Here is a 142,708-nt window from a genome sequence, read left to right as displayed (position 1 = left end):
AGGGACCCATTCTTGTTTTAAGTGATCACGAGCCATGGAATCCATAAAAGGGATGTATTGTTTGAGATTTTCGGGTTTTAGGATCTCAAGAAGGAATCCACGATTTGAAAGAGCGATTTTTTTGATAGAATTTTGAGATTGAGATTGAGTTGGACAGAGGAGTGGTTTGGTTAGAGACTGTGGCCACCATGTGGTAAGAAGTTTGTTTTCATTCGAAAACAAAAACTTGTTACCACTAGAGCCACAGAAAATCGCGATTTTTTCGCCGAAGAGGGAGGTTTTAAAGACTTGTGATGAGTGTTTTTCCATTCTTTCATGAATGAATTTCTCTGGGGATGATGAGTAAGCCATGTCAATGTTTTCTCCAAGAATTGGCCATCCATTTGAGCCTGGTGGAAGATTTGTGTGTTTGTTATTGGAGTAATTGCCTTTGAGAATGAAGAAAATGAGATAGAGAGAAATGTAAAGAAGTGTAAATGCTAGTGAATAAAGAATAAAGGGATCCATTTTTTGAGATAGTGTCTTTACACAAATTCATTTTAAAGGACTATGGGCGTGTACAAAATTGAACCGAAAATCGAATCAACCACAAATTGAGTCAAATCGAAAAAAAATCGACTAATGATTTGGTTTGACTTGGTTTGGTATTGGAAAAAAAAATTCGACTATACTTAGGTTGGTTTGGTTTTAACTAAAAAAAATCAACCCGAGACCAAATCAACCCGACATTATATATATAATTTTTAAAATTTATTTTATACATAAAAGTGTTTACTTTGATGTAATTTCTAAATATTACTTATACGTTTTCATAATTTTTATCTTTTAACATATTTTTTCAAGTTTTTTGAGACTTGACATTTTGAATGGTCCAATAAAGGTTATAGTCCATAGATATTAGTAACTCTAATAAAGTTCAATTCGAAATCAAATCAATACTAATACTAACAAAATAAATTAATTGAACACTAAGAATGACAATAATGTTTAATATTTGTTCTTTAGTTTTAAATTGGTTTAGACTTTTAAAATACAAAATCTAATTTTAATTTTTCTTTAATGTTTAATCATGTAATCAATACTTATTTTAGCATGATTTAGTACTTTTAAATTATGATCATTTTCATTATGATTTATCAATTTGCAATATTTATATTAGATGATTTCATTATTATTTTTTATTGAATATTTTAGTATCATCACTAATCTTATATTTTGTGTTATTTTATTTAGAAACACCTTAGATAGTTGTATTTTGGTGGGACTAAAGAAATATTTGGAGCACAAGTTAATTATATGTTTGTATGAATACTTTACCGGAAAAATCCAAAAACCTGATGAAAAAAAATCTGAGGTTTATTAGTTTGGTTTGATTAAAAAATTCAAAAATTTGACACAAATGGTTTGGTATATGAAAAACCCGAACCAACCCGAGGTTGAAAAACCCCAAAAAATCCAAATTTTATTAGTTTGGTTTGGTTTAAAAATTAAAATTTTTTATACAAATGGTTTGGTTTGATATTTGAAAAATCCAAACCAACCCGGTCATGTACACACCTTGACTGTTCAATATGAAAGAAAATATATTTTTTTCATCTTTAATCTTGTAGGTCCTATTTCCACCACCCCACCCTCCTTAGTCCTTACTTTCACTTCACTCTTAATCAATTTCGAGTTCGAGTTCTGAATATAATTTTTTTTTTAATAAGAAGCGTTTCTTCAAATTGACTCTATGCAGAATGAATTCAAAATAATCGATGAGAAAAAGAAATTAGGCTAACCCATCGGTGACCCCTTAAAGTTGGCACCAGGTTTCACTTAGACATCTTAATTGAGTTTTGTTCATTATAGACACCTTATGTAGGGTTCCGTTGTGTCATAACAGTTTTTTAACAATCATCCAAAAATACAAAGTGTGTGTAATACACTTGCCGATGATGTGTCAAAGTGATGAATTAAACAAAGACACATGTCATATATGTAAAAACAATTCTAAACTAATGACTTTTAAGTAAAAAGAAATTCATCACTTCTAATTTTCAAGAAATTCACCCTTGTCTTCTTCACCCAACCAACCCAGGCGTCTTCTCCACCCCACCCATCCCAACCCCAATCGCTCCTCTACCCCCACTAGATCGTCCATCCTCTTTACCCCCACCCACCCACCCCAACCTCAACCCCTTTTTCACTCTATCGTCTTTTCAAGAAACACTTTCAAAATAATTTAATTACATTGAAAAATTTAATTTATAAAAGCACAATTTTTTTCTCTTCTTTACATCTAAAAAAATCAGTTATAACTAACAATGGAAGACTTTTATTTTATTTTTGCATTTCTCATATGTGCATAGGATTCAACTATGTGAACAAGAAATAGAGTAATTATTTCATGGCGCTGAAATTTAATTGTTTGATCTAAAGAAACAGAATGAGAAGAAGATGATTGTGGTGGTGATTTTCAGATCTCAAAAATTAAAAATTACTTCAATTTTAATAAGATTAATGGCGATGATGCAGCGGCAGTGGGTTGATGGTGTGTGGTGGATGAGATAATCACAAAGAAAGAGGGAAGAAGATGAACAGTGTTTTAAAAATAATTTGTTGGCCTGAAAAAAGCTCTTCACGCACTGACTTTGAGTGTATTACACTCACCATGTCAAAATGACATAACGAGACCCTACATGAGGGGTTTAAAATGAACATCTCCCAGTTGAGGTGTCTATGTGAAACTTCATGCCAACTTTAGGAGGCCACCGATGAGTTAGGCAATGAAATTATGGTCTATCTATCTAGATAGAACTAGTCAAAATAGTCTGGCGTGGTACCCGCCTGCCTAATAACTGTTGGGTTATGAAGGTGATTAGGACGTCATGCGGAAGTTTATAATTTGCAAATCATATGGTTGATAAATCAGAAGACAAAAACTTATACTAAAATCAAAATATTATTATATGGAATTAGGCCAATTGGCCTACATATTAAAAACTAATAAAAAACATTAAAATTGTAGAGAGAAAATCTCTCCATAAACAAAAGTCTCTAAACGACTACATTGTGGATGTTCTTGTGTTATGCTAAGAGAATATGGATCTTCAATTTATAGATCTCCAAACTTTTTCTCTAAGGAAATAATAAACCAAATATGGAAGAAAATTATATTTTCCTTTCATGAAAAATAAAAAACATTTATGGTAATGTTTTATCTTTTCTTTTAGAAAAAAATAAACTTCAAATAAGGTAAGAAATGAGGACACTAACAATAACATCAATAAATGTCATTTGCACACAACTTTAGTCAAATATCACGCGCATGTTTAACGGAAAATAGGAGCGTAAAACTCATATATATTTGGTCAAGAAAGGGTTAAAATATCTTTAAATTAGGTGGAATTCAATTAAAAAAGGGAATTTTCGTATATTGCCATTCAAAATAATTTATTTAGACTTTATAGTTATAGTTTGCTAATTACGATTCGTAGCTACATGTTAGGGGAGGAGAGAGGAAAGCAAGAATGTGAGAGGGAGGAGAGAGGTGAGATAGATTGGGAGAGGCAGGAGAGAGGTGAGCGAGAGAGACAATAATTTGTATAATTGGCATCTCGTTTGTATAATTCACGGGTACGTTTGTATAATTCGCTTGTATTAGTATAATTGAGTAATACAAATTCCAAAATTATACAAATATGATAAAACTCAATATAACGAATTTATACAAACATAAACATCTGAACTTTAAACAATTATACAAATTATATTATACAAATTACATTATACATATTATATTATACAAAATTCAAAAACTACATGTTTTTACAAACTTTAAAAAGTTATACAAAAAAATTTGAATATATATGGTGATAAATTATTATTTTTTACCCCACTAGTACTCCACCACCTCCTCCAGGTAACCCTCCCCCCCGATCCTTTTATAAAATATTTTTAAAAAATTCATACTTCACCCTCTCCCCTCCCAAAAAAAAAAACCACCCACTCATCCCCACCCCCCCAAAAATAATTGATATTATTTTATTTTTAAAAAAATAAAAATTCTACTCCATCCTATTTAACCCTCCGCTCCTAATTTTTATTTTATTTTTATATTTTTCTCATTTTGTGTTAGATATGGACGTACATATATTTTTAGAAAAAAAATTCTACTAGTGTACGAATATAACATAAATAAATACCATCATGATGAGAGTGGTACAAAAGAGAGAGGTGTGTTTCTCAAACTGAAAAGTGATAGTTTAGGTATGAAACTCACACTCTCAACAGTTTAGGTATGAAACTAAAAAAAAAGATATAATTTAAGTGTGTTTTTGACACTTATCTCATTTTTTTATTTCTGATATTTATTTCAAATGTTATTTAATAGATATTGGCGTATCTCCACTTTTTTTATAGTGTCAAACGTTCCCTTAATCTGTCAAAATTTAACAAACTCATCCTCTGTCAAGCTAAGGTCAAAGGTGTGCCAAACAATAGCGAAGGTGTGCCGAACCCTAACACAACTCATTTATTATTGTACTAACACAAGTCATTTACCAATCTAAAAATATTGGGAATTTATTATGGAAAAATCAATTAAATGACAAATTAAAGATTTTTTATTACTAATACGGACAAGATTTTTTGGTTTTCTATATATAACATTAGATTTTTATCGATATTTAACAAATTAATAAGTAAATTTTAAAATAAAAATGAAAAACGTTTTTTTTAAATTCCTAAGTATTTCTCTTTAATTAACTAATATTCTTTCCATAAATATAATATTTTGTAACTGGCAGAATATATTGATTCCCTAATTTTCTCCATCTGTTAAAAATCTCCCCTTCCTAAAATATGTCTCTCCAATATTTTCTCAATCTAATCTTCTTCCATAATTCGAGAAAAATAATTGTTCCTAATCTTTTTCTTAAAAAATAAATCTATCTTCTTCCTAAAATATCTCCCTTTAATATTCTCACACAATTTTCTCCTTTTATATATTCATACAATTTTTTTTTCTTAGATTTTTCAAACACGATTTTTCCTTCCTCTTCCCTATTTGTCTTCTATACAATTTGTACGCTTTCATCCATGATTTTTTAATTTTTTTAAAATCTTAAAAAGTAACAAAAAAAAATTAGTATAAAAGATGCTAGTGTTCATTCAATCTATTCAATCTTGAGTCAATACGGAAATAGAAAACATAATTCAAACTGATATCATAGTGTATGAAATTAGTATACAAATTGTATCAATTAAATAAATATCACAATTCATAGATACCAATTTGTATACCCATTTCATACACTAAAACAGTTAATAAAATATAAAAATAGATGATCACCTATTTGCATACCAACTTTCACATACATTATACATATTCCATACATGAAATCACTTTATAAACCCGATTTCATTCATTATATAATCTAAAGTATATCTCCTAAATTGGATATCACAATCCATAAATATTAATTTGTACAATAATTAATAAAATATAAACTTTATTAAGCATAATTTTTTATAGTCATTATACGCATTGCATATAAAACATGTTTGTGTATAACTAATATAAAAAGATTAAGTGAACCAATTTGTATATTTATTTCATACCATATTATTTATCTATCCATTCTTTATACATATAGTTTCAGCTTATATATGTTTACGTTCAAAAAGTATTATGTATCTATTCCATATAGTGCATAATTAAAAAAATTCTTTGATACCCGTTTTAATACCAAATGAATATGCTAATAACTCAACATAAATATCAATTTGTGTATGTAATGGGTATGGAAATTCGAGTATTATTACTTTTGAAGCAAAATGTAATATTAAAATTCCTAAATTGTAGTTATATAATCACCTTGATAACTGTCATAAGAAATCATACCTTTTATTTTCTCTTTCTAATATTAAATATAAAAATAAAAAATAAATTAAATAAATTAATTTGAATCTGTAATAAAATTGTTGTATTAGTAATTCCTAATTAATCATCATCATCATCATATATATATATATATATATATATATATATATATATTATAAGTGGGAAGCTCTTAACCTCAAAGTTGGATTACCATTTTGCCCTTACCTTACCCCTAAAATAAATTATATATTAATATCTATTTATTTAATTAAATATTAAGTAATAGTTATATTTAAATTCATGCATCAACTAAGATCTTAATGCAATCATATATTCATGTACCTCGACTTAATACAATCATATATTCATGTACCTCGACTTAATGCAAGATCTTAAATGTGGTAATGAAGAGTCTAAAACCTTTAATTTTAATTGTAAGATAAGTGGGGGTAATGAAGAGTCTAGACACTCACACAATATTATTTATATTTCCTTCTTTCATCCAAATTTGTGCTTATCTTTCATTCTACATTAGGTTAGTCTACATCATTTGTAAAATTTTCATTACCAATTTGTAATTGTAAGAATTCTTACCGATTCATTTATTTGTATTCTTTAAAATTACATTCATATTCATCTTCTTTTTGTTGAGAAATATGTAAATTATCATAGTTACAATGTCACGCCCTGAGCCTACACACTGGACGTGGTTGGCATTCGAGAATCATTGCTGACCCTAAGCGAACCCTTGGTCTGGCTTACTTATTCAGCGGAAGACTTTACTCAAGATAAATACTTTTAAAACAAGTAAACTGAACTGCTCAAAATATAACTTAGAATGTATTATAAGTCAACATTCAACTTGGCCAAAATGGCAACTCAAGTCTCAACTTATCTGAAAAGGAAAAGTAAAGACTCATGAACTAACATCACTAACTCTGTCTATGAAGCCTCTAAACAACTGAGATGGACGTCGGGACAAGACCCACGACTTCCTAATTAACTAACATACTGAAAGCAATAAAAATGACCCTCTGGAAAGCTAGGAAGCTCACCAACTGATTCTGAGTGCTCAACTGGATCAACGAGGCACTGGATGCTGATCCTGATTACCTGCGTCTGCATCATAATAAGATGCAGGCCAACTGGCATCGGTACATTGAATGTACGAGTATGAGATTTGGAATGCTAAACATAACTTAAACTTGAAAAGAATCTGAAAGAAACACTTACCTTAGCTTTACTCAACTCCTGGATAACTGTCACGAGTCGAGAGCACCCCCTAGTTGTAACACGATGTACTTGACCCCGAATGGGTCTTATACAAGCCTCATAGCATTCATTCATCACATAGGTAATAGAAATAGTACGAAATTAAAACTTTTTATTCAAAAACCATACAATCTATTATTTCAAAAGCATCTAAAAGCAATCGGAAGCCTAACGTCTCACATGGCCATCTTAGACAACCTTATAACAAGATAGGGTCATGGCCCTTTACAATCAAAGACTACTAAATGTCTATTACATGAACAAAAGGAAATGTAAAGGTTCTTGTCCTCGACATATGAGGACATACCCAAAATGAGGTCTTGAGAGAACTCTAATCCTAAGCTTCACTAGAGAATGCTATCACTTGCCGGAACCTACACTTGTAGTAAAAATAAGAGAATATGGGTTAGCACACAAAAATGTACTAAGTATGAAGACCATGCAAAAACATGTTTAAAAAGGACAATTTTTTGGAGTCATGCTTGTATGCCATTTTAGTAAAACTTCATGTATATTGATACAAGAGGCATAATATAAGTCACAACCAATGTACAAGTCACATATTCACATATGAACACAATCACTTATAAACCTTTACCTTCATCTTGAGCCTCCACCTCAAGCAACACTCAAGCTACACCTTGTGCAATGTATGTATAACATCCCATACATACCACCACCCGCACTAAGGCACCACCTTAAGGTCACCAAAAGTGAACTTACCATTCATCCTTTCCACCTTTACACAATAAAGCATATAAGAGACATAAACACTACATAAGTCACATCATCACATTAAGACCAACATCCAAGACAACTCTAAGTCATACTTGTGCAATGTGCAAGTAACATCCCATACTACTACTCACACTAAGTATTCCTTTCAAGTCATCATAGACAAGGCACATTCATTTACAATAATCAAGACAAGAAAGTAACTCATAATACAATCCAAGTATAGCATGCATCATTTACATTAGAAATTTAAATCAACATTCTTCATTAGCTTCATTTAGAGAACCTTCACACAATAGTCATTAAGACTTAAAGAACTCACTATAGCCCTTTTGAAGCCTACTTTGCCATGTATGGATAACATCCCAAATTTTGGGCATGAGAATTACTCGTCTCAAAGATGAAAGGATGATTTATTTTTCCAGAAGAAGTACATTGAATGTGTACTAGTGCTTCAATATGAAGAATGCTAAGCCTGTTAGTACGCTTCTTGTTGGTCATATGAAGTTGAGCAAGAAGATGTGTCCTACAATTAAGAAGGAAAAAAAGAGCATGACCAAAGTTCCATGTTCCTTTGTCGTCGGAAGTCTAATGTATGCAATGGAATGCACTAGGCCTGATATTTCTCACGCAGTTGGTGTTGTCAGCAGATTTTTCGACAATCCGGGAATAGAGCATTGAGAAGCTGTGAAATGGATACTCAGGTATCTTAGAGGAAGCTTATATGAATGCTTGTATTTTGGAGCATTAGATCCAATCTTGAAGGGCTATACAAATGTTGATATGGCAGGTGACCTTGATAACAGAAAATCCACTACTGGATATTTATTTGCTTTTTCAAGGGAAGTTATATCATGGCAGTCGAAATTGCATAAGTGTGTTGCACTATCTATTACTAAAGCTGAGTATATTGCGGCTACTGAAGCCGGAAAGGAGATAATTTGGCTAAAGCGATTTCTTCAAGAGCTTGGTTTGCATCATATAAAGTATACTGTCTATTGTGACAGCCAAAGTGCAATAGACTTGAACAAGAACTCCACGTACCATGCAAGGACAAAACATATCGACGTCAGATATCATTGGATTCGTGAGCAAGTAGAGAGTTAATCACTTCACATTAAAAAGATTCACACAAGTGAAAATCCTGTGGATATGTTGACTAAGGTGATACCGAAAGACAAGTTCGAGTTATGCAAAGAACTTGTGGGTATGAGCTCTCTCTAAAGAAAATAGTGATACCTCCTTTTGGTAAATGGGACTGGAGGGGGAGATTTGTGGAGTCCATCCCATATTTTTTGGTCAATTTTTGCTACTCAATTGCTGCAAGCAATTGTTGAAAATGAATAGTGACAACAAATTGGTGAAAAAGAAATTGGTGCAAGAGTTGAAAATAAAAGATTTGGTGGTTGGCAAATTGGTAAGATTTGCAACCTTCTTTTGAAATTTGCTACATTTGTCTATGTCATTAATGACATAGGCATGATTTTCTCTTCCTATAAATAGAGCATTTGTGATCATTTGTAGAACACACCAAGATAGAGAGAAAAAATAATATTTGAGAGCAAAGTGAGATATTCCATAGACTATACAAGAAAAATAGTCTGTGAAGCAAAATAGAGTGTGAGCGATATTTTAGTAAGGTGGAAATCAAAAGAGTTTTATTTCTTTTGAGTGTGTTGTAGTCACTTTGATTATTATATTCGTGATTACACAGTGTAAAATTCCTTACTATAGTGATATCAGTTGCTCCTCTTGGCCCGTGATTTTTTCCTTATTTAAAAGGGTTTCCACGTAAAAATTTTGGTGTTATTATTTTCCCATTTTATTTTCATTATTTTGATCATATTTATTTTTGTGTTAATCCGCATTTTCCCAGCAAGAATAAAGGAAGAACACTTGCTGATAACTATAACAAAATCATATAAACCAAAAATTATTATCACTATTGAAATGGAGATAAAAAAGTTGACTACAATGCAATAATATATATGGTCTCAAACCGAGTTCCATAAGAGATATATGAGATGCAAGCCTTCAATATTCTTCATCAAATCTAGCAACGTTTCTTATTTTAATTTCTAGGATGTAAAACAGTAAAGAAATTAGTCAAAACAATCTTCTTAACCTACCCTCAATTTATTTAGAGAGTTAATGTTTTTCAAAAAAGGTAGAACCTCTTTAATGTGTAATTGATTTTGAAATTTTATAATTAACAAGGAAAAAATAGTAAACTCGCTCTGTCAATTATTATTTTCTCAATAAGTGTGTCATGTCAAAAATGGACAAATAAATAGGAATAGATGGAGCATGCATAAAACAAATACTTAAAAACTTCAATTTATATTTGGGGATGCCAAAATACTGGGGAAAAAGAGAGTCGTCAATGATGAAAATGCAATAACTACTGGTCTTTAGGCTTGTGGGGTTTGATTTGGCCAAGTTTGAAGGGCAACGGAGTAGGATGACTAATTTTCAGAAAATTAATGATAACACACATTGAAAACATTTAAAATCTTAAATTCCTATTTCATGACACTGAAATACTGGAGATAAAAAAGGTATTACATAAAATGCAACGAGTACAGGCCATCTCACATGTGAGACTTGGCCTGGCCTAGTTTGTGAGCTAACAGAGTCGATCGACTGATTATTGGAAAAAATCAATGAACTAAAACATAAGAAAAGATTTAAATTCTTGAATTTCTATTTTGTGGCATTGAAACTCTGCAAAAGAAAGATGCAACTAATGACTTTGCAATGAGTATTGATTGCCAGGCATGTGAGCCCTAGCTTCATCAAGTTTGGGGACCAACAGAGTCGGCCAACTAATTTTTGAAAAATTAATGCACTAACATACACCAAAAATCAGTGGATTAGTACACACGGAAAATGTTTAAAATCTTAAATTCTTATTTCGTGACACCAAAACACTGAAAAATAGATGTCATTAATGAAAATGCAATGACTATTATTTCCTATGTTTCTAATTACTTGTCCATTTTGACAAATTAAGAAATGACAAAATTTTTTTTACCTATTATACACTCAATTAATTATTTTGAAAAATGTAGTACTTCTTGAAAATCTTCAAGTTTTTAATTCATTCACTTCATAATTAATAGGGATAAAATGGTAAACTCACTATATCAATCATTGTTTTCTTAATAGGTGTGTCAATTCAAAAGTGGACAAGTAATTAGGGATAGAGGGAGTAGTAGCCAGACTTTTGAGGCTCGACCAGACCAAGTTTGGGGGACAAGCAGTCAGTCGATTAATTTCTGAAAAATCAGAGGACCAACACACATAAAAAGCAATTATAATCTTGAATTCATATTTTATGACACTGAAACATTTAAAAAGCTATGACATTTACGAAAATGCAATGAATATTGCTCATTAATCATGTGAGGTCCAACCTGACCAATTTTGGGGGCTAATGGAATCAGTAGACTAATTTTCGATAAAATAGTGGACTAAATCATATAAAAATGCATAAAATCTTGAATTCCTATTTCATAATGCCGAAAAGCTGAAAAAAGAGACGTCATTAATGAAAATCTAATGGATACGGCTCACTAGGCCGGACCTAACCAAATTTGTGGGCCAACAAAGTTGGCCGACTTACTTTTAAAAAAATCAGTGGATTAATACACAAAAAAATGCTTCAAATTTTGAATTCCTGTTTCGTGATACCGAAGTGATAAAGAAAGAGGAGCATTAATGAAGATGCAATGAGTACTACTCACCAAGATTGTGAGGACCGATCTGGACAAGTGTGGTGCTAGAAGTGTCGGCAGACTAATTTTCTAAAAATTTGTGGACTAAGCAAACGAAAAACTCTTAAAATCTTAAATTTCTATTTTGTGACACCTTAATGCTGAAAAAAGAAACATCATTGATGAAAAACCAATGAGTATCAATCAATTTTTCCGAAAATGAGTGGACTAATACACATTAAAAATGCTTAAAATCTTGAATTTCAATTTCGTGACACTGAAATGCTGAAAAATGAGACAACATTGATTAAAATGCAAGCAATATTCGTCATTAAAGCTCGGTCTGGCCAAGTTTGGGGGCCAAAGAAGTTGGTCGACTAATTATCATAAATAAGTGGAATAACACACACCAAAAACACTTAAATCTTGAATTCCAATCTCGTAACACGGAAATATTGAAAAAGGAGAAGTCATTAATCAAAACACAACGAGCATTGATCATTAGGTGTGTGGGGTCTGGCATGGTCAAGTTTGGGGCCAATGGAGTCAATCGACTAATTATCCATGAATCAGTGGACTAAGGCCTAACCCATCGGTGGCCCCTTGAAGTTGGCACGAAGTTTTAGTTAGACACCTCAACTGGACGATGTTTATTTTAGACACCTCATGTGCGGTACCGCTAAGGCTGGCAAGGGGACGGGGACTGGGGGACGGGACGAAGAGGGACGGGACGGGGGACGGGACGAAGAGGGACGGGACGGGACGAGACGGGGGACGGTTCTGGGGGGATTTGGCCGGGACCGGGATTGGGGGGACAAAAATAAGTCCCATCCCGTCCCACTATATATACGGGATGGGACGGGTTTTGGGGGGACGGGATGGGACGGGGGATTTTTTATTTTTTATATACTTATTTATTTGTATTGAAATTATATGTTATTGAATAACATTTTTAGTTTATTTGATTTTTTTTCAATAACATTTTTAGCTAATAAATAATGCTTAAGTTTTCAAATTTCAAAATTCAAATTTCAATTTCAAACTTCAAATTTCAAACTTCAAATTTCAAATTTCAAATTTCAAATTTCAAATTTCAAATTTCAAATTCAACTTTCAAATTTCAAATTTCAAATTCAACTTTCAAATTTCAAACTTCAATTTTCAATTTTCAATTTTGAAATTACAAATTTGAGAAGTTCAAATTTGTCTTTTAAATATTTTAAAGTAATTTAAACTTGAAATTTTGATTTTGAAGAAAAGGCCCCAAAAAAGGACGTTATGTGCAATACTTTGAATTTTCCTTTTTTTTTTTTTTTTTAATAATCTAGGTGTTAGTTGATGTATTAAAGTTCCATTTTTTAACATTTGTTCCTTATTATAAAATTTTGTAATAGCTAGTTCTCTTTTTATTATGTTCAACTATTTTCAAACAAATTAGTATATATGTAAATATGTATGAATATATTAAAATTAAAATGCAAGACAATAGTTATATAAAAAAGACTTAATAAAGCCTTCAAATTTATTCAATAAAATCTAATTGCAACTTAGAACTTAGAAGTTACAATTTACAAATATTAGTGGAGTAACTAATCTACGCAGCCACCTTCTAGGAAGGGTTCTGTTTCAATAAGTTCTCATATGTAAAACTAATATTTGTTACAAATATTAGATGAGTAACTAATTTACGCAGCCACCTTCTAGGAAGGGTTCTGTTTCAATTAGTTCTCTGATGTAATCTAATATTTGTATTTTCCTTTAAAATTCAATTCTAATTGTCGCATCATATCGACGGTAACATCCTCCGGTGTTGGCAAACTTGCTAGAAACTCTTGTGACTCTAATTCATCATCACTAGATCCAAGTACCGCATTAATCCAAGCTTCTTGTTTGGAACTTAACTTTGGCAAATTATCATTTCTCCTTTCGGCGTTGACCCAATCTCTAAATAAAACTGATATTTCCAAACTGTCTTCCGCCAATGAATGTCTATGATCGCCAAGTTGAAACCTTGCCGCACTAAAAGCAGCCTCTGATGCAACTGATGAAGCTTGAATAGCTAGAACATCACGAACCATTTTGCTTAAAATTGGAAATGCAACGCTCCGCCTCCTCCACCATGCTAATAAATCTTCATTGCCATCTTCGTCTTCCACTGTTTCTAAAGATTGATTAAGATATTCTTCAAAATCATCACGGTTAGTAGAATTAAGACCAAGAAAATCTCGCATATAACTTGAAATTCGAGCTTTACTCTGAGGATTAGAAGTTTGACCAACTTCTTGAGTATTTCCTGTAGTTCTATATTTTTCATACAAAATTTTTGCTTCTACTTTTATGCTACACTTACACAGTTGACTAGTTGGATTTATTTCCGGTGAAATTTCTAAGGTATCATAAAAAGTGTCAACAAGTCCCTGCACACCTTGTAATTTATAGTCAGGATGAAGTAAAGTAGCAGTTAAAAAAATTTGAGGAATAGGAAAAAAATATTTTTAAAATTTTTCAATCATACCTTCAATTGCAACTCTAAATTTTTCAATTTTTTTGTATTTAGAAAATTGAATTGAAATAGCACAAATATTTATTAATACTGATGAAATAGTAGGATAATAAATTCCAGAAAACATGGTTGTTGCATCATAAAAAAGTCTTAAAAATTCTAATAGTTCATTACTTTCTTCCCAATCTTCTTCACAAATTCTGTCTAATGGGTCAGCATTATGAGCATTAAACACCATTTGTATGGGTCCTCTATATTCGTAAGCAACTGAAAACATTTCGTAAAAAGAATTCCACCTTGTTTTAATATGTCTTGGAATTTTTCTTGGTGGCAAATCACATAGTACACAACGCTCATTAAATTCCCTAATTCTAGCAGCTCTATTAGCATAAAAAATCCAGGCAACAACATATTCAATTTTCATACAACCACATTCAAATAATGAAATACCATCTTGTACAACTAAATTTAATACATGTGTAACACATCTAACATGAAAAGAATTAACATCAATTGGACATAATCTAGTTTTTAACATACTAGCAGCGTTTACATTATTAGATGCATTATCTAATGCGACAGACATTACTTTATCTATAAGCATGTAATAATCTATAACACTCAAAATATTTGAAGCTAAATATGCACCAGTTTTTTTCTCTACACATTCTTTATAACTTAAGATTCTTTTTTGCAAATTCCAGTTATGATCAATACAATGTGCTGTAACAGTTAAATAATCACGTCCATTAACACTACGACCCATGTCCGAAGTTATAGACACTCTACAATCTAATATGCTAAACATACAACGAAGATATTGACAATGTTTACCTTGATATACAAAAACATCAGATTTAACAGTATTTCTTGAAAAACCTCTATAATTAGGATTATAAGTTTGTTGAATATATTCAATAAAACCGGGATGTGAAGGAAAACTATAAGGTAAACCACAAAAATAAATTATTTTAGCTAAATTTTCACGATATCTTTCCTTATTATATTTACGTTGTGTTAGTGGACCACTGGGGTTAGAAGGATCTTATGTTCGTTGAACCATGTTAGAAGCCCCTGCCGATTCATTAACATTAATATCAAAATCATTAATTGGAATTCCTTTTTTCTATTGGCTAATGATTTAGCTTCTTTATATTGAATCGGCACACAAGATAACAAATGTCTGTTTAAGCCCCTCGTCCCACCTTGACCTCCACCTTGTTTATGTTTAAAAGGTTGCTTACATTTATTACAAATAGCAATAGAATTTTCCTTATCTAAAGTCATAAATTGCCACACAACAGAAGTTTTAGGGCATTGATACTTTACCTTCTCCCTTGTAGGAGGTATAAGGGGTGGGGCGTCCAGAATTTTGCTCCATTGAATTTGTAGTTTCATTTGGAACATTTGTCACCGGACTAGTAGGTGTATCTTCTAATTCATCTTCTCCCGAACCAACTTCTACTTCTTCACCTGAATTTTCATCAAGATAAGGATTAATATCACCATAAATTTGTTGTAAAAGCTCACGATCGAGTTGAGCATTTGAATCAATATTATAAGAAGTATCATCAACCTAAGTAGAATCATTTGTATTAAATCTAACTCTAGAAGTACCACCACATTTACTCTTATTTTTTTCCGTACTACTTTTTTTATTAAAATTAAATAATCTACTAATGGCACTTGGTTCTTTCTCTTTTCCTTTACCGGTATCTTTTTTGTTAGAACTCATATTTAATTATATGTAAAGTATAATATAAAAAAAATAACAACACAAAAATTAATGACGACAAAAAATAAATAAATATTATGAAACGAATGTACCAAATGTCTGCGTTAATAGCAGACGTTATAACCGATTCTTGAAGCTTGTAGTTTGTTGTAACTTGTAATTTGGAACTCCAATATTTGATAGCAAATATGAAAATTATATATATTATCGTATATAATATGAAAACTTAGAATTGAAATATATGTATTATGATATAATATGAGACTTAAATGGAATAAAAGATTGAGACTTAAGATTGAGACTTGAGAGGATATAACAAACAGATGAGAGAATATATGATTTTGTAAGAAATAATAAGGGATAGAGGGGTATTTATAATATTAAAAGTGGGTTAAAGTGTATTTATCATAACTTGAGGGTTTAAAGTAAATTATTAAAAGTAGAGGTGGTAGAGGGTGTTGGGGAAGGGAAAAACAGTCAATAAATCCGTTGGGGGGGGGCCCCACTAGCCGTTGCCCAACGGATATAATTCAAAAAAAAAAAAAAAGTTAGGGGATCCCGCGAACCGGCTGGTTCATTCGGGCTGGGACCGGGCCGGGTCGACCGGGACCAACGGGTGAACCGGATCGGTACCGGTCCCCTAATCCCGAAGGCCCCCAACCCACGAGAATCTAACGGGACCGGGTTCGGCGAGCCGGTTCTCGGACCGGTCGCGGGTCGGCCGGTCCCCCTGCTAGTCCTAGGTACCGCTATATCATTTTGACACTCTTTTTCCAATCAACAAAAATATATGAAGTGTGTGTGTTACACTCGCGAATGACGTGTAAAGTGACAAATTAAACGATGACATTTGTCATTTGTGTCAAAAACAATTCTTAAACAAAGGAAAATGCATAAGTACCCCCCAGCCTATGCCCAAAATCCCTGAGACACACCTAACATTTACTAAAGTCCTATTATCCCCGAACTTATTTTTTAATTAATTTTCTACCCCTTTTCGGCCTACGTGGCACTATCGTTGAAAAAATTATCAACACGCGCTGGGCCCACAAGATAGTGTCATGTAGGCTGAAAATGGGTAGAAAATTATATATAAAATAAGTTCGGGGGTAATAAGACCTTAGTAAAGTTTATGTGTGTCTCATGGATTCTGGGCATAAGCTGGGGGTACTTATGCATTTTCCCCTTAAACAATAAATTTTGAGTAAAAATAAAAAGTAATCAATTAATCAATGACATATGGATTTTTGCCCAAATAATTTTTTTAAAAAAATTAGCCAATAAAATTCCCTCACCCACCCCCACAGTCTTCTTCTCCAAACACCCAGTCCATTTGCAGAAATACCACCCCCCCTCATTTTCTAGAAATATCTGCACACACCTCGTTCTCCCCTCCCCCCCCCCACCCCCACCCATTTTGCAGAAATATCTGCACACACCCCGTTCTTCCCACCCACCCACCCCTCCCCCAAGGCGATTTTCTTCTCCAAATACTTGCAATAACATATCAGAAACATGCCAACCTACACACTGCTCCTTTATTAGTGTTTTTTTTAAAATATCTTTTTGTTTCTTTTTTCCCCTAATTAGCAGATTCACAAAAATAAAAATAAAAATTACTTCTATGTAAATATTCAATCCTTTTGGGAAGGAATCTCATAAATTAATTTACTAAGTAAATCTTGAAATGGGTATATTTCTAAATTTCTAAAACAATTTCCATCATTTTTCAATTGTTTATGGTAACTATTTTGATTCACCATAGCTGGATGTTTAAGTTTCAGAAATGGTGGCTGAAAATGGGAAAGAAGAAGAGAAAAAATTTAAAAAGTCAACTAAAAAGGTTTTTCCCGCGCGGTCAATGAGTGTATTACACTCAATAAGTCATGTAAGCATAATGTGTTAAAATGACACAATGATACCCTACATGAGGTGTCTAATATGAATACTGCCCAATTAAGGTGTCTAAGTGAAATTTTGTGTCAAATTTAAGGGGCTACCGATGGGTTAGGCCGTGGACTAAACTAACATACATGAAAAATGCATAAAATCTTGTTTTGTGAAAGCGAGTCCAAAGTGATGTTCATCTCTATAATGTCCTTTTTTAATAAACTCATTTCCTGTTCTGCATCTAAAATCCAAAGAATACAGTAATTAGTAGAAGGAAGTTTATTGAATACAAATAAAGAAGCTAAGTCCATTAGGGATGCCACCATGAAAGCAGTTGTTCTCGAGATTGAGAACGCGGAGGAAGGAAAAATTGGCCAAAGACGGGGAAATTGGGCCTTTAAGTTGCAAATCAGGAAGAGCCAAGGCCACAACCCTTTGCCTTTTGGAACTGCAAGTAACACCAGACCAGCTAGCGCCTGTGAGAAAGTTGTGTGATATCACTAGTATCTCAAGCTTGGAAGCATTTGTTATGAACAATGGAATTTCCCCTTCCAGAGCAATTGGTACTTACTTGCCAAAGGTCTTCACCGCATTAACAACAACAACAACAACAACATCATCCAATGTAATGTAATAAGTGTGTGACATTTCTTAAATGATCTTGTAATGCTCCAGTATACAGAATAACAAAAAACATACATAGTTTGTCTTATGGACTATTTAATATATTTAGCATATTCAAACAACTGAGAATTACAAAGCAATCATCTCACTGATAGGCATAAAAAGTTTCAGATACTGAACCTAAACTTAAAATGAAAATGAGATTTAATTAAAATACTTGAAAATTATGGTGAAAGCAAGTCTATCTTGTGATATGCCCGATAAAAGAATCCAACTCTATTCGAGAAGAACCCCCTTTCTCTGTGGAACGCCTTACAGTTTCTCTCAATTCTTCTGCTCTTTTCCTAATTGAATCACCTTCTTCTGATGCCATCAACTTCCTCACGATATTCTCAATAGTGGATGCACTTACTAGCTCCCTGTGTTTGTCCCACTCCCTCACAATCATGCCTATTTGCAATATTTCCGTCACTAAGAAACCATTTCTTGGCTGATCACCGTGCATAGGCCAAGCAGCTATTGGTACCCCCATATAAATACTCTCTATGCAGGAATTCCAGCCACAATGACTCATGAACCCGCCTGTGGAAGAATGTGCCAGGATTTCGGGTTGTGGTGCCCATTCTCTCACCACTAACCCGACTCCTTTTACTCTTTCCTCAAATCCTTCTGGCAACTCGAGTTTTCTAGCTTCCCCGGTAAAGATATCTCCTCTATCAGCTTCTCTTAACACCCATATGAACTTCTGTTTGCTCTGTTCTAATCCCATCGCGAGCTCCATGATTTCTCTATCGGAAAATGTAGTTGTTGTTCCAAATGCTATATAAAGAACTGATCTCGGAGGTTGTTTGTTCAGCCACTCCAAACATACATTGCTGCTATTTGAGGTATGATGGAGTTTAGTAGGCAGAATTGGTCCAATTGCCCATTGTTGTTTACTTCCTACTTGTGCCAACAAATCAAGAAACTTTCCTTCAATTACTTTGCTTGTATTATGGATATCACCTGATTTAATATCCATAAATGGAACCTGAAGAGCTATAAAGTTTTTGAGTTCATCAGTCATCGTTCCTTCAAGGGACGGTAGCTTTTTAAGTAATTCTTCTCCAATATTGATAGGCATTCCACTAAATAAGCACATAAAACAGTACAAATTGAAAGCTGAAATGCAATTAAATATATACGATTCAGCATTGGGAAAGGAAGAAACATCCTGAACAGTAAATGACATAGAAGGATCATGAACAACAATGACTCGTCTCGATTTTGAGGAGATATTGCGTAAAAAGGAAGCAATGGGCTCGCGCATAAGCATAGATGCATCCCATAATGGAAGAAGATGTGATGGGGATCTGCTTGAGGCATTAAAGATAGGTGGAGGTGAGGCAAATTCAGGAGTTGGAATGTCATGGAAGTGGATTTTGGCTGTGTCTGAAGGATTTAAGGCGTTTGCTCGAATCCGAACTTGTTGGTTATGAGTGGATGAGCCAACATAATAGACTGGAAGATCATATGATGAGCAGATTAAACAGGCAAGTTGAAGAAGTTGATTGAGATGGCCTTGAGCTGGAAATGGAACCATAACTATAACTACTTCATGATCTCGTTTCAGGTTATCAAGTTCATGGTTTGGTAAATTCTCATAGCTACACATGGTTTGGCTACCAAATTCAAACCTTTAAAACTGTGAGCTTAATCACTAATAGTATTACTTATTTGAATTATAGAACCTTGCTTATCTACCTCCATCTTATCACAAGAAAAGTATGTGGTGCAGAAGTATTATGACCGTAGTATGTATTTNATAAAATAGGTAAATGACAAAAATGTCTCTTTCAACCCTTTTGTTATATCACTTTTTACATTAATGAAGGGCATTTTTGTAAACAAATAAATTGTTCTTAAAATTTATTATTTTGAATACAACAAACCAAACACTCAATAAAAAATAATCCCAACACAACTTATCCCATCATAACTAATCCCAACATAACTTATCCCAATATTACTTATCCCATCATAACTCATTTTCAAACCAAACGACCCCTAATAGTATTACTTATTTGAATTATAGAACCTTGCTTATCTACCTCATCTTATCACAAGAAAAGTATGTGGTGCAGAAGTATTATGACCGTAGTATGTATTTAAAGTTTACAACGTAACAGTTGGCTTCAACTATACCTATGCTTTTTCTAGAATGACAGTCCACATTATTTGCACGTGTGTTACTTTAGAACTTTCAGAATTTAGCTTTTTTTTTAAATGAAAAAGGTGTTTTTAGTTACTCCCTCCGCTTCAAAAAGACTGACTGTCTGTTTAAAAAAGAATGACCTCTTTTCTTCTTTGGTAACAATTTAATTTCAATTTTCCACGTGGCATGTTTAAAGCCACAAAATTTAGTACATTTGACATAACTTTAATTTAGGATCACAAGATTCAAAACTCTTCTTTATTTTCTAAAACTTCGTGTCAAGTCAAACCAGATCACTCTTTTTGAAACGGAGGGAGTAATAAAAATAAATTGAAGCGAATTAGGATTGACTGGGACCTTAGTGTTGAAATCTTGCAGTCAAACCAGTGAACCATCCAGCCATCTTGAGAACGGGTTCTACAAGTTTTAATTTAATATATTCTTTAATAATTATAGAAGAAATATATCGAGTTTAGTCGGATGACCATGGGTTCAGGTGATCCAATTTTAACACATAAATTAGCCCCTGCGTGTGTATCCTGGTAATATGAATTTTTATACCTCCAGTAGCGTGTATTTTGTTCGATTGAATGATACAATAATATATATTGAAAAACTTATTCAACAAATTCCAATCTAGTGTAAGTAGTAATAGAATTAATTCTAACACATATACTGCATCAACGGATGGGGCTGCTCCTCTCTTAAGTAGAGGTCTCGAGTTCGAACCCTAGGTATGGAAAAAATTATTCATAAGAGCACTTTCCCCAGAATGAAGCCATACGCGGCACAAATCAAAAGTAGTTGGGCCTGAATACTGGTACCAAACACGAAAATCAGAAAGAAAATTCTAACATTTACACAATTAAAAATTAAAATTAGTAGATTAAAAATATATATATTATGATCTCTTATGATTAAACTCATAACCTTCATATTGGAGTTCTACACTACATATTATTTCTAAATGAATTGTAGTTTACATACCTTGAAGTTCAAAGAGCTATTGAATGCAATTTTAGAAATGAGGAGAACAAACTTTGTTGCTGTCAATGTTACAGAATCTGTGTTCAAAACAGTACTATTGATTCCAACAAACTTAGGAGAAACACGAAGTTACAAAAGTTTAATGAACCAGTGAGGAACAGAAGAACATAAATTAATTCACAAAACTAAAATCTATAAAAACGTACCAGAATCTGGAAAAACAGAATGGAAAGAAGATCAAACCCACTAAATGCACAGTATCCCCTTAAGGAAATTATTCCCCTCTAGTATTCGATGTTTGATTTGGAATATGTCCTCCCAGGATAGAATGATCTCAATCACCAGTGTATTGATACCAAAACATTAATGTCAGCGAGCCACTCAACGACAGTAAAGTACACGAAGAAAATTTGTGCAGAAGAAGAAGAAGAAATCAAAAATTTTCGTAAGTAAAAAGTCTGAAGAATAACGGGTATTTATAGCCAAGAGGAACTGGTTCCGAAAGGTTGTAACCTTTCAAAATCCACAAGACCATTCATGAAAGTTTGCAACCTTTCAAACGGTCATGGTTGTTCCTGAAAGTTGCAACCTTTCAGAACAGTCATTTCCAACGGTGGGAAATTTAAAATAAAACGGGAAAGAATTTAAATAAAATGGGTCGCGTGGATCCGAATCGGGTCGGAACGTTTCGGTTAATTAACTAAATAATTAAAACGTTTTGGCCATTTAATTTAATTTAATTAATTAATTAATTACATAATTAACTAAATAATTAAAACAAAACTTTGTCCAAAAATAATCTCTCGATCGATTTCCAAAGCCGAAGCCGAAGCCGAGCCGAGTGAGCAACGACGACGACGACGCGAGGGGGGTCCCTCTTTCCAATCCTTTAACAACTAATAGAAGTGTTTCTCTATTTAAACACATCTATTTTTCTTTCCACCACCAATGAGAGAGAGATGCCTTTTCTTAAAGCATAAGAGAATCTTTTCCAATTTCTTTTTTCATCTTCCCTCCATTTACTATTAACTTTTGCTATACCCAACAATTGTTATACCCAACAATCCCCCACATTAATGGGGAATGATCATAACATAAAGGAATGCACAGACAAGTGTGTACTTAACAAGCAAGGATCAATTGCATCTGGATAAGTAGGTTTACCTTGGACTTTCCATAGTGAACATATGTCGGATATACTCGGTCAATCGATAGATGCGATATCTTTGAACCGTCAAGCTTTGGTGTATACCTAGACAACCATATGTCACACAATTAACCCTTTACCGTTTATGATTTTTACGGTTGTGTTCGTTTTAGCCATGAATACCTCTTGGTTTCATGAGTGTATAGAAAATAGGCTTTTGACATAAAATTCTCTTTGAAGCGGTTTACACTTCACACTCACTAGGTGATTTCTACCCGTGTCATCTCGTAGATACACTATTTAGTCAAATCTGCCAAAATTAGCAAATCATTAAAAACTTTAAGCTTTATTAATTTCATTAACTAGCCTTAATGTTTTAACCTTGTTCCTGAACATTGTATTCATCATGAGAATGGATTGAGTTGATTGACAATATCGAACCGTTAGTCACAACTTTGTTTTTCTCCTTGATTCTAGCTCTTGGGATCTCCAGTCTGCTAAATAGAGTTACCTACATGTTGACTTGTCCTAAGCCGTATACCCATTCCCTTAGATGATCTTTTAACTGCCTCTCTTACTAAGACTTTCGTTAGTGGATCTGACACATTATCACTCGACTTCACATAGTCAATTGTGATAATTCCACTAGAGAGCAGTTGTCCTACGGTGTTATGTATCCGTCGAATATGACGAGGTTTCCCATTGTACATGATGCTCCCTGCCCTACATATTGCTGCTTGACTATCACAATGTATGCAAATAGGTCCCACAGGTTTGGGCCAGAATGGAATGTCCTCTAAGAAATTCTGGAGTCATTCAACTTTTTCACTGCCTTATCTAAAGCAATAAATTTAGATTTTATTGTAGAGCGAGCGATATATGTCTGTTTGGACGATTTCCAAGAGACTGCTCCTCCACCAAGTGTAAACACATAACCACTTGTGGATTTTACTTCATTTGACCCAGTGATCCAATTTGCATCACTATATCCTTCAATCACGGCATAATATTTATTATAATGCAAAGCATAGTGTTGTGTATGTTTCAGATACCCCAACATACGTTTCATTGCCACCAATGAGTTTGATTAGGATTACTGGTGAACCGACTCAGTTTGCTAATAGCACATGCTATATCTGGTCGCGTACAATTCATAATATACATCAAACTTCCCAAAACTCTGGCATATTCCAATTGAGACTCACTTTCACGTTCATTCTTTTGAAATGTAAAGCTTAAATCAATTGGAGTTTTGATAACGTTGAAATTCAAGTACTTGAACTTATTATATTCTCTTTCAATATAATGAGATTGAGATAATGCTAGTCCCAGTAGAGTTTTGAGAATCCTGATCCCTAAGATCAAATCAACAGCTCATAAGTCCTTCATATCGAACTTACTGGACAGCATGCGCTTAGTAGTATTTATNCTATATCCTTCAATCACGGCATAATATTTATTATAATGCAAAGCATAGTGTTGTGTATGTTTCAGATACCCCAACATACGTTTCATTGCCACCAATGAGTTTGATTAGGATTACTGGTGAACCGACTCAGTTTGCTAATAGCACATGCTATATCTGGTCGCGTACAATTCATAATATACATCAAACTTCCCAAAACTCTGGCATATTCCAATTGAGACTCACTTTCACGTTCATTCTTTTGAAATGTAAAGCTTAAATCAATTGGAGTTTTGACAACGTTGAAATTCAAGTACTTGAACTTATTATATTCTCTTTCAATATAATGAGATTGAGATAATGCTAGTCCCTGTAGAGTTTTGAGAATCCTGATCCCTAAGATCAAATCAACAACTCATAAGTCCTTCATATCGAACTTACTGGACAGCATGCGCTTAGTAGTATTTATATCGTCAATATCTTTACTCATTATTAACATGTCATCAATATACAGACAAACAATGACTTCATGATTCAGAACATTTTTAATGTAAACACACTTATCACATTCGTTAATCTTGAATCCATTTGTCAACATTGTTTGGTCAAATTTAGCATGCCATTGTTTGGGTGCTTGCTTGAGTCCATAAACTTCATAAGCCTGCACACTTTCTCTTCTTTACCAGGAACTACAAACCCTTCAGGTTGTTCCATGTAAATTTTTTCCTCCAACTCTCCATTTAAGAAGGCTGTCTTTATATCCATTTGATGAATTTTAAGATCATGCACTGCCGCTAGTGCTATTAATATCCTAATTGATGTTATCCTTGTTACTGGAGAGCATGTATCAAAGTAGTCCAGACCTTCCTTTTATCTGTATCCTTTGACTACAAGTCTAGCCTTATACTTGTCAATAGTACCATCGACTTTCATTTTCCTTTTAAAGAGCCACTTTGATCCTAAAGTTTTATTTCCTGGAGGAAGATCAGCCAATTCCCAAGTATGGTTACGTAAAATTGATTCGATCTCACTATTGACTGCTTCTTTCCAATGAATTGACTCAGACAAAGACATAGTTGCTTTAATTGTTTGAGGCTCATTTTCAAGCAAGAATGCCACCAAATCTGGTCCAAAAGAACTGGATTTTCGTTGACGATTACTACGCCTAGGATCCTCATTAGGTAGTGTATTTTTTGTTGATTCTTCCCGTGATCGTTTAGGTCTTTCATTTGTCGACTCACATTCAATTTTATACAGATAAATGTGTTTAAAGAACTCAACGATATCTGACTCAATTACCGTATTCACATGAATTTTAGGATTATCAGATTTGTGAACCAAAAATCGACAGGGCTTACTGTTCATAACATATCCAATAAATACACAATCTACTGTTTTGGGTCTAATTTTTACCCTCTTGGGTAAAGGAACCTCTACCTTGGCTAGACATCCCCACACTTTGAAATATTTCAAGTTGGATTTCCTTCCTTTTCATAACTCATATGGAATCAATTACGTTTTGCTACGAGGTACCCTATTGAGTATCCTGTTAGCCGTAAGGATGGCTTCCCCACCATAGGTTTCGCGGTGAACCAGAACTAATTATCAAGGCATTCATCATTTCCTTTAATGTCCTGTTCTTCCGTTCAACCAAACCATTTGATTGTGGTCTATAGGGTGCAGTAGTTTGATGGATAATACCATTTTCCAAACATATCTCTGCAAAGAGAGATTCATATTCTCCACCATTATCACGCAAAATCATTTTTATCTTTAGATTCAATTGCTTTTACACTTCATTTTTGTATTGCTTAAATGTTTCAATTGCTTCATCCTTACTAGTAAGAAAATATACTTAACAGAATCGAGTGCAATCATCAATAAAAGTTATAAAATATTTTTTCCCACCACGAGATGGTATCGACTTCATATTGCATATATCTGTGTGAATTAAGTCTAAAGGTTTTGAATTCCTGTCAACAGACTTATAAGGATGTTTAACAAACTTACTTTCCACAGATATTTCACATTTCGATTTATCACATTTGAAATCAGACAATACTTCTAAAGTAATCAATTTTCGCAAGGCTTTGTAATTTACATGTCCCAAAAGAGCATGCCATACATCATTTAACTCCAATAAGTAAATAGAAGCAGAATTCTTATTAATACTGTCAATAACCATTACATTTAGTTTGAAAGGCCCTCAATGAGGTAGCCTGGCCTTTTCCTAAGAACATCTCATTCTTACATATTATAGCTTTGTCACTAACTAGGACACACTTAAACCCGTTCTTAACGAGTAGTGTAGCAGAAACTAAATTACTCCTAATAGTAGGAACGTGCAAAACGTTGTTCAAAGTCAACACCTTGCCAGATGTCATTTTCAACATTACTTTCCCAGTTCCTGCAATCCTTGATGTTGTTGTGTTCCCCATGAACAAATCTTCATCGAATTCAGCAAGAGTGTACGTTGCAAATGCTTCTTTCGCCGAGCAAATATGTCGAGTGGCACATAAGTCGAGATCATTGCACAGAGGTCATCTGCATCTTCCATCTCTTCCACGATGTTTGCTTGACTTTTGCCTTTGTCTTTATCTTTGTCCTTTCTTGGAGCACAACAGTCAGAAGACTTGTGACTAGTCTTATCACAGTTGTAACAGTTTCCCTTGAATTTCTTTTTGGCCTGTTCTGACTTCTGTCTGTTGGATTCTTTTCTCTTCTTGCCTTTGGTAGGAGCTTCTTCAACAATATTAACTCCAATTATTGTCGAACTCTTACGAGACTTCTTTTCGGCGGTCTTCTTATCTTCCTCAATCTTGAGCCGAATCACAAGATCTTCAAGCTTCATTTCCTTACGTTTGTTCTTTAGATAATTCTTGAAGTCGTTCCACGAAAGAGTAACCTCTCAATCATTGCAGCCACTTGAAATGCTTTATTAACTACCATGTCCTCAACAATCAGATTATGGAAAATAAGTTGAAGTTCCTGCACTTGTGATCCAACAGTTTTACTATTTGACAGTTTATAGTCTAAAAACTGTGACCACAAACTTTTTCGAGCATGCATCTTCTGTCTTATATTTCTTCTCAAGTGCATCCCACAATTCTTTCGAAGTTGTCATTGCACTATAGACATTATATAAGTCATCCTCTAAAGCACTCAGAATGTAGCCCTTACATAGGAAGTCTGCCTATTTACATGCTTCAATAATCATGAAGTTTTCTCTGTCCGGCATTTCAGCAACGGGCACCAGAGTTTCTTCACCGGTAAATTTTTGCAGACCAAGAGTGGTAAGCAGGAAAAATACCCGTTACTGCCATTCTTTGAAATTCACACTAGAAAATTTTGCCGATTTCTTTGTTGGTGGTACAACAGTTCGGGTTGGTGCATTAACAACCACCGTAACATTATCATTTGCCATTTCAGAACCAGAATCAATAATAAACAGAAATTGATACAAATGACTCAATAAACAATAACTTAAATTGCAAACTTAATAGGAGTATAAAATCACGAAGATTTTTGTCTCCATCAGAAACACAGATTAAAATAAAATAAATAATTTCCTTAAGATTGTTACAGAATCTGTGTTCAAAACAGTACTACTGATTCCAACAAACTTTGCAGAAACATGAAGTTACCAAAATTTAATGAACCAGTGAATAACAAAAGAACAAAAATTAATTCACAAAACTAAAATCTGTAAAAACTTACCAAAATCTGGAAAAACAGAATGGAAAGAAGATCAAGCCCACTGAATGCACAATGTTCCCTTAAGGAAATTATTTCCTTCTAGTATCTGAGGTTTGATTTGGAATATGTCCTCACAGGATAGAATGATCTCAATCACCAGTGTATTAATACCCAAAGCGCTGGTGTCAGCGAGCCACTCAACGACAATAAAGTACACGAAGAAAATTTGTGCAGAAGAAGAAGAAGAAATTAGAAATTTTTGTAAGTAAAAAGTCTAAAGAATTACGGGTATTTATAGCCAAGAGGAACTGGTTCCGAAAGGTTGCTACCTTTCAGAATCCATGCGACCATTCATGAAAGTTTGCAACCTTTCAAATGGTCATGGCTGTTCCTAAAAGTTGCAACCTTTCAGAACAGTCATTTCCATATGCGGGAAGTTTAAAATAAAACGGGAAATAATTTAAATAAAATGGGTTGTGCGAATCCCTGTCGAGTCGAAATGTTTTGGTTAATTAACTAAATAATTGAAATGTTTTGGTCATTTAATTTAATATAATTAATTAATTAATTAACTAAATAATTAAAACAAAACTTTGTCTGAAAATAATCTCTCGATCGAGCATTTTCCGAAGCTGAAGTCGAGCGAGCGAGCGATGACGACGGCGCGAGGGGGGTCCCTCTTTCCAACCCTTTTAACAACTAATAGAAGCGTTTCTCTATTTAAACACATCTATTTTTCTTTCCACCACGAATGAGGGAGAAATATTTTTTCTTAAAGCATAAGGGAATATTTTCCAATTCCTCTTTCCATCTTCCTCCATTTCCCATTAACTCTTGATATACCAACAATTGTTATACCCAACAATCAACATTTTACTTATGCATTTTTTTATAGTTTAAAATGACATTTTATATGATATTCCATTAAAAATAATAAGCAGTTTTATGTTCTTCCATGTTGCAAGTTGAATGAATGCTTACTCGCGTAATTTTATAATATTTTCAAAATTTAATTGAGTGTTTGATGAATTTTTTAACAAATGAAATTACTATGCATTAACATGATAAGTTCAGCGGCTATAATTCATTAACATGATCACTAATAGACAATTTTTTCCCATTATTATAATTTCTAATTTATCACACCTCGAAAGGTTACAATTTTGAATACTTCCTTCGTTTAAAAAAGAATGACCTAATTTGACTTGGAACGGAGTTTAAGAAAAGAAAGAAGACTTTTTAATCTTGTGGTTCTAAATTAAAGTTATGTCAAATGTACCAAAATGCCTTTTAATCTGGTGGACTTAAACATGGCACATGGAAAGTTGAAGTTGAAATGTTGCCAAAAAAAGAAAGAGATCATTCTTTTTTAAACAGACTAAAAAGGAACCTAGGTTATTCTTTTTTAAACAGAGGGGGAGAGAATACTCAAACTTAAACGTTTAATCCGCAAAGCAGTCCAAAGGATTTGATAACAATGGAGCATTTCAATGGGTCCAATTTCATGTTTTTTTTTAATTAAATAAATATTTTTAATATATGTTTTTTTAAGGATACAATGGTGAATCGACTTTTAATGATATTTTCATGAATTAACTTTCAATTATGAGATTTTCCATATTATTATTATTATTAAAAATAATAATAATAATATCATATTAATCTAATTGTGAGAGACTAATACATATTAAATATTGTAATTTTAAGTTACATAAAGAGTTGGTTATGTATACAAATATTTATTAGAGAAAAACTTATTGAGAATGTGAAGTACTTGTGATGGAAGATGCAATTGTGAGTGGAGTCTTTATGATGGGACAAATGGAACCATTATTATTTTATTTCGTAAATAGAGTAAATGAATATGAAAAAGTAAAAAATAACAAAAAAAATTATTATTATATATTTAATATTTTATTAATTAAATAGTTTATAACATTTTAGTTTATAGGAAAAAGTCAAGCATTCCTGGCATAAAACAGAATAAAATTCATTGAAACTCAAATAATTAACTCAGAATATCAATATAATATTCCACTAGCCAACAATAGGCAACTCAAGTATTTAAAACATTTAACAAAATAAATGAAATAGACTTCTCAAACTCTACTGTCTATCTATAGATGAAGCCTCTAAATGACAAAAATGGAAGTTGGGACAAGACCCACGACATCCTGACGAAACTAAAAAGTAAATTAAATCCTCCGAAAGCAAGGAGACTCACCATAGCTAATTCCAACGGCGTGAGGTATCAACGAAGCACCTGTTGATGAGCCTGAATACCTGTATTTGCATCATGAAATGATGCTAGCCAAATGGAGCCATACGCGGCACAAATCCAAAGTAGTTAGGCTTGAATATTGGTACCAAACACGAAAATCAGAAAGAAAATTCTAATATTTACACAACGAAAAATTAAATTAGTAGATTGAAAAATATATATATTATGATCTCTTAATATTAAACTCATAACCTTCATATTGTAGCTCTACACTACATATTATTTCTATATCAATTGTAGAACGTTTACAAACCCTGAAGTTCAACATTTTACTTCTGCATGTTTTTATAGTTTAAAATGACATTTTATATGATTTACCATTATAAATAATAAGCAGTTATATGTTCTTCCATGTTGCAAGTTGAATGAATGCTTACTCGCGTAATTTTTCAAAATTTAATCGAGTGTTTGATGATTTTTTTAACAAATCAAATTATTATTCATTAACATGATAAGTTCAGCTGCTATAATTCATTAACATGATCACTGATAGACAAAAATTATTTCCCATTATTATAATTGCTAATTTATTACACTTTGAAAGGTTACAATTTTGAATATAAAAGAACTAAATGCTCAAACTTAAACATTTCATCCGCAAAGCAGTCCAAAGGATTTGATAACAATGGAGCATTTCAATGGGTCCACTTTTATGTTTTTTTTTTTTTAAATTAAATATTTCTAATATATGTTTTTTAAGGATACAATAGTGAATCGACTTTTAATGATATTTTCATGAATTAACTTTCAATTATGAGATTTTCCACATTATTATTATTATTATTATATTTAATAACAATAATAATATAATAATAATATCATATTAATCTAATTGTGAGAGATTAATACATATTAAATATTGTAATTATAAGTTACATAAAGAGTTGGTTATGTATACAAATATTTATGGGAAAATGCATAAGTACCCCCAACCTATGTCCGAAATCTCAAAGACACACTTATACTATACTAAGGTCCCATTACCCGCCCTAACTTATTTTATAAATAATTTTCTACCCCTTTTCGGCCTACGTGGCACTATCAACCAGATAGTTTGAAAAAATTGTCAACGCGTACTGAGCCCAGAAGATAGTGCCACGTAGATCGAAAAGGGGTAGAAAATTATTTATAAATTAAGTTTGGGGGGATAATAGGACCTTAGTATATTATAAGTGTGTCTCTGAGATTTCGGGCATAGGTTGGGGGCTACTTATGCATTATCCCAATATTTATTAGAGAAAAACTTATTGAGAATGTGAAGTACTTGTGATGACAGATGCAATTGCAAGTGGAGTCTTTATGATGGGATAAATGGAACCATTATTATTTTATTTTGAAAATAGAGTAAATGAATAGGAAAAAATCAAAAATAACAAAAAAAATATTATATATTTAATATTTAATTAAATGTTGAATTAGATGAAGACCTCTCATTCCATGATCATTCAGCTACAAGACGCCCAAATAGGTCAAGTGTTGTCATGTCTCTACTCACAACATAAAAAGGGTTACCTAATGAGACTATGGCTAACCTCGAGAATGAGGTTTGAATGGTGACTTGCGTCGAGCCATGACGTTAACTAAGGCGCTGTTTGGGAGCCAACCCAAAACCTTTATTGCTTTATGTTTGTTTTAGAAATAATGGTGTGTTGATTTTGCAGGTTAAAGATTGGAGAGTGTTCGAAAATTGCAGGTTGGCGAGCTACAAGGTCCAGTCGGTGCATCGCCTAATAGGTCGGCGCACCCGATCTAAACCACCGTTTGACTCAATACATCTTCAAAATGGAATCTATAAAACTCGACGATCCCAGGTAATTATTGGCGCGTCGCCGACCTGGTCGGCAAACCCGACGTAGACCGCCATTTGGACTCCCACATTAACTGGTGGGCCTGTTCGGCGAGGTGAGTGAACACTCGGCATGTCAATGAGTGGGTCGGCGAGCGTGACTAACGTCGCCGAATGGACGAAGAACTGGACGGTTTATTAAAGGCTAATGGTTTCAAAGTTTCAAAATCTTTATTTTCCCTCGCTTTAAAACTTCCCAAACTCACACCTAGTTAGTATTTTCAATATTTTTGCATTCCATAAGTATTTTGGTTGTTGATTGGTGCTCAGACTTTGAATTACATTACCGCCTAGCATTTCAAAGTACTTTAACCAGCATAAAATGTTGGTTTTCCAAACCCCGAGTTTATTTTTATTAAATTTGTACTCATTTGCAATGATCTTATCGTAGTGATGTGTTCTGGACCTCTCTGATAGGATTAGAATGCTTGATTGCCGATTATAATTTGATAATCTTTCCCGTATTGTTTTGATCGTCGAATGCCCATAAATTTGTGCCTTAAAAATAAGTTAAATTTTGTGGGGTTGTACTTGTTTGTCGTTGATTTTAGTTGGGTGAAGTCTGACTAGCCCGTATTTGTGCCAAATGATATAGTTTGCCTAATGATAGAGTGGGTGACTCCATTCTTAAGGGCGAGGTTCGTTAATTGGCCGAATTTGGCAAAATCGAGTGAAGTCTGAGTATTCTGGGGTAATGGGTGTTATGGGTCTAGTTCTAATTTGAGCACTGCATTGTTTGATTAGGGTCTAAACGACGTAGTTTAGGGGTCCAACGCATAGGGAAAAGACCAAAATAACCCTGACTTAAAAGTTGTCGAGACCAACCGACGAACCGTGATCCACCCTATAGTCTGTCCTGGTCAGCTGTTGTTTGGCTTAGAGGATGGGTTTTGTGGACCACGTTTCACAGACCTAGTCCACAGACTGTGGTTCAACCTACGGTCCGTAGGTCCTGGCCGTGGGTCGAGTTTTTTTTTTCTGTGGACCACATTCTACGGACCTGGTTCATGTGTTGTGGTCCCACCTACAATCGCGGTTTTCTGGTGTTTTTTCTGTGAACCACGTTCCACGGACTGTGGTTCAACCTTGATCCGTAGGTAGCTTCCATATGTGGCACATGCATTTTTGGAAATCTGCATTCTGGTTTATCTAGGATGCATTCTGGTCTATCTAAGATATGGGGTGTTACATTATCTTCCCCTTGGGAACATTCGTCCTCGAATGAAGACTGAACTAGCTGGAATGGAGGGAAAGAGCTGCAAACCCTACCACTAAACACTGAAAACTGATTTCTGACTGAACTGACTTCCAAAACATGCAAATACGCTAAAAATGCAAGTACAAACTGAAGGAACATGCTACTAAGACTGAATCTAGAATGAATGACTGAAAAACTGAAGAGGAACTATTACCTCAAGTTGGAGTGGAATCGGAAGGAAAGAGGTGAGGGTACTTGGACTTCATGGCTGCTTTTGTTTCCCAAGTAGCTCCCTCTAAGGACGGACTCCTCCAGAAAACCTTGACTGAAGCGACTTCTTTGTTTCTCAACCTTCTAACCTGATGATCAAGGATTTCAACTGGTATATCCTCATAAGAAAGGCTATCTTTCATAGCTTCACTCTCTAATAGCACTACGGATGTTGGATCACCCACACACTTCTTCAATAGTGAGATGTAAAAGACTGGATGCACTGCTACTACTTTTGCTGGCAACTCTAACTCATAAGCCACTTTACCTATCCTGTTCAGAATCTTGTAAGGGCATACATATCTGGGATTGAGCTTCCCTTTCTTGCCAAATCTCATCACCCCCTTCATAGGTGACACTTTTAGGAAAACCCAATCATCAACTTGGAACTCTAGTTCCCTTCTCCTTACATCTACATAAGATTTATGGCGACTATGGGCTGTATTAAGTCTATCTCTAATGAGTTGCACTTTCTCCATAACATCATGAACTGAATCTGGCCCTATCAACGTTGCTTCATCTACTTTAAATCAACCAACTAGAGATCTACATCTACGCCCATATAATGCCCCATAAGGGGTCATCTGAATGTTGGAATGGTAGCTATTGTTGTAGGCGAACTCAATAAGAGGAATATGATCATCCCAACTACCCTTGAAGTCGATCACACAAGCTCTCAACATGTCCTCTAACGTCTGAATGGTACACTCTTCCTGACCATCCGTCTGGAAATGAAATGTTGTGCTAAGATTAACCTGAGTACCACCTTTCTGAAATGACTTCCAGAAATAAGAGGTAAACTGAGGACCTCTATCTGAGATAATAGACAAAGGAACCCCATGCAACATCATAATCTCATTAATATAAAGCTTGGCATTGTCCTCCACCGAATCTGTAGTCTTGACCGCCAAAATGCGAGAAGACTTAGTAACTCTATCAACGATCACCCAAATGGAGTCATGTTGTCTGCGAGTACGAGGTAAACCTGTGATGAAGTCCATGTTGATCACTTCCCACTTTCAAGTAGGAATGTCAATCTCTTGAGTCATACCTCCTGGTTTTTGATGTTCTACTTTGACTTGCTGGCAATTGGGGCACTTAGCCACAAAATCTGTTATATCTCTTTTCATACCATTCCACGAATAGACTTCTCGCAGATCGCGGTACATCTTAGTGGCACTTGGATGGATAGAATATCTTGAGTTATAGGCCTCTGTAAGAATATGTTGTCTCAACTCGCCCATATTAGGAACACATAATCGACCATGGTAGCAAAGCACACCATCTTCCCCTTGGGAGAAAACCTCAACTCTCTGTTGATGGAATGCACCCTTGAGTTCGAGAAATATCAGATCACTGTCTTGCTTTTCCTTAACTTCCATTACCAAAGAAGATTCTACCCCTTTCTGAACCGTTACACCACCATCTGATATGCTCAGAAGACGAACTCCTAGGAGAGAAAATCTGTGAACATCCTTTGCTAAATATTTTATTTTTTCCTTAACATATGCTACATTACCCATAGATAGTCTGCTAAGAGCATCTGCTACAACATTTGCCTTACCAGGATGGTAATGCACACTCATATCATAATCCTTGAGAAACTCAAGCCATCTTCTCTGGCAAAAATTCAACTTTTTCTGGGTGAACACCTACTGAAGGCTCTTATGGTCTGTGAACACATCTACATGAACACCATGCAGGTAGTGTCTCCAAATCTTAAGTGCAAACACCACAGCTGCAAGCTTGAGGTCATGAGTTGGATAATTCTTCTCATGCACCTTAAGTTGTATGGAAGCATAAGTTATAATATTACCTCAATATATCAACACAGAACCTAGGTCGACTCTAGATACATCACAATAAATCACATAACCGTCTGAACCCTCTAGTAGAGTCAAAATAAGAGATGTAGTCAACCTAGTTTTCAATTGTGTGAAGCTTTTCTCACAATCATCTAACCACTGAAACCTGACCATCTTTTGAGTCAACCTAGTCAATGGTAAGGCTATGGATGAAAATCCTTCCACGAACCTTCTGTAATAACCCACTAGACCCAAGAAACTTTTGATATCTGCAGGAGAGGTAGGTCTGGGCCATTGTTTCACTACTTATATTTTCTGGGAATCCACCTGAATCCCTTCGCTGGATACTATATGCCCAAGAAAAGTAACTGATTATAACCAAAACTCATACTTGTTAAAGTTTGTGAATAACTGACAATCCTTGAGAGTTTACAGGACAACCCTCAAATGACTCGCATGTTCTTCTTCATTCTAGAGTAAATGAGGATATCATCAATAAAGATGATAACGAACAACTCCAAGTACTGCTTGAACACTCTGTTCATCAAGTCCATGAAAGCTGCAGAAGCATTGGTTAGTCCAAATGACATAACTACAAATTCATAATGACCATACCGAGTTCTGAAGGCTATCTTTGGAATGTCACTATTTCTGACTTNTACTTGTTAAAGTTTGTGAATAACTGACAATCCTTGAGAGTTTACAGGACAACCCTCAAATAACTAGCATGTTCTTCTTCATTCTAGAGTAAATGAGGATATCATCAATAAAGACGATAACGAACAACTCCAAGTACCTCTTGAACACTCTGTTCATCAAGTCCATGAAAGCTGCAGGAGCATTGGTTAGTCCAAATGACATAACTACAAATTCATAATGACCATACCGAGTTCTGAAGGCTATCTTTGGAATGTCACTATCTCTGACTTTAAGCTGATGATAACCCGATCTGAGGTATATATCTTTCAGAAATGACTAGCACCCTGAAGTTGGTCAAACAAGTCATCAATCTTGGAGATGGGGATACTTATTCTTAATTGTGACAATGTTCAACTGCCTATAGTCAATGCACATTCTGAGAGAACCATCTTTCTTATTTACGAACAACACTGGTGCACCCCATGACAAAATACTAGGTTTGATGACGCCCTTATCTTGAAGGTCTTTTAATTGGTTCTTCAATTCCTTAAGCTCAGCTGGAGCCATTCTATAATGAGTAATAGAGAGAGGCTAGGTATTTGGTAGGAGATCAATTCCAAAGTCAATTTCCCTATCGAGAGGAACTCCGGGAAGATCTTCTGGAAACACTTCTGGGAACTCATTAACCATAGGAACTGACTCAAGAGTTAGGGTTTCAGAGCTTGAATCCTTAACCCTAACTTGATGATAGAGATAACCCTTAGAGATCATCTTTCTAACCTTAAGGTAAAAAATGAATCGACCTATAGGCGCTAAGCTACTACCCTTCCATTCTAAGATTGGTTCGTCTGGAAACTGAAAACGAAAAACCCTAATTCTACAATCGACTGAGGCATAACTGGAATGTAACCAATCCATGACTAGAATGGCATCAAAGTCTACCATTTCTAACTCTACAAGATCTACTGAGGTGACTTTCTAAGAGGCTGTGATAGGGCAATTTCTGTATACTCGTCTAGCTATAACTGGGTCACCGACTGGAGTAGAGACTGAGAAGGGTTCTGAGAGAGTTTCTGGCTAATAGTGAATTTGATCGCTATATAAGGAGTTACAAAACACACTGTAGCCCCTAGATCTAACAATGCATAAATATGAAGATCAAAGACTTGTAACGTACCAGTGACTACATCAAGAGAATCTTCCTGATCCTGGCGAGCCTGGAGAGCATACAACATGTTTTGGCACTGACCGCCACCTGTACCAAATGAGTTACCCTGCTGAGTCGGGCAACCTACTGGTGCTGCTGAAGTTGTAGACTGGGCTCAATTAGCATTTCCTCTTTGACCCTGTTCAGAAGGATACTCCCTCAACCTATGACCAGACTGACCATACCCAAATCATCCTTCCTTTTCTGCAAGGCACTCACCCGGATGGTTCTTACCACACATAGGGCAAATTGGGTAGGTTTTGGTTCTTGAAACACTTCCCTGAGACTTAAAGCCTGATGTCTACCTTTCTAATCTTGTCTGAACTTGGAGGATGGAACAGTAGCTGATGAAGGTACTGGAGTTGAAAATTTCTACTAACCCTGCGAGCGATTCCCACCACCCCTGCTGAGAGTAGTCATAGTTTCCAGTCCTTGCCTTCTTGTTGTCCTTAGCCTGTTCTCTAAGCTTATCACCATCAACATCTTGAGCATGAGTCATGAGCCTAGAGATGCTTATATTTTCCAGCAACATAGCATTTCTACACTCTGTCTTCACCAAGTCTGACACTCCATATAGAAACTTATTCATCTGAGCCCTGGAATCACCAACCATGTGAGGAGCATATCTGGAGATTTGGGGTACACTTGAGCCCATACTCTTGGGCTGTCATGTTACCTTGCCTTAAGTTCATAAATTCCTGAGCTTTCGCCTTCCTTAGCTCTCTTGAGAAAAACCTGTCGAGGAAGGTCTCACTAAAGCAATCCCAAGTGATAGGAGTTGCATTTGTACCCCTGTTCTCATTCCACTGAGTATACCAGATATGAGCTACATCCTTAAGTTGGTAAAATACTAACTCAACCTGATCATTCCCAGTTACCTGCATCAGTTCAAAGATCTTCTAGACCTCATCAATGAAGTTTTGGGGATCCTCACCTGTCTGTGATCCTAAGAACTCTGGCGGATTCATCTTAACAAAATCTCGCACTCTGGCTACAGCTGACCCAACATTAGCTTTTGCTGGAGCTGGAGCCCGCTGATTGTTCTGGTTGGCAACGCTCTGAGCCAACATCTGAATGGTGTTATTTGAATAACTTAGGGGTTAAACATCCGGGTATGACTCCCCAAGGACCACCCAAGGGGTCCTTGAGGAGGACCCCAACATTTGCCCAAAAGCTGTCTAAACAGCTTAATTCACGATACCCATTCACGGCCAATAAATCAATCTACGGCTCATGGGTCTTGGGCGTAGATCAGGCATGTGTAAGACCCCTAAATAAGGGTCTCAGACCCAATCCATTGATGCATAGCAGGGAGCCGTCAATCTATCCACGGTCCGTGGATGGTGGCTCGTGGATGGCACCTGTTTGCTGTCATGTACACGGCCAAGGTAGGGGTGAATTGGTAAATCCACCCCAAGTTTGTTAAAGTACGTGGACGGTTATTTTAGGTGTATTAACATATTTTAAGAGTACAATTAGAATAAAATATTATTTTAGAGTCATTACTTCAAAACCCTAAATCAAAACTCTCTCTCTCAAACTACTTTCTCTCTAAGAACTCCATTGAAGACTTCAAGTTTCCAAGGTCAATTTCATCAAGATTTTCAAAGCTTTTTCAAGGAGATTCGTGGATTCTCATCTAATAGGTATGGTGATCCTTCATCTAGGGTTAGATTTCACCCTAGAGTTAATTTCAAAGAAGTTTTCAAGGTTTTCAAGTTTCACCAAAAACCTAGATTTCACTCAATCACATGGGTTCTTGCATCAAACGTTTTCAAACAATAAATTTGCAAGTTGAAATTTCTAGCCGTGATGAGAAAGCAACTGGGAATTGGAACATAATTGCACAAAAAAAAATCAATTTCTATGTGTATTGGTTCCTCGGCAAGTCGAAGTAAATCTCCACGTCTTGAAAATAAGCAATAGTTAACTACTAATCTAGTGGTGCAATCTAATAAACCGAAGGACAGTATTTGTAAAAATTTGTTTGAAGCACTAGAGGTGGAGAAAGAATTAGAGTTAGTTGATTCTAATCCCACGAAGGAGCAAACTTTAGTTGAAGCCAATTTTGATAATAGTATACAATCACTTAGCATTCCAATTGGAGTATGTAGCATGCAGACCAAAAAAATGACAGTGTTATGAGTCCTACATTATATATCTCTAATCCTGAAGTAGCTAAGATTATTCAAGAAAGTGAGACTGCCATGTTGCTCAAACCGAATTCAGTGATCAAGTCACCCATGGTCACATTGAACACCTCATCTCATGAGGTCTTGAAAGAAAAACAAAGGGAGATGAGTACTCCCGTGTGGGCTGATTTGGTTGACGAAGAAGAGCATGTTTCACCTCCTCTTTTGAATAGAAAATTAAGTCCACAAGCTTTGGAATTTGTACCTAAAAGTATAATTGCAAAGAAGAATGAACAAGAGGCCTTAGCATAAGAATTTAGTCCAACTAGGGGTTATGATAGTGATTTAGGCTGTAACATCTCGCAAATTGAAAGAACTAGAAAGAGCTAGAATTAGAAAGAGTGATTTTTGGAAATAAGAAAAATCTGGAAAATTGGTTAAGTTAAGTTTGAGTTTTTGATCAACTTCAAACGACCATAACTCCTAGATCAAGATGATTTAGGTGTGTTTTCAGATATCGTAGGAAAGATCTTAGAATAATATTTCCAACACCACCGAGTTTGTACGATTCCGAGTTCGTATGAGTGAGTTATGCCTATTGGAAGTTGGGTTGTTCAAATAAGGAAAGTCCAATCCAGATTTTAGAAGGGCATTATGGTCTTTTCACCATCCAATTAAGTTAATTCGTTTTTAGCAATTAAATTGGGTTCTAAACTAAATTGGTTCAGTTTATACAATTGGAAATTTACGCTAGGGTTTTTGGAGAAAGAACTCTAGAGGAGAAAGAGCAAAGTTCGTCGTTCTTGAAGCTTTAGCTTGTGGATTTCGACAAGGGTTGATCCCTAAAGAGGTATATGAGTCTTTCATAGTGTTGGGTTCATTCACCTATGCACCAATCATGTTTATTTCAGTGATATTTGTTCTAGAAAGTTGAAAGTTGATGAATCTTGAATGGTGTTCTTGAACTTGGCCTTCGTTCTTGAGTTAGGTTGAGATTGAGGAGTTCCTTGAGGTTAAAAAGTTGTTTCCTTGAATTGTTTGAGTTAGATTCTTGTGTATACATACTGGGTATCTGAATCTAAAGGGAATTTGAGAAAAAGAACCGAGTTTAATCGAATTGGGGTTAGAAAACGAAGAAGGAAAAAGTCAGGCAGAAACTGGGTACCAGAACCTGTTCCTTAGAACTGTAATTTTTCCCTTCGCGTTGCAGAGATGTCACGGACCTCTCTGCCTCAAAAAGTTATTTTCGCGACCAAAATTTAAATACACCTTCGCGTCGCGGATCAATCCTCAGACAGTGATTTTTTTATCCTTTCACATGTTTAGTTATCTAAAATCACTCCTAAACATCATAAGATCTTTCCTATCACAAATCACAATCCTTGAATCCATAATTCAATTCAAGGAAAGTTAAGACTCAAGTCGAGAGAAGTTAAGAGTCATGTCAAGAGAAGTTAAGAGTCAAGTCAACAGAAGTCAAGAGTCAAGTTAAGAGAAGTTCATGAAGTTTTCCAAAAGTCTTTTACAAATATTTTAACTTTGTTTTAAGACTTGAGTTTTGAGTTGAGTATAGAGTAAAGTTTGAAGTGCATTTCTTCAAAAGAGTATATCGGGACTATGTATTCCCAAAGAGTAAATGTTTCACATTTAAACTAGAAAGAAAACTGAGATTTCCAAAAGAGCCTTTGGGCTAGTTTTCAGTAAAGAGTAAGAGTAAAGTTCTTTTTTTCAAAGATTATTCGGGAACTAAGTATTCCCAAGAGTTGAAATATTTTCACATTTGAGCAAGGAAATTGACATTTCCAAGAGAGCTTTTAAACTAAGTTTTTGAGTAATTATCTCAAACCAAAGAAAGAGTTTTGTTTTTACAAACATATGAGCTATAGTATATTTTGGGAGTAGTATTGAGCACCGATATGGGGATAAGTTTGATTTCAGATAACTCACGTCTCCATAAACCATGTAGCAATCATGGGTAGTAAAGGATCATACTTTTTAGATGACTCCTTAAGATTCTTTTAGCATAAACTAGTGGATCCACTAAGTTAAGTGTTCTATATGAAGGCAAGTATAAGACAGTTCTGGCAATATGGGCAAGACGTTGTATTACCACTTAGGCTCATAGTGGTGGTTGTCAGTTAGATAAACGCCCAAAGAAACTATATTACTTTATTATATGAGTAAAGTTGAGTTTGTTATTGCATTTTCTTTAACAAACTAAGTTTTTTTATATTGTTTTAAAAGTTTTCTATATATTGCATGTGTTTTATTGCTTTATATTGAGTTAAGTTATTCAGGAGTTGAGTAAAGTCAAAGTAAGTGTTTCTTTCAGATTCTTTTCAAGCTTAAGTTATGTTTAGCATTCCAACTCGCATACTCGTACATTCAATGTACTGATGTCAGTTGGCCTGCATCTTATTATGACGCAAACGCATGTAATTAGGATCAACATCCAACGCCTCATTGATCCAGTTGAGCACTCAGAGTCAGTTGGTGAGCCTTCTAGCTTTTCGGAGGATCCTTTTATTGCTTTCAGTATTTTTGTTCATTAGGATGTTGTGGGTCTTGTCCCGACGCCCATCTCAGTTGTTTAGAGGCTTCATAGACAAAGTTAGTTGATATTAGTTCATGAGTCTTTACTTTTCCTTTTCAATTAAGTTGAGACTTGAGTTGCCACTTTGGCAGTGAATGTTATTATAATATATTCTAAGTTATATTTTGAGCAGTTTAGTTTACTTGTTTTAAAAGTATTTATCTTGGGTAAAGTCTTCCGCTAAGTAAGTAAGCCAGGCCAAGGGTTCGCTAGGGGCCAACAATGGTTCTCGAGTGCCGGCCACGTCCGGGTTTAGGCTCGAGGTGTGACATGGGCGATGATTCTTTTAATGAGGACAAGGAAGAAAATATGTTGGACATATGCTTTGATAAAGTGGCTAGGGATGGGGATATCTCACCTCGGCAACAAAGAAGTGGAAGCAACAAAAACAAAAAGAAGACACATGGAAGGCAGCACAATTGGGATGGTAAAGTGACAGGAGAGTTTGTTCCAAGGCACCTACCGATGCGACTGGCAAAGCAGAACCATATGACAGTGTCAATAGCTTCAACAAGATCCAATACATCCAACAAGAAATGGTGAACTATCAAGTTTTGTTGGAGAAATTTGAAGAAGAAGACAACATAAAAATACTTCAGGTTACTTTAAATGGGCTATTTATCATTTTTAATACACGCATTTGTAAAAGTAATTTTGAGGTTGATAACTCAACCTTCTTCTTGGGTTTTATATTTGTGCATTTTTCAAGTATTCTCATATGTAATATCATCACAGAGTGTATTACAAATTCTGTGATAATCATAAAATATCTAGTTCTCTCTAGCTCTTATTTTTTTCATGCTTGTTAATTAGTAGAGATTCGCTACCTCATTCGGATTGACAAGGTAAGGCCTAACCCCCCTTGCTTGTACTTATTTCTTTCGAGGATTTTTATTTTAATAAAAGATCTGCTAAATACTGTCTAGTGATATAAATTTAAAAAAAAAACAAATTTATATACATGTCGTTAAGTATATAGTTCAAGAAATATAATGTATCTGTATTTTTAACATAGTCAAGATTTCTTTTCTGTTTATTTTTTTATGATTTTAGTTTTTTATACATATGAAACATTTTGTGTATAACAAGTCAACTTCTAACAAAATGTAATTCAATTAATATGACAATATTATTGTCTATATATTTTAATGTGATGTCTTTTATTATGGATGTCATGCCTTTATTTACATTTCTTTCTTTTCCATTTTAACTTGTAATTTTTTCTATAAATTTAATGTTACACCACCTAGACATTAATATTTTTCTTTATATATATCTTTTTTTATAGCCAATTTCTTTTTTGATTATTAAAACCTACATTTAGTAATTAAAATATATTAATTCCTCTGATATAATAAAATATTTTTCTTCACGAAGCTTTAAAAATATCAAACCTCCAACATCTGACATTGTCACGATCCAGACCGTTATGATTGGCACCCACACTAACCCTTCGGTGGAAGAACCACTACTACAACACAACTACACAACTTAACCAAATACTACACATTTGAAGATACGGAATTAGGTTTAAATGACAATAAAAATGGAGTCCCCATAAACTCCAAGGTTTTAACAAACAAACTAATGCGGAAGAACAACCCCTACAAATTGAAAGTCATTGTACCAAAACTCTACAAACGACATGTCTAAGAACAAGGGGTACAACCCCGAAACTAAACAAACATTTTTAACAAATAGTCTGAGTCCGAAGAGAGTGGACTTAAACAAGAAAGATCCATGGCAGCCTGAAAGAACTGGCTCACCTTTGAATTCGGTCAAGCTCAATAGTCACCTAGCTAAGGTCTATCAATAGTCACCTGAAGATATCTTGTACTCAACAAAGAAAGAGCAAGTGCGGTAGTAGTACACAACCACAGTGTACTGTAGGATCACGCGACTACCATAATAAGTGAAACACATGTAAGTAACCACAATCATTATAAAGCAGGCATATACCAAACATATATACTATTAGTCAACTATTACGAACAACGAATAGTTTCACGATTCTCACACATCACAGTTATATCAATTTAGAGCAACATACCATCTTTCAATATCAATCATCATTAGATATACGAAATCATCACAAGTAGATACACAACAAAATTCAATGGTCCTCTCACGGAACCCAATTCAATGGTCTTCTCATGGAAACCACACCCAAACTATTAGTGTACCGAAATGTGGTACCCAATCCAATGTTTATGCCGAAACATGGCAATCGATCCCATGTTTATGCCGGAACATGGCAACCGATCCCATGTTTATGTCGGAACGTGGCAACCAATCCAAGTTAGTGTGTCGGAACGCAACACCCGATCCATTCAAAAAACCACAATCACAATGTATAGTCTCACAATCATACAATAAGAGGTGATTCATGGCATACAATTATTCAATTATCCTCATTTACGATTAAGGTGATCAATAATGCAATATTCGCATATATACATGCATTATAATGAGCAATTACAAACATCTATCACACCAACATGAAATCACAACCATCACTTACCTCGAATCCAAGCTTGAATCCCCTAAGGCACTTGAATTTTCCCTTTCCGGATTCATCCCGCTTGTTAGTGGTCTAAAAACATAAAATTAACGCAATAATCAACAATCAAGACCCAATTACCCGGATCATAATCAATAATATGAACCCTAGGTCAAACCTTGATCCCCATACCAGATTAAGGCTTTTCCACCATTAACTTCAGATCAAAACCTTTCCCCAATGATAATTACCCAAGAAACTATGTTTTACGGATCGAAAAAAGGATTCGAGGAGTTAAAACCTTACTTTTAGCCTAAAGAATGGTGAAAAATGATCAAGAAATCGTCTGGGGTCGATCCTTAACTCTCAGAGTCAAGAAGTGCAGGACAAAGACGTTTTGGGGTTTATTAACGACCTTAAGTCGCATCGGACCCGCCACAGCGGTCCTCACCCCACTACAGCGGCCCCGCCCTAGCGGCAAAAATCCCACCCCAACGGCTTGCATGGAACCAGTGAGCTATGTTAATAATTCCAAGACCCTCATTTCACAACACACTTTTAACCAACGACATTCAAAAAATATTGTTCACTGTAAGATCGATTTCGGGAGTTCTACTCACCCGAATTCAATTTCGTAAAGTCGTACAGATTCCTTAACGACTTATCTAACCACTCATGTAATCAATATCATAAATAAGTTACTCGATTGTTACCATATTTCCCTACACCTTAACGACTCTGATTTCGTCCAAATCTGGACTAGGTTGGGAAATCCAAAGTTACTACTCAAAAGTTTTCTGGCCCCAATTCTTTCTCCATTGGCTTTTTCCTAAAGACGGAATCAGGTCGTTCCAATAGATACCAATTTACCCATCACTCATCCCCGTGTGATCAACTAGGAAAGACTGGCTAAAGTAAGAGTAGAGTAGTATCTGAATCTTCAAATCACTGAGGATACTTGTCTCTCATACTTTTTCCGTCGACTCTGGGATGCTAGAAGCTTAGCTTGGATACTTCTCACCTTATCCTGAGCATCCTTCACCAAATCAACTCCCAAAGGTTTTACATCTTCAGCCCCAAACCACCCTATAGATGATCTACACATCCTCTCATACAATGCCTCAATGAAGTCATCACAATTCTCGAGTGATAATTATTATTGTATGTACAGTTAACAAACAACAAAGTGATTCCCAACAACCACAACAGCTAATCGTACACACGCCTGCAACATGTTATCAAGGACCTTGACACAATCATTTGGACAAATCATTTAACACTTAAGCATGATAAAATGTCAAATCAATATTCGCTACAATTAGAGGTAGACCTAAACCAACCAACACACACTCATAATACTCAACCAATCATAGTTTTTATCAACATCTCCTTCTCACAACATAAATTTCCATGAGTTTAAGTTACAAAATTTGATCTTTAGACATCAAATACTCATCGAGGGATATGTCCAAGCATACAACCTTCTAACTATACTATCGAATGCTAGATTTAGCAATTATGATTGTAGATTACCCTTAAGAACAGTAGAATTGGACCCAATGATCCCCACATTCACCCACACACAATCAATACATTACGTTGACGACTAAATGAATATTAAAATTGTTGGACAACCATAATTACACATGGTAGCTCTTCTATGACCTCTCATAAGAAAGGTGGTATATGTAGAACCACTGAAATATTTTAACAACTCAAGACAACGCCAAATATGTCATCTAAAATAACCAAGTTTTCCCAATCTTCGCACTCAACCAAGAGAACATCACAGAATTTGGTACCCCTGATCTACCACTAGGGATCTACCTACAAAAGTGAAAACACACAAGAGCATAGATAGTGAATCATACTCACAATACTAACAACCATCATAAACACTTTGAAATTTTACCTTATTATAAACCAACTCTTTTTAAATGAAACATTTCTTAGGTATTTAACAATCAATAGTAATAAACTTTACGCCTCAACCCAGGTGTAAATCCTTTCAAAGGTACAATACCTGATACAATTGATCATTTCTCACCTTGCCAATTCATACCTTGACAAAATATATTACCACACATGTAGACTTACAATAAAAAATCTGAATTGTAAATTCAACTTTACAACACAATCCTTTTCTCTATTAACATTAGCTTGCACCTTGAAGATTCTTATGAATTCATAGATCTTCGCTTATCATTGATCGCATCTCCATCGATCTTACAATATCCTTCACTAAAATTCAATCGTACTCATTACTAAACTCAAAACAAGAACCAAGCACTTATCATCACACTCGAGCTAATGTCTATACACTCATTTCTCAAGTTATTTCCAATAGTTTTTCACCAATTTGACGGACTTGTAACACTATTACCATAGCCAACACAAAATGAATGATATCATGCGTGTCTGAACCCAATTATCTACCTCTCTGAAGATATCTCTTATGCCTTTGCAATCAAATAAAATATTCTTGCTCTCGCCTCTATGTAAAGGTTGTACTACACTCTACTATATTTTCCTTCATTATAACTCTAGCTCTTTAACATTCTATTCGAGTGATGTCTTATCATCTCTTATCATTTTCCATATAACCACGTTACTCACTAAGTATTAGAAAACCATGACCTTGGACACTCCCAAGTCATAATTACTACACAAAATTCACTGAACCACAATTTTTATGATATAGTTGCATCGCGTCACAACCCATCACGAATTCTTATTGCCATTACGCTACGTCAGCCTTGACTATCACTACGAAGCCAACCTTTCATCAACACGACACCTCAAACTCAGGTAAACTCATCAAATTCAAAGGACTAACCCAATTTTTATACGCACCTTCTTAGTAACATCTTCAATTTCCTTCGCCCAAGTATACTCAATGGAACTTTGTTTATCCATAAGCTTGTCATTCCGGTATTAATCCACTCCCTTATGAATTAAGATAAAATCATTAGTCCTCATACTACCATCCTCTTTTTAACAAACAAGACAGAAGCACCCTCCTTGGAAACACTAGGACGAATGAACCCTTTATCAAGAAGCTCTTGGATTTGAGCCTTAAGCTCTCTTAATTCTGCTAGAGTCATACGATACAGNAGAAAACCATGACCTTGGACACTCGCAAGTCATAATTACTACACAAAATTCACTTAACCACAATTTTTATGATATAGTTGCATCGCGTCACAATCCATCACGAACTCTTATTGCCATTACGCTACGTCAGCCTTGACTATCACTACGAAGCCAACCTTTCATCAACACGACACCTCAAACTCAGGTAAACTCATCAAATTCTCAGGACTAACCCAATTTTTATACGCACCTTCTTAGTAACATCTTCAATTTCCTTCGCCCAAGTATACTCAATGGAACTTTGTTTATCCATAAGCTTGTCATTCCGGTATTAATCCACTCCCTTATGGATTAAGATAAAATCATTAGTCCTCATACTACCATCCTCTTTTTAACAAACAAGACAGAAGCACCCTCCTTGGAAACACTAGGACGAATGAACCCTTTATCTAGAAGCTCTTAGATTTGAGCCTTAAGCTCTCTTAATTCTGCTAGAGTCATACGATACGAAGGGATGGAAATGGGGAAACATGTCGGTTTTCAAGTCAATGCAGATATCTAATTCTCTATCCGGAGGCATACCAGTCAAATGTGTAGGAAACACTTCATTAACACTCAAACACCACATGAATAGACTCAATCGAGGGAGACTCAACCTCAACATCCTAAACATAAGCCAAACAACCTTGCCCTACCATTTTTCTAGCCCGAATAGAGGATATGATCTTAGCTAGCTTAGGCTTATACACCACTTTAATCTTTCCCTACCAGGAATCTCTAGAGTTACCGACTTAGTATTACAATCAAGCACGGTATAACAGGGGGACAACCAAGTCATGCCTAAGATTATATCAAGTCAGTCATATCCAGCATAACTAAATCAACCCAACTTTGAAAATCCCAAAACACAACAGGACAAACACGATATACAAGGGTGACTATAACTGACTCTTCAAATGGGTAGAAACATGGATGGGGCATCAAGTATATCACAAACCACATCAAATCCCAAGGCAATTGAATTGACACATACGAATAAGTAGAACTCGGACCAAACAAAATAATAGCCATCCGGGCACAGACAAAGTAGCTCTTGTGACCACTGCATCACACCCTCAAACTCGGTATTTCCCAAAAAAGCATATAACTGAGCCTTGTCATCTTGACGGGCAACCTCTTCACCTGGCTGCACTACTCCTCTACCTGCATTACCATTTCCCCGACCTCCACGGCCTCGCTGATTTCCTCCCCATATGCCCAGGTTGTCCACAATTTTAACACACCTTATAACTTATATTCGATTGTGGAACATTGAATTAGATCGCGCGGGTTAGTCCAGATACGATTTGGGGTCCATAATTGTGACTAGGGGAAAACATGGGAGAATAGGCTAAGATTCTGTCTCGTCCAGTCCCACTCTAGCAGGAGAAATCCTGCAATTGGCAATCTCACCTTGGTGGGAAAATCCCGCCCCAGCGGCCATAATGGAAACAGAGTCCATGCCAATAATTTTTCTGGGTTTTTTTTCTTTCCCAATTTCTCCCCAAAGGTTCCAACTATAACACATGTATTTTTAGAGTACTTAATCCCCTTAGCTAGGATAATTTTTGTCTACCCCCGAGTCAACCCAATGATACACGCTCCAAAATCTCTTACGTTACTTCAACACTACAACATCCTCGTCTCTAAGATATACCCAGACTCCCACACGATTATCAGTTGGTCGCAACACACGTCTAGATTTCTCACGTACTAACCACATCATAATTTATCTAGACCATTAAACGTAATCTCGTGATGACTTTCTTTTCACAACAAGTTTCACGACACTCAAGCAGTTACACCTTGCGGATAAGTCCAAATTCTTTAACTAGTTCGTTCCATAAACGACCATTACTGATCATCTATGCCATATACGGACCCTAAGGCCAGATACCAATTGGAACCTTCTCAGTTTCCAATTAACTTCCTTGTGTCCCTTCAGCCGGGACTACGGCGTCTAGTTCACTTAGTTGAGATACCAATTGGAATCGGGAGATACCAATTGGACTCAACTCATGCCACAAGCGACAATAGTAGCTAGCGGCTCCACAAAACTGATAATTTCAATCATAGAACTTGGTCGAACCCAACTTAACCGCCTCAACCTTAAATTTATAGTAACCAGACCTTAAATCCATCGTAGAGAAAACCGATGCACCTTGCAATTGGTCAAAAAGGTCATTTATCTGAGGCAATAGATACTTGTTCTGAATGGTGACTCTATTCAACTGTCGGTAGTCTATACACATCCTCTCTTGTTAGTGATAGTGTTACTGTTATTGCTCTAGCTCGGACCATAGAGTGAAGGAGAAAGATACCAATTTGTATCACCCAAATACTAATTGGATTCAAGTCATAGCACGAAAGAGTAGAAAGAAGTGAGTTTTTTCTAGAGTCCTATAGCCTCTCGAAGAAAAGTACGGACGTTATCGTACCGTTCCGCAAGACTCTACTAGACTTATTTTGGTACAACAAGATCAACGAATCTAGGGCTCTGATACCAACTTTGTCACGACCCAGACCGTCATGATTGGCACCCACACTAACCCTCCGGTGGGAGAACCACTACTACAACACAACTACACAACTTAACCAAATACTACACTTTTAAAGATACAAAAACAGGTTTAAAGGACAATAAAAATGGAGTCCCCATAAACTCCAAAGTTTCAACAAACAACCAACCAAACTAATGCGGAAGAACAACCTCTAGAACCTGAAAGTCATTGTACCAAAACTCTACAAACGACAACTCTAAGAACAATAGGTACAACTTCGAAACTAAACAAACACCTTTAAATAATAGTCTGAGTCCGAAGAGAGTGGACTTAAACAAGAAAGATGCATGGCAGCCTGAAAGAACTGGCTCACCCTTGAATTCAGTCACGCTTAATAGTCACCTAGCTGAGGTCTATCAATAGCCACATGAAGATGCCCTGTACTTAACAAAGAAAGAGCAAGTGCAATATCAGAACACAACCACAGTGTACTGGTAGGATCACGGGACTATCCCAACAAGTGAAACACATGCAAGTAACCACAATCATTATAAAATAGGCATATACCGATCTATACACTATTAGTCAACTCTTACGAACAACGAACAGTTTCACGATTCTCACATATCACAGTTATATCAATTTAGAGCAACATTCCGTCTAACAATATCAACCATCATTAGATATACGAAAACATCACAAGTAAATACATAACACAATTCAATGGTCCTCTCACAGAACCCAATTCAATAGTTCTCTCATGGAACCCACACCCAAACTGTTAGTGTACCGGATCGTGGTACTCGATCTAATGTTTATGCCAGAACGTGGCAACTGATCCCATGTTTATGCCAGAACGGGGCAATCCATCCCATGTTTATGCCAAAACATGGCAACCGATCTAAGTTAATGTGTCGGAACACAACACCCGATCAAATCAATAAACCACAAGCACAATCACAATGTATATTCTCACAATCATACAATAAGAGATTATTCATGGGATACAATTATTCAATTATCCTCATTTATGATTAGGGTGATCAATAATGCAACATTCGCATACATACATACATTATAATGAGTAATTACAAACATATATCACACTAATATGAAATCACAACCATCACTTACCTTGAATACAAGCTTGAATCCCCTAAGGCACTTGAATCTTCCCTTTTTGAATTCTTCCCGCTTGTTCGTGGTCTAAAACATACAAGTAACGCAAGGATTAACAATCAAGACCCAATTACCCGGATCATAATTAATAATATCAACCCTATGTCAAACCTTGATCCACATACCCAGATTAGGGATTTTTCCACTATTAACTTCATATCAAAACCTTTCCCCAATGATATTTACCCAAGAAACTACGTTCTACGGATCAAAAATGGATTTGGGGAGTTTAAACCTTACCTTTAGCCTAAAGAATGGTGAAAACGGTCAAGAACTCGTCTGGGTCGTTCCATAGCTCTCAAAGTCGAAAAATGTAGAATAAAGACATTTTTTATTTACGACCTTAAGTCTGGTCGAATCCACCACAGCGGTCCTCACCCAGCTACAGGGACCTAGCCCTGGTGGTAAAAATCCCGCCCCATCGGCTAACACGGAACCAATGAGCTATTTTAATAATTCTAAGACCCTCATTTCACAACACAACTTTAACCAACAACGTTTAGAAAATACCATTCACGCTAAGTGTAACATCTCGCAATTTGAAATAACTAGGAAGAAGCTTACAATTGGAAATAGTCATTTTTGGAACGAATGAAAAATCTGGAAATTTTGTTAAGTTAGGAAAAGTGAGTTTTGGCCAACTTCAAACGGCCATAATTTCTAGCTCGGGATGAGTTAAAGGTACTTCCAGATATGGTAGGAAAGCTCTTGGAATGATCTTCCCAACGCCGCTAAGTTTGTGCAATTACGAGTTCGTATGAGTGAGTTATGCCCTTTAGAAGTTGGGTTGTTCAAATAAGAAAATGTCCCATCCGGATTTTTTTGAAGGGTATTTCAGTCTTTTCCGTATCCAATTAATTGAATTCGTTTTAGTGAATTAATTAACGGTCTAAATGAACTTGGTCGGTTTTACGCTTTTGGAAAAGAGTTAGGGTTTTAGAGAAGAGGAAAGAAGAGGAGAAAAGAGAAGGAGAAACAATGAATTTGTCAAGTTCGTCAAGTTTAGCTTGTGGATTTTGTCGGGGGTGATCCCTANCATAATTTCTAGCTCGGGATGAGTTAAAGGTACTTCCAGATATGGTAGGAAAGCTCTTGGAATGATCTTCCCAACGCCGCTAAGTTTGTGCAATTACGAGTTCGTATGAGTGAGTTATGCCCTTTAGAAGTTGGGTTGTTCAAATAAGAAAATGTCTCATCCGGATTTTTTTGAAGGGTATTTCAGTCGTTTCCGTATCCAATTAATTGAATTCATTTTAGTGAATTAATTAACGGTCTAAATGAACTTGGTCGGTTTTACGCTTCTGGAAAAGAGTTAGGGTTTTAGACAAGAGGAAAGAAGAGGAGATAAGAGAATGAGAAGCAATGAATTTGTCAAGTTCGTCAAGTTTAGCTTGTGGATTTCGTCGGGAGTGATCCCTACAAGGTATGTGAGTCTCTCATAGTGTTGGGTTCATTCACCCACATGTCAAACATGTTTAGTTCAGCGAAATTCGTCTTAAAAGAGTTTGAAAGTTGATGTTCTTGACATGTATTCTTGAATTTGAATGTTGTTCTTGAATTGGGATGAATTGAGGAGTTTCGAAGATCTTTACATTGAGTTTTGGAGTTGTTTTCAGTTAGGTTCTTGAGTACATATGATGGGTATCGGAATCTAAAATGAATTTGAGATCAATAGTCGAGTCTAGGTGAATTGGGGATGTAAAATGGAGAAGGAAAAAGTCGAGCGTGATCTGGCACGCAAGTGCGCGTCGCGAACTTGCTCCCTCTATGTATAAAAATTTCCTCCGCATCGAGGAGAGGACGCGGACTCCCCTGTCTCAAAATTAAATTTTGTGACCATTTATTTAGAAATACCTCAGCGTCGTGGACTTGTTCCTAGACGGTGATATCGTGACTTTTGTCATGCTTAGCTATTTAAGATCATTCCTAAACATCATGTGATCCTTCCTATCATAAATCAAAATCCCTGAATCCATAATTCAATTCAAGAACCAGTTAAGAATCAAGTCAAGAGCAATTAAGATCAAAGTCTAGAGAAATTCTTAAAGTTTTCCAAAAGTCTTTTGCAAACGTTTTACTTTGTTTTAAGACTTAAGTTTTGAGTTCAGTAAAGAGTAAAGCTTGAAGTTCATTTCTTCCAAAGTATATGGGGACTATGTATTCCCAAAGGGTCTAAAATGTTTTCACATTTAAACAAGAAAGGAAACCTCGATTTCCAAAGAGCCTTCTGGCTAGTTTTCATAAAAGAGTAAATGCTTTCATAATTAAGCAAGAGGGGAAACTTTGATTTCCAAGATAGCCTTTGAGCTAAGTTTTTGAGCAATTATCTCAAATCACAAAAAGAAATATGTTTTTAAACATAAAGAGCTAGCTAGTATCATATTTTGGAAGTAGTATTGAGCACCGATATGGGGAGCGTTCAGAGAACCCACAGCTCCCATAAACCATGTAGTCATCATGGGTAGAAAAGGGTCATACTTTTTAGATGAATCCTTTAATGTGTTTTTAGCATATACTAGTGGATCCACTTAGTGAGTTAGGTCATATACCCCCGGCAAGGTATAGGATGATTCTTGGCAGTGTGAGGTTAAGTGTTGTATCATCACTATAGCTCTTAAGTGATGGTTGTCAGTTAGAGAAACTCCCACAGAAGTATTTTGTATTTTTAAATACATCAGTTTATTTGTATTTTTACATACATCTCAGAATTATATGTATCTTTCCATACACACAGAGTTGACATCGTGTTTTAAACAGTTTTTCTTTATATTGCACTTGTTTTTAAACTGCTTTATATTGAAATGAGTTCAGTTATGTTGAGTTGAGTTAAGTTGAGTTGAGCCAGGTAAGTTCTTCAGTTCCTTTCAGATTCTTTTCAAGCCTATGTTGTGTTTAGCTTCCCAACTTGCATACTCATACATTCAATGTATTGATTCCAGTTGGCCTGCATCTTATTATGATGCAGACGTAGGTAACCAGGATTAACATCCAGCGCATCGTTGATCCAGTTGAGCTTCAAAGTTGTTGGTGAGGCTCCTTGCATTCCGGAGGATCCTTCTTTTTATTACTTTATCATTTTAGTTCATTAGGATGTCGTGGGCCTATCCCGACATCCATCTCAGTTGTTTTAGAGACTTCATAGATAGTAAGTCAGATGTTAGTTCATTCATCATCATTTTGTTATTGACTTATGTTCAGATTTGAGTTGCCATTTTGGCTAAGTTAAATGCTTATTTTCAAAACATTATGAGTTCAGTTTGAGACAGTTAAGTTGTTTAGCATTTGAATTCCTTTCTTATTGCATATAGTCTTCCGCTGAGTAAGTAAGCTAGGCCAAGGGTTCGCTTGGGGTCAGCAAAGGTTCTCGAGTGCCGGCCACGTCCACGTTGTAACGGGGAGTGACACTAAGATCGATTTTGAGAGGTCTACTCACCCGAATTCAATTCTATAAAATCGTACAGATTCCTTAACGACTTATCTAACCACTCATGTAATCAAAATCATAAATAAGTCACCCGATTGTTACCATATTTCCCTACACCTTAACGACTCTAATTTCGTCCAAAAAGTTACTACTCAAAAGTTTTCTAGCCCCAATTCTTTCTCCATTGGCTTTTCCCCAACGACGGAATCAGGTCATTACAGACATAAGAATTTCATGCTATATTTTGTGAATAGTTATATTCTTATTGTCTATGCCTAACAATATCTGGTATAAATATATCTTTTTTAAAGATCATAATACATTCCATTTTAACTATGAGCTACTGTCTCCATTTCAATTTGTTTATCCTCTTCTAACCGATACGATATTTAAGAAAGTAGATAAAAAAAAATTAATCTTGTGATTTTAGATTAAAGATATTCAAATATACTTAATGTTGTGGTTTTTTTTATTCAAGATTAAGTACATTTGAATAGCTTTAATCTCAGACCACAAGATTCAAAAAAAATCTTTACTTTTTTAAATTTCGTATCAGTTAAAATAGGATAAACAAGTTGAAATTGAGGGAGTAACCCATAGTTAAAGTAGAATGCATTATGATCTTAAAAGAATATTTATACTAGATATTGTTGAGTTCGGAGCCAAAAGTACAAAAAAATTGAGTGAAATTTCCAAAAGGACAAAAAAAATAAGGTTGAAACCAAAAGGGAAACATTTAAACGGGAGGGTGACGCCGTGAAATTTTATTATGGAGGAAGGTGCAGTCTCTCATCCACCTTATAAGCCGCATGCAAGGCGACATGGTACTTGTAAGTCGCGGGCTTGCTTGCGCCTTGTAAGGCGCATGGGAGCCTACGTCTTACTTAGGGGTGTGCAAAATCTGAACCGGTCAATAAACCGAACCGAAAAAATGTATTGGGTTTTTAATGGATTTATAAAAAAAAGTTATTGGGTTATTCGTACGATATCGATTTTTACTATTGGGTAAACCGATAACCCAATAACAGAAGAAAAAAAAAACTTGATTTTAATAAGAAAAGAGAAAAAAAATTGCAATTACATTACAATTTGAGGTTTTTTTGTTTGAAGTTAAAATTGGGTTGTGTAAAATTTATTCGGGTGGGCAAATTATTTCCAAAAGTACAAGGGTTTATTTGACCATTTTCCGTATTTTTAAACCTTTTCAAATAGTTTAGGATAATTTTAGCTCTTTTCTATTTTTAAATTAATAAATAAACAAAGACAAGATTTATTCTCTACTTTGTCCTTGTCTATGCCTAACAATATCTGGTATAAATATATATTTTTTAAAGATCATAATGCATTCCACTTTAACTATGAGCTACTATCTCCAATTCAATTTGTTTATCCTCTTCTAACCGATACGATATTTAAGAAAGTATATTTTAAAAAAATCTTGTGGTTTTAGATTAAAAATATTCAAATGTACTTAATCTTGTGGTTTTTTTTATTCAAGATTAAGTACATTTGAATAGCTTTAATCTCAGACCACAAGATTCAAAAAAAATCTTTATTTTCTTAAATTTCGTATCAATTAAAATAGGATAAAACAGTTGAAATGGAGGGAGTAACCCATAGTTAAAGTAAAATGCATTATGATCTTTAAAAAATATTTATACCAGATATAGTTGAGTTCGGAGCCAAAAACGCAAAAGAAATTGAATGAAGTTTCCAAAAGGACAAAAACAAATAAGGTTGAAACCAAAAGGGAAACATTTAGACGAGAGGGTGACGCCGTGAAATATTTTTATGGAGGAAGGTGCAGTCTCTCATGCGCCTTACAAGCCGCAAGGCGACATGGTACTTGTAAGTCGCGGGTTTGCTTGCGCCTTGTAAGGCGCATGGGAGCCTACGTCTTACTTAGGGGTGTGCAAAAACCGAACCGATCAATAAACCGAACTGGGAAAATGTTATTGGGTTATTGGGTTTTTAATGGGTTTTTAAAAAAAGTTATTGGGTTATTGGTACGATATCGGTTTTTACTATTGGGTTATTGGGTAAACCGATAACTCAATAATACGGCAACAATTTACTATTTTACCCTTCCTAAATATTAGATATTAATAATTTAATATATAACTAGACACTATAACTATGTCAAATTATTAGTACTCTATCCACTTCACACTAGGCCCCCTTTCTAGTTTTTACTGTTTACTCAAAATCTAAAGACTAAAGTAAGGGTTTGCAATTGTAGCTATTTGATTTTTAGTTTTAGTCTTGTTGGACTATTTGATTTTAGTTTTAGTTTGTAATTGTAGGTTGTAGCTTTTGCAAGTTTGTAAAGGTCTGTAATTTGATTAATATAAGAAATTTCATACTATATTTTGGCGGTGACATGTAATTATAACCTTCGTACTATATTTTCTCTTATTGATGCAATTTCTCATTATCTTTCTTGTTTCACTATATCAAAGCATTTAGAGCAGTGAGAAGTCATATAATACTTTAAGAACATTTTCTTATTGGGTAAACCGAAAACCGAACCGATAACGATCAAAAACCAATAAACCGAAAATCGATAAAAAATATCTTATTGGTTTGTTATTGGGTTAGCACATTTAATTTAAAAACCGATGAACCAAACCGATAATACATAAAATCGAACCGAACCGACCGATGCACACCCTAGCCTTGCTCCTTACCATTAAAAAAAAAATAAAGTTTAGTCACTCTAGAAAAAAATGTTTAGTCACTGGGAAAAAAAATCATTTAGTCTTTAGTGGTGTTTATGGTGGCAAAATTGAATCCGTCAAAATATGTCACATAAATTGAGAAGTCTCGCAAGAACTACTTCGACGAGTGATAGAATCATTCAAAGCAAACTAAGTAGTCGAACAAATGAGAGGTTGGGGAATTTCATTCTCACCTTACTAGTAGATTTTGACTTTAAAAAAGAAAATCATGACAATTAAAAGTGGATGGAGGGAGTACTTTAATATGTTAATTTTGTAAATATACACATAATCCTATAAATTTAATTTTTGATATACGTATGAATTCATCGAAATACGATTACAAATTCCCCATTTATACAATTGATACCTCAATACTATTATAAAGTAAATTCATACATTATGACATTACTTTATATTTCTTAATTATTTCTACTCTTTAAACTTAAAATTGTTGATAATAGTAGTAATATTACTTATCAATAAGCTTCAAAGTCTCTCAATTGAATAATTTTCACACCACTAAAGACTAAACATTTTTTTTCCAATGACTAAACGTTTTTTTCTACGGTGACTAAACTTTTTTTTATGGTAAGGAGTAAGGAACAGGCTCCCATGCGCCCACAAGGCACAAGCAGACTTGCGACTTACCAAGTATTATGTCACCTTGCGCCTTGTAAGGCGCATTGGAACATCTTCTTCCATAAAATTTCACGACGTCACCCTCCGTCTAAATATTGCCCTTTGATTTCAGCCTTATTTTTTATTGCCCTTTTGGAAATTTCACTCAATTATTTTTGCCCTAGATATTGTTAGGCATAGACAAGGACAAAGTAGAGAATAAATCTTGTCTTCTGTTTATTTATTAATTTAAAGCACAACAATAAATGCCAAAATTCCATTCAATTATTTCAAGATTTTCTTTCAATTTTCATATTAACCTATATCCTTCAAGTTGTCTTATTTGTTGTCATTGTCTTTCTGCTTCTATAGTCCAATTAGCTTAAGCCCTTCACTTCATACTTCATATATATATATGTTCACTTCTACATTCATTTTTTCAAGACATAGGCAAAAAAACACTTTTAATTTTCTTAATCTATCATCGAAAAAAATATGGAAGTTATGGTTCCCTACCTATTAGCTCTACTACTCCTCCCTCTCACTTTAATCTTCATCCTCCGTAAACGCGATTCGAGTAGTAAAACCCTTCCACCAGGAACTTCTGGATGGCCATTGTTAGGAGAAAACATGGAGTTTGCTCTTTTAGGCCCTCAGAAATTCATCAAAGATAGGATGGAGAAGTACTCACCCGAAGTGTTTCAAACATCAATCATGGGAGAGAAAATGGCATTCTTTTGTGGTGCACAAGGGAACAAGTTCTTGTTCTCAAGTGAGAACAAACTTCTCACCTCATGGTGGCCACAATCGATGAAAAAGGCGTTGCTTTTCCCTGAGTTCGTGGAGAGTTCATTGAAAGAAGTATCGGCTTTAAAACGTAGTTTTCTTCATGACATTCTTAAGCCTGAGGCTCTAAAACAATACATTCCACTTATGGATGCTATGGCTCGCGAACATTTAGATGAAAATTGGGATTCTAATAGAGTAGTCAAAGCTTTCCCTTTATCGAAAAAGTACACATTTGATTTAGCATGTCGATTGTTCATGAGTCTCGTTGATCCTGAAGAAATAAAGAGATTGGCTGATCCTTTCACTCTTGTTACTAATGGGATGTTCTCAATGCCTATTGATTTACCCGGAACAGCTTATAATCGCGCTATCAAAGGGGGGAAAATGGTGAGGGATGAACTTATGAGGATCATTACACAGAGGAGAAAGGAATTAACAGAGAGTCAAGAGACAGCAGGCAGAGACTTGTTGTCGAAAATGCTACTTGTTACTGATGAAGACGGACAACTCATGAGTGAAATGGAGATTTCCAACAATATAATAGGAATGCTAGTAGCAAGCTTTGAGACTACTAGTAGTGCAGTCACGAGTGTACTAAAGTACCTCGCTGAACTTCCCCACGTTTATGATGAAGTTTACAGAGGTAACCATGCTTAAAATTCAAAAAAATCCAAATGCTATATGCGTATTTATAATGATTAAAATCCAAAATGACAGAGCAAATGGCAATTGCAAAGTCAAAAGGAGCAGAGGATTTGCTAACATGGGAGGACATTGAGAAGATGAAGTATTCATGGAATGCAGCTCGCGAATCACTGAGACTAACTCCACCAGCTCAAGGATCGTTTAGGGAAACAATCACTGATTTTACATATGCAGGTTTCACAATTCCAAAAGGGTGGAAGGTACTAATTTCATCCTACTACATATACCTAGCTTCATTTATGCCTCGTTGTACGAAATTAATATGTCATTGTATTCTCTACAGACATTTTGGTCAGTTCATTCGACACATAAGAATCCAAAGTACTTCTCTGATCCAGAAAAGTTCGATCCTTCAAGGTTTGAAGGAAGTGGTCCTGCACCTTTTACATTTGTACCATTCGGAGGAGGACCGCGTATGTGCCCTGGAAAAGAGTATGCTAGATTGGAAGTACTAGTGTTTATGCACAATGTAGTGAAAAGATTTAAGCTTGAAAAGGACATTCCTGATGAGAAGATTGTGTTCCATGCTTCTCCTGTTCCAGTTTATGGCCTTCCTGTTCGCCTTCTGCCTCATGGAAATTAACTTGAAAATACTGTTGTTGTTTCATTTGGTTTGAGAAATATTAAGATTTGGTAATCATCATCTAATATAAACCTGAAATAATTGTAATGTAGTATGTCAATAAGTTATATTATCAATTTATGGAAATACAGTATCTGTTATACTATTCAATTAGTTTGTGTTTACTAGTAATTCTGTTTCTAGTGTATTTAGTGGTGAAATTATACCTCTGATTTTCAGAGTGACAGGTAAATAACAAGGGAAAGTTACATAAATCTCACTAGTTTAGGAGCTATAATTACTTAGATCTCAATCTAGTTTGAAATATTACGTATCTTACAAGATTTTGGTGCGTCCAGATACTTCCAAATACGTCCAAAAACATGCATCTTGGAATATATGGGTCAAAATTAGGTGTAACTCGCGCTAGATACATTGTATCTAAGTGGATGCGCATGCATCTGAGATACATAACAAATCTCGGTTGCCTCCCTTGCCTTTCTTCCAAATCGCTCGTCACTCTCCTATGTATCTGGTATCCTAGATACATGTGAATCACATCAAATATATGTATTTTCGTGTATCTAGTGTGATTCGCATGTATCTATAATACATAACAAATCTCACCCTCCTCTCCCCTAGCAAAAATACATGTATCTACGTGTATCTTCCTCAATATATGGTAGGAAACTCTTACTTAATGGTAAGATACATAATATTTTAGAAGTATAGATAATAATAATAGTATATATGGTAGTGAAGTATGTCTAATTATGTAATTTTTCCAAATAATTAAGCACATAACATTTAGCTATAGAAATGTGTCCATCAAATAATTAAGACGTCAAATAACATGCTTTTTAGTTGGATTAAGATCACATTTGGGCCTCTTATGCTAGTTCTGGATTCGCCAAAGTAGCCCATGCCTTCTTTCTTTTTTAGCCCAAAACACAGTGATATTATTATGAGAAAATTTCAGGAATAACAAATATAATAGACATAATAAGACTCTATAACTATAATTTCGATAATTGTGTTCCATAACTACTATAGTTTCTTTTACTATGGAGGCTTGGTTTTTATATTTCTGTCAATTTGTTTATTTCGCTTGCGAATATAGTAATAAGGTAAGTATGTACAAATTTTGTATTTGTACATTCAGAAATTTTTCAGAACTCCGTTTGTATATTTCGCTTGCCAATATATAAACAGGGTAACTTATTATGAGTTATTTATATATCGTATACAAATAGCTAGGGTAAGCATGTACAAAATTCTGGATTTATACGATCATGAACCATTATACGAATTTCGAATTATTACAAATCAGGCGAATAGCAAGAATTAGAGAAACTGTAGCCACAAATTACAATTTTCTTAAACTGTCGTTAGTACCCGATATAGGCTAAATGTTTGTTATTTTGCATAATTTTCCCATTTATTTATATTTATAGAAGATAAGCACTCTCTCAATAGAAATGATTACAAATACCTGACATACACGTATAACATATATGCAATATATATTTTTAGGTGTTGATTTCCCCATAAAATATACAATTTACATATCCTTAATTCCTATAAAGTTGGTATGCACATACCGTTTGAAAACATATACATTGAATCCAGTTGATCATAACTCATACAGTGGATATATATCTTTACATACATTCAGTTCCTTCTTTGAAAACACGTACATATTCAAATATTTGTATGACAAAGAGACCCCTAATTAAAAGAATAATACTCAAGAAGAAAGATTTTAATTTATTCTAACCAAAAAAAGAGCTTCTTTGATCAGTAGATATACATAATAACATCAATTCACAGTTAACATCATAAAACAAGTTAAATGAAAGATGAACAATTGAATTCTAATAATAAGGCCACATATGCCTTGCAGCAGCCTTTTTCCTTCCACATTTTTTTCCTTGAAATTCTTTACTAGAAACCAAAAAAAAAAAATCTAATATTCATCATAAGATTTTCATAATATATACTTTCTTCTTCTTGGAAACTATAAATCTGGGAAGCACTCAAGCAAATGGCTTATATGAGAAGGTGGCTCAATCAATGTGTCAAAGTTCTTCCAATCACCATAAAATTGGTTATTATTAATCCCATTATTATGCTTCTCTTCATCGCCACGATCATCTTCATTGTTGTAATTGACTGTGTAACTCTGTTCACCAAGGCTTATATTATCTCTCGTACAAAAACTTGTTGAAATGGTAGGGCTATCAAGTTGTGGGAGGTCATGAACTAGTACTTGATTCTCAAAGAAATTTTGGGTTGATGAATTATTAATGATCATATTTTGATAATCATGATGATCATGAGATGGATTAAATGTGAATTGAGGGAAATTTGTTGTTTGGTTGAATGCATTAATATTATTGAGAGGTTGATGATGTTGCATTGGAATAGTTGTGATTTCTGATAATGATGAATTAGGTCTATAATTCGTGGTGTTTGCTCCTCTAATATAATAAGCATTTTGCCATGCATCCAAATTTGGTTGCTTGTTTGGACTTGGCTTCTTGAATGCCCTGCATACCACCCATCCTTCTTCCTGCATAATCAAATTACAATTAAGTTTTAACTTTTTATACATTCATATTGTAATAGAAATTATATATTTACCAGCAGAGACGAAGCCAGAATTTGAAGCCTATGAGTTCAGAATCAATCCAATCATTTTAAATCAATAATTAGTACATGTTTAGATCAAAATCATTGATTTTGGTCGAACATGTACCTTGATCTCTAGCTACAATTTTGATATCATGTTGCCTAAAGATAAGTACTATAGCTAGTAGTTTTTCATAATAAGTGAAATTAATAACCTGAAAATAGTGAAATTCGATGTGCTATAACATGTAAATTGTACACTTAACAGTGTGAAATTTTTTTACATTGCAAGTTTACGCAAGTAAAACTCATTTCAATTGTGATTAGCTAGCTAATTAAAGGGGTGGAGTAGTAATAATACTAAGTTAGTTTTGTTTGATTTTTCCTAAGTTAAGAATCCACTAGTGGAGTTATCTACTTGTTTAATTCCCACTACAATTGACTTCTTCTTGTCCTTTTTTAATTAATTCGAAAAGTATGGTAAAGTTACATAATTGCAATTTGCATCACTTCTTTCATTGCACTCAAAGACATGAATGAACCTTTAAAGAAAAAGTGGGCACTAAGCACTTCATTGTGTAAACAATAATTAGTAGAACTTAAACTCTTTATAAACAATATTTAAGTTATATAAACAATTAGTATCTATAACTTTTTTCCACAAAACTAGTGTTGTTTAACCTATTAGCTTGTTATTATTTTTTATTAAGTTACCAATTAACATTCATTATAATTTTTAAAGATTTATCCGTTTATATATTTTATAAATCTCAATTGATTGTGTAGATATTATTTAAAACATTGATACATATACATTTTCACGAAATACACAAAAAGGTTTCATATTCAAATTCCAGCAAAGATCGTAAAAATAATAATTATTAGTTCATTTTTTCTTATCTATATATCTTGTTTTTGATGGATGGAGCTATCTGATATCTATACTGATGGAAGATAGTGAGTATTACATAAATTAGTCGAGGTATACACAAACTGACCTGAGGAGGAGCATGTTCAGAGGATTGGAGCCTGTATTCATGCATTATCCAATCAGATTTTCTTCCATTAGGAGCTCTTCCTTTATAGAAAACTAAGGTTTTCCTCATCCCTATTATTTTCTCTTTTGATAAAACAGCTTTGTCTCTTCCTGTTGCCTTCCAAAATCCAGCTGTTGTGGCTCTATTTGTTCTTGTTCCTGTTGGATATTTCCTATCCTTGTGGCTGAAAAAATACCACTCATTTTGTTCTTCATATCCAAGTTTACATCTATCTGTACAAAGGAACAATTTTTTTAAAAAAAAAAAAAAACTTGTTAGAAATCATGGTAAAGAATAAGTTTTGTTGTTTGGACTTTTCAAAAATATTAATGTGTGTGTTTTGGATATTCCGCATTTTTATAGTGTCTGACATGAGTGCAACAACATTTTTAAAGAGTCTGAACGATATAGGTTGATTGTACCTTGGATGTCCCATGGCTCAATTCTATAAAGATCAATATCAGTGATGACATCAAGATCAATCTTGAGGGAATTAATCTTTCTCTTGAGATAATATCCAACAAGTTCTTCTTCTGTTGGATGAAATCTAAAACCTGGAGGTACACATGAATCCATCTCCATTCTTGATTTTCTTGATCAACTTTATATTAATTCTAAACACAATTATAAATAAAAGAGTTAATAAGAAGACTGGAGAAAAAATGTGAGTACTTGTAGCTACTACAAATTATGTTGGATAATATTTTCTTCTGCTGGCTCCTTTATATCAAAAAGTAACTTTTATACAAATAATAATAATAAAAAAAGACTAAATCCTCTCATCAATAGTGTGAAGCTGAATATATTGCAATTTGCACAAAAGAGTGAATGTTACACTCTCTTGTCTTCTTGATTTCTAATCATTCATATCCATTCGTGAGCACAAGTCTCATCATCAAGAGACATAGTGGGGTTAAGGACGTTATATATATATATATATATATATATATATATATATATATATATATATATATATATATATATAAAAANTAAAATAACATATCCAGTATAATTTCACAAGTGAAATCTAGGAAGGGTATGATGTACGCAAATCTTACACTATAATTTAAATACTCCTATCGTTTCAAAAAGAATGGTCTAGTTTGAGTTGGAATGGAGTTTAAGAAAAGAAAGGACTTTTTAATCTTGTGGTTCTAAATTAAAGTTATGTCAAATGTACCAAAATGTTATGAATCATTCTTTTTGAAACAGACTAAAAAGAAAATTGGGTCATTCTTTTTGAAACATGAGTATTTTTCTTCCTTAAATTTTTTGTTGGTAATTTCCAATAAGTGCATATATACCAATATATAGTGATATATACCTAAACAAGAAAACGTGAGAATCCACAAGAAATAATGATCAATAAGCCAATGGCCTAATTAGTTGCATGTATAGTATTATTGTAGTTTGTATGATCATTTATTAACTAGGCAACAGGAAAACAGCCGAAAACGTTGACTTTGTGTTAAATAATTTACATTCCAAGATAAATATATGTATAAGAAAAAAATATGAAATGATTTCTTTGAGTGCAGTCCACTCAATAACACATGATCCCTTCAGAAAATAAAACTTTTTTAATTTCACACACCCAACCTTATGCATACCACTTTTCACTTCATAACCTTGGAGTTATAACATTCAAGAAAAAAATCAATCAATTGCCTTTTTTTTCAAACCCCTAATAAAAAAAAAACGAAATTTGATAGAGATGTGAATTCAGAATTTGAAGTTTATAAATTTTATGGTTTATATAATACATACATATTCAATAGAATTTGCAATAATATTCGAGATTTGTATCAAAATTATTGAGTTATACTGATTCATACTTTCCATACTAGGTCCGCTCCGATTCTATCATTACTAGCTAACACATGAAATACATATATCCATATAATTGAGTTCATGTGCATCAAGAAAAGAACTAAAGATCAAAGAGAGAGATGATATTTACTAACCAGAAATATAACCCTTTTAGCAGTTTGCTATAGCTGATCAGAAACAGAAAAAGTATGGGAGAAAATTAAATTTAATTCTTGAAAGAGTGAGTGAAATGAAGTTTGGGGAATAGGAGAAAATATTAAAGGAGAGGACTCTATTAGAAATGAGTTGATAAATGAGGTGTTGGTTGAAATGTTGTTGTTGAGAAAGATATACAAATATATAGAGAGAGACTCTAGCTAACTAGTAGTATGTGATAAGCAGGTACACACAAAAAAATAATATGGAATTTATGATTGTGACAGAATGTTTTCAACATAATTTGGTCATAAAGGAAAAATAAAAACTTATTTAAAGTTATATGCATCTCTTTGTTAAAAAATATTTACACAATCAATTTACTTAGATACAAATTATAATATTTTATTTTATATAACAACAACAATGTAACATCGAGTACTCAGTGTCCCAGAAGTGAGGTTTGTAAAGAATGTATGCAGTCTTAATTATTTTTACTTGTAAAGGTAGAGAGTTGATTGTTTCAGATGGATTCTAAGCTTACGTAGAGCACAATAAAATCAGTATGAAAAGAAAATACAATGAAGAAGAAGTCGAATTGAAAATAATAGAAAAAAGATCGAACAATAGTAACAACATTTAATATGATAATGGGAGCTAACAACGGAAGCAGCACGTAATACTCTCTCCATTTCAATTTTGATGTCTTGTTTTGACTTGAGAGGAAATTTAAGAAAGTAAAAAAAAAAGTCTTTTAAATCTTACGGTATTAAAATTAAAGATGTGTAGAATATAAATTTTATGGTCTTCTGGAAAAATTGAAATTAAAAAGTTGTTGAAACAAAGGGAGTAATAAAATTAAAGACTAATTAAGATAGTAGGAGAATAATAATACTGATAAGAGAAACAAGACAACGCTCGACTACCTATTAACTTTGTACCCTAATTATTGACATTTATATCCTCCTATCTAGAATCATGTACTCAATAAACTGCAAATATGTCAAAGTATGTCTGTCTAATCACTTTCTCCAACACTTTTTCAGCCTATCTCTATCTCTCGTTATTCCACAATATCACGTTTAATCACCTCTCCCTAATTTAGATAAAAAGTGATATGATTAACATATTGTAATAGATTACAAATTTTAATTGTTTAAAAAAACTAACAAGGTATATAAGTTATATTTTTTTGAAGTATGAGCTTAAATTGTGTGAATTTGTTACGAGGGGGGGTGGGGTAGTGGGGGTTATTGTTTGTTGATGATTACGCGTGGGGTTGGCAGATTAGATGAAAGGGTTTATTTGGACGGCGTGACAAAAAAAATTCACGCCACCGTTATATTATGCTCTAAGATTTTCGACCATATATATATATTACTAATATTTCCACTTTATATTTTGAGAACTAATTTTCTCTTTTCGTATTAACACGGATTCAGTATATATTATTATTATTATTATTATTTTACTAATTTATGCAATTTAGAAAATCCTACACATATATTGAAGTACCAATCACTAGGCTATAACCAGCTATTCACGAAAAAAAAAATATTAGAACCATGAAACAAACAACTGAAGCAACTTCTTAAATAAGGGAATATATAGCTCATTTCTTTAATGAAATATATTTAACTTTAATTGAGATTAATGTAAAGGATATTATTTCCTTAATGAACTTACTTGATATGGAACTAAATTAATCAAATGGTGAGCTAATTCTAAATATTAAGTAATTAAATTTTAAAATGAATTCCTCCCATCCAAAATATATACTTTATATCACGTTTAGTTTCTCAAAAGTCAAAATCATTTAAACTTAGATTAATATTTTAAAGAATACTTCACTATATTGATATGAGAAGAATTATAATGTACTTAAAAAAGTACTTTTCATGTAGTTTTAAATATTTTAATTTAATTTTAAAATATTAAATTAATATAATTTTTAAAATTAATTAAGCTAGCTCTCGAAGAGTAAAACATGAAAATTATTTTGTGACGGTAAACAATCCCAGGTTTTGTGGTCTGTTTGGTGCGCCGCCCTTGGACAATTGGCACACCTGGAATCCACGTGGATGTCCATGCTGTCAACTCATGAAACTAATTAATCATGTAAGTTAAAATCATTACAATTTGTAATTAATGGTTGATATTAATTTGTAGCCCATGATTTTATTTATATTTTCAACACTGATTTCTTTTTAGAAGTCAGCCTCTCTTAATATATAGGAAAATTCCTCAGTAATATTTTATCTCGATATATCAATCGAAATATCTAGTAATCTTAACTTAATTGAGCCTTATATATATATATATGTTAAAAATTATATTAAACAAATATAAATAATACATTCGAATTCAATAAACTAAATAGGTTGTCATGAAATTTAAATTCGAACTCATAATTCAAATCATAGATCGATGATGTAATTATTCAAAGATAAATCTCTCCAACGCTCTTAATTAAGTGTTTAAGCAACAAGCAAGCTCCATGAAATTACACGTTTGCTTACTAGTATAATAATAATAATAAATTCATCTTCCAAGACAAAAAAAATGACATATAAGAGTGAGAAAACACAGAAACAAGAGTCACTTTTTTACTTATTTTATTTTTCAAGATTTAAGTTTGTGGTTGACACATATTTATCAATTAAAAAGTTAGTTTTTCACTTTTTCTAATCCTATTTTCACGGGTACCCTTTAGTTCGTAGGCCTTGAGTACAGTAAAAGAGAAGATCTCAAAAAATGGCATTTTTTAAGAAATAATAAAATAAGATCAATTGAATTTTAGGCCATAAAAATAAAAAATCAAGAATGATTAATTAGAAGGAAAAAAAATTGTAAGCCAAGCATGGAATGCAATACAAAATCTAAGGAAACATATTACTATATCTTCTAGATGCACTCTTGCCTTCTGTACAAGGCTATTACTAGTGGAGGAGGATTTATGCTTAGGTCTTCTATTTTTATTCTATTTTAATTGTAATCCGTGGATCATTTTATTTGTTACCTTCCATCAGTACAGAGTTTATGATAACTCTATTCATCAAGTAAAGGCGTATTTGAAATTTCTCGAGAGGATGAAGAGTGCACTATTATAAAAATGTGGATCTAAAATATAAATTTAATCAATTTCTGATAACTCTATTTCACCAGTCAGAAGCATATTTAGGATTTCAAGAGGAAGATGAGTGCACTATATTACGAAAAGGTAGATCTAAGATATAAACTTGATCCTCCTATATTGTAAAAGGGAAGTGCAGATCTTTATCTTTTTGCAACACTCTTCTGACACTCGACCGGAGGTATGGATAACGAGACCCAGACTTAGACAGGTGAAAAAAAATCACCAAATATTACAGTAAAATATTGGAAAATTGCCCAACTGTATAAGCACTAAAGTGAGAAAATGACAAGGTGACGCTTTCTCCTAAACGTCTTAATCAACAATGGATAATATTATGGGTCGGTTAGCCACTTCTCCTTAATAATTAGCTTTCACTTCAATTAACTCTAACCTTGAAGAGATAAAAGAAAGAATTATAATTTACAAGCTCCATTCTATGGGAAATTTGTGAATTTCAAGTAATTATATTGATAGTTTCACTTTTACTTGTTATATTTTTTATTTTTTTTTATAAGTTGTAAGTTTTTTCTTATTAATATGATTTTAAGAAATATAATTTAAAATACTGATCAAAATTTATGTAATTTGACTCTCAGAAAATGAAACCAAACAAGTAAAAAACAAGAGAGAATAAATCATGAAACTATTCGTTGAATTTGGTGAAAGATGAATTCTGAATTTTTAGTGGATAATTTAATTTAACTACCTTAACTATATAAAAACATAAAAAATAAAAAGAAGGTTCCAATTGTATAGTATATTAATTTATTTATTTTTAAATTAGTATAGCTAAACCGAAAGAGACAAAAAGAATGGACCCAAGCCTCCTACCAATGGATGTTAAGTACTATCTGAGATTATCATTGCAATCTAATATCATCTACCGACCTCTCCACATCTTCTTCTTCTTTTACTTTTTATTTATTCGTATATTGAACCTCCGATTAATTTAGATTTACATCGTATAAAATTTTATTCTGAGAAAAAGCTTTTTATTAAAGATTTTTTTATTACAAAGCTTAAATTCAAGACATTTGATTAAGAGAGGTGTAATCCCATCTACTGTACATGTCTCTTTCTTTTATTTTTTTATTTAACATAATTATAATAGTATTTCTTTTCCAACAAACCACAAATCAACTACCTTAATTGTCTCTTACTTAGGTTTTGATTAATAAAACTATAAAAGTATGGTGGATTAATAACTATCATGTCATCTTGAAAAGGACACATAAATTAGTGGCAAAAATATAGAGTCACCATCATGGTCAGTATACATAACGACAGACAAATTAAATCTAATTAGAAACAACTCACAAATTATTTAAATAATTTTTCCTTTTCTTTTCGTTAATACTTTTATTCCATATATATAGAGGGAAAAATTATATGAATTATGATATCTTCACTTTTTACATTGAGAAACTTATGATTCGAACATACTTATGACAAAAAAAATATAGATATGAATTGCACTAATTAACCTAATTGATAGAAGTCAAATTCATCAGCCTGATCATAATGACCAATTATTTTTTTCATCTTAAATAATGACTAAATATTAAACCACTAGAAGACAATGGTTTAAGTTTTAATGTAGGCAAAAAAAATTATAATTTAAATTTTAAGCCACTTCATCATTGTTAATATGATCATTTGTAGGCCATTATTTAAATTTTACCTATTTTTTTTTTAAATGGCGTAAATATAAATCTTGGAACCATATACTGTCGATCTAACAAATAAATTTTTTAAGATCATGATCAAATATTTTGGCTTAAATTTTAAATTTGTCCAAAAAGGGTATTTAAACCGCGATATAAAAGATTCTGAGGGTTACATTTAGGCACAATACATTTAGCTTGTCTTTAGTCAACATCTATGCCTTCAAATTTTGGGCGTGTATAAGTATGTACTTAAACTTGTATAAAATTGAATAAGTAGATGCACACGTCCTATGTGACATAAAACACGTATAACCCAAATTGTCATATAGGACGCTACGTAAGACAAACGTGTCTATTTGTTCAATTTTATACAAATTTAAGTGTCTACTTATGCATACTCAAAGTTGAAGACAAAAGATTATTCCAACTAAAGCCAAGTTTAAAAGCACATTCATATATTATACCTTATATTTAAGTGGACAATAATGCATGGATTTCAACTTTGAAGAATGTAAGGCGAGACGATAATAATTTTGTGGAAAAGCTTCTAGAGCAAAGAGAGAAGGTTAAAAATAAAATAAAATTATTAGGAGAATGATTTCAAAATCAGAAATTAATAATATGTTTTATATTTCCTACCAAAAATAGACTAAATTTTAAATAGGAAAAAAAGACAGACTGGCCAAAAAAACATGTCCCACATAATTATGTTTAATTTTCCTGAAATTCATGGTAATGTTCAAACCTTAAAACGTAAATATCTAAACGTTGTCCCACAATAGATACTATTGGTTGAATATCTCCCTCACAATGTGGGCCTTTCTATTTATAGTTAATTTACTTGTTTAATTTCTTTAATAATCTACATTAATTTAATTTTAATGACCCTTTACTTGTTTGAAAGGTTGATAAGAAGGTGACACATTTTTTAGTCAAGTCGATGCGTCTAGTTTTGGCTAATTAACATTGATTACAAATAGACTAATCAAGGTCAATATTATTTACATTATAAAACATCACCTGAGGTATTAAGGAAACATGATATGTGAATTTGTCGATTTTAGAATGAATTGAATTAATAAATGTATTATTGTCCATTTTTATCTAATAAATACTTAGTCTGAGATGAATCGAGTGAAAATGAGTTAAATAATGTGTTGGAGCTCCGAGCAGCCCAACGCTTACCAATTTTAATTTTGATTTCTTATATATAATTTGTTTAATTATAAAATAAATCTGGCGTAAATAAATCTCTTTTTCAATATAGTTATATGTAACATATTAAAAAAATAAAGTAGTTACTAAAATATTTTAGAAAAAGGCCTCATGGTCAATTATATATAGTCCAACTTTTAGATGGATCGAACTTGAAGTAAAAATAAACTGCGTTAATAAAGAATGATTAAACCTATTAAACATGACAAATTAAGTGAATTATATTTTTACAGGTTAATTTTATCGATCTTAATTTATACAGTATATTCACAAATCACAATGACATGACTTGGTCGTAAAACCATTTGTCTTTTCTTAAAAGTTATAATTTTGATATCTAAAAAAGACAAGATGTGTGTTTTATACTTTTATTTCATGTGATTTTTTTTGTTTAATAAATGGCAAAAGAAGGCACAATCATTTATGTGAGCTACTCAAGTTGAAGTGTATTGGTGTGAACTCTTCTCCAGCCGCCAATTTCCAAAATAAAGTGAAAATGGTAATCAAATGCAGATACTATAATTATGGTTAATAATAACAAGATTTTCGAAACATTATTACTCTACTACTACCTTAATTATTTTTCGATTCTATTATCACAGAGTATTAGACTATTTACATGACTTTAGTTATCCTATTATTAGTTGCTGCTATATTTTTATTTTAAAATGACTTTTTCACTTTTATAATTTTTTTAAATACTTGATGTTGATATATTGTACGTGAGCTATGTTGATATATTGTATGTGAGCTGAAAATCTATTGAAAACAATCTTTATATTATTACAAGATATATAGGAATAAGATTACGTACACACCACTTTCTCTAAACAGGATTTTCGAAACATATTTGTGGGGCATTCTTGGATCCTAGTTTTTTTTATAAGGAGTACTGAGAATGCTAAAAAAAATACTTACTCACACATAATCTTATATAGTCAGATTTCTCACTAACAATACTCTTATAACAATATTTTATTATAATATCTAGTTTTTTAAAAAATCAATTTATATGCTCTTTATAGTAGTATTGATATAAACAACATCATTATTAGAATATATTTTTTATGATCCTATTGTCCAGGTCAATTTTTGTGCATTTCAACTAATTTCACGAAATATCTATCACCTCCCATCAGTAACAGATATCAAGTAACCTTGTCGAAAACTTGACTGTACCAAACAGGTAACTAACCCCTTTTCTCCAATTATAGCTAGTTTTATTTTTCTTGGGGTGGGGGATTGGTTTGGCCAATGATTGTTGTACAAGTAACAGTGTAAACTAAGCAAGTGGGGCGGTTGGTGGGCCTGTGGAGTTTTTTGCTGCCTTCCCCCACAAAACTAACCTAAATTTTCAACTCTTTCATCATGTATATGATGCCATACCAAATTACAAATCTAGCTAGCTACTACTATATATACATTTAAAATTAAAAATTTTTAAAAAAGACTATATATATACCCTACCTCCACAAAAGGAAATGAAAAGGATATTGAAAGGATTCAAGTTTATATTGAGTAAAAAAAAGTGATACTTTTTTTTGTTCCAATTTATGTGACACATTTTGAATTTCAAGATTCAAACAAATCTATTTTTTATCGTAAAATTTTCATATGTATTTTAAATATTTTGAATTATCAATTATTGTGACTTATAGTACTTTTTACGTAGTTTACAAATATGGGACAAAGGAGTGAGTATTTACAACTTATATATGGAGTCAATTAGAGTGACAAACATATTAGGTGAAGAGGTTTTGTGCTATGTTAGATTATAGTGAAACTAACTAAACGTAATTATAAGTTTTTAACTTAACATGAGAAAGATAACAATGATAAGTAACTTATTATCCAACCTTTTTGATAAAAAAAATGTCCAAATTTACCTCTTAATTTCTTATTATTATTTAAAATTACATTCAGTTTGAAGCTCTATTAGGAAATAGCACCTTTTTCTTACCGTAGAACTAAATAATTAGTAATATAGATTCAAAAAAAAAACTAATGGTGAAGAAAGTTGTTAGTTTCAAATAATCCGAAGCTAATTTAGACACTTTTCCAATTTATTTATAAAAAAAAACTAATCGAAGTTTTCAACCATATTTAAATTTTGATGGATAGAGTTATTCGATATTCGCGTTGATGAAAAATAGTTAGCAACCTATGAAATTAGATTAAGGCAAACTGAATTGAGTACCATGACTATTTTTTAAAAAAAAATACATAATACACAACTATGTTATTTGACTTGGCTTCAGCTCATATCCATGCCCTCCAACTTTGGGTGTACACAAGTATACACTTAAACTTGTTTAAAATTGAATAAATAGACAAACGCGTCCTATGTATCACTCCACGTAAGATGAATGTGTCTATTTGTTCAACTTTATACAAGCTTAAGAATATTAAAATGCGTAAATGTCAGTTGAGACCAAGTTAAAAATGTCGGATTATTATGTATCATTTAACACAAGTTGGAGCAAGACATGCATAATGTGATTGAAGTGGGGGGTGGGGGGGAGGCAACTAAACTTGAAAAAGACTTAACAAGGTCCTAGAGAAGGAGGGGACAAGATGGGGGGTGGGGGAGGTTATATTTTAAGTAGGGTTGAGGTTGACAAAGACATGTCTCCCCACATAAGCCATGTTCTCCTACTTTCATTTTACTAAAATAATATAACTCCTATATACAGTTTGATGATTACTTTCCAAGTCTAGTTCCATTTTGTCTCTTTCTTGTTCCTCTCATTTTTTATGTTTTTTGTTTGAGACAACTCAGGACATTTGTTGTTCTTATGAGGCTGTGATGTTTGGACCAGCAATAAAATACCATTCCCCATGCCATTTGTATATCATGTATCCTTTTCCATTTTTTTATTGGTACAATTTTCACTTTTCCAGTTATATACTTTCTACTTTTTCAATTCTTTTTCTTGTAGTTTAACTTTTTTTTTCTCTTTTTGTAATTATATGTTATTAGCTGTTGCTTGTGCTGAAAGCTGGAAGAAGGCATGTTATGATCATCTCAGACGAAAAGTACTATATATATATATGATTGATTAAAATTTGTTATTCAATTAGTTTTGTACTTTTCTATATGGTGTAGTAATATATAAGTTCCTAAATTAGAAGAAGATTTGGTATTCTTTTTATATTGAGAAAATGGTCTAAAACCCCCCCAACCTATACCCGAAATCTCAACTACACACTTCAACTTTACGGGTGTCCTATTACCCACTTGAACTTTATATTTCTCTATTTTCTACACACCTAAGTGCTGACCTTAACACATAGACCAAATAATTAGGCCTGCGCGATTCCACGCGCTGGGTCCCACTCCTCTTCAACTCCCATTTCTTGTTTTGTCCCCCATTTCCCTCCTAAAACGTAAAAGAACAAAAAAAATCCTCCTTTCTCATTTTCAATCCTTCTCCATTAGCAATGCATTTCTGGAGATCATCAAACAAATTTGCTATCATCAAACGATTTTGCTGTGTATTGTCGACTTCATTTCGTAGTCTATCAACTAATTTAGTAAAAGGTTAGTTCTTTATCCCTTATTTCAAGTTTGTGATTTATCCCCTAGGGTTTCTGTTGATTCGTGAAATTAAGAGCAACATTGTGTGAAATCTTATGTGTGGCTTACGATTATAGTGTTAGGTGTTCATTTACACCATATTATACCACATTTTTTATGAAATTAGGTTTTTCCCTTTCTCGTTTAAGTCGCGTAATTTTGTATTATGTTCGTCTTAATATTATGTTCATGGAGTGTTGTATTTATGTTCTTCTTAGTATTATGTTCATAGAGAAGCTGCTAGTCTGCTACTGTGTTGTATTTATGTTCATAGATTATGTTCATAGAGAAGCTAAGTACTATGTTGTATTCTGTTCGTTTGCTAATGTGTTGTATTCTGTTCGTTTTTAAGTACTATTCTATTTTTGGGACTTCCTCAAGTTAGAGTATGTCTATAATTACTATTCTATTTTTTTTTATTGCCTTTAGGTAAGAGATGAATAGGTTTACTGATTACTCTAAGGAGGTACCATGGTAGGGTGTTAGATTTAAGTAGTGGGGAACTAATATATAATGGTGGAAAAGTTACAAAATTTTGGATGTTGATGTAGATAAAATGTCATATTTTGAGTTGAAAGACTATATTAGAGAATTGGGATATAGTACAACTTGCACCTTTAGTATTAAAGCACCTAACAGTGGCATTTTGGTATATATTGATAATGATAAGGATATTTTAGACATGATGTGTTCCTTGGAAGATGGGGATGAAGTGGAGGTATTTGTTAGGCATTTGGTTGATGAGGCAATTGTGGGGCCCATGTTAATAGAAAATGGTAGTCATGTGAATATGGGAGAATCTGGTTCAGCTTTTAATACAAGGCCTAGTGAGAGTGAAAACTTTAACTTTGGGGTAGGTGAAGACCATTTAAACAGTGAGGACCCTGTTGCTACTTTTTCAACCTCACCTCCTTTCACTACCACACCTCCTTTCAATACTGCTACTGCAGATGGTGCTACTGATGATGATATAGATATTGGTCCTGCTAGACCTGATTTCTCAGAAGAAGAAGTAGAGGGTTCTGATTATTCAACTGAGGATAGTGTTAAGTCTGAAGCAGAATTAGCTGGAGATAATGATGAGGAAGAGTATGGTAGTGATGTACATGAAGAGGTTGGGGAGTTAAGGGCTGAAAAGAGAAGTTTTCAAAAGAGGAAAATAAGGGAAAGAGTAGTAGCTGACAATGAAGAGGTACCAATAGGTGAAGCTGGACCAGATCTAGGTTTTGATGAAACTGAAACAGGTAAAGTAAGTTATGAAGGAAGGCTAGGAGGTGATGAGCCTTACTTTGCAAGTTCTGATGAGGATAGTTTTGAGTTAGATGAAGATGAGTGTTGTAATGATGATGAACATGAATCTGATAGATCAAGAAGGGTAAAGTTGTCAAGAAAGAAGAGTTCAAAAACTCAAAAAATCATTTATGATCCTACTGCAAAGAAAGTTGTGTAGCAGTTAGGCATGGTGTTTAAAGATGTGAAAGAATTTAGACAAGCAGTAACTAAATATGCAGTTAGAAGGAGGGTTCAGGTGGAGAAGTAGGTGAGAAGCAAAGATGGTTGTCCATGACTTTTGTTTGGATGTCTTGACAAGACAACAAATAATTTCATGATAAAAACTTACAATCCAAAGCATACTTGCAACAAGACAACTAGAAATGTGCAATGCAAAGTTTTTATCTGAAGCATTCACAGAAAGAATAACTAAGCAACCAAACATAAGAGTCTTCAAGTTGCAGGAGATGATTAGGAAAAAGTTAAAACTTCATGTTGGCAAGACTACTGTGAGAAGAGCAAAAGCTAAAGTATTGAAAGATATAATGGGTGATCATGTTGTGGAATTTGGAAGAATACTTGACTACAAGGATGAATTGTTGAGGACCAATCTAGGGACCAGTTGTGTTGTAAAAGTTGGTGAACCTGATGCAGAAGGCAAGTCAATATTTCAGAATTTTTATATCTATTTTGATGCTTTAAAGAAGGCATGGATACATTGTAGGAAGTGCATAGGATTAGATGGTTGTTTCCTTAAAGGTGTTTGTAAATGTCAACTGTTAGTTGTTGTGGCCAAGGATGGTAACAATCAGATGCTGCCACTTGCTTGGGCAGTAGTTGAAAAGGAGAACAAACACACACGAACCACGTTTGTCAAGTGCATAAAGGATGATCTGGGACTTGGAGATGGTGAAGGTCTCACCATGATTACAGATATGCAAAAGGTATGTGAAGTTATTTTGTAATTTTTAATTTATACATGTAATTGTAACCTAATCATTATCTATTGCAGGGAATGTCTGTAGCAATTACAAATGTATTACCTAAGTGTGAACATAGAATGTGTGTTAGGCACATATTAGCTAACTAGGCTAAGGATTGGAGGGGTCTTCAAAGAAGCCAACAATTTTGGAAGATAGCTAAGAGTACATTTGAGTCTCAATTAAGGAACAATATAGAGAAGATGAAGTTGTTAGGTCCAGAAAAAATGATGGATAACTTAATCTACTACAACATTAATTTTTGGTGCAAAGTTTACTTTAATATTGAAGTAAAGTGTGACTCTGTAGATGACAACATGTCTGAGTGTTTTAATGCATGGATCTTGGCTGCTAGACACAAAACCATCATTACTATGCTTGAAGATATAGATGATGACAAGAATAGCCAAATTAAGGAAGTTCCCAAGTACTTGGAAGTGTAATTTCTCTCCAATGGCTCTGAAGGTTTTAGAGGAGAACATTAGTAGGTCTATGGACTGTACCATTGAGTTTAATTGAGCTACTGGATTTGAAGTGAAAGAAGGGCTTTGTCAACACAAAATGGATATTGCTAAGAGAACTTGTAATTGTAAGGTGTGACAGTTAAGGGGCATACCATGTGCACATGTTGTGGCTGCATTATACTTTAAGAAGTTCTCTATTTATGACTATATAGACAGTTGCTACAGTAAGGAAACTTACTTGAGGATTTATGCCAATGTTATTGAACCACTCACAAACATGGAGATGTGGCCAGTTTTTACAAACCCCACTATTGAGCCACCAGAAATCACAAACATGCTTGGTAGACCACTTAAAGCTAGAAGGAAAGAAACTGGAGAAACTAAGAAATCTGGGAAGCTTCCTAGGACTGGAGTTGCAATGACATGCAATATATGTCATGTCAGAGGCCATAACAAGAGATGATGTCCTCAAAGAGAAGGTGTTGAATCATCAACAAGAAAAAGTGCACCATCACCTACTGTATCAGTAAGGGCAGAACCAACAGGTTCAGGCAGGGGAAAAGGCAAACCAAAGGTAATGTTTGAACTTGTTTTACTTTTTTCTTAATTTATGACTTACTTTTTCTCTTATATGTATAGAAAACTCCATCAGCACCATCAGAAGGTGAGCCTCTACTAAAAAAGGGAAGAGGAAGATAAAAAAAACATCATCAGTAGCACCTAGTGCACCTCTCCTACCTAGTGCACCTCCCCTACCTACTGCACCTACTGATTTTCCTGCATCCTCTTCTGCTCCTACTACTTATCATGCATCATCTTCAATAGCTGGTACTACTAATAGAGGAAGAGGTAGGGGCAGGGGAAACACATCTCTAGAGAAAAGACCAAGAGTCATGGAAATGGGTGTGTTCCAAGCTGCAAATGGCTTCAAAGTCATGAATGTAAGTCTGTGATATATGTTATAAGCTTAAATATTGAATTATAATCCTAATTTTGTTTAATTAAACAGCTTAAATATTGATATAATCCTAATTTTACTATAGCCTGGCATGCCAAGTAGTAAGATCTACTCTACTGGACAAGCAAAAGTGACAAGATCATTTGATGTAACTGGTGACATTGGTTATACACCAAGTAATACTACTAAGCTGAAATGGAATGGTAAAGCAGCAATATCAACAAGCAAGCTTCATGAGCTTATAGAGAAGCAAAGAAAGAAGACAATGGGAGGTAGTTCAAGTCAAAATGACACTTCTTCACAGTCAAAGATGCCATGGAAATTGTAGTGATGTTGATGTATTTAAGCACTTTTAAGTTAGTCCATACATGTTGCATTAATGGCCTGCTATTTTGGATTTTGTTTGTTGGTAAATTTTGCCTTATGTGAGGGCTTTTGAATATGACATTATTTAGGTAAATTCTGCCTTATGTGAGGCCTTGTAAATATGACTTTATTTTGATAAATTCTGCCTTATGTGATGCCTTATGAATGAATGGTGATGTTGTGTTTTAAAATGGTTGTTGTGTTGTCTATCGAATTGTATTGGTTATTCAGGTGTGCTTACATATGTTGTGTTGGTTATGTGTTTTACAAATGGTGTTGTGTTGTCTATGTTGAAGTATGAATGGATGACTAGGTTGTTGGTTGTTGATGAAGTGTTGCATATTAATACAAGCTTCAATTGACATCATAGATACAAAATGGCACACATATATTGACAATTTTAATTAAACATAACAACAATACAAATCAAAGAGAAATCCAAATATGCAACACTTGAACTACTGGAGTACTGGTTGCTGATGAACATAGCAACAACACAAATCAAAATACACAAAAGTATCTTCCTATTGAACCTACACCATTTCAACCTTCTGTTGAGTCTCCTCTCCAATAACAAATTAGAGTTCCTCAAATTGTCAATATGAACCTGTCTAATACATAATTCTTGCTCCAATTCATTGATTTTGTTCACCAATCTTGGAAGGATAAAACTTGATCTTGGATCCACTTCTTCTTTGTCCCTCCATCGAAAAAATTTGCAATTTTTAGACTGAAAATGATCCAAAATAGTACATTAGCATCGTTCAAAATAAAGTGTAGCAAGATTACAAGAAAAACACATACACCATAGCATGGGCAAGACCAAAATCTTCTTCCCGGATTTAATTTCGACCAAGAAGTTTGCAAATTCAGCAAAATTCCGTGTTTGCATCTCACTACAGCGTTGTGCATTGGGTCTGATTTATCCATACAAAGCTTATTCAAGTTTTCATTTGCCATTTTTGATGAATTTCAAGAAAATTCAAAATTCAAATTAGAGACCTAAATAAGAAATTAGAGCAGATTACAAACCCTAAATTCAAGATTTGAAGTAGAAATGAACATTAACAACTAAACACTACTTAATTTTGAGAGGAAATTGTGAATTTTTTTATAAAAGGAGCAAGGGTTAATGGTGGGGAAGAAGAAATAATTGTTTATTTAAAGGTGGGGAAGATGACCGTTGGAGAAGGAGGAATTTTTCGTCAAAATTAACCTTCTAACGTGCCTAGAGGAGGTGAGAACACCTCCCATAACAGGTCAGCACTTAGGTGTGTAGAAAATAGAGAAATATAAAGTTCATGTGGGTAATAGGACACCCGTAAAGTTAGAGTGTGTAGTTGAAATTTCGGGTATAGGTTGGAGGGGTTTTAGACCATTTTCTCTTTTATATTCAACTAACTTACAACAGTGATATGTGAGATTAAGAGAGGGTGGTGTGTATACAACCTTATCTTGTGAAGGCATGGAGATTGTTTTTGATAGACCCTCGACTCAAGTAAAGCATATACCTAACAAACTTAAAATCAAAATATATTGACTAAATTCTGCTATAAAATCTGGTATGTCATAAAGAAACATTAAAATAAGGTCCCCCACGGGTATCATCAACACATATAGTCTAGTTGTATCAGTGAAAATTTTCTATGTAATATAGTGTAAGTTCAATTCTCATTTCCTGATCCAGATGTAATATAAATATTTTTTAAGAGATAATAGGACACCATGAGTTGGGGAAAAATGATTGTTAATTTGTTTGTCTATGAAATAAAACCAGTAACTTCATTTGTACTACTAAATAAAAGCTGTCATCCAAATTGACAAATTATCAACTTGAAGCCCAGTCCAACAAAAATTGAAAGCCCAATGTTGAAAAATATCATTTGGAGCCCAGTCCACAAAAGTTGAAAGCCCAATGTTAAACATAGCCCATAGGATAGAAACAGGTTCTTTGGATCATCTTTGAATGAATCGGATTAATTGTGTAGGGGAATCCTACAGACTTTTTACAAATATTTCTTGTATATTGACATATGATATACAATTTTAATACAAAATAGTGTATATCTTTTGTATATTTGGCTATCAAATATAATTACTTTTAGTCGACCAACCAAATATATAACTTTACCTTTAAAATGCCCAGCCAATTTATGCTATTGGGGGAGGGGATAATCAGATTATCATACACAATATGTGATTATTATCTTATAGTTGAAATTATTTTCTTGTTTTTTCTGCTCACGTATTATTTTAAGTGTTCTAAATTTCAAGTTTTACAAAAACAATATTACAAATTTTGTCAGTGTGCATCAAATATGATACAATTATTGTCATAATAACACTTTTAATGTATCAAACATTTGAAATAATAATCACCAAGACATATCATTTGAAAAAGCTTTCTTTTGGTTGGTTTTTCATTTGTTGTCCAAATACTTGTATAGGGGCATGACTTGCCAATTTAAAATCGTACTGAAAATTCCATTTTAAAGAAACGTCCTTTCCAAAATTGACTCAATTTCAAAGCTTGAACTTAAAGGCCTCTAAATTTCATCTCATTCAAAGGAAATTATTAAAACTTTGAGTCATTTCATAATAGCAAAAAAAATTAACAAGTGCTAATACTTGTTCTCTTTTCAATTTAGAAACAAAAAATAAATCCGTTTGAAATAAACTCTGAAATTTCTTTGATTTAATAAACCTTCTAGATACTTAAAAGATCATCTTAGTTAGATGTGATTTGAGTCAACTCATTTTGTTTAAATATTGATATCCCAATCCTAATTTTATGTGACACTATTTAACTAGACATAAAATTTTATAAGAATTTTTTTTTAAAAAAAAATTTATGATTCAAAACAGACTTTAGACATTAGTATACATAATCATTTCATCATTAATAATAAAATAGAGTATTTTTTAATATAGAATGATAGTTTCTTTATGAGTTGGACCACAAAACAAAAGAGTACTAAATTATAATTGATTAAGTAAGACATGTGTTCTATTCAAAATTTCTTACTTTAAATTATCTTTTTATCGTTCACGACTTTACTATGTGAAATGTATTAAGTACTACTACCTTTTTACCATCAAATTATCCCCGCAAAAACATAATCCAAATCAATGGATCATATTCTTTTTATATCCTTTTTGAAACACAAGAAGAAAGTGTATACTCCCTTTTTCTATAACACATTATTTTTTTTGGATAGATTAAAAAGAAAGGGTGCCACATAAATGGCACAAAGGAGTATATGTTTTTTTTTCTTACCAAAAATAAATAAATTAAACTAATATGATACTTTATGTTTTTTATAAGATTTACTCATATATAAGTAAGAATTTCAAAAAGTATTGATATGAGAAAAAATATAATTAAGATTAATTTTTATATCATATAAATTCTAATTAAAATATTATTTAATTTAAAAAATTAATGAAGTTAGCACTATCTAAATAGGGCTGCGAAAAAATTGAAAAGATCAATAAGTCGAATTGAAAAGAGTCTTATTGATTTATTGCTATTGGGTCATAGAATTAACAATTTTTTATTGATTTTATAAAAAAAATTATTGGGTTATCGATTTGCTTTTGATTTTTTAATATCGGGTTATTGGATAAACCGACAATTTATTAAAAATGTAGTAATTTACTACTTTACCAATACATAAATATCAAATATTAATCTTAATACCTTAGTAGATACTATTTTGATTCTTTAGCCTTCCATTCACACTTTACCATGACTTTGAATTGTTAACTTCACATTATACAAAACGTCAAAAACCTAAGGTAAGAATCATATTTTCTTAATTTTTCTTTGTGTTACACTTGTATAATTCTTTTCATGTTAGTTATTAATTCTTTTTATTTTATGAGCATTTGTAATGTTATAATTATTGTCTTGTCACGTCAAATTGTTAGAGAAGTCATATATTTGTTTTATAAGCATTTTTCATGTTGATTAAATTGAAAATCTCATTAAAGATCAAAATTAATAAATCGAAAATGGAAAAAAATATCTTATTAATTTAGCATATTTAAAAATTAAAAATTGATGACCGAAGTTAGCGAATAATAATACATAAAATAAAACCAAATCGATCAATACACACATGTGTATTTGCTATATCTAAATGTCACGAAAATTAAGACGGAGTAGGGGGATTTTTCTTTTTTGCCCACCGTCGCTCCCTTGAAAAGCGGGTCGAAAGAATCCCAGTAGTCAAATCTTCTTACTTCCACATCAATCATTATTGACTTCACTTTTCATGCACCTCCCTTTTTTTTCTTCTTCCCAAAAAACAATAAAATCAATATCGCTTTGCATTTAAAACCAAAAAATAACAAAAATAAATGTCAAATTCCTAATTTAAATATTTCACCTTCTCAGTTGAAATCTCAGCTACCTACAGTCTTTTTGGTGCTCATTTTTTTTTTTTTATTTATATTCTGAAAAGAGAATATTGGGTTTCTAATTTAATTTCAACCCTTGAATTTTCTGTATTTTTGGTGGATCTTCTTGTTGGGGTTTCACTGATTCTGATCTATATTCAAAAAAAGAAGAAATTGGTTGATTACTTTGATTTCAAATCTCGATTTTTTCTGTATTTTTTGGTGGATTTTCTGGGATTTGATTTGATTTGATTTGAATTTCCATTAATTTTGGGGTGATTATTTTTGGATTTTCTTTGTGGGTTTTGATTACGGTGACAGATAATTCAAGATTTTGATTTGGGGGTCTGTTTCTTGGATTTTTTTGGTGGGGTTTGATTGAATTTTGTTATATAAATTCAAATGTATGAAGAATAGGGTGTCACGTTCATCATCATCGCCAGCATCGTTGTTGTTGTCAATGGCTGCGCCAAGGAGTTTGGTAGTGGATACGGGGCGGTTGCTGACAAGGGATGAAGAAATGAACTTAGGTTTGACGCCGGGAGCTGAGGATTCACCGACTGGTAAAAGGTATAAGGAAGGGAAGTTTCCGTTGTCAAGATGGGAGTTTGCGGCAGCTTTAGGTGTATTTGTGGTGTTTACAGTAGGGCTGTTTTCTATATACTTGACAATGCCAGCTGCTGAGTATGGAAAACTCAAGTTGCCTCGTTCCCTTTCCGACCTCCGGATGCTCAAGTAGGCAATTGATTTGCTTTTGTGTTTCATTTCCTGCTTTTGATTGGTATAGTTTCTGTGACATTGAACTGTAGGATCAATTTGCTTTTGTTAAGTTTAGCTGTATCGTGGTTGCTTGTGCATTTCGTGTGGGGTGTCAAATTTAGAGAGACCTAAGCAGTTTGTGGAGTTATGTTGCTAGTCATTGCTGTGTTTAAGCTCCTGTTGCTTGCCACATATCCAGTGATACTTGGGGCTTAACCCTATTAAGTGTTTGAGGTGCTTTTGTTGTGTGATTCGTAATCTTGCAGTTGTGTTTTTCTGCTGCGCCCACCGTATATGTGGTCGATCATGTACCTTTTGTGTGAAAACTATTTGGCTGAAGTATAAAACAAAGCTTTGATTACTTTTAGTTTATGGTTGCAACTATTATATATATACTTTTTTGAGAACACTCAGCTTGTGCAGTGAGTAGTTGGGTGAGCCCCATATAGACTGTTTGCACTCCAAATTTCTGCATTTGGGAAATTTTCTGATACAATTAGTTTTGAGCTGCATGTAGGAGAAATTATTTGTGTATTTCCTTTTTAAAGCAGCTTTCCTCCTAAATGCATCGTTGTGTGTGTGCATTAGTTAGGGGGCGGAGGGGTGTGACTTTCTCATCAATGTACTGTTGCCAGCTTAGTTTCAGAAGTTGGGGCCTCAAATTTGATTGTGGAAAAAGGAAACTATACAAGTTAAACCTTTAAATTCTTTTTTCTGGTAAAAAAAAAAAAAACTTCTCGTCTTTTCCAGTCTAGATTTCTCTTCTATTTGAGTGTTTATCTGTGTGCCAGAAGAAATTTAGGTGTGATAATTGCAGGCTGATTCTCGTTTAGTACGTTTTCCTACTATATCCTTTTAGTTTAATCTCCTTAAGACTTACGGTTTCCTTAGATCAATTAATGAGTAGGTGCTCAGATGGAACACAGAGCATGGAAAGACTTAGGTGCTTGGTATCCCTTTTCATCTAATTCCAAATACATGAAGTAGCTGGAAGACGGTAGGTGGAGCAATAGTGTGTGGGAAGCTCTGTCAAATTGATAAATGGGTTATATCACTTGGTACCAATTTCAAGATGTTCAAGCACAAAAGTACTATTAGCAGTAGAATGCCTATCTCACCAAAGTAATACATATGGAACCATTTGATTGAGCCTATACTGCGTGATCTGTGAGTTAAGAACATAATAAGCTGATACACATTATGATGAGACAAAAAGTACAATTTCTTTATAATGGGTTTAGGTATATTTTTATTATGTATGACCCAGGAGTGCGGCCTACCAGTCAATGAAGTGAGTGAAAACCATGGGAGTCTTGGTTCAAATTCCAACAGTGAAGGTGATTTCTTCTCATCTTAAGCCTTGGTCGGTAGACTTATCCAGTGGAATAGTAGAGATGTGTGGAATCTAGCCTGGATACCGCCGTTATAAAGAAAAAGTGTATTTCTATTGTGTACCGGTTGTTGAGATAAATTTTGCTAGATACACAATACAATGCTCCAATAGCTAGTAAAAGCATCAGGATCCTATAACATTTCTGTATAATAACAAACCATTTTGTGTTAACAGGAAGAGTCAACAGCATATTTTCTGTAAAATGGAGTGAAAAGCCTTACAAAAGTCTTGTGTTCTCTGCTCTTTCACCAAAAAATTGTGTTCTTTGAATGTGAAAATCTGATGCAATCAACAACATACTCAGTGTAGTCCCACAACAACATATCTCTTAAAACGCGATTAAAGCTTGAAAATCAGGAACGATGTGGAATTTGTTAAGTATGAGGCACGAGTGGGTTGATCATGAATTCATGACCAATTGGTCAATGGTGACAATTGCAATTTGAGGAGGAGAAAGTGAGGTGGGGAGGAAATTCTATTTTTCTGTTGATGACATTGACAGTACCACCTCATTAATTAGTAATGCTTTCTGCTGTTGTTGGTTTACATAAATAAAATAAAAGAGGTATAGTTTTCCTTTTGAAGAATTGGGTTTGTCAGAAAATGATTTGGAGGAAGATAAATATCAGGTCACTTTTATACTCAAAATTTCTAAGGAAATGAAAGAGGAAGTCCAATCATGACAAGAAAGAGTTGGTTGCTAGATACTCCTCAAACCTAATGGTACGAAGATCGAAGAACAAGGTTCACTTTCAATCGTTTAGATTAAAAATCACTAGCAGTCTTCTTACCATTGTTCAGCATCACGAATGTCTGGTTGTAATGTTGCTTCTTAATTAAAATCTTTTCATGCATAGGTTCTGTTACCGAATGTTATTTGTAGATATTTTTTGGCATGATATTTTAATATGGTATTTGACCACTTTTTTCTAGTTATTATTTAGTATGGTACTGTTATTACTTATTATCTTGATTGTTCCTTCAGGGATAATATTGGAACATATGCCAAAGTGTATCCTGCGAAATTCATTCTGGGTTACTGCTCAACATACATATTCATGCAGACATTTATGATTCCTGGGACAATATTCATGTCCCTGCTTGCTGGAGCACTTTTTGGTGTTTTTAAAGGGCTTATCTTGGTTGTCTTTAATGCTACAGCTGGTGCATCGTCCTGCTTTTTTCTGTCTAAATTAATTGGCAGGCCTTTAGTTAGCTGGTTGTGGCCTGAAAAATTGAGATTCTTCCAGGCAGAGGTCTGTGATCTTCTGAAACTGTTTACTGATAATGTGCTTCTGATCTTCTAATGTCATGCTTCCTTCATTTTCTGGCACATACTAATGTGTAACATGTGGTTTCAGATAGCCAAGCGTCGGGATAAGTTGCTCAACTATATGTTGTTTCTGAGAATAACTCCAACATTGCCAAATCTTTTCATCAACTTGGCATCTCCAATCGTGGATATACCATTCCATATTTTCTTCTCGGCCACATTGGTTGGTCTCATTCCAGCCGCATATATTACAGTCAAGGTAAACTTTCTTCATTTGGTGGTGGTTTTTCCCGTCATGCTTGTCCGTATTTGATGTTCTTTCAACTGTATTACTCAATTTTGCTCTGAAATGATTGGTATAATGCATCTAGAGGACATGCTTTCTTAAAAAAGTAACTAGCTTCCTTTGTGTGGTGACTCTCTTACAACAACATACCCAGTGAAATCTCACAGGTGGGGTGTGGGGAGGGTAGAGTCAGGAGTGTATGCAGCCCCTACCTCATGGACGTAAAGAGGCTATTTCCCAACTCTCTAACGCCCATCCAAATATTCTTAAAAAAAGTACAAGTAGCTGAAGCCTTATTCTCGTTATATATGGGTAAATCAGTTCCAGGATGTCATGCTTGGCACTAACATAGATGTTGCATTAAATGGTAGAAGTATACCAACACAATCTAACGTTGGTAGCATTAAGAGTTGGCCTCTACAGGTGATGTGGAGTCCCATAATGTGATAGTGATGGTGAAGGTTCTCTGTGTGTTACTTCCATAAAAAGACGAAAGCTATATTGGTGCGTACATTAAATGAAAAGATCATCAAGTGCATTTTCTGAAATCGAGTTAAAATCATGTGAGCTGTTGACCCACAGCATATCATCTAAAACTGTCCAAGTGAATAATTTGGCAATGCATCTCTCGTCTTGTCTATTAACTAAGATGATACATCTTTTGTTGAGGTTTGCAGTGCCAATGTCACTTGTGAGACCTGAGTGATCACTCCTTTATATTTTTGTAATCTCATATATGATGTTTTATTTTAACTTGTCAGGCCGGCCTAGCTCTTGGTGAGCTGAAGTCTGTGAAAGATCTGTACGATCTCAAGACCTTGTCCGTGCTCTTCCTCATTGGTTTTATCTCGATATTACCTACCATCTTGAAGAGGAAGAAAATATACGAATAAAGCTCCTCCCAGAAGGCCAATTTGGATCCTCTTGGAAAGTAACTTATAGAAGATATAGTTTAATTTTATTTCGGAGCAAATTGGAGAGGCAGAGGCAAGACATAGTGAGACAAATCTATATTTTACATATGGAAATCTGAAATCTACATTTGACTGTCCAATCCATTGGTAGAATAGTGGAAAATGTTGTGTTCTTTACCAACTCCTTATGTTTTACCCTCTGTTAGTCTGTTATCTGACCTGCAGTTACCAGTAGTATTGTTAAAGGTAATGTCAAATGTAGCAGACAGATTTTGATATGAATTCTGATTCAAGATTAATCTTATAGTCATTTCACTGTTCAGTATTTTCTTGTTTGATCTTATGGACATCCCAATTGCCATGTTATAGATAGCTGCAACTTTGTTTGAAGGTTGTCTTTTTTTTTCTTTCTGAAAATTAATTCCCTCAAGTCTACGATAACATGTTAGGTTTAACAATCTCTCAACCCTTAATTTACACAAATGCTATGACATGAACAGACATGTTTGGTACTTGAGAAGAAGATAAAGAGGTCATAATAATCACTTGCGATTTAAGAAGATTATGAATGAGAGACATGTTTGGCCTAGTAAGTGCAAAGAATAATTGGCGTTCAATCAAAAAGAGGTTTCTGAAATATTCAAAACTCAAGTACATTGCTCAACCAAATAATACATGCAAAGAAACAAAATGGATGGAAATTACAACAAAAGATGAAGTTAAATGCGCCTTCCAAAACTCGTTTCTGTCATTGCTTCCTCGGTCTATACAAAACTACATAATCCTGAGAAAACAGTAATTTGGATGTAATCTTGAGCCTAAAAGTCACTTGGCTGCTTCTAGGTCTGCAAGGGTGACTGCTGGTGAATCTTGATAACCAGTAATGCCCATTATTCTTATCCGAGTAATTGGCTGCATGATTAACAGAAACCAAATTAATTTGGGATAAGCAAGGGCAAGATATGATATTCTGCGCAAATATCGTTTTAAGGGGCATGTCACATACATGGCTGCAAGCTCACTAATTTAGACAGGTTTCATGTTTGCATGGTAATTATTTGCACACATAGGTAAAACTATGATAGACTACGGTGCGTCTTGCTTTACGGGCTAACAGATAGGTTAAAAAAGTTCAATCTACTTTATAGTTATTCAGATATCACTAAAAACAGTTCTTTAATACCTGTCTGTGACCAATGTTCCTTCTGTAGTTCTTCTTCTTCTTATACTTGAAGACGATAACCTTCTTATCTTTCAACTGCATGGAAATGTAATAATGAGCCAACAGAGATGTCAAGTAAACAAGATATACTCAGCGGAAACTACAGCAGAGGAAGAATGATGTCTGACCTGCTCTTCAACAACAGCATGGACTGTTGCATTTGGCACCACTGGTTTTCCAACCCAAGTACTTGTTTTTGTTCCCACTAGTAACACCTTGTTTAGGATAATCTGCAGAAGCAGCAAGTATAGATGCTTCAATAATGATTCCTAGTCATGGAAATTTTGAAATAAGAGTATTGCCAATATGACAAGAAAACCTTGACATACACATATAACCCTTATATCAAATGTTAGTTTCCGTGGAAAATAACTGGTGAAGACATGTACTAAAGACAATAGAAATATGAGAAGCAAATGTAACTATTGGTTGAAATTGATGCCTTTCGACATCATTGAGAAATTGCTGCATGCAAGCTCTGTTTGATTGGACACCACAATGTTGATATGAGATAGCGAGAGAAGGAAAAAAAACTCACATAAGTAAAGCCAACACCATAGAGAAGTTAACCAGATTTTGGGAAATCAATTGTAAATTAAGTAAGACCAAAGGATATGCTCACTTTGTCATTGACATTTGCTCCTTTAAGCCTCTGGGTGTAGATATACCGCCCAGGAAAAACAATATATTGCCGAGATCCAACCTAAGAAAGTGAAAGAGCAAAAATGAACAAACAGCTTAATGTATTAATGACACGCCCAATAAAGTTATATTAGGGTAGTGTCACATTCATCTGAAAAAAAGAAAAAAGAACAAAATAAAGCACAAAATTTGACACCTAGAGGACTTGAAAATTGTGAGCAGCAGGAACAATGATCAGATTGAAATAGCAGCTATAAATCTCCTCGCAAGAGTGAGTATTTTCCACACGGAGAAGAAAAATATTCATCAAACAAGTAGTAAACATGAATGTTTTCTCCGGTTAACTACAATAGTTCACATTCAATAAAAGATGAAAGTGTAGAATATGGCAACCTCAAAATCAAATTTCAACAATTACTAGACTTTTGCTTAAACATTCGCATGGACTTGTAGATATGCATTCCCTCTGACAATTGTATAACACCTAAAGTTAGAACTAGATGATAGTTATTAGTTATTTATTAGTTATATAACTTATAATCTGCCATATGAACCCCTTTGCGACTTAACTAGAGGAAACGCCTACCCAAAATAGATGGTCCACTTAGAAAACAAAATTACACTAAAACCAAACAGAACATAGATTGAGATTTTTGAAATTGGATGGTGTCTAGAACACGGGTAAGGATATTCCAAGTACTAAACCTTCGTCACGTCCTCAGAGTAATTATAGTTTTCTGTTAACATCAGCCAACTCCACTGGAGAATACTAAGGATATAAAAAGTTCAGTTCAGCTTATTTAGCACGGACTATTTAAACATTTCCAATAGCCACCACCACTGCCAAGTCAATATGACACAAACACATAGACACGCATATTGTTCCTTGACACCCTAAAAATAAATGCTAACCCTAAGCATCACAGAAATGGCATTGACGTATAAATAACAGAACGAAACAATTCCATTGTAACACTCCATGTTTTCACCACATACAACATAGGAAGAAGAAATGTATCAATAGTACTAGCAAACACAAAATTTGGACGAAGTGAGTGCGGTGTGGTGGAGCATTCTTCGTGAAAACAATTTTTTGGAACTTCTGAATCCCTTTGACATAAAGGATGTTTTCGTTCTAGTGGCAAAGGTAATTCGACAAATTGCTTCAATAATAGGTCTGAGTAATTTTGAATTCCCCTTATTAAAATTCCGAGTACTTTTGTGATATCAAAGGTTGAGAACATGACAATCTTGAACCAAAGTTGTGATCTTTATACAAGAAACTAACGTTCCCTCTCGTAAGGGAAGAAATCAATTTCCTATTTCCTTTGAGAAAACAATTCAAGGTAACAGACAACTGAACATTTTCCGATGAACTTCCAAATTTTCATTTGGGAATAAAACTTCCTCATAATAAAAATCCAAATTGCACCCCCACATTGAATTCAAAATTCAAAACAAACAGATATGTATACACAAATTTGAACATGAATGAAAGTGAGTCGTCACCATAACAACAGCAAAGATTTCTTCCCGTTTTGGTTCCAAGCTAGTGGCTTCCACAACTGGGGTTGCAACAGGCTCTTCTGGGTCAGCTTCAATTTCAGCTACTGGAGCTTCAGATTCAGAGTATTTGGGTACAAAAGAGGATAAAGAATTGGGCTTGGAGAAACGGAGATTGAGAGAGGAAAATGAGTGAGATAGAAAAGTAACATTGGAATTTGCTTTGGGAACAGAAAGGGTGTTTAGGAAAGTTTGGTTCTTGGAAAGTGCTGTTGAGGGGGAAGATGTAGAACACAGGGAAAGGGTTGCCATTGTTGGAGAGTGAGAGGTTTCTTGGGTATTCTGTGTCTCTCTCTCAATTTTATCTGTGAAAGCCTATCCTATCTGCAGTGGTAGCCAAATGACTATTTTACCCCTGAAATCTTCTTTAAGTAAATTTTTTAAAAAAAATAAAGTTACAATATTCGAAATTACGAAATTCTTTAGCATATAAATTATAATATGGTCATTTACATTTTACACTTGAAGCCATCATAATTTGATTTTGACTTAGGTTAATTATGTAAAGCCTCCCATCTTCTTTTTGCAATTATATATGCATTCATAGTTCTATCTTCACCGTAGGAGTAAGATTCCATATACAATATTCTTTCTAATTTGAAATTACATCAAGTGTGTTATTATATTTGTAGTTGTTATATACCTCATATTTGGCTACATTTACTCGAAATTGATGCTAATTTCGCTAATGATTTGAAAATTTAAATTTGACTATTATACTCTAATTAATTTGGGATATAAATACTCAATGATATACTAATTAGAAAAAAATTATTAGTAATTCTCTTTCGATTTTAGTATACTAGACAAGTAAAAAGGAACGGTGAGAGTAGAAGCTAAAAACACATATTAGCAATACTAAATAGTCTGATTAGTAACTTGTGATTTTGAAAATTTCAATCATAAGTTATCAGTTGAGAGAAATGAATGAACAAATGCAGACTATGTAGTCCCGCAAAAGCCTAAGAGCAAGTCAAAACTACGAGAAAAGCGTCAGAAGTTTTATGAAGATAGAGACTCAAATTAGACTTTAAGTTGGTGTGCCGCGTGTTAACAAGGGCACATCTCATTGTTAGTCAAACAAAAACAAAAGTGATGCCGTGTTTTATGTTTAAAATCAAGCCTACAAGATTGGAAGAAAATAAAACAGGAATATAACACAGGGTAAAAGAAGATTTGACATTTATTTTAGTGTTTGACATATGACAAAATAATCTTAAAAAGTACTCAATTTCTAATAACATCAAATTAATATAGACATAAAGAAGGTTTTTACAACACTTCTTAGGTACAAACAACTGTAATATTTTAGAATTTATGAACTAGAGGAAAAACCCTCAAATTATATAAGATAAAGTAGCAAAGGTAGGAGTAACGTCTGCTTACATCCCACCCTCTCCAGATCCCGCTCGTGGAAAGATACTGGGCATGCTGTTGTTGAGAGTAGCAACAACTGTAATTTTGCTACTATAGCACTAAACCTATCTACCATGACAAAATAATATGAGCACCAATCTATGCTGGTAATAGTCCAACATTGTCTTGGCAAATACAGCTCTACTTGGCCCCTTTCATCCAGTTGAAAGCCTCCACGACCTCCTCAGGTTTTCGGTTGGTCCAACGTGTTCTATCAGCTTGGTCTGGTAAACAATCATGCTAGAATTAGAGAGTTAGATACCAAACAATCTAAATATAATGTTGATATGATACATTTTCTAATAGTATGCATTAATTGATTATGTTTCAGTCTGTAATTTTGAATGAGATGTATCTTTCTTTTTTGAAATTTATCGACTAGTTGAATTGATATTTTATAGAAAAGTTGTTAGATAAAAAAATAAAATATAGAAGTGGAAACCTTCTATTGTTTTTTCTCACTGTCACTTGCTCCAAGTGCATCTGCCAAGTTAAAATTCAAATTGCCTCTCATTGTTCTAGCTGCAAATCCTGTATTTCCCTTCTTCATCATTGTTGCAAATTCGCCATAATCTATACGTCCATCCTGCCAAACAGAAAAATATATTAGCTTGACTTAACTTAGAAATGTGATGCCCATGACAGAGGGCTGGTTGATGAGGACGGGTCAAAGAGAAGGACTGACAGATTTTTAGGCCGACAAGCTCCTGAAGAAGGGGTGCATATGAGTACATGACACTTTAGCGACTCACACGTTGGAGTGGGAGAGGAAAATGAAGGGCTTTATGAGGCATAACACAAGTTCACATGATATACACATTTTTGGACTCAATGATGGTGAGGTGCAAAGGACAAACTTGTGAGATCGTTTGGGCCAAGGCCACCACAACATACATGCATTTGTATAAGCACGAAAACCGCTTATTGTATTGCATAATACCTTTCAATCTTGTTTTGTGAGGTGTGCGACCTATGTTAGATACCACAACTTCTGGTGTTCTGAATAACGAGTAGGTAATTTTTGATAGTTATGAAAAAACTTTTAAAAAGGACATGGATGAACTAAACATTGGACAAGTCAGCTTTTTTCGTTTCTTTTCAGGAGAGTAACTATAGCTAAGGAGACTTACATTGTCTATGTCAATCTCTTTAATTATGTCATCCAATTTAACATCACCAAGGCCAAATTCTACGCAAGCCTGTTGAAGCTCATCAGTTGTGATATAACCACTTCCATCTTTGTCAAAGTAGGAGAATGCAGCAAGCAGATTCTCCTCTCTCTCCATCTTATTCAAATGCAATGTTGCAGCAATGAATTCACCATAGTCAATCGTGCCACTGTTGTCAAAGTCAGCCTGCAAAAACATATCTCACCGCATCATTTTGCTACTTATTTTAGAGGGACTAAAATCTTGGACTAATGTTCCCACTCGCGCTCTGTAAGAAGGTAGGATCAAGAAACAGTGTACCAAATGGATAATGTGTCAAGCCAAATTCTCATGCTTTTATCTGATCATGCACAATCTATGTGCCAAATGGCCTTGTAAAATATAACTCAAAAGGCATTTTCACAAATCTATAGAGATTCTAAAACAAACGAAATTAGTAAGTACCGCTTTCATCAGGGCCTTGATGTCGGACTCCACTAGGTCAGATCCTACTCTTTTCAAGCCATCTTTTAGTTCCTCATATGTAATTGTTCCACTGCTATCTGTGTCGATCATTTTGAACAACTGCTTTAGGCCTCCTATTTCTTCCTCCGAAAGCCTTTCTGCTATGACCTGTTTATATTAAGTGTTACAATTATCAGAAATCAATCTAGTATGCAAAATCCAAGAGCACACAATAAGGGTCTGCAGAACAGAAAGTAGCCTATTGAAAACCATCACAATCCACATGCTGAATATTCAGATTCTGGAGTGAGATTTTTGTTTTGAGACATCGCCAAAAGCAACATTTTTTGGCTGAACTTCTAATTGAGATACAAGTAGTTAGATTTCACATCCTAGCTGAAGGTCCTATAAGTACATGACAATTGAGAGCTTTGAACAAAATCTCTTGTGCAAAATCATAGCTCAAGGATTCTATCTCTAAGGATGAGATGAACAAGTAGTAATGACTAATGCCAAGTCAAGTAATTTCCGGTTGAACTGTAACACAGAAATTTTAGAACTGTTAAAGATGTACCAAAGTAGTGAATATGCATTGGATAAACATAATATCTTAAGAACTTTTCCAAACACTATCTTTAGTGCAGTTATCAAATTAATTCTACGGAATTATGTTTTTGTTTTATGTTACTCAAAACTCTACGAAGACATATATGCTTCATTCCATATGATAGAAACCATGCTGGAAGTCCCTAAATCATAAGGAGCTAATAGAAACATAAACAGTTGATATTTAAGCTTTGATGATGCTCTATACTTGATTCTTGAACAACAGGTGATCATGAGAAAATTTCATGATACTGATGAATTGACTGATGTGAATATCTCAATGAAGCACGCAAACATATTTAAAGCAAATATAGTGAAGAGATCTAGTTAAGAATTTTATGTATGTCAAGCTATGATATATTAAATGGAATCCAAGAAATAACTAACTATCAAAAGAGCAAAGATGTATAAGAAGTACATACTCGTAAAGCCATCTTTTTAAGTTTGTTCATATCATAGAACTGCTTAAGACGATTCAACACTGCAGATCCCAAAGGTTTGTCTGGAGCAGCTGCATCGTCCACAAGCCACGGATGACCTTGGAAAATAAAAAAGGCAAACAAGTTTTGATAATGAAACTATAAACTTTTCTAATACCTTATCAGCAAATTAAATAGGTGGTACTCACATAGGACTTCATGAGCAGTTATTCGTGCTTTAGGATCCCTATCAAGCATCTTTTTAACTAAGTCTTTTGCACTATCAGAAATGTGAGGCCAAGGTTCAGATTCAAAGTCTATCTTCCCTTTCAAAATCTGCTTGAATATACCATTGTCCGTCTCTGCATGTACGGAAAGTGAAAAAAGAAACAACAAAGTAACAGATAGTTAATCATTGATTCTCTGTCTTCTAATAAGAAAAGAAGATAAATGAAGCTACAACATTGTAGATTTACCAGCCCAAAAAGGAGGAACCCCAGATAACAAGATGTATAAGATGACTCCAGCACTCCATACATCTATTTCAGGTCCATAGAATTTATGCAACACTTCAGGAGCAACATAATATGGACTTCCTACAACATCAGAGACATATTGCCCTGCCGCAAAATGTTAAAAAGAGTATATATAAGTTCTCCAATTTCATCAAGTCAGGTAGCCAACCAACTGAGCTACTAAGATTCCCGTCCTAATACTTCCATCGATTGGAAGAAACCAAATTCATTCACAACACAAAGTCCATTTGGATCTACCAAAAACATGAATAAGACAAAGTACAAAAAGATTGTTTCAAGAACAAATGATCCAAGAAAACAAACCAGGTTTATAAAAAATCGACAACCCGAAATCTGTAGCCTTGAGAGTAGCATCTTCATCAGAACTATCAAATAAGAAATTTTCAGGCTTAAGATCTCTATGCATGACACCAAGAGAATGACAAGCCTCAACAACTTTAACAATTGTTTTCATCAAATGTGCAGCTTGCCTTTCACTATAATGTCCCTTTTGAACAATCCTATCAAAAAGCTCACCCCCTTTACACAATTCCATAACAATATGGACAAAAAGATTGTCTTCATAAGTCCCTTTGATTCTGACAACATTAGGATGTTCAGACAAATGATGCATTATTTGAATTTCTCTCCAAACATCCTCATAATCTTCCCTACATAAAAGTTTCCTTTTTGGAATTGATTTACATGCATATTGTAGCCCTGTTGCCTTTTCAGTACATTGATATGTTGTACCAAATTGCCCTTGCCCTAATTTCTTACCAAGAGTGTAATGTTCCCTCAATCTTGGAGTTTGGTAGGGGAGAACATTGGGAGATGGCTTTGAGGATATAGGAGGTCTCTTTTTTGCTACAACTTGTGCCATGTTTTCTTACAACAATTTTTTTTTGTGTGTGTTTTCTTGATTTTGGAGAAACTAAGGAAAATTTTCAGTTTATGTTTTTTTTGTTTTCCATATGTAAAAGTTGTTACCAATTTTCTTGATGTATGGTCAGTGTTATCTGGCGGGAAATGTGGTGTTAGTTGTAAAGACAAAGTGGAGTGGGATTTGGAAAATGGAAGGGAGACATGTCCAACATCAATCAATTCTATATTTTTCTTTATTCATTTTTCAGATTTATTACATGAGTGGTGTATTTTAACGTGTTGTAACATGTTACTTGTCTTGTTTAGATATTTTTCAGTTACTATACTCACTTATTATGGAGGGTGAATATTACTTTTTAGATAACATGACTATATAATAAGTGTATTTTAACGTGTGGTAAGATATTACTTGTCTTGATTAGTTATTTTTTTAGTTTCTAAATTTGGGGGGTGAATATTACTTTTAAGGTGACATGACTATTAAAAAAATTATATATTGTTTTTGTGTACAAAAGTCAAACTCTTGTTTCTTCACCCAGCACTAGTAATTGCATATCTAGTGTTCCACTAGTTCTCTCTATGATTTGAAACTTTTACATTTTGGTTGGAATGAAAATGTCAACTGAATTGCATTATCCAATTGATAAAAAGTAGTGTTTTTTTTATAACTTATAACACCTTTATAATGGAACATGATTGTAAAATCTGTTCATATTCCTCCGTGGGAATTTTTGAAAAAAAAAAAATGTAGCAAAATATTAACCAATAAAACTGTTGCAAATTACTCTTATATCTTGGAAATTTATCACCTTTCACTTTAAAAGTGAAACAAATACAGCCTAAGTTCATGTTATGTTTTAAATGAGATGCAAAATCCGTTGCTGCTTTGTTAAGTATTTCTTGCCTAAATTATTCACCATCCTTTAATGTGGTCATACATAAAAGTATCACAAGACAACTATCTGTACAAGGATATTAAGCAGATGATTTTATTTTCATATAGTTAAAACAAGCGTTACAGCGATAAGTACCACAATTACATTAGGGAATAGGGATAGTCCTTCAATCTAAGTTCAAAACACCATTGAAACAAGCATAGATAACAAGTTTATACACATCAAAGAAACTTGTTTTGGAGATGAGGTCTCAAGTATTGTCTTTCAGACGCGTCGAGTGTGCAACTGAACTGTTTGGCTTGGAACAACTTGCAGCACTCCAGGTTGCTCTGCAAAAGTGATATCTTAGTTAGGCTAGTCTGAGAGCTTAAAACTTCCGAATAGAGCGATGCAAAAATCGTATGAACATATTTTCCAGGAAGGTACATGCAAAAACTGATGCATTATTGAATACAAAACTCAGGTTTAAGCGGAATCCAAAATAGACACAATGACCATATAATAGGGGAGGGATTTGACTTAATGTTGGAACATTACTCAACTTCAAGAATTGTCAGACTTTCATCCAGGGTAAAGAACATATAAAAATGAAGCACTCAGGTGCATCTTAGACATCCTGGAAAACAGACTCCAGAACCACAATGCTGACGTTTTGATAGACATCAAGGATGTATATCTAAGATGAATCGATATGACATAGAGATACTTATAAGAAGACACTAACAGTAAGCATTTTTTTTTTTTGAACCTGAAAAGAAAAAATGTCCAAGCACCAGTAAGTATCGTGATCATTGTAGCAAAGGGCAAGCATTCTAACGGAAGGAAGGCCATAAATTCAGCAATTTTAGTAAGGGTTGCTAAATATCAAGCACCAGCTACATCACTGCACCATGCCAACCTGAAATTTATTTAGACTTAAAGAATGATCTAGAAGGTATTGGACCACTAGGAGTAACGGTTCTGTGTCTAGAGGGTATGCGGAGGGGTAGAGGTAGGCCTAAGAAGTATTGGGGAGAGGTGATTAGACAGGACTTGGCTCAGCTTCACATTACCGAAGACATGACTCTAGATAGGAAGGAGTGGAGGTCTCGTATTAAGGTTGAAGGTTAGTAGGACTAGCGTGTTGTCTCTCCTTGCAAGGGTAGGGGTTGTTAGCGTGTGTAGTAGTCCTAGTCTTGCACTTGCAGTTCTTGTCTGTGATATCGATAGCCTTTTGTTGTTTATTGCGTTTCACTTCCCTCATTGATTATTGATGTCATTGTCTTCCTTTGTTGATTGTATATTATCTTTCGTATTTGATGGTATGTATATACACTGTCTTCCTCGCCTTTTACTTGGATTTGATGTACCTGAGCTGAGGGTCTTCCGGAAACAGCCTCTCTACCTCACACGAGGTAGTGGCAAGGTCTGCGTACACTCTACCCTCCCCAGACCCCACCTAGTGGGATTCCACTGGGTATGTTGTTGTTGTTGTTTGTAATCCGTTGTCTCAGGGCATTTCCTTCCCAAAATTATTCCAAAAAAATGTACACCTAACATCATTCCACTTGTCCTTTTATCATGTAAAGTTGAAAATCGCATCAATAATGAATGATTCTTTTCATCCTTTTCATGTAAAGTTGGAAGTCCTACACTAATATTGCCATTCCTCTTGTGCTTCTTCACATAGTTTTTTTTTTAAAGTGGCAAGTATTATTGTTATCAAATCCAGCACTAAGAAAGTGTTGTGGTTGCATCCAAAAAAAAAAAAAAGAACAAAAGAAAAGTAAACCATGCCTATCACTAGTGGACCAGCTTGGTCAAGAATATGCTTCACATAAAACCATTAAACCAGTCCTAAAATAACCCCAGCCCCTTTCTTAAGCCAAAAGGAAAAAAAATCCAAATCATTCTTACATAGTTCATGACAAACATCCTCACTCTATTTTCTGATGGTTAAACTATTAATGATGAAATGAAAAACATATTTTGAATTTGAGATTTAGCATGAAGCTAGAAATGTGTGTGTAATTGTTCCACCATCCCTTGAACATGAAATACTATGTTCAACTTTCAACATGAATGCCAAGTACTTCAACAGACGAGCGTTATGGCTGTCATAGTTAAATTCACCATACTAATTACTCATCTCAGAAGAAGATACAGACCAACCATATACCAAAATAATTTAATCAATGATACTGAAAGAGTAGGAAGTAAATTCTTACTTGAGAGCTCAGAAACCTGCTCAGCAGTCAGCTTTGCTGAGAATCCACTAGCTGCGTGCTTGTAACTGTATATCAATGCCTCTTTTGCAGCCTCCTCACTTTTTTGATTACCACAAGTATACACAAAATATCAGGATCTTTACTCCAAAAATTTGTAGTGTACAATACATTTACCATACAATAATCATGACAATTACATACAATTGATGATTGATAGCAAGCATTTTCTATCCTTCTTTTTCCTCACCAAAGAAAACAGCAAATGATCTTGAAACCATTATTCATTCATTACTACAATATGAGATTTAATGAATATTGGAAAGTTTGCTTTGAAAAGTTCCATACTTTATTCAAATTAAGATCACAAAAGTCAATTAGACTAGTTAGTAGTTTTGATTGTCCAAATTAACTATTCGCAAAAAATAAACTTGGTACGAACCACTACATGTTCCTAAAGTTCGAGTATACATTGCATAAATTTTTGCAGTAATAGAGCTATAATTTAAAACAATAAACTAACAAAATCCTTTAAATCAGATTACTCCTCCTATAACTTTTGAACTGTTTGATCTAATCACTTTGCCCCTCACAATTCCCTTAAGAAATGCCCAAACATGCAATCATTACCTAGCATTCAGAAATAGGTACAGTAACAACATCAAAAAATGCAATAATCGAAGCAAAGACCAACAGGTAATACATAAATCGAAGGACAAGAAACCACAAGATTAGTGCTAATGCTATTGAAATTCACAGAGACAACACTCAACTACCTAACCTCCTAAACCTCCTATCTATGGTGCGTCATGTCCTCGATAAACTGAAGGTACGTCATGTGCAGTCTAATCACCTCACCCAGTATTCTTTGCCCAACCTCTACATCCCTTTAGCCCCATCACTGACAACCTCTCACATTCTTAATAATCAAACACATAAAAAAATGAATTCAGAAAAAATGAATTCAGCGTGAATACAAAGACAAAGTCCAACCCCATGTGGAAAAAAAAGATCAAATTTATTATCTTGAAAAAAGACCAAATCTTTGATGAAATTGATTAGAAACAGGGTCAATCCAAACCTACCCACAACCCCATCTTCCTATACTGCAATTCAAAACAGTAAAAACAGATAGAATTGGAAAAATAATTCGAACCTGCCAAGAACAGAAGTTAGGGTTTTGATATGATACTCCTCAGGTTCTTGATCTTTAGGTTGCTCAGTATACACTATATGAACTTTGGATTCATTAGAGGGTTGTGAAGCTTGTGAATCTGCCATTGTTGTTATAAAAGCTGTAAACAACAAGAAAAACAAGAGAATTGAAGAAAGTATTTGATCCTTCTTCATTACTTTTAGGCAGTATTTATAAGAACAAAAGGATATTTTTGGGCTTTTTCTCCTTAATGACTAAGTTTCAGAGTCTTCAAAAATTACAATACAACAAATTTTTTGATTCCTTTTCGTGTTTATACACTATATACTTTTCTGCCTTAGAATTTACGTTACCTACTATTATAGATTTGTCTATGTCCAAGTGGTCACAAGGTCAAGACTCACTAACGGTTTGGTTTAGAATTATGCGTATATTAATAGTGTATACATTAATTATAAAAATAATTTATATTAGTCTAATTTTACATTTAAAAAATTTGATATTCTATCTTGAATAAATAAATGCATAGAATCTTCATCACTTATACATGAATTAGTTATACAGATTTTCAAAATACAAACCAAACACTATAGTATTATAATTTTGTATATAAATAAATTTATCCTTTAACCAACTTTTAAACATGATATTTACTTATACATAATTTAATGTAAATAAGTAAATAAGGTATCGTTTTTGTTCATAATTTTTCAAACAAACACCGCGAAAGAGTAGCTTTCCATTTTTATTTTATTTTTATGTAAATAAAAAAAGGAAAATAGTTTCGGTCTTAATGTTTGGTAAAACAACATTTTCTCCAATAACAGTTGAATTGTTATTATTTTAAATATAAAACAACTTCTTCAAACATTTTTTTTTAAAATTTTGGGTTAGAGATGTTCTGATTTGTCCTTTTTATTTTTTTGGAGAAAGATAAATAATGAGTATTATTTATTTGTCTTACAAGAGTTGTCTGCAAGTATTTGTCTAATCCAATTTGTAGTTATTTATATTGGCTTGAAAATTGGCATGTATAACCGTATTGTCATTCTTTCAAGTTAAACGAGTGATGCGTTATGGGTAACCATCCATAAACCAAAGGTACATATTTCGTTGCCTGTGATTATGAATAAGCAAACAAATATAGCAACATCATATAACAAAAATTTGTCACGATCTAAGACTATCTCAAGTTGTAACACGTTGCTTAGAGCCACGAGTGACTCAAGGCTAACCTCATAATATGGCATGACACTAGAAATATACAAGTGATAACTAAAGATAACTTACACAAATGCCGAAGCTAAAACTCAACTAATCTATTAAACACAAATAGATTAATATCTAATATGTCACGAGCTGAATCTAAATTGATTGTCTGAAAAGTCTCTACTAAGATGAGATGCTAGGACAAACCTCTAACTAACTCTAAATGCCTGAAAACTAAAATAATAAGTTCCGTCCTACAAAGATGAGGACTCACCAAAAAAAATGTTAAGCTGATCTGGAGTCTTACTAACCGTGATCTTAGTGGTGAACATATACTTTTGAACAATATATGCAGAAAGTATGTGACTAATAATATAAATATACTAAGTATATGAGGTATGCATGATAAAGTAGCAATTGACTATGTTGAACTGCAATGTCATAAGTTGATGCAATGACCAAGTAAATAACATAAAATCTAATAAAATATTGTACTGACATAACTAAATACTTGGTCATGCCATAATCTGAAAAAGGTTGAACTGTGGGAGATATTACTAACCGACATATAACTATGTGAGCTACTACATGGAGTTTGATATATAATCTCCATCAAAAAGGTTCACTGCACTTTGTCAAGGTATAAAAATTTATCTGAGCTAATATGAATTTACTAAGCTAACATCGGTAAAAGACTAAGGAGTCAACCCCAACTGACGAGAGACCCCTTTTAATTCCTACCGTGGCACATAGTTCTAGGACTTGGAGATTGCTATTAAAGGTGTCATGTCTCAACTAATAGATGTACCTTAATCCCTAGGTCCATTCGATACTAAGTAAAACTCCCAACGAAAATCATGCAACTAACTAAAGACAATATTGATTTGATAATACTTACTCCTCTATCTAAAAGTATCTAAGATCATGAAACCTAAAAATCTGAAACATGCATCTAAAAATACATAATTTTGAGCCATGAAAATGCATATATAATGAGAGTTCATGAGAATACCATTTAAAACATGAAATCACAAGTAAAAACATGCAAGCACAATTGCACAAACCATTCATGAAGAACAACTGATTTATATTGAGAACCCATGAAATCATTGGTATCACTCAAAACTACCTCCTAGTTGAAACACGGTGCTTAGAGCCACAAGTGACCTAAGCTAACCTCATGGCATGACATGACAATAAAAATCAACATGCAATGGCAATAGAAAGATAATAGAATGTGAAACTAAACTAAAAATTGTTTTAAAATATCAATAGTTTTATGAAATATCTTAGAAATCAAGAAACATATGTTTTCTTCAGGAAATTATGGTATGGGTAAGCCATTGTTTGGCATTAAATTGGGTCAGGAAGAACAAATTATTCCAGCTCCGAAGAAAAGATTCATCTTCCAATTTTCCCTTCCTTCTAATCTAATATTTTGGATCTTAGCTTCCACATTCCTTTTATTGAGCATAATGATGTGAATCGAGCTTGTTGTATTTAGTATACAACGTCAAGCAGTTCTGTTTCCCCTACTGATGATGTGCTGAGAAGTCCATTGTTGGAACTAGATCGATCGATTTTGGGTCAAATAGAAAGAACTAAAAGATTCCACCTTTAGAAAAGCGCCTACACCTAATGGCTTGAGCCACTATTCTCATTTCCTCGCTCACCCATACACATAGATGAATCTAACTGACTGTCTGAAAAACCTCTACTACTACGAGTTGCTAGGACAAACCCCTAGCTAACTCAAACTGTCTGGAACTGAAAGTATATGACCAAAGAGAAAATAGAAATCGTCCTCTAGAGATGAGGACTCACCACCAAGCTATTGCGTTGATCGGGGATATACAAACCACAGTCTGAATGCTGAACGTCCAAACCTATATTATCAAATGATATAGGCAGAAAGTATGGTGTCAGTACTTTGAACGTATTGAGTGTGTAAGACAATGCATGATAAACATAGTACCAGGACATGATAAATCTATAAAACATGTTGATGTATTGACCAGGTAAAATAACATGAAACTGAGATGTGTTGTACTGAAATGCATAAATACATGATCATGCAATAAGTGGAAATTTGATTGTAGGAGACACTAAAACCGACATAAACCACGTTAGCTACTACATGGAGTTTAGTATACTGCCCTCACACGAAAAAGATAGTGTCCAATATTTACCAAGGTAAGAGACCCGATAACTATGTGGATCAAGTAAACTAATGTGTCAACTTAGGCATAAAAACCTATGATAGCACGTAATTCTGGACTTAGAGCTTGCTACTAAGGGTTCACAGACACTAATTGAAATTCTTCATCCCTCAATTCGCTCGTGGCTAAGTATACTCCCAAGGAAAACATATATTCAACTAATACAGTAATAATATGATAATACTGAAATACTAATACTTGATAATAGTTGAGTAGCTCATAAAATCATGAATTAAAAACTGATAATTTCTTAGTATAACTGAAAGACGCTATATTTGAAAGCATCTAAACCAATCAACCGATTCATTGAGTAACTCTTAGGTAAACTATTAAACTAATAAGAGTTGTATCGTCTAACTTCATTCAAAAATGAAACTGGAATTTTTATAGAATCAAATTATAAAATCATTTCTATTTTGATCATTTCTTAGATTCTGTTGAATTGTATCGAATCCATTTTCTATTTAAAGCGAACACTTATAAAACTAGAAAACTTTTTCTTTTTACTTTAATTTAAGTTTAACTCATTAGATTCAGTAATAAATTAATTCACATAATATCTTGAATGATTGAGAAGAAGAAAAAGTTATCACACAATCATGAAACCTAATAATATGAAAACATGCATTCTGAAATCGTAAAATTTTGAGTCATGAAAATACTTGTATAGGGTTTGTTAAAATGTCATTCAAAACATGAATTTCATAAATAAAACATGCAATTAAGGGCTATTCACAAATGCATTGAAAACACGATCTAAAAACCCTAGGTTTGGAGAATTCATATACTGAAGAATTGAGATTTTCTTAGGACTCAATGGGTGAGAGGAAACAATGAAATCTCACATACCTGGAATGAAGAACCATAGCTTGAATTCCTTGAATGAAAGACTTAAAACTTGAAATCCTAGCTTGCCTAAGACTAGACTTGAGAGAGAAGAAACTTAATTTAGGATGTTGAGCGTGTAAGTGAGGATCTAAGTCCCTAAGAATCCCTTAATCCCATTTAGAATAGTACAAAACGACGTAATATAGGAATTAAAAGAGTGAAAATTAAAACCAAAATAACCCTATAATAAAAACTATCGGAGGTCATCTACGGAGGCCTTTCACAATCAGTATAATTATCAACGAACCGTGGAAGTGTGTGTAAAAGACAAAAATTTATGGATTCTGAGAATCAACCATATAGACTCTTCTACGATCCGTCAAAGTTCTCATAGAAGCATAGTTGAACAAAGTTACTGAGGTTCTGATCTACGAATCAATCTATGGCTCGTAAAGGCTTTTACCATCCGTAGAAGTGTCCGTGAAAGCACATATTTTTGTAGTCTGATTTTCTAAACTTTCTCGTTTTGATATGGACTTAGGAACATTTGGGACGTTACAATCATAAAACCCTAGGTTTTTGTAGAAATCGTAAACTGAAGAATTGGGTTCTCTTTAAGACTCAATGAGTGAAAAGATAATCATTAATGAAACCCCACATACTTGAAATGAAGATATTGTCTTGAATTTCTTTAATTGAAACTTGAAACCTTAGAACTCTAGTTTTTGCGTGAGAAAACTTGAAAGAGAAGAATTTGACTTTTTGAATCTTGTGTGTGAAAGGGAGGGTCTAGGTCACTAAGTATCCCTTAATCCCACTAAGAATAGTTAAAACGACATAATATAGAAATTAAAAGAGAGAAAAAACTAAAACAACTCTACTAAAAAATTTATGAATTCACAACAATCCATGGTTCAATCTGCGTGTCGTAGTTCCCTGCCCGTAGAAATCGGAGAGAAACCTGAATTTCTGAAGGTCAAACCACGAGACCAAACTACAATTTATGGTTCCTATGACGACTTGTATTGATCATTCGTAGAAACAGGCTGATTTTATGTGTTTCAGTGTTTTGATTTACGGACCAGTACCCATAAAGGGCTTTACAACCCAGACTTGGCTTGTAAATCTTAAGACCAATTTCCCAATTCTCTGAGGTTGAGCTACAAATCTCATCTAAGGTTCGTAGTTCCAGCTATAGCCCGTAAATCTCAAAAATTTTGCAAACTAACATTTGTTGAACTTCTTAAAATCTGATCTGGACTTGAAAAGTATCAAGGTATTAAAAAATTTAAAAAGTTCCAACATGCCCTAAACCATGTGAAATTATATTTTTGAAAAAAGAACTTATAGTTTAATTAAAAACACCTTGTATTTTTCTTCGTTTGTAAAACACATTCTATTCCTAATTAGAAATATTACTTTTTAAAAAAACCTATTCTTGTTTCTTTCTTTTAAAATCAGTTTTAATAATAAATAATGATCTTAAATCTCATTTTGTCAATTAAAATAAAATAATTTGACATACCTTTTTAACTGATAATATAGATTAGTTACTCTTATCAATAATTTTCATTTAGATGATGATAAAAAAATCTAATAAAATAGAAAATATTTTTAGTTCTTAATTTTTCCAAATTGAAGTAGGATGAACATTTGCTAATACAGAAATATACTATTAGGAAAGATTAATTTGAAAAGAAATAACATATTTATTTGAAAAATGGACATTTTTGGACCTAACTATTGATGGCAAAAAACATTTTTAGACTAAACTATTAACTAAGACGTTTTTATTCAATTTCGCATAGATTAAGGACATATTTTACCCTTTTCCGGACAAATAAAGATGCTTGAAAAGAGAATATGACACACAAGAACCAAAATGCTAGTACTGTTTAACTATAAGATGGAACTATAGAGGCTGTCTTCACAGCCTTGTGAGGTGCAGTTAATACATCTGAGGTATTAACCAACCTGTCAACCTGTACATATACAACCACTAATACCTTCAATAATTTCAACACAACTTTATAACTGACTGAATATCTTGTTAATGTGCTAGTTCCCTGATTTTTTTTTAAAAAAATAGAACATTTTAGAGAGCATGTACCTTAAGATGTCCACAAATCATGCATTACTTGCAGTTGACTGAAATCTGTATACTTCAGAGACATCTTGTAAAGCTCTCTGAGCTTTCCGGCATCAGCAAACTTACTTGAGGCACTGTGTTGAGAGTTGGCTGAAGATTTAGTTGGACAGAGTGATACAGACAACATCTTCTTCAATAGCATCTGCAACTGGCTCCAATATTTATCACAAATCTTAGGATTGTCTTTACCTAGTGCATCTACAGGTACATGGCGAGCTTCAAGCATACAAGTCAAAGCAGACTCCAAAAACTGTCAACAAGTAATTGAGCAATGTCATCCACAGTTTAAAGGATGAAATTTGCCAAACTACCATAGGAGAAACAATGAAACTCAAAACAGTATCCTATTTTTCAATGCTCAGACAATTATGAAAATATCAAGTCCTTGATTCCTTTTTTGAGGTCAGTATCAGAAAAAAAAACATACAAGTTCTGTGTTCTATTTCTGTTAAGAAAATTTCACATAGCATAGGGACATTTTGAATACAGACTTGAATATTATAGATCCTCGTTGCAAATTATATTCTAGTTAAGGTCATGATTCAAATCTTACCAACCAACTATTCCTTGCCACTAGAAATAGGAAATACTTTTGACAGCAAATGGATTGTCTTGTCCTATGAAGAAAAAGAAATATGGCATGGAGAATTAAGAACAATTGGACTGTACATCAGGAAGCTTTGATGGAACTACTGGAATATTCTGTGAATTTCCATGCTGCTGCAGTTCATCAGACATTTAGTATATGGCATCACCCATTTACAAACTCAGACCACCACAGAAAAGATTCCTGTTCCTAGAACACACAATTAGATGCTCTAAAACACAGGGACGTGATATATTATTTTGAATATTTTGGCCCCATATCATCCAAAAATATACCAAGAAACGCAACCTTAAATTTGTAAATAGCTTTACAAGAACCTAATCAATGGTGATCTGATACCTTTATGCCCTTAGACTAGGTTTCTCAACTGCAACCTGTAGTCATGCACAAACTTAATCTAAAGCAGTATGTGTTTTTGACTACCGTTTTATTTATTGCAAGAAAAAATTCAAGATATTATTAAAAAAAATTGGAGTTACACATCACAACAGAAAAGGTTGTGCATACACATCACTCAGAAAGTTTATGGAAGAGCAATTACATCAAGAATATAGAGAGGACCTTGGTTTCAGTATTCCACTACTACCTCTAGGTTTCTTCCTTTTAGAATCCAACATTTGAATGTACGGACAGTGATGGCTTAGGAGATACGGTAAACAGCATTCAGCAGGAGGAAAATGTGTGGAGTCTAACTTTAACAAAAGCATAGAAATTTGCAAATGTTAAAACAAATATTGACTAATATCACCATAAGCATAGAGCACATGAGTCAGGACAATGAAACAGTTGCAACATTATGTTTAAATTACACTAAACACCCCGGTAATATGACTTAGTTGCAGATATACCCATGCAGTTACAAACCATACACTTACATATTATACAAAAATATTAGTTTGTTCAGTATATCCATTATATAAGCTATTAAGTATTAGTTTTAAAAACAGGGGATGTGAACTAAGTATATAGTGATTAATGTGAAATAACTAGAAGACAAACTAAAACTAAAAGTAGAAAGTTCCTATATATTAATTTACGAAACTTAAAGAAAGAATAAACATTTTTGGCTCTCATGATAAATTGAAATTCACATTTTATTAAGAAAGAGAATAATCATTTCTTGAAATATGTGTACCTTTCAGAAATCTTTAATAGGAAATAAGTAAAAAATTTATATAAGAAAAAAAAGTGTTTTCCTGAAACTTGTGGTGTAAAACAAGTCATAGATATTTTTGTAGTAGAAAATCATCTCATTAAGTGTAAAATTTTAAATTATTTCTAAGAATAAAAAAAGTGACATTCCTTTTGGACATACTAAAAAGGAAAGTACGCCACATTAATTGGGATAGAAAGAGTAATTACATAACAATATATGTGTATGCGTCCACACCTGCACGCACATGTATTTGAGAAATAAATACAACTTTAGGTCAGACTCAAGTTTCACCTGTGCCCACAACTCTCTTCTGATCACCCTACTACAACTTTAGGTCAGACTCAATAGGTTTAAGAAACAATGGAACAAAACTTATGAAAACAGGAAAAATGTCTTTGTGATTAATAAAATATAAACTTTCAGCCTAACTCAACCTCAACTGCTAGCTCACAAGAAGATTCTCAAAGATCATGTGAGGAAACAACTCATCCCTTCAATTCATGAAGGCACTGCCACACACCTAGGACTGGACATTTGGAGCGTGGAAAATTACATCTTGGGGCCAACATTAATATGATAAAGAAATGAAGATTAGATTTAACTCAAATCAAAACGCTAGTTCATGAGGTGAAGATTTTCCAAGACCATATAAAGAAACAATAACCCCTATTCACTCAATCAATGTGGGGAACTTTAACATTGTACTTCTACACATTGCATTTCTGTTACTAAAACTACATGGACCAGATAAATACAGCAAAAACAAATTTTTTGAGCAAGGACAGCAAATGTGTTCTCAGATCCTGTAAAGAAAAAATCACTGAATTCTACACGTTAGTCACATATATAGTACAAAGCATCATTAACCCCATAGTCTTTTGTGGATATCAAAGCAAATAGTATTCATTTAAAATACACAAGACATATAGCTAGACAAATAACGGCAATAGATGAAAATGAATGCATGTATTCACTATTCAGTCAAAGAAAATCAAGCTTAAGCTAAAAAGGTAACTAAATGAACCAACACAAGAAACAAAGAGAGACGAACATTGAAAAATTGTACAAAGAAAAGATAAATCAATTGAAGAAGAATGCACATATACAGTCAAAGAAAATAAAGCTTAAGATAAAAAATGTAACAGATCAACCACACTGGAAACAGAAAGAGATGGAGCTTTGAAAAGATTCTGCAAAGTAAAGAGATGTATAATCATACCACGTTAGAGTGAAGAAAATTTGACAGATCCAATAATAGCCCAGCTCGCTCCACCAAAATAGCCAAGTGCATGAACGAATGTGTCTTTGGTCCATAGAAATCCAAGGATTTCTGCCAGTTCCTCTCAGCCAAAGAAGCATATTGCTTTACTCTATGAAGAAAGCTATTTCCACCCTTGGATGAACCGTGTTTCTTCTGATCTTGCTCCAAAAATTTCAAGCAGCAATCCCTTTGGTAGCAAGCCAACTGAAAGTATGCATATGCAGATTCCTGTTTCCGTAACTCACCCAGTGACTCATAGACAGATAAAGCCTCTCTAATGGCGTCATTAGCTGAAATCTCATGCTTTCTATGGTCTATCTTCGGTCTATTAACACAGGAGTTGAAAGAATCCTCAAGGACACAGTTCTCGTAAACCTCAGCAAATGTATCTTCGCTGGCCAGTAGCATCCCGAGCCTTAAATATGTATGAGCAAACTGAGTATATACTTCATTTCTCAAGTAGCTTGAATCCAAATCTGATTCTTCAGTGACATGGTTTACAACTGTTTTTGCTGATCCATAGAACCTCAGTGATTCCCTGTATTCCATCTTGGCACCCTGGAGAACTTGCATGTATGCATCGTGGAGGATTGCATGTTCCTTGAGATTTTCAATCTTTGCTACCATCTCTTCTGCTAGAGCTCTCCTTCCATGACCTAAATTACAATTTATCAATATAATGTTAGTGTGGTCAGCTACTTCTTTAAATGCATTTATTGCATCAGCAAAAGCAACTTCAGCTTCATCCAACTCATTCCTTTCCATCCTCTTACGGCCTAATTCATTACACACCCATCCTTTCTTTCTAATTAAAGATTGCAAGTCTTCTGAATTCGCAAGATGTCCAACCATTGCATTTCTAGCTTCATCATAACAGTTCAAGGCATTCAAGAGATTGTCAGCATCTCCAGCTACAGTACCTCTAAGATATTTAAATATACCCCCACTTTTCCTTTCAGATTCTTCCTTCAAAGTTTCAGAACATTTATACGCTGAAGTTCCGTCAATTTTTACTGCCATGTTATCTCTATCAGAGTTGGTAGCTCCTGAATTCTTTGCCTCTGAACTATCTTTCAATTTATTAGACATTTCTATCCGGGCAATATTTTTCTTATGCATCAAGAGCTTACTCTCTGATGTGCTGCTTTCACCCTTCTGATGAATATCCGCAAAAGTTCCAGAATGAGCATGGGCGTTTGCTTTGGTATGTGATTTTTTTTTCTGCTTTCTGCCATAACTTTTTGAACGTAAATCTCTATTACTGCTGCTCGCACTGCTTCCACTGCTGGCCCTATCACTCTGGCAGCTGCAGTTTAATAAAGAACATGAGCTGCAGTTTTGACTAGACTGTCCAAGCGTCTTCTTGAGCCTTTCAACCTCCCTCAAAACTTCAGATGACATCTTTAACTCTTTAGTTAAGGGCTTTTGCTCTGACTGTACTGGCATCTTATCACCATCTGTCGAATGGAATTCTACATACACGTCCCCAACTAGTGTCCAAGCCTTGGCCCAAAAGAGGTAGCTGTCAGATGACTGATCATACATGAAACAATCATCAGATAGTGAAGACCCAGCTTTTTCACTTTTATCATCACTTTCAACCTCAGGTAATGAACAAACGAACATGGAAGAAACAAATTTTGAGTCTTCCCGATGTTGAGGCATTGATCCATAAACCAGACATGCCAACTCTACAACCTTCAAGGCCTGATTCAATTGCCCATCTTCTTTATAAGCTTGTCCAAGCGCCAAATATGATTCTCCAAGCAATAGAACTAGTTTCCACAACTTATCATCCAATTTTGAAGTCGGAAGCCATTCTCGAATATCACAAACTTCAATACAGTCGGTATCCCCACATGCACAGACAGAAAAACTCAGAGCTGAAGGCAGCTCATCCTGATTTTTACCACTATTCTGCAGATCCATTATGTTGCTTTGCAGTTGACGTTTCCATCTTAGAGACTTAATAGCTTGAGAGACATGATGAATGGCAGCCAACTTAGTGGAGATCGGATCAGCAACAGTTTGAACCTTAGGAGACATTTTCGACAAATCACATACTGCACAGCTTTTCTCTCTGCTATTTGAGGCATCTTGCAGACTGACTGTATTACTCCCCATTGGAGCTGTCATTGCTCTTGGGGAAGATTTAGCCTCATCAGATGTTACCCTCACAGAATCATCAAATCCAATAGCCGGCAATGTTTCAATAGTGTTATCTGGTTCAACTTTAGGAACCAGGGAATCATGGACATCGGATACAGAAACTGAAATCAAAGATTCTACTGGTTCTTCTTCAGCATCAGCACCGGTAACTTCAGACTCCCTAGGAAGTGCTTCAGATGACAAATCTAACATTTCATCATACGTTAAAAGGAGCCTCGCAAATTGTTCATGAGCACATGCACGTACAACCTGTTTGCCACAATTTCAGGCTATCAGTTATCAGTTCTACAATATAGGAGAGAGAGAGAGATTGTGCTTTGGACAAAATGCCTTTTACCCTACTGTAGCAAGAAATAGAGTTGTAACCAAACTATGTTTCTCAAAACCTAGAAATCCACCCTCATTATTGCTTACTGCAGCAAGAGAACTAAGATATGCAATTCAAAGCTAATTTTTGGAACTAGTAAGACTAAAGTAGTAAAGTACTATGGTGGAGCAAGGAAGGAAGCAACTTCGCTCCACCTACCTCTCAACACTGATTATTCATAAAAGCAGAAGAAAAACTAAGTAGGCAAATTTATAATGTATTAAATGCATGGTATGCATGGAAAATTTATAATGTGACAATATAAGCTTACGCATACGTGAACACTTCTAGCTTTTGAATACATGACATATATCGATGTTTTATAGGCAGTATCACCTAAATTTATGTAGGAAAAATATTATAAATAAAAAAGGTAATATTTTATATCACAAATAAAGTGTCAATAATTTTGATGCATAATTTATTACAATATATTATTTTCAATTTCCCACTTTTTTGACAATGCCTTCAACCGTCATTCTATTTTATGTTGCTTCCTCAGTTTTGTTTCTTCAATTTCAGTATCTTCCATTGATTGAATCGAGCCTTCTCAACAAATTAAAGAACAGGAAAGTTAAGTTCCTGTGTGAATATATGCTACATATAAAGTAACATTTACACCAATATTAGGGGCATTAATGGGATGAGATGGACAGAACTACGAACTTCTCGATAAGCAATCACCTTCAACACAATACAGAAAATTTAACAAGAAACTGAGTAGATATGCAGACAGCCGGCAACAGGATTATCAATTTATTCTGAAGAGTAAGCTTTTTTTCTTTCCATGATGATCCCGTGAACAGTTCACATGAGCAGAAAGAGTTTTTTTTTTTTTTTGAATAAGTGAGCAGAAAGAGTCTTCTAGCTTCCGTATTGATTTCTTTATCTAATAATGTTTCTTTAACTACACATTCCATCATGTTCGTATAATTTTTATTTTAATTCTGATGACAATGTCAATAGGAAATTAAGTTATATTTCAACATAAAAGACTAATGCCCATATGTCGATGTTGTGTTTTGTCCACAATTACGTTACACCTCTATTAACATTTAAAGTCTGGTCTAACAAGCATATTTGAATTTTAAAAAGGTGATTTTACAAGATATAGAAGCAAGCAAATACTAAAATAGATTCTCTTGAAATACACAAAATTTTCATTGACAATCAAAAATCGGTGAAGAAAAAATGCCAATTTTAAGAATATTTTATTCAATGTGGGACAAAAACTTGTTTTTGGAATTCCTTCATGTGACATATAAATGTTATATAGAGTTGTACAGAAAAATCAGTACATAGAAGAAATGTTCTTGTGGTGGTTCAAATAACAGAATACGCGAAGACATAGCATATGAACTGCTATAAAAGAATAGATCAAAGGAGAGGAATGAACAAAACAAAAGGGGGAATGAGAAGCAGGTAAATCCAAAAGCAGTAATTCCTAAAGAAATTAGGAATTTAGCTTTCGATATGAAATTCAAAGAAGGGGAGTCAAGAACAAGAAGGAGAATCTCACACGAGGGTTTGTCATGAACATAAAAAATTTATCTTGGAATGTTAGGGGGTTAAATGGGGAGAGCAAAAGAGCACTTGTAAGAAATTTGTTGCTTCAATGGGGGGAAGACATTCATGTGTTGGTTGAAACTAAGCTAACAAGGAATGACTCAACTCTTTACCAACAAATCTGGAACAACAGATGGTTGGGAGAAGCTCCTGTAGAAGCTATTGGAAGGAGTGGGGGGATAGTAGTGCTATGGGACAAAAGAGTTTGCAAGGGGGAAATGGTAGACAGTGGAAATCAAATGCTTACTTGTAGATTTGAGGGCATAGAGCAAGAACTGACATGGCATTTAAGTGCATTTAAGTGCATTTATGCAGACTGTGATCAGAGGGGAAAGGAGGGAACTTTGGTGGGAACTGGCAGCTATTAGAAGCCTTTTTGAGGGACCATGGGTAGTATGTGGTGATTTCAACATCACCAGATATCCAGAGGTGAGAACCAACTGCCAAAGAATCAATATGGTGCAATGACAGAGTTTTCAGAATGGATCAATGACATGGAGCTTGTAGACCCTCCTTTATTTGGAGGGTCTTACACTTGGAGGAGTGAAAATCATGAGAGTGCTTCCAGAATAGATAGATTCCTCTACACTTCACAGTGAGAGGAACAATATCTACACATCAAACAATTACTGATGCCAAAATTGGGATCAAACCACAACCCCATCATGCTTACATGTGGAGGTATGGATTTCAAAAGGTCATATATTAAGTTTGAACAATGGTAGTTGGGGGTGGATGGTTTCAAAGAGGGGGCAAAAGAATGGTGGGCCTCTTCCAGTGTAACTGGGAGCCCAGCATACATCTTGACTACCAAACTAAAACTCCTAAAAGGAAAATTAAAAGAATGGGGGAAGGAAAACAAAAACAACTGGAGACAGAGGAGGAAGGACATCCTGAACCAAATTACTGGATTAGAAAATATCATGAGCAAAGAGCAAGAGCACTCACGATTGACGAATCACTCCAGAAAGTTCATTTGGCAATGGAGTTTGAGGAAGTGGTCAAGAATGAGGAGATAGCATGGAAACAGAGGTCTAGAATCCAATGGTTGAATAATGGAGATAAGAACACCAAACACTTCCACAGAATGGCCACAACACATAAGAGATGCAATACCATTGACAAAATTGAAAAGGAGGAGATATATATCACTGATCCAAAAGTTATAAAGATGAAAAATACAAGACTACTATCAGAATCTCTATAAAGAGACAGAAACATGGAAACCTACTCTAAACTTACAAGAGTTCACAAGCATTAACTTGGAGAAACAGATCTGGATGCAGAGATAGTTTGAGGAAGAAGAAATCTTAAAAGGCATCAATCTTTGTGCTAGTGACAAGGCACCAGGACCTGATGGCTTCCCAATGAGCTTCTTTAAAGAATTTTGGAGTGTCTTGAAAGAAGACATCTTGAACACTATGAAGCATTTCCATGAGTTCCAAGTTTTTGAAAAAAGTATGAATGCCACTTATGTGGCACTTATCCCAAAGAGAAGTGGAGTTACATCACTGAAGGACTTCAGACCAATAAGATGGGACTGATTTTTGCAAGGCTGTTTGTGGGGACTAAGGAGGCTGCAGAATGCCTGATGAAGTGCTTTTCAGGAATGAAAAAGGCACTGTGGTTACTCAGAAAGTAACATATAATTAGAAGCCTTCAATATATGAACATCGCCACAAATATGGGCATACCAGCGATAGCTGCAGGAAGAACCAGAAGGTGGCCAAAAACCTGCTAAGATACATGCTGCATCCGAGATCAGTTGGGGAGAAGGTGATTGAGATAGGAGAGACCTCTGCTGAAATGAATAATGTAGAGAGGAAGTTGACCACTGGGAAGTGGGAAAAATATAGGAGCGAAGATAAACACAGGAAACAAAGCTAATGAAGATTCAAAATGGACAGAACCTCAAAAGCATGCTGGGGCATCACCAGTGCAAGAGACCAGACTGAATGTGGCCAACACCTTTCAACCTTTGAATAAGTTGTCTAATCAAAGCATGCCGGAGAATAGTGCCTGGAAGGGGGCGATACTGAGACTGTCCCTATTAGGGATGGTTAAGATGCTATGTTGGAAGGTGAGCTCTTAATGGCCTCTCAAAACAAAAAGGAGGTTAAACCCTTTGTCGTGAGGTTGAAATGGACTTAATTGGTCTTTTGGAGACTAGAATAGAAGGAATTAGATGAGCATGGTAGCTGATAAATTGTTTGGTGGATGGAAGTACTATACTAACCACTCCTCACACTATAATGGGAGAGTATGGGTGTAGTGGAGAGAAGACATATGTAAGGTGGCTTGTTGCAGTAAGAATTATCAAGCTGCAACCTGTGAGGTAACTCATATACCTCTGCAGGTGAAGTTCTTGATCATTTGTGTGTGTGAACAATGAGAAGGACAAGAGGAAGTAATTATGGGATTACCACGATCAATATCAGGGTTGTTCACTACCTTGGATTGTGACAGGTGATTTCAACTCTTCTGCAAATGGAGGATCGACTTGGAGGAAACCCTGTTACAGTACCTGAAGGTAAGGAGTTCCAATCTAGCCTGGATAGATGTGGTTTATCTGAATTACCAAGAATGTGATGCACTTATACATGGAATGATAACCATGGAAATAGTCGAATCTTTTTGAAAATAGATTGGACATTTGTGAATGGAGAATAGTTGGATAGTTTGCCTACTTGAAGAATCTATTACCTGCCTGAGGGTATTAGTGACCACAGCACTGCTTACGTGACATTAATGAACCTCACACCAAATAGGAAGAGAGCTTTAGGGGTGTGAGTTAGGTCCAAGACCTAATTTAACACAGTGAAATGCCACTGGTATAACACTGATCCCCGAGGTCGCCAATCCGGAGAGTGCAAGTCAGTTCAGGCCTATTGCATGCTGTAATGTTGTATACAAATGTATATCTAAGATGCTCTGCCAAAGGTTAAACTGGATGCTTTTGTGAGTGGTAGATCCTTGGTTCAGAATGTCCTCATTTGTCATGACCTCATGAGGCACTATTATAGAAAAATTACCCCAAGGTGCTTGATGAAAATTGATTTTAGGAAAGCTTATGACATGGCTAGATGGGATTTCCTTGAGGAGCTGGTGCTTGGATTTGGCTTTCCTAATAAATTCATAAAGCTGGCCATGATATGTGTGACTACAACTATATTCTCCATAAAAGCTAATGGAGATAGTCATCTCTACTTTGAGGGAAAGGGGGGATTGAGACAAGGGGATCCCATATCCCCTTTGCTCTTTGTGTTGGTAATGGAGTATTTAGCAAGAGTGCTGAGTAAGAAGAGTAAATTTAAAGACTTCAGGTTCCATCCTATGTGCAAAAAGCACAGCTGACCCTTCACATTTGCAGATGATCTGATGATATTCTGCAAAGGCGATGAGGCCATAGCTCAAAGGGTTATGGAGACTATACAACATTTCTCTGAAACTACAGACTTAGTTGCTAACATGACAAATCCAACATTTTTCTTGCAGGAATGGATGATGAGACAAAAGATGAACTCCTGAATCTAACTGGGATCATTTCCTAATAGGTATCTGAGGCTACCCTTATCGCCTAAGAAGTGGAACAAGATAAAGTGTCACTGGCTGTGTCTTAAGATTACAGACAGAATAAGAGCAGCATCTAATAGACATTTGTCATATGCTGGGAGGTTGCAGATCATCCAATCAGTTCTATTCTCTCTACATAGCTTCTGGGGCTCAGTCTTCATCTTACTCCAAAGTGTTTTGAAAGAGGAGGATAAACTGTGTAGGGGGTTCCAACGGAGCACTGAGAAAAAGAAGAAGATCTCTCTTGCGGCTTGGGAGAAGATGTCTAGGCCTAAGAGTCAGGGAGGGCAGAGGGCTAAACATTAAAAGTTGCCGAGTATGGAGCATAGCTCTTGTGGGCAAATTAATATGGATGATTATGGAAAAGGAGGACATAATATGGGTGAAATGGATATAGGATATATATCTGCAACATAGGGAGGACTTCTGGACTTCTCATCCTCCGGCGGACTGCAGCTAGTATTGGAGAACATTACACAAGCTGAAATTATGGTTAACTGGCACAACAAAGGGAAATACTGTCTTACTGGAAATAGAAAATATTCTGCTCCTAAGGGATATTTGGAGTTGATAGGGAGTGCACCTAGAGTACTAACTGCTGAGCTAGTCTGGACTAGATTTCTCTACCAAAACATAGATTTGTACTCATACTGACTGCACAAGATTAACTGCAAACCAAGGACAGGTTGTGGGGCATGGGATTGATGTGTGATACTACTGACTGTTGTATGTGTGCAGATTCCCACCTTGAGGATGCTAAACATATTTTTGTGACTGTACCAAAGAACTCTGGGAGTGATTGCAGGAATGGCTGGGAATTAAGCTCAGATAGCAGAGGGTGCAAAATACACTACTCAATATCATAAGCAAGCATTGTAGTAGATTCAAGGAGGTTATGGCTTGCAGTATATGGAGGCCAGAGTCTATCATATTTGGACAGCAAGGAATCAAAAGATATTAAAAATATCTATTATATTTGGACGGCAAGGAATCAAAAGATAATAAAAAATCAAACTGTACAGTATACTACGGCAGGTACAAAGTGTAATTATACTGAAAATGTACCGCAACTCTAAAAGGGATAGGAAAGTTGTTTACCTTAGAGACTCAATTTGTAACTAGACTTCATGAGGCTCACTAGATCTTGATAATCTTCCTAGAAGAGGATTGAGACTATGAGTGCTCCTTAGTGTACTGTTTTACTGTTGTTTGAGCTTGGGACTTCCATGTTGGAGGTCTCAAGTTTGAAACCCCTTGCCAGCGAAAGTAAGGGGTTTGCCTTCTGGGTCGAGCTCGCCGCACCAGGCTTGCCTAGTGCGGGTTACATCTCCTATGTGGTTTGCGAGCTATTGTATAGGAGCAGGGGTTTTATCATGTGCGCACCCAAAGGATAGCGGCTGCGAGTTTCCCTTGTCATATAAAAAAAATCTCACTGTTTATTGCCCAAGAAAAAAATTTTAAAGAACTCCAAGTTCAGAATGATGATAAAGATGAGTTAGTGAGAAAACTTTGGGATGCCGAAATTAGCTCAAAGGAACACAAATCCTGTGAGAAGGGCTTTATTGATAGAGGAGGCCAATTATTCTGAGGATTGTGAAATAGGAGTAATAAATTTAAAGTTAATTTCTAACTCTTAATATTTGTTCCAAAAATTTGTGTTGAATTTAATTTCCTAAATATTTGGACTTCTTACCTAGTCAAATAAGGAAGTATATAATAAACAAAACTTAAGTTGATTTCAAAGTTCTAAATATTATAATTAAATGACTATTTCAAGGAAAATAATTAAATGACTAGTCCTTAGCAAATTATATCTTAACTAAAAAAAATAAGATCTTATCCACCAAAATGCTCTTAAGCTCTTTTCCAAGATAAACTAACTGAGGCCTCTTCTGGGCGTTACTAACCTCATCTCTGGTGGACATTCTGCTTCAGGCTCTACTCAAATCTTAAGCTTTATTAGTTTTCGTTCATGGATAATAGGATTTATTCATCTGGGGAAAAATAGATATCACTTGTTCCACATCTTAGGACAAGACTTGGTATAAATAGGTGGAAAGCACTAAACATCACATGAGAAAACTAGTTTTGAGCAAAGGAGTACTGCTATGGATCTACAAGAGGCATAAGAATGTGTCGGAAAACAACAGCGGAAAGACTTTCAAGTCCGGGCGCTGTAGGATTTCTCGACAATTTTTTTTCCTATCTCAAAAGGTTAATCAATACAGGAAGTCAGGTTGAATCAATTTGGTCAATGGCCAAAACGTGCAATAATTATCCTGCTGAGAACGCATTTAATGAAGGATGGAGCTAGTAGGTGATAACAATTAAAGGCTTCATTAATAGAGATGCTCCCGAACAAAAAGTCATTAATATTGATAGTAGTACTCCTTTGCTCAAAACTAGTCTTCTCATGTGATGTTTAGTGCTTTCCACCTATTTCTACCAAGTCTTCTCCTAAGATGTGGAACGAGTGATATCTATTTTTCCCCAGATGAATAAATCCTATTATCCATGAACGGAAACTAATAAAGCTTAAGATTTGAGTAGAGCTTCAAAGCAGAATGTCCACCGGAGATTAGGCTAGTAACTCCCAGAAGAGGCCTAAGTTAGTTATCTTGGAAAAGAGCCTAAGAGCATTTTGGTGGACAAGATCTTTATTTATTTTAGTTAAGATATAATTTGCTAAGGACTAGTCATTTAATTATTTTCCTTGAAATAGTTATTTAATTATAATATTTAGAACTTTGAAATCAACTAAAATTTTGTTTATTATTTTCTTCCTTATTATTTGAGCTAGGTAAGAAGTCTAAATATTTAGGAAATTAAATTCAACACAAATTTTTGTTTTGGGAATATCTTTATTTGAATTTTTAGTTAGTACCTGAATTAGATTACATCCTATGTTAGACAAACTTAACTTGTAATCACATCTTTTAATATTTTAAATTTTGATAGAACAAATATTAAGAATTTGAAGTCAACTTTAAGTTTTGTTACTCCTATTTCACAGTCCTCAAAATAATTGGTTAGAAGAAATATTAAGAGTTTGAAGTCAACTTTAATTTATTACTCATATTTCATCATCCTCAGAATAATTGGCCTTCTCTATCAATAAAGCCCTTCTCACAGGGTTTGTGTTCCTTTGACCTAATTTCGACATCCCAAGGTTTTCTCACTAACTTATCTTTATCATCATTCTAAGAGCCCGTTTGGATTGGCTTAAAAGTCTGTCAAACCTACTTTTAAGTCAGTTTTTGACTTCTGCAAGTGTTTGGCAAATATAAAAAATAACTTAAAATAAGTCAAAAATGACTTAAAATAAGTCACGAAGTGTTTGGCAAGGTAAAAAATGACTTAGTCAGAAACCAAAAGTAGGTCTCCCCCTACTTTTTATTTTTTGACTTAAAAGTCATTTCAGTTTGACTTTTTATTTTTGACTTAAAAGCTACTTTTTTAAGTCAATCCAAACGGGCTCTAAGCTTAGAGTTCTTTAATTTTTATTGGGCAATAAACAATGAAATTACCATACCAACACAGTAAAGCAATACACTAAGGAACACTGATTGTCTCAGCCCCCTTCAAGGAAGATTACCAAGATCTAGTGAGAAGTCTAGTTACAAATAGAGTCTATAAGGTAAACAGCTTTCCTACCCCTTTTAGAGTTCCTGTACTTCCAGTATAATTAAACCATGTATCTGCTGTAGTATAAATTCATTTTGTACAGTTCGATTTTTTAGTATCTTTTGATTCCTTGTTGTCCAAATATAATAGACTGTGGCTCCATATCTTACAGTCATAACCTCCTCCCTGAATCTACTCCAATGCTTGCGGAGTACAAATCTATGTTTCGGTAAAGAAATTTTAGTAGTGCTCTAGGTGCACTCCCTATCAGCTTCAAATATCCCTTAGTACTTTTGTAATTAACTCTACTTTTAGAGTTGTCAAAAAGGGTCGGCCCAGCCCCACCCAACCCAAGCCTCGCGGGCCAAGGAATTTAAAGGGCTAGGGCGGGCCGGTTTCATTTGGAAGGGCCTGAAAATGATCAACCCAACCCAACCCTAGAAGGGCCGAGGGCTGGGGCAGGCTACCCCTTCTTTTTTTCTTTTCAAACTTAAAATTCTATAACATCAAGAAAATGAGAAGATTTTCAAATCAAATATAGCAAATAATGATGTTGTTTCAATAACATTAGCAAGAAATCTAGTGTAATTAGCATGTATTTAGGATACTAGATATGCGAGATATATGCATTTGGTGTGATGCATCCTAGATATGCGAGTGAGATAAGAGAGTGGCAAGCGAGATGAGAGGGAGGCGAGGACGCGGGATTTGTCTATGTATCCGAGATACAGACAAATCCACTTGGATAAAGTGTATCTAGAACAAATTAACCTAATATTGAGTCCATGTATCCCGAGATACATGTATCTGGACGTACCAAAATCTAGTAAGATTCATAATACTACAACATAGTGTACATTTAAGTAATTAGCTCATATACTAGCGAGATGTTGTAAGTTACCCTTAAATAAATAGTTTTGGGCCAACCCCGACCCGGCCCCAATCAAGCCTCAAGGGCCAAGGGCTTATATGGGTTGGGCTTATAAGCTCTAGTTTTAAATGGGCTTGAAAAATCATATCCCAACCCTACCCCAATAATGGGTTAGGTTGGGCCGGCCCAATGGGCTTAAGCCCATTTTGACGGCTCTATCCACTTTGTAGTCATATTTAGAAGTTGCCAACATGTCCCTTAATGCAAAGGGATAAAATGTTACCAGTTTCAAAAAAAAATCAAATGGTTATTTTATCCAGTGTGAAATAAATTTAAAAGGATATAGAAGACGAATGATATCTCGCTAAGGTGCTTCCTGCTTTTAATATGATATAGATTTAAGTCAGCATGACAGGGCATTATCTTCAGACTACATCGCAAAGATGGAAAACAGAAAGGTAAATCAAACAATAAGAGGTTTTTCGCTAAGGACTGATAAAGTTAAAACTCTAAACAACACCAGCTTTTGACCATTTCTTGTTTAAGCAAGGAAATAATGAGAAGAAACTAAACATATTTTGTTAATATTATGAGACAACATACCAGGTGATCAGGCGCATCCAAAAAATCAAGACATTTTCTGAAGAAACTCGCACATCTAGACTTGTTTTCAGGAGACTGCAGATCAAAAGTTGCAGTATTAGCAACAACTAATCAGAGGAAATCAATAATTAAAATAGTAAAACTACAGACCATTGAAAGTGAAAGTCTGTGAGCAATCCGGTACAATATCGTCCCTAGTGAAAGTAAGGGATCGCTTCTCCCTCTATTTATTAGAGATGGCACAGAGCAAGAATTATCATCAGTGTCATCGGCAGGTCGGTTTTGAGGTATGACAGATAGATCAAAGAGTTGGATAGCATCTTCTCCCGCACTTTTGTATAGCTACAGAAATAAAGGTAATGTCAATTAAAGATGCAAGGAACAATGCAACAAGAGACAAAAATACAGTGCATTACAAATAAGCAGCAAATACCCAATATGCACCAGGATCTTGCTTGCAGTTTTCTTCAAGGAATCTCAATACTGAAAGCCCATTTTGTTGTACAACACTTGGATGAAAAGCAGGAGTACCATCCTCAGATATGCCCTTTAGGAGAAATATATCATCTGTTTTAAGGAGTTCATAGCCCTGAACAACACCATCTTGATGATAACATATAGCCAACTCAGGTACACTAGCCATGACATTATCAAGCCATGCCTCTAGCCATGTTAAAGGTGTGACCTGTCAAAATTCACAGATGGCAGTTACACATGTTGGCAAGGATATAAGAGTGAGGAAGTTGGTTAAGGTTTACCTGTCGTGAAACATCCCACAAGTGCAAGCTAACTGCAACATACTTTTCATTGCTGAAGATGAGTAAATCACTTCCTAGAAGCATATGGAAATTGTGAAACTGCCAAAATAGGACCCTTAGGAATCCATCATTACTAGGTCTTCTAAACTTTTCGGACTCTTGCACCGAGTACCTCGACTTTTCTTTTACTTGTGAGACCTTCTTTCCAGCACCTTGATCCTTATTTTTCTTATTCTTCTTTTTTCCCCAAAAACAGTCAGCCTGTTTGAGTTCGTTATAAGTGCACCGCTGGTTAGATTGCTCTTCCTGATTAGAAGTTCCACTTTGCTCATAGGAAGTGCTACCCTGTATAGGGTGATCAGAAGATTCAGGTGAACTTTCTCTTGATTCACATTGCCACTCCTTTGGTGGTGTATGGGTTGGAGGACAATCACATGCCTCCATGCGAACTGAATGCATAGCGAAATTTAGAAACAAAGACTGATCTGCACATTTTGGTGGGTTATTATTTCTTCTGATCAATTTCTCCCCCTCTTCAATATCAGGCCTGCATTTGGCATTGCAGTTGAATCTTTCGTAAATTATATTCTTGTAAAACCACAAAAAGTTTCTATAACTAGAGGTAATAAGTTTCAAATTGTACATCAAAATCAAGAAAAACATTCACCCTCCATACAAAGTTACTTAAACAGTTCTTTAAACAGAAGGCTTAGTCTATCCAAAAATTAACTTGTTAAGGACCTTACAAAATTCATATACCTTTTTAAAGTTTTCTTCTTCTTCTTCTTTTTTGAAAATGGTAACTTATCTTTTTAAAGTTTTCTTATGAATACGAAAGCATTTTACTTGTGACCTTTATCCATTGTTTATTTCACATAGCCTCCATCTCTTCCCAATCTGCTTCCATCCATATTCTCGGATATTGCTCACTCCGATTCCAATGAAGTGCATTAGTATTGTCTTTAGAGTTGACACGAACTGTGTCTTTGTTGAGAGAACATGTAGACCATATATCCACTTTGGTTTCAGAAGAACAATATTGTTGAATTAGAATGAGCAAATGTGGTACCCAGATGATGCTATGATTTAACAGTTAGCATTTTTGGAAAGTACACATTAGTTGCGCAAGAATATAACGGTACAGTGAACATTCAACTTGAAATGGAAGGAATATACACAATCAAAAAGATCAACCAAACATCTAAAAACTAAAAAAAAGAATCCCTGTCATTTGAAACCTTAATAAATTAACTATTTATGCAAACTCAAATAGTTAACTAATGAATTACTTTCAATATCACATCCTTAATCAAGTATACTCCTATAGGAACAGAATGCTTAGTCCATAGGGCTTCCTTTTCCTCAGCCCAAGATTCGTCTAGCAATGAGTGCATATATACTCTTTACTGTCCATGTAATTTAAGACCATGGCTCATAAAGCAAGATACACAGGATTTATATAGGAGAAAACTAGATATTTCTATTGTCTAATATCAACAATAAATATTGAGATTAAGAAATTCTTCCTCCGTTCCCTTTAGCTAGTCCCCTGTTGACTAGGCATACCCCTAAAGAAATCATTTATCAAGAGTTTGTTTTACTAAGTTACCCTTGTTAATAGTTATTAAAGTTGCAACTCCAATAAATTTGGGAAGTGTGGATACTTGATAATAAGGGTACATATTGGAAGAAAATGATAAATCTCTCTTGATTTGCTAAAATGGACAAGTAAAAAAGAAAATCTATTCTTAGTTTTCAAACGAAACAATATCTAAGGGACCAGAAAAAGGGAACGGAGGGAGCATATTTCTAAGAGTTTTTCAAATGGGAAAATAGAAACTTATAGTACTTCTCATGATGATAATTCTTGCATGTCTAGTTTTACTCCAAACATGAAAGTGAACCTCAAAAAGCAAAATATCACAATACATCTGGGATAGAGCCATAAAGGAAGAATTAATTCTCAAAACTTTGACTAACAGAGTGACAACTGGATTGAAGTTCAGAAAGAGTCTTGCATTCCAGTACTGTAGAGCATATTACCCTGTATTTAAAACTAGTGTCTTGCCAACACGATGTACTGCAATTGATAATCGAGCCTTGGAGTATGGAATCTTAAAGATTTGCTTCAGAATATCAGTTGGGGCAATGACATCGATCTCCTCTCCATACTCCACCAGACCTGATACAGCAAGAGCTTCACCTTTCCTTGCAAGATTTGAGGTGTGTGTGCCACTTTCCCATAATAAATCTGCAACGTCAAGCAGAATATATTACCCCTCTCACATACAACAATGAAGACATGTTAAAACTTATATATACACAATCAAATGATATTAGGAAAAAAAAACACCATAAGTTGTAAGGTCGACATCCATTAGATACTCCATCCTGTAAAACCAGGAAACAAATGAAATCATAAAAAGATGCAAACTACTTGCGTAAAAAAAAGTTAATGCGGCACTTGTATTTGTTCATCAAAAACAAATGTGACTTTTCCTGAGTGCAAACAAAAAAAATATTGCTATTGAGCAGCTACGCTTCAATATTTTGAACTACTTCCATCATCTACACGCAGACATATTTCCATAAGCTCCTGATCAAAGAAGGAGACAGGGATATCTTGTTGGGGGAGTTGTTGCAGAGATTTTGGTTATTGTAGGTGCATTAAGGCTGCAGAGGTTAAGGGGGGCTATTAGAAAGATGAAGAGGGGAAGAGCAACCTGGCCAGACAAGATCCCGGTGAACTTTTGAAGAACGCAAGCGAGGCAGGTATGAAGTGGTTGACTATGTTGTCAAATGTCAAATTTAGGACGGCTAAAATGCCAGAGGAATGGAGATGGAGTACAACGATTCCTTTGTACAAGAAAAAGGGTACTATTCAGAACTAAAATAACTCTAGGGGTATAAAGCAACTAAGCCACAGTATGAAAGTCTGGGAGAGGGTGGTCGACATGAGGATGAGGAGGGGTGTGTCTATCTCCAAGAACCAATTTGGATTCATGTCGAGGCAATCAACTACAGAAGTCATCCATCTTGTGCGGAGATTGTTGGAGCAATATAATGACAGAGAAGCTCGAACATAGTGTTCATTGACCTTGAAAAGGCATATGATAAAGTGCCTAAGATGTTTAGATTCTAAAGGTGTACGGCACACATTAGAGCTATTAAGAACACGTATGATGGAGCCAAGACCCGGGTTATGACAATGGAAGGTGACTCTGAACACTTATCGATTGTGATGGAGTTGCACCAAGGACCAGCCCTTAGCTCGTTCCTATTTTGTCTAGTGATGGATGAATTGACACAGCATATTCAAACGGAGTATTGTGGTGTATGTTATACACAGATACCATAGTATTGATTGACGAGACGTGTGGTGGAGTAAATGATGGGTTGAAAGTTTGGAGAAAGGCCTATCTGAGCATGTCCTTTTGCTGAGGATTGATCGCAATATGTTGTAAAATGCTATGTTGCTTGGACTCTTCAAAAATGTCTAACGGGTGCTTGTCAGATTCTCCAGAAGTAGTGTATTTTTGGAGAATCCAACATGGGTGCAACATCGAAGGTGAAGAGTTGGTGCAACTTAGGTTAAATGCCTAGGAGGCCTGACAATTCTTGAAACTCCCAATCATCAAATTTCTTCTCAAGCTTGGACACCAAGTATTTCCCTCTCAGTTCTGGAAAACAGTAGTCACGATTGGAAGCAATGGAGAAAATCGTAAGGTAAGCTTCCTTCAAATTCAATTGGCCTAACCATGCATCTTCCCAAAAAAGAATATGATTCCCATCACCCACCTGCAAAGATGAATTCATTGAGAATTCGGGCCACGCGTTCCTGATTTCCTTCCAGATCCACAACCAAGAGGAAGTCTGCTCATGTTGGAGACCCAATGACAATCTTTGCCATAATTGGCTTGAATCACCACCTTCCTAAGGCTCATTCCTTCTTGATTGTATCTCTGGTGCCATTTCAGGAGCATGTTTTTGTTGTGCAGAGCCAGGTCTTTCACCCCTAACCCCCAAACAGATTTGGGAAGAATAACCTTGTTCCATTTCACCATGTGAAATTTCTGGTCCTTGTTGTTTCCCTCCATAGGAAAGAGTGCCCAAGTTTGTCGAGCTGCAGAAGGACCTTTGATTGGATAGGAATTACAGACACAAAATAAGTAGGGATGCTATCCACAACACTGTTAATCAGTGTTATTCTGACACCAAAAAAAAGATATTATTGTTGCCAGGAAGCTAATCTATTCTCCAGTTTCTCAACAATCCCACTCCATATCTCAGTTGATTTATACCTAGCACCCAAAGGAAGTCCCAGATAAATTGTTGAAAAACAACCCATATTGCAACGCATAATCTCAGCCAGCTCATCTAATTCAGGAACCAAATTAAGAGGATAAATGAAACTTTTAAACATGCCAATGTGAAACCGAGAGAGTGCCTCAAAGAACATCAAAGTAATGTTTAAGTGTTGGACCTGGGACCTCTTAGCACCACAGAAGATGAGAGTGTCATCAGCAACTAAGAACTGAGAAACAGAGGCTGAGGGATTAGTCCTATTGACAATACCAAAACCCTCCAGTCAGTTGAGTTGTTTAGCCTTGGCTATCATCCTGCTAAGACCCTCCATGGCTAGTATGTAAGAAAGGGGAACAGAGGGCCCTCTCATGGCAGAGAAAAAGACTTAGTTCATTTATTTTGAACAGCATTATTATTATCTGAGAGTTACTCTTCTTTACACCTTTGCATGTTGGCTACTAGGGATTTATCTTACAGCCATATAAGAACAATTCTTCTAAAAGGTAAGATCAATTCTTTAACTTGATATCATTGATTCTTATTCATAAATTAAATTAGGTCATTAGTCCAACATTATTAGGAGTTTGGCCATAAAAACTTTCCCTTTTTCCCAAAGTTTCTTTAACTTTATATCGTTGATTCTTATTCATAAATTAAAAAAGATCATTAGTCCTATACTATTAAGAGTTCGGCCATGAAAACTTTCTCCCTTTTTCCAGAGTTGAACTCTGGAAAAAATAAGTTTGGCCTTAAAATTCCAGAACTCTAGAATTTTTAAGAATTTGAAAAACTTTTTTCACTTTTTTGCTACAAATTACTCATAAAAAGTCAAAAACAACTCCAATTTGTACTCATGGCCAAACACCTTCAAATATTATTTCACTTTGAAAACAAAAACTATTTTCTTAAAACTTTCACAATGAAACATGGTCAAACAAACACTAATGATTGTCTCTAAATTCTTCGAAATAGGGATCTAGATCACTTTTTTATCTAAGTTCTTAAATTGGCCTATGTAAAGATATAGCACCACCTAACTCAACCCCAACAACTAGCTCATGAGAAAAGGATTGTTCAAGTCCATATAATCAGACCACCAGTCCATTCCCCAACCAATCTGGGACTTTTTTTTTGAAATTGGTAAAAGTTGTACTCCTCAGCATTAAAGGTTATGTTGGCCACCTCCAAAATTTACAAAAGAAGTCATGGATAGTTACGAGGAACCTATAAAATCCACTAACTGGATTTCTTCTTCTATATTCTGTTCTTCACACCAAAAGCCTAAAGTAGTAATAACTTTCCATTTAATATTCTGTACAGAGCATTCTTTCCCTTGAAAGATCCTCTGATTTCTCTCCTTCCAGATAATCCACCACATGCAGGTTGGAACTGTTCTCCTCCACCTGGGACTTTTACCCACTCTAACAACTTACATGGCCAAACTCCCGCTATCTGCATACAGAATTACAGATGCTACCTATAACCTACAAAACTTATTAAATAAAAAAACCACCTCCTCAAGTGCCAAAAAGGATTAAGCTTGACTTTCCACTTCTTTCACAAGACTTAATATGTTATTCCCCAGCTTTAAGTACTTCGGTTTCTTCGTGTTATGGTCATTGATAACCTCAATATATTAAGGGATCTTACAAGCTTTTGCTCCATCAACACAAATACATAAAAACAACCCAAAACTTGCTCTGAATCCCCAATTTTATCCTAATTGTAATATGTATCTTTCCCAAGTATTACTATTACCACCAAATATAAAAATGAGTTCCCTTATAGTATATATCATGTTTAGTTCTGTATAAGCAAAGGGGAACATGCTTAAGTAGCTTTGGCATTTTGGTCCAAAGCTGTTCGTATTTGGCTAAACACAGTACAAACCCTCTTTTTTTCGAAAAAGTTTGGAAGTCTGTCCACTCTCCAAGAGACCATCCCAGCCATGTAAGAGCAGGGTTGAGAACAATCCTTTATGGCTCCAAAACCCAACCAAGGGACCATAAGGGCTGTTTATCACACTCTGGTCACTTGGTCATGGTTCATCCACCGGACATGGTTTCCTATCTCCTTAAACTCAAGGATACAGTGCTACAAGCCTATAGAACAGATCATGTTCAAGTAAGGATGTGAGAAGGTACTAGCCATTTTAGTGTGTTTAAAACAATGATTCTAAATAGGCATAGTTAATCCAGCAAGGCAAAAGCAAATTCTAAGGTACCTTATGTGTCACAGTAGCTTAAAATGCACTCCAGCCACTGAAAATGGGTTAACAAAGCAATCAATCACCACCTTCTTTCTGGCTCTCTACCACTTAATAAGAAGTTCCTCTCCTTTCATAATAGAAAACCGTCTACTCAGAATGATGAGGTACTCCTATCATCCAGTCCATCCTACTTCTTTTTGGTCCTTATTATCAAAATTATTTTTCTTGCTTCTCAAGCAACGCAACAATGTGTTAAGCTAAGGAGTTCAAGCTGCAGCACAAGAAAGGAAAGATGGGAGTACTGCAATTTAGCACGTTCATTTAACGGTTGAAGTTGAACATGATCTGGAGATCAAAAGGTTCCTGATTGATACCGTATGCAGAGTGATGTAAATATTTTACTGAATTGTCCTCAGCATTCATGATTTTCTTTTCAAATACATATTCTTAATCTCAGTATATGACGTTCTTAACCCCGAAACTTCACCGAGTGAACAGTTCAAAAAGATAACATTTGAGTGACTGATTCTAGGACTTGCAACTTGTTGCAGAACTAGAACTACTCTTCTGTTCGTGAAGTCCACAAAAGTTATGTGAAGCCAGGTCAAGTAATCTGATCAGTCCTACGAAAGTAATTTATTAACGGTGCGAAGCATATTGACAGTTAATAAAGCAGTACAAGTACAACACAAGCTAAAAAATGTAACATTTAAATGAGATAACAGAACTAATAGTCACTACCTGCACTCGTCCTTGATTGGGTAGCCACTAATGGGAGTACCTTATCTGGAATACTCGAAAGCAGCGGCAAAGTGTTGAGATCAGTCTCGATAGGAATCATCCGATACCTCGGAGCTCTAACCCTAAAATTATTATCAAAAAAGAACTGAATAGAACAATTCAAGATAATCCAAACACCCTCCCTCTGACGAAGAGAATACTTGAACTCAAAATTCACATAACACCTAATTCATCACATGCACAAAAGACAAGTGTCTACTTCTACAAAGACTTGAAGTTTAAGATATCTAATCACTATCATTCACAACATTAGCAATATGTCTTAAGTTCAATATGAGAAAATTGCTTCAACATTGTGAGTCTCTCTAACAGAACTGATGGTACATACTAAATGCAATACAACAGACACTGGTGCAACAGTAGAGTTGCTCTTTTATAACTTGTCGATCATGGGTTCAAGACGTTAAACCCACCTCGTTGCAGCAAACCCCTTTGCATAAATAAAATAGAGGGCTGCGTAGAGCAGTAGACAATACGCCCATACTAATCAGGGAACACTTTGAGTACACTTAAGACTTTTCAAAGAAATATAACATTTGACAACGCATTTTAAAGAGTTCTAACACAAAAGGTCCCCCTAAGTTAGAAGGTTACTCTATTCTCCTCCTAGGTATACAATGCTAAACATATAATCCTTCAAGTTTTGGTCCAGTTTTAACGGCCACATCTTCTAAGATTTATAAATGCGGACATATTTGGTAATGTGCAATGAAAAATTGGAAATAAAAGCAAGTGAAAGGTGGGTTTCTTGGAGTCAAAGCTATATTTATCAAAAGTAATGGTGAAACAGCTCTTCATCATAGAAAAATGTATTCAACTTTTTCCTGGTCTTATTTGACATTGCAAGTGAATAAAGTATTCTTTGTTCTTTAATCTATTTCATGTTCTATAATCTGATCAGCGTCTTACAAGGCAAAGGAGCAAGGTGTGCCATTTTACCTACCAAAGGACAAGATATGTTAGCTCTAAGACACTGGGCGTACTCAATGAATTTATTATAAGTATCAAAAGAAAAGATGTATATATCTTGAATAACGTTGGAGCAAATAATATTCTCTGTCACTGAATCCTATCATACAACAAAACATATTAAATAAGCTATCAACAATATTCAAAAGCATTTTTTTTTTAAATCAGGCACATACATTATCATAGCAGACAATCCAAGGCATAAATCATGCAAGGAGTATTATTCAGGCGTACACGGAAGTATGGTACAAGATGACTTAAGGCGTAAATCTAGAAAATATCCCACCTATTTTAGGTGCTAGCCAAATGATTAATTTGCCTCATGATAGGTCACCGGACAGTCACGAGTTTTCCTTTTAAAACATTGATTACGGTATCTGTTTCTAGTCTTTTTTATAGATCGGGAGTATATGCAAAGTGGTCTTTGTTAAACATTATATAAGCTTTTAATGAAATTCCTCGGAGTTTGAATTTGTTGGACCAAGTTTCTCCATCATCTTAATTCAAATAACAACATATATTTACTGTTTTAGGAGGGGAAAAAAACATAGACCAACCCCCAATTTTAAAAGACCACATGTAACTAAAGCCATGTACTTTCAAGTAAAAGTCTGTCAAGATTCTGTAAGACCATACCACAAATGCCTCCATTTTGTAAACATATAAGACTGATATTAGTAGTTACCAGTTTCAAATATATATACATAAGACGATATTAGTTCAGAGATAATAAGAAGGTTAAAAATAGATCAATCCTCAGTGCCCGTTCGGACAAGCTTATAAAAAAGTAAGAGTTAAAAGTCATAAGTAGGGGATATCCTACTTATGGTTTTAGGCTTATTTTAGAACTTTTTTTGGCCTAAAGTTGAGTGCTTAAAAGCACTTTTTAACTTCTCCAACACCTACAAATAAGCTACCCCTTGTGCTTTACTCTCTCTGATTCAATTCACCTTTATTATACTATTTTAGAAGGTTTCCAAATTTTTACCATTCATTTCATTAAAAACTCTTCACAAATTTTAACAATTCAAACTCACTAAACTATCAAGTACTCTCTCTATCATACTAAGTTTCTCAACTAATTGCATGTCTATCTCCCACCAACACAGGACCGAGTAACCCTATCCACTAAGGCTTAGAGTCACCTAATGTTTTTGTACTCCGGGGGGAGTGAGGGGGGTATTCAAAAAGGGGAGTCACGTTCTTTCTTTCCTTTTAGGAAAGGTCTTGGTTTGGTATGGCATTAAAGAAAACTTGTTTTTTTTTTTGAGATAATTAAAGAAAACTTGTTATGGTTATGCGGCTATATAGAACAGGCAGGTAGGGCTTTATGCGGCCTTTTTTTATGAATAGTTTCAATCAAAATTCCATCAATTGTAGCTACTGATTGCCCTGATCATGTGTGATCACCAAAGGTGAAGTAACTCTTCAGATGCTCTCTACGCTCTGTTAGTATTTGAAACTGAAACCTCATAATTCTCAACCTACTTCATTGATCACTTTACCACACCCTTGATTGCCTGTCAAACTAATTTTTCAACTAGTACTTAATCTTCAGTTCCTCATTAACATTTGAACCTGAGACCTCACAATTCTCAAACCTACTTCATTGATCACTAGACAACAACACCCTTGAGCTCCTATCAGAACTAATTTTTCAACTATTACTTAATCCCCCCTAACACCATCACTAATAGAAGTGAATAATTGGTGTCGAATCAGATACCATGGCATAAAACAGAAAGGGAGAGCACAACTTAAATGACAAATTTCACCCAAATAAATTCAATTTGCAGCTAAAACATACGGAAATGCGTACCTTTCGGCAGAGGGAACAAGTTCGGAAGTCTTGAAATCATGGAATGCTTTATCAGTTGAAACAGGAATTGTACCACAGAGAAAACCGACTGGTTTAGGGCGTGCAATTTCGAGTCTTCCTACACACTGTAACTCTCGGGAACTTGACGGTGGTTTCTCCATAGATAAAATTCCTCTCCGAAGCTAGGGCTTCTTCGACCTTAGAGGTAGAAAATCGGTTTTGGGTGTTTTGCTTTGAGTTTATGTTCCAGAAGCTTCACATTGAAACTAGAAGAAATAGAATTAATTGCAATTGTGAAAAAATAGTTGTGTTATGAAGTGAGTCAAATTTAACCCCTTCAGACATAAATAACAATTTGACTATTTTTAAAGACTGTATTTTCAATATTAGGAGATGTTAATTAGGGTCTAGATTGGCTTAAAAATGGATTAAATCTATTTTTTAGTTTTTGAAAATATTTGGCAAAGTTTAAAATAAATTAAAATACTAATTTTTAACTTATAAGTTATTTAAGTTTGACTTTTAAAAAATCTATTTTTTTAAGTTAAGCCAAACGGTTCTTAGACTAACGTATGTATATACATTTTTGATATATAGTTATATATCTCACACACAGAGTCATTTGACATTGGGCTTTTTACATAATTGTACAGGTGACAAAAAAAAAAATTCAACCAAAGTAGTCGCATGTATCTGTAATGTATAGATTGTATAAATAGTGTATAATATGTATATTTGATGTATAACTATGTATCATAGATGTATATACTTTCATATACAATATGTATACATTACAGCAATTCATTTTCCTCAACGAGTTGATGTTATTTTCATTGACCAACTCAAATCTCTTCTAAACAGCCTCAATTCTATATATGAGCTCCTCTCAATGTTTCAAGTCTTTTGATTTATTATTCACTTAAAATAATTTACGTGTATGGTATTGTTGAATATATATAAAATTATTATTTTTTATTTTTTTTCGTTGTTGTTTGTACATTTACGTAAAATAATCCATTTAATATAACATTCAACTCTCTTATATTAAAACGAAAAAAATCATTAAATTCACTATATGATACCAAATATATCTAGATTTTTTTATAAAAAAATCCAGTCTAACTGTGATTTGATGATTAGTTAAAGAATTTTTTAAAAAAAATACCATTGAAATTTTATTTAAAACTCCAATTCAAAAAGCCAAAAAAAAAAAAAAAAATCAAAATACCATTAAAGTTTTATTTAAAACTCCAATTCAAAAGCTAAAATATTTAAGTGATTATTTTTTGAGTAGGTTCATTGAAGAGTTCATATATAAAATAAAATTCAAGGCGTATTAGGGTGTGTTTGGTACGGAGGAAAATATTTTTTGAAAAAATGTTTTTCAATTTTCCCATGTTTGGTTGTTTCAAATGTTAATCAACTCATTTTCCTCAAATTTAAGGAAAATGACTTCCCTTCCAAAATTAAGGAAAACATTTTCCAAAACTCTACTTCATCCTTAAAAAAAAAAATTCTTACTCTACCCATACTCCGTACCCGATCCTCCCTATTAAAAAAATGATTTTTTAAAAATTTTCTTATTTTCTAAATTTCAAACATACTTTTATCCCTACCACCAAACCAGCCCCCCCCCCCCCCTCTTCAAACACCAAAAAAAAAAAATTAAAAACTATTTTTGAAAAATGTTTCAAATTTTAAGATTTTTACGCAACCCCTACTCCCTACTCCCAAAAAATGAAAAATATTTCAAAATCGATTTCTTTTTTTATATTTTAAGCCACTCCCCTCCCCTCAGGCTACCCCCACCCAGGCAACCCCCTCCCCCGCCACCCCGTCAATTTTTTTTAAAAAAATTATTATTGGGAAATATTTCAAATTTTAAAAAAATCATTTTTTACGCCACTTCCACCCCTCCCCCCCCCCCCCCCCCCCCCCCCCCCACCCACTCAAGCCATCCCCGTCAATTTATTGTTTTAAAAAATTATTTTTGGAAAATATTTCAAATTAAAAAAAAATCATTTTTACTCCCCACCCCCCACCCAGCCCATTCTCGTCAAACAAAAAAAAATTAAGAAAAACTTGTTTTTGGAAATTATTTCAAATTAAAAAAAAAAAAATTACGCAAACCTCATCCCTAACCCCTACCCCCACCCTCGTGCCACCTCCATAAAAAAATATTGAAAAATATTTCAAATTTTTAAAAAAATCATTTTTTTNNTTTTATTTTTTTTTAAAAACAGTTTTTGAAAAAGAATTTCTTGGATCAAATCTCAGGGTCGGATTTTGAAACGGTCATCGGGTCTTGTCCTAGTTTGGGTGTCGAGGTCGGGTCCTAGATCAATTATCGGGGTTGATTTTCGGATCAGAAATTATTTTCCTAAAAATTATTTTAGTCTCACGCTAAAAATAAAAGATATTTTCTGAAAAATATTTTTCATTCACCAACCAAACATTAAAAAAAAATCCAGATGATATTTTCTACTCACCAACCAAACATGAGAAAATAAGTTAGAAATCCACTTGTTTTCCAAGAAGACATTTTCCTTCATACCAAACACACCCTTAAAGTTAAATTAAATTGATTTGACGTTAAAATTCATTTTGATATTAAAGGTGGAAGTAGAGTAAATGGTGGTGTTGATTTGGTGGTATTACTATATGGTGGAGAATTCGGCATCAAAACCTTAGGAGAACGCTAAAATATTTGATTGACAGACAGAAATAGTATTTTTACAAATAGCGGTGATACAATCAAATATTTATGGAGAGCCAAAATTTAATAACTAATCATGTATATGTGGAATTATTAGGATTTGGTCAAATTTTGATAGATCGTCATAACTTGTTGTATGGAAATCTCATCAACATATATGTGTTTGCTTCTAATTTGATATCTAATCTTCTAATATAGCAATCTTCGATCCTCAATGATCAAATTAAACCCAAGTATTTAAAAAATAACAAGACTAAGTTGGTAGAATATTAATTATTATTCAAACTTAATAATGATAATTCTTCAAAAAAATTCAAATTAAAGCAAATCATAAGATATACAAATTCAATGAAACACACTATCCACTCAATTTTAACCATAGCTAAATTAAAGTAATGAGTATTTAATTTTCCACATATATCTCTTCTTTTTTTCCAATTTTTATAGTGTCCACATAATTTATTGCAGGAAGAAAAAGTAGATGAAGGAAAAAGGAAAAAAGAAAAAGAAGTTGGTGAAGAAAGCTCCTATGAGTATATTGTTTGCACTACTTTTATTGATGTACAATAATTAAAAACCAATCCTTAAAAAGGACATTTTTCAAAAATTGGTGAATTAAGAAAAAGTCTTTTGATTTATTAACAATTTCTTTTTTTGGAACAACAATTTATGTAAATGTGTTTTTTTCCCTTAAAAAAAAAATGTTTTCCAACAAAACAAAAAGTTCTTCAAAGAGTAGCATTAAAATTTTGAATGTCACGTTTTCAGAAAAATTACTGAAAAGAGATTATATAATACACCTAATCAATTAGAATTAAAAAAGTAAATGTCTCTATATTATAAATATACAATTCACAGGAAGATAAAGATATATAGCGAACCAACGAACGTGTTTGGCGCCAATGCACTCTTTTGGCACAAAACTCATGTAATCCAATATTTCACACCATATATAAGGATGGCAATGGAGCGGAGCGAATACAGGACGGGGTGAGTTTAAGGCTATGCGGGGCGCGCGGGTTTAAGGTTGTATGGGGCAGAAGGGATATGGGGCGGGTTGAAGTGGGTCTTTAAAAAAACTAATGCGGGGCATGGCGGAGCGGGATGGATTGCGGGTATATGTGATTTTATGTGGGTTCAAACTTAATTTTAACTTTTTACATGTTATAAGAGTGAATAAAGTGATAAAATATTATTTATTAAGATAATTTTTTTAAAGCTACTAAAATATTCAAGATAATTAATGAAAATGGTTCAATAAATAATAATACAATTTCTTACATGTTCCTCAATTGACCTCTAAAAAATAAAAATTTAAGTTATTATTTATTAAATTAATATAACTCAATGAAAAAACGAATTTATTTTTATTTATACGGGATAGGTTGAAAATGAAAAAAGTAGTTATGCGGGACGGGTTAAAAAATTTGCGGGTTAAGCTCAACCCTCCCCAACTGCCCATTGTCATCTCTAACCATATATAGCTTATGATATATTTACACTCTCTGTACCTAATTACTTGTCCAATTTTCTTTTTTTGTTTGTCCCTTTTTACTCGTCTATTTTGACAAATCGAAAAAAGACAAAAAGAAAATTACATATTATTCTCTCAATTAATTAATTTTTAAAAAAGTATAATTTCTTGAAAATTTTTAATTTTTAATTAGGGATAAACTCACTATATCAATCATTACATAGAAGGTATCAATTATCAAATGGTATTTATTTAAATTTCTAGACTATATATAGTATGTTACAAAATGCATCAAACTATATGCACAAGATGGAAAATCTTGGTTAATGAGTTAATGTCAGACAACAAAAAAGCAAATAAAACATTGAACAGGCACAGTGAATCAGCATTGGGAGGAGTAAAGCTCAAGTAAATAATACTCCCTCTGTCCACTTTTATTTGTTATGTTGCGCTTTTCGAAAGTCAATTTGACTAATTTTTAAAGTTAAATTAGATTACGTTAATTCGATATTTTTTTTAAAAAAACTAGATATTCAAAAACTATACGAAAAGTACTATAAGTTGCAATTTTTTGCATATCAATATGATGAAAATATACATCGTAAAATGTTAATCAAAGTTCTTATTATTTGACTCTAAAAATGGAAACCATGACAATTAATTGTGGACGGAGGGAGTATAATGTAAGACAGAATTATAGCAAGATTATGATGACAACAAACTAGAGTGGGACAAAAACACTTGATCACGAGTTCATCATACTATATATGATATACATAAAATATACATATATAAATTTTATTAGAGCAAATTCAAGACTTGGATCAACTTCCCTTTGCACGTGAATTATGGTGATATGACACAAAAGCACAAAACATCTATTTTTTTAAAAAAAGTTTTTGTAAAACTAGAAAGTGCTACACGAGTAAATGATCAGTTTTCCAAGTAGAGCCAACTAGTCATTTTTGTCCAAAATTTTTTTCATATTCGAAGCTTAAAACTCATAACTCATATTGGTTCTTGGCACTGAGAAATTCACAGTCGCTACTCTTTAGGTGCGCATATGGTAAAAACCCTATTTCTATGTAATAACTTGTAAACTACACATGAGATATAACATGTATTAGACAAATTCGATGCAACAAGCTCGATTCAGATCCCCTTGCTTTTTGCTGACAATAAATTTCGTACTTGAAAGCTTCAAAATGAAAGTTCCAAACCCAAATCATGGCCAATGACAACACCGAAGTGTCCAAACCTTTTCCTACTTTATCACATATATAATCACATAATTAATTTTAGATAGTTTACTTACAAATGCTTCAATTACGTAACTCATATCTAACTCATCGTCTCAATGTTCAGGTCTACTAAAATAATTAATTGTTGTATCTTTTTTTGCTAGCTTAAAAAATGAAAGTTGTTTTTTTGAAATTAGCAATGAAAACTTTTATGCTTGTATTTAATAAGGTTTTTGCTTTAGTTCTCGATGAATGGGACAACTTTGCTGTTTAAACTTGACAAAACAAATTATTTTAATTATTTTTGGTAATAAAAAGTATATATATATACTATTTTTAGTTGCTGGATTATTTAATCAGATGACGAACCTCAACATGTGGTGTACGCTTTGACTGTTTCTTGTTGATTTAATTGAGCGTAATGCACGTGAAACGCAAAAAGTAGAAATACATGAAATGAGCTACATTCAAACATAAATTCGATGGAGACGTGTATGTGGAATTTTATGGAGAGGATGAAAGAAAACGTAAACAACGCAAATCTCACTGGTTTAGGATTTAATTACATATTTTTTCATGAGTTTTTGAAATTATTATTTACGCCAGATTTTGTCTTTAGATATATATGAGGTCAAAATTATGTATAATTTGTTTCAAATACATTGTATTCAAGTGGATTCACATGTATCTGACCCTCTCTTGCCTCTCATCCTATGTATTTATAATTCAAAATATATCTAGTATCTCAGATGCATGTATCCAGTCGATCATGTGATTTGCATATATCAACTGGGATACACGAATTATCTTGCTCGACTCCCTTCTATCTCGCTAAAAATGGAATTCAATTTGATTCTCTATTACCTTTACTTATATATATAGTGAATCTTTAAATACATATATATGACCTAAATCAAAGTTATTCATGAGTTCAAATGAATCCATTATTATATCATTAACTATATCATCTTCAAAAAATAAAAAAATATTTTAATAAAATTTAATTTTCTACTTCAACTTTGATCTATTATTCCGACGATTTATCGAGGGCATAGGGTCCCATAATCACATGACAAATTCCAAGAGGATCCTTTCAGATCACGAGCACCTAGAGTTTTGTTTTTTTGTTTTTTGCGTTTGCATGGCGTTAGCAAATTGAGTGTACATACTTCCTCTCCTCGGTCTCTAATTAGTTGTCCCTAATTACTTATTTTTGAAAAATTAAAAGAAAGATATTTTTTTTATTATATCCTTAATTAATTTACTTTAAAAAGATTGAACTTCTTGAAAATTTAAATTTTTAATCCATCCACTTCATAATTAACAAGGATAAAAAAGTAAACTTACTATGTCAATAATTATTTTCTTAATAGGTGTATCAATTCAAAAGTGGAGAAGTAATTAGGGACGGAGGGAGGAAGTATAGGATATATGGCCCTTTTAACTTTTTATCCTCATCTTTCTCTGCTATAAGACAATCCCGTGGCCAGGCGTTTCTATCAGAGTATTTTATTATTATTATTATTGTAATTTAGCACAATATTACAATTCTTTTAAGATAAGGATTATAGTTTTTTAATTAGTAGTTCTAGGACAATTATAACTACATTGTGAAAATAAGTTCATAAATATATTAAAATTTCAACTCGTGAAAGGATAACAAAATGAACAATAAACTTGATTCTCAACATCAAAATAAAAGTCATTCATGATTTCTTATACTTTACACATGGTCAATCTATCGATTAAAGCGTGAATAACATAATATGAAGATTTGACATTGGATAAATTAAATCAATTAAAGCGTCGATAACATAATATGAAGATCTGACATTAGATATTAAACATTGGTATGAGCCTGTCTTTAGTACTAACTATTAATTATAATAAAATAAATTTTGGGTTTAACTCAATTCAGAAAGACAACTAACTAATGAGGTAAAAATTGTTTAAGATCATATAAAGAATTGAATTGCAGTACCATCTAATCACACTCATGTTGGACTTCCAACAAGTAGGGAATGCCCCGACGTGCTTCTCAAAACTTTTATTTTTTCTAACAATTTATTAGGATTTAAAAAAAAAAAAATCTACTCGATGATCAATATCCTATATTAGAATTCGGATTAATAACAATTAGCATCGAAAATTAAAGTCCCCCACTTAAATATGAACATTAAGCAAAACGTGGAGCATAAACTATAAGGAGAATCTCTTGTTTTGTTACCCACCTCTAAATAATATGTAAAAAAATCAGCTTTTATGAATATTCATTTTCAAGAAAGAAAAAGAGAAGAAGTATATCATATGGGTTAGTTTAATTATGAATAAAGTGTTGGGTTTTTTAAAGGTGTGAATGGAAAATGAAGAGTTGCGACTTTTATGAAGAGTGGTGACTTTAATGAAGAGTTGCGACTTTTATGAAGAGTTGCGACTTTGATGAAAAGTTGCGACTTTTATGAAGAGTTGTGACTTTTATGAAAAGTTGCGACTTTTATGAAAAGTTGTGACTTTTATGAAAAGTTGTGACTTTTATGAAAGGTGGTGACCTTTTCGAAAGATTGTGACTTTTCCAAAGGTTTGTGACTTTTCCGGTAAGGCACATTAAGAACCTTTTCACACTACCCTTTGTTTTCTATAAATTGAGGGATTTCCTCTCATTTTATGAACGAATTTTCTGAACCTCTTCTTCTACTACTAAATCTAGTATTCTAAGTGTACTTTACTGCCGTTGAGTGGCTCGCTGACACCAGCGTTTTGGGTATCAATACACTGGTGATTGAGATCATTCTATCCTGGGAGGACATATTCCAAATCAAACCTCGGATACTAGAGGGGAATAATTTCCTTAAGGGGACACTGTGCATTCAGTGGGCTTGATCTTCTTTCTGCTTTTCCAGATTCTGGTATGT

The 142,708-nt window shown here is 34.2% G+C and overlaps 8 protein-coding genes and 1 non-coding gene across 10 annotated transcripts; 2 read left to right on the top strand and 7 right to left on the bottom strand.

The window, feature by feature from the left end:
• Positions 1-18,376: 18,376 nt before the first annotated feature.
• Positions 18,377-20,520, bottom strand: LOC125872652 (zeatin O-glucosyltransferase-like). The gene is made up of 2 exons (XM_049553415.1): positions 20,432-20,520; positions 18,377-20,084 (listed from the first exon to the last, which is right to left on the bottom strand). Exon 2 carries the CDS (start codon positions 19,993-19,995, stop codon positions 18,583-18,585), a length of 1,413 nt encoding a protein of 470 aa, XP_049409372.1. The 5' UTR covers positions 19,996-20,084; positions 20,432-20,520; the 3' UTR covers positions 18,377-18,582.
• A 37,762-nt stretch (positions 20,521-58,282) lies between these two features.
• LOC125872651 (beta-amyrin 6-beta-monooxygenase-like) lies at positions 58,283-59,978 on the top strand. The gene is made up of 3 exons (XM_049553414.1): positions 58,283-59,247; positions 59,322-59,509; positions 59,593-59,978. Exons 1-3 carry the CDS (start codon positions 58,311-58,313, stop codon positions 59,890-59,892), a joined length of 1,425 nt encoding a protein of 474 aa, XP_049409371.1. The 5' UTR covers positions 58,283-58,310; the 3' UTR covers positions 59,893-59,978.
• A 1,699-nt stretch (positions 59,979-61,677) lies between these two features.
• Positions 61,678-65,658, bottom strand: LOC125872658 (NAC domain-containing protein 30-like). Its single transcript, XM_049553419.1, has 4 exons — positions 65,504-65,658; positions 63,962-64,153; positions 63,501-63,772; positions 61,678-62,443 (listed from the first exon to the last, which is right to left on the bottom strand). Exons 2-4 carry the CDS (start codon positions 64,119-64,121, stop codon positions 61,889-61,891), a joined length of 987 nt encoding a protein of 328 aa, XP_049409376.1. The 5' UTR covers positions 64,122-64,153; positions 65,504-65,658; the 3' UTR covers positions 61,678-61,888.
• A 17,638-nt stretch (positions 65,659-83,296) lies between these two features.
• Positions 83,297-88,215, top strand: LOC125872665 (uncharacterized membrane protein At4g09580-like). Its single transcript, XM_049553427.1, has 4 exons — positions 83,297-84,275; positions 86,678-86,948; positions 87,054-87,224; positions 88,013-88,215. The coding sequence occupies exons 1-4, from the start codon at positions 83,947-83,949 to the stop codon at positions 88,142-88,144; spliced, it is 903 nt and encodes a 300-aa protein (XP_049409384.1). The 5' UTR covers positions 83,297-83,946; the 3' UTR covers positions 88,145-88,215.
• Positions 88,216-88,777: 562 nt separating this feature from the next.
• LOC125872672 (50S ribosomal protein L21, chloroplastic) lies at positions 88,778-91,984 on the bottom strand. The gene is made up of 5 exons (XM_049553433.1): positions 91,539-91,984; positions 90,010-90,090; positions 89,516-89,617; positions 89,349-89,423; positions 88,778-89,077 (listed from the first exon to the last, which is right to left on the bottom strand). The coding sequence occupies exons 1-5, from the start codon at positions 91,842-91,844 to the stop codon at positions 88,991-88,993; spliced, it is 651 nt and encodes a 216-aa protein (XP_049409390.1). The 5' UTR covers positions 91,845-91,984; the 3' UTR covers positions 88,778-88,990.
• Positions 91,985-92,795: 811 nt separating this feature from the next.
• Positions 92,796-97,088, bottom strand: LOC125872650 (calcium-dependent protein kinase 11). Of its 2 annotated transcripts, none has more exons than XM_049553413.1 (8): positions 96,486-97,088; positions 96,123-96,266; positions 95,856-96,008; positions 95,650-95,765; positions 94,622-94,789; positions 94,139-94,363; positions 93,451-93,594; positions 92,796-93,248 (listed from the first exon to the last, which is right to left on the bottom strand). In XM_049553413.1, exons 1-7 carry the CDS (start codon positions 97,042-97,044, stop codon positions 93,454-93,456), a joined length of 1,506 nt encoding a protein of 501 aa, XP_049409370.1. In that variant the 5' UTR covers positions 97,045-97,088; the 3' UTR covers positions 92,796-93,248; positions 93,451-93,453. The 2 variants fall into 2 exon arrangements, with proteins under 2 accessions (XP_049409370.1, XP_049409369.1); XM_049553412.1 differs by having other exon boundaries at positions 92,796-93,232.
• A 931-nt stretch (positions 97,089-98,019) lies between these two features.
• On the bottom strand, positions 98,020-101,592 carry LOC125872680 (subtilisin-like protease SBT3.9). Its single transcript, XM_049553440.1, has 3 exons — positions 101,303-101,592; positions 100,150-100,247; positions 98,020-98,271 (listed from the first exon to the last, which is right to left on the bottom strand). Exons 1-3 carry the CDS (start codon positions 101,494-101,496, stop codon positions 98,207-98,209), a joined length of 357 nt encoding a protein of 118 aa, XP_049409397.1. The 5' UTR covers positions 101,497-101,592; the 3' UTR covers positions 98,020-98,206.
• Positions 101,593-107,418: 5,826 nt separating this feature from the next.
• LOC125872638 (uncharacterized) lies at positions 107,419-134,636 on the bottom strand. Its single transcript, XM_049553396.1, has 9 exons — positions 134,366-134,636; positions 131,518-131,639; positions 126,306-126,513; positions 124,263-124,809; positions 123,938-124,189; positions 123,655-123,846; positions 123,505-123,579; positions 110,690-113,149; positions 107,419-107,957 (listed from the first exon to the last, which is right to left on the bottom strand). Exons 1-9 carry the CDS (start codon positions 134,524-134,526, stop codon positions 107,670-107,672), a joined length of 4,305 nt encoding a protein of 1,434 aa, XP_049409353.1. The 5' UTR covers positions 134,527-134,636; the 3' UTR covers positions 107,419-107,669.
• Positions 130,483-130,701, bottom strand: LOC125875318 (small nucleolar RNA U3). The gene has a single exon (XR_007447387.1). It is a non-coding gene; the product is annotated as a small nucleolar RNA U3 (small nucleolar RNA).
• Positions 134,637-142,708: the final 8,072 nt, after the last annotated feature.

This window comes from Solanum stenotomum, chromosome 8, assembly GCF_019186545.1.
Source record: "Solanum stenotomum isolate F172 chromosome 8, ASM1918654v1, whole genome shotgun sequence".
Lineage (NCBI taxonomy): Eukaryota > Viridiplantae > Streptophyta > Magnoliopsida > Solanales > Solanaceae > Solanum > Solanum stenotomum.
Note: the sequence above shows the minus strand (reverse complement) of the source record. Positions and strands in the feature narration are given on the sequence as shown.

Coding starts and splice junctions, on each gene's coding strand:
- LOC125872651 (XM_049553414.1), top strand. CDS start 58,311: ATGGAAGTTATGGTTCCCTACCTATTAGCTCTACTACTCCTCCCTCTC. Junction 59,248..59,321: donor TTATGATGAAGTTTACAGAG/GTAACCATGCTT, acceptor CCAAAATGACAG/AGCAAATGGCAATTGCAAAG. Junction 59,510..59,592: donor CAATTCCAAAAGGGTGGAAG/GTACTAATTTCA, acceptor TATTCTCTACAG/ACATTTTGGTCAGTTCATTC.
- LOC125872650 (XM_049553413.1), bottom strand. CDS start 97,044: ATGGCACAAGTTGTAGCAAAAAAGAGACCTCCTATATCCTCAAAGCCA. Junction 94,364..94,621: donor TCAAGGCCCTGATGAAAGCG/GTACTTACTAAT, acceptor ATGTTTTTGCAG/GCTGACTTTGACAACAGTGG. Junction 93,595..94,138: donor AAGAGATTGACATAGACAAT/GTAAGTCTCCTT, acceptor TCTGTTTGGCAG/GATGGACGTATAGATTATGG.
- LOC125872638 (XM_049553396.1), bottom strand. CDS start 134,526: ATGGAGAAACCACCGTCAAGTTCCCGAGAGTTACAGTGTGTAGGAAGA. Junction 126,514..131,517: donor CCAATCAAGGACGAGTGCAG/GTAGTGACTATT, acceptor TTGACGTTGCAG/ATTTATTATGGGAAAGTGGC. Junction 107,958..110,689: donor ATTTTCTTCACTCTAACGTG/GTATGATTATAC, acceptor ACTTGTTGACAG/TTTTTGGAGTCTGCTTTGAC.
- LOC125872665 (XM_049553427.1), top strand. CDS start 83,947: ATGAAGAATAGGGTGTCACGTTCATCATCATCGCCAGCATCGTTGTTG. Junction 86,949..87,053: donor TGAGATTCTTCCAGGCAGAG/GTCTGTGATCTT, acceptor ATGTGGTTTCAG/ATAGCCAAGCGTCGGGATAA. Junction 87,225..88,012: donor CCGCATATATTACAGTCAAG/GTAAACTTTCTT, acceptor TTAACTTGTCAG/GCCGGCCTAGCTCTTGGTGA.
- LOC125872672 (XM_049553433.1), bottom strand. CDS start 91,844: ATGGCAACCCTTTCCCTGTGTTCTACATCTTCCCCCTCAACAGCACTT. Junction 89,618..90,009: donor GAGCAAATGTCAATGACAAA/GTGAGCATATCC, acceptor CTGCTTCTGCAG/ATTATCCTAAACAAGGTGTT. Junction 89,424..89,515: donor ATGCTGTTGTTGAAGAGCAG/GTCAGACATCAT, acceptor ATTTCCATGCAG/TTGAAAGATAAGAAGGTTAT.
- LOC125872658 (XM_049553419.1), bottom strand. CDS start 64,121: ATGGAGATGGATTCATGTGTACCTCCAGGTTTTAGATTTCATCCAACA. Junction 63,773..63,961: donor TGAGCCATGGGACATCCAAG/GTACAATCAACC, acceptor TCCTTTGTACAG/ATAGATGTAAACTTGGATAT. Junction 62,444..63,500: donor CTGAACATGCTCCTCCTCAG/GTCAGTTTGTGT, acceptor TTGATTATGCAG/GAAGAAGGATGGGTGGTATG.
- LOC125872680 (XM_049553440.1), bottom strand. CDS start 101,496: ATGAAGAAGGATCAAATACTTTCTTCAATTCTCTTGTTTTTCTTGTTG. Junction 100,248..101,302: donor CTAACTTCTGTTCTTGGCAG/GTTCGAATTATT, acceptor TAATCAAAAAAG/TGAGGAGGCTGCAAAAGAGG. Junction 98,272..100,149: donor GCAGGTTTCTGAGCTCTCAA/GTAAGAATTTAC, acceptor TCACTTTTGCAG/AGCAACCTGGAGTGCTGCAA.
- LOC125872652 (XM_049553415.1), bottom strand. CDS start 19,995: ATGTGTAGCTATGAGAATTTACCAAACCATGAACTTGATAACCTGAAA.